The sequence below is a fragment of the Cervus elaphus genome, chromosome 20, assembly GCF_910594005.1.
Source record: "Cervus elaphus chromosome 20, mCerEla1.1, whole genome shotgun sequence".
In the NCBI taxonomy this organism is placed as follows: Eukaryota; Metazoa; Chordata; class Mammalia; order Artiodactyla; family Cervidae; genus Cervus; species Cervus elaphus.
The window spans coordinates 48,179,144-48,301,039 of NC_057834.1; the positions used below are offsets into that span (position 1 = coordinate 48,179,144).

The 121,896-nt window shown below is 39.6% G+C and overlaps 1 protein-coding gene across 5 annotated transcripts; it reads left to right on the forward strand.

The window, feature by feature from the left end:
* The first annotated feature begins 16,893 nt into the window (after positions 1-16,893).
* On the forward strand, positions 16,894-121,251 carry WARS2 (tryptophanyl tRNA synthetase 2, mitochondrial). Of its 5 annotated transcripts, XM_043876891.1 has the most exons (8): positions 16,894-17,009; positions 64,143-64,400; positions 91,746-91,826; positions 95,280-95,365; positions 108,657-108,775; positions 110,644-110,657; positions 116,904-116,980; positions 120,940-121,070. In XM_043876891.1, exons 1-7 carry the CDS (start codon positions 16,920-16,922, stop codon positions 116,949-116,951), a joined length of 696 nt encoding a protein of 231 aa, XP_043732826.1. In that variant the 5' UTR covers positions 16,894-16,919; the 3' UTR covers positions 116,952-116,980; positions 120,940-121,070. The 5 variants fall into 5 exon arrangements, with proteins under 5 accessions (XP_043732826.1, XP_043732825.1, XP_043732823.1 ...); XM_043876890.1 differs by lacking the exon at positions 116,904-116,980 and having other exon boundaries at positions 120,940-121,251; XM_043876888.1 differs by lacking the exon at positions 116,904-116,980 and having other exon boundaries at positions 110,644-111,101; positions 120,940-121,078.
* Positions 121,252-121,896: the final 645 nt, after the last annotated feature.

The following is a 121,896-nucleotide window of genomic DNA, read 5'->3' on the forward strand; positions in this document are numbered from 1 at the left end:
ACTGCTCAGAGAACTGAGAACTGCTGAGAGTCCCTTTCAAACTTTCAGTAGGTAACTGATGAAGCATGTCAGTGAGTAAACGACCTAAGACTAGGAAATGAACCCGCCTTACGGAATAAGAGCAAACTATTCAGGGGTTCATACAGGGACTGGAAAGTGGCCATTCCCATCAGCCAGAGTGGAAAGTTTCAGAATTCCTGAGGCTGAGATCAGTAACAAGAAGTTTCTTGCCTCAGTAGTGGGGAAAAAGTAACCCAAGGCTAAATATTGTTCTGGTCCCACTAAACAAAGCCTAGAAGCAAGACCCAAAAGTATCACACTGTTTCCAAATAGTTTAACCACATCTCAGAACAAAGTGGGATGATATTTTTAAGAATACAAAAATGTCTGATATTCCACAGGATAAAATTCATAATGTTGGGCATCTAATAAAAAAATGCCCAAATATGCAAAAAAAAAAAAAGTTAGAAAAATAAAACCCATAATGAAGAGGGAAAACCAATCAATCAAAATATACTAACAACTACGCAGATAATAGCACTAATAAAGGACAGTAAAACATTTATGATAACTCTAGTCCATTGTTCAATAAAAACCAAAAGAAAGATTGAACACGTAAAGACAGGGAAGATTTTTTTTAGCTGAACTTTTACAGATGAAAACTAAAATATCTAAAATAAGAAATACCCTAGACAGGATTAAGAGCATATTAGATATCATGGAAGAAAAGTAAGTGAACTTGGAGACATACCAATAGTAACTATCTATTGATAAAATGAAGCACAGAATTTTTTAAAAGAAAAGAGCAAGAGAAAAATAAACCACTCAGGTTACAGTGTTCAAAAGTTACCTTAATTCTTTTTAGCTGCAGGGTTATCAACTTGATAAAGGGTTAGGTTTATTTTTTCTGATTGTATTCAATTTTAGGGGTCTCTTCTTTCAGTCTTTTCAAATTAATTTATTTTTGAATTTGGAAAACATCTATGTAATTCAAAAATTCAAACTATATTACAGACTTCCTTGGTGGTACAGTGGTTAAGAATCTGCCTGCCAATGCAGGGAATACAGGTTCAATTCCTGGTCCTGGAAGATCCCACATGGCACAAGGCAACGAAGCCTGCACCACAACTACTGAAGTCTGAATGCCCCAGAGCCTCTGCTCTGCAACAAGAGAAGCCACTGCAATGAAAAGCCACGCACCACAACTAGAGCGCAGTACCCGCTCGCTGCCACTGGAGAAAGCTCACCCACAGCAGGAAAGACCTAGTGCAGCCCCAAATAAATTAATTAATTAGACTAAGACTACAGTAAACATATACTCAGGGATAACACACTCCCATCCCTATGTTAATGAACTCATTACCTACCCTTTATCCTATATCAGGTACCATTGTCATTTTTAATTTTTACTCTCTGTGTCTATTTTGTGCAAAAATAAGCAAATACACACATATTTTTATTTTTCCTTCCTTCTAACACAAAACATAATATACTACATATACACTGTAGCATCTTGCTCTTTTGTTTTGTTTCGTTTTCACTTAACAGGATGTCCCGGAAATCATTTCATAGCGGTTCACAGAGGTCTTCCTCACCGTCCATCATGACTGCATCAGACTCCATTGTGTGGATATACCATAGCTTACCAATCTCTTGTGGAAGGAAATTACGATGTTTCTGCTTTTTTGCTATCACAAATATTATCACAATGAACAATTTTAATTATACATTGTTTCATTTTTTGTGGCAGAAATATACTGAGTATGTATGTATGTATCCTAGAGTATTTTAGTCTGCTAGGGCTGCCATAAAAAAATACTACTGACCAGGTAGCTTAAACAACAGAAATTAATTTTTTCACAGTTCCGGGGGCTGGAAACCCAAGACTGAGCTGGTGGTAAGTTTGATTTCTTCTGAGGTCTCTCCTCGGCTTGCAGATAGCCACCTTCTTGCTGCGTGCTCACACGGTCTTTCCTCTTTCTGTCTGTTGTCTGTGTCCTAATATCTCCTTACATAGATACCAGTTGTACTGGATTAGGGTCTACCTTGCTGTTGTTCAGTTGCTAAGCTGTGTCCAACTCTCTCTGACCCCATGGACTGTAGCCTGCCAGGCTCCTCTCTCCATGGGATTCTCCAGGCAAGAATACTGGAGGGGGTTGCCATTTCCTTCTCCAGGGGATCTTCCCAACCCAGGGATCAAACCCGCGTCTCCTGCGTCTCCTGCATTGGCAGGCGGATTCTTTACCACTCAGCCACCTGGGAAGCCGAGGTAGCACCTATACAACCTAACCTCATTTGCCTTAATTATTTCTTTAAAGATCTTATTTGCAAATACAGTCAAATTCTGAAGTACTGGGGTTAAGAATTCTAATATATGAATTTGGGAGGGGACAGTTTATGGCCCCAAATCAATGCTAAGTACTGTTAAATTTCACTTCATCAGTTTATACAATTTGTGCTAACACCAGCAATCAAGCACTTATTTTTAAATTTCTTAAGGTACAGCTGAAAGAACTATTGCTTAGCAGTAGCCACACTAAAATTTCTTTCTTTCATACTGAAGGTTACAATTTTCTTCCAGCTACTCTAGGTCTCCTTATCTAAGAAAATCAAGTTTCAGTTCCACTAATCCCATGTTAGTTTCTTATTTACCAATTGCATATGAGATACTTGACTTTGTAGAAACATCTTTTGTAGCAGACCAAATTGGACTTTAAACTGTTATGACATGGATGTCTTATCCTGAATTTGGATATTGTTTTACAAAGAATTCTTGCCCTGAATAAAAACCTCTTCTACTTCAGTAGTGATTCTGAGAGTAGGACATGTGGGTTTTTTCAACTAAAGAAAATGTATAAAGCTGGGGATAGATCCAAGTTTTCCAGCCTATGTGAGGGAAAAGGAACTGAGCAGACTTTATTCCCAAAGAACTTAAAATAGGAAACACAGATTGTACTGTCCTTAAGCTTGTCCTTTGCATTATATGTGTAGTTTATAAAAATTTTTACAGTAAGCCCTATTCTATGGATAACAACCTCATGGGAAAAGAGCAACACTGCAAGAGATTTACAGCTATCTCTGGGCTCCTGCATCTGGGTACACAGATTATCTCCTCCAGTTGTCACAGGTGAGTAGCCCATAAGGTGTATTCCTTTCCCTTCCTTCAGCCTACCTATATCAGACAAAATTCTGCCTCCAACTGCTCCCTTCCATGGTCTTCTTTTGAGAATGGTCTCACACTCTGGGTTTTACAAGTGAAATTTTATCCCCAAATGGTTACAAACAAGTATTTGGAACCTTTAATCTTTTTTAATTACAAAAGAAAACATTGTCACTGTATCAAATTTGCACAGGACAGACATGTATGAAAACAAAAGGTGCAACCCATGGGAGTGTTTGTATGTTTTTTATAAAAACAAATTTCTAGCGATGAGAGCAGGCGGGAAACACACTTTCATGCACTGTTGCTGGATGTACACATAGGTTAACATCTTTGGAGATAAATGAGACAGTTTTCAAGATGCAAATACACGTAATTTCAGAATTAGTCATTTCATTTTTTGAAATTCACCTTGTAGATATTAGATTTATTATTTATATGTACAGACATGCATTTATGAAAGTGTTCACTGAATCACTGTTTGCAATAGTAACAATCTAAAAGCAAATCCAAATGTCTACCAAAAAGAGATTGTATAAACCAATAAAGATACTCTCATTCAAAGGAAAACTATGAAGCATATCGCTTTTTTAAAAACTGAGTTATAAATGTTTACTGATATGTTAAGATGCTTGTGACACAATAAGGGAAAAAAAATGAAGTTGTGGGGCTTGTAGGGAAAGAAAACATTGGGTGTTGTGACATCTCTATCATTTGCATAGAATATTTTCAGAAGGATGCATGACAAATGGCTAATACTTCTTTGATTCAGGATCTCAGACAGGATTGGAAAAGAGAATTTTTTGCTCTTGTTTTGTATTTTTCTTACAATTTGAATTATTTTTGTTTACCTTTTAAAACTGAAAAAAACCCAGATATTTTCAAGAAGCCATTTCCATGTTCTTGGGCACAACTCTTACTCACAGTCCCAAGTTAAGTAAATCATAATGCATTTGTTTCTCATTTTTCCCTGAAAGCTTTCTTTTCCTACAACCTTCCTTTTCAGTAGCCATTCTACATAATGTTAGAAAATGGTTGAGTTTTGTCTAAGATACAGTAGGAGTGGAAGGGGAAAGAAAAGCAAGTTGGGTGTTGTCTTACATAATTCTTTTCTGTGTTATAATAACACATCTAAACTCCCAGGCAACACACCAAGATATGCTTAAATAAAAAGAGCAAGAAATTTGAGGTGGAGAGCTTGGGATGGAGATGCACAGAACATCTGCCTCCCCAACCGTGATTCTAACATTCCTAATTATTTGTTAAATGTTTACTAAATAGATCTTGGAGACCAGGAAACAGTTTTCTCATACTAAAATTACATTACAGCTGTAAAATGTGGATGCTTAGTTATTTTGTTATTGGAGAATATCTCACCAGTATTTATTTGAGAAAGATTAAGAACTGCTAGAACTCATTAGAATAAGACTTTATGGAATAATATCTGACCACCTTGAACCTACAAAATTTTTTTACAGCCCCACGGAAAGATAATATTTATCTTTGTGTGGCTAAACCTCACAGCTGGCCAAGGTGAAAATCAACGCTGTACCATAGGACCATCAGCGTCTTATTCTGAGGACTCGCAGCTGTATGTCAGAATTGAAACATACGCTGGCTGGCCGTGTCATTCCACAGTACTGACATCTTGTAAAAGTACTGGATGGCATACGTAAATTAAAATAAAATGAATATTTAATTTCATTTCTAGAATACTTAAAAGTATTTTGCAATTCCCCTGGAGAACTGCAGTCTCTCTGGACTGTTGCAAAGCCAGGGCTAGCGATCCCTGCCAGGGAAGACAACTGGCGCCAACTGCTTCTGAGAAGTCAGGGATGGGATGAAATGGCACCAAGACCTGTCACCGTCACTTGTTTGATTGGAATTTTAAAAAAATGAATCAAGCAGTTGACCTTTCCAAGTAGGTACCTGAACAGTGTTATTGTTCAAAGATTTCTTAAACGCCTGCACTGCCAATTCAGTGAAAGCACAGCCTAAGCGCTTCCCCCACCAATTCCAGCGATGGAAAACCATCTGCATTCTGGCTAAGCCCAGAACAATTGAATTCTCTGTGCAGAAAGTATCCATTCCTCCCACCATTCCTGTATCCCATCCAAACACTGATGTCTGCTTCAGTCTGCAAGGGAATGAGCGCACAGAGGCAGTTTGTTTCAGTTGTGTGAAACATAAACCAAAGTCTGCAGCCCACTTGAGAGTTCTCAAAGCATTTTCCCCTCAAATATTCTGTGTTCCTTCTTTACATACAACCACAAATTAGAGGGCAATTAAAATATAATTTTCTATTATGTGTGCAACTAACCTTTCTTCCTCGGTCTCTCAAATCAGGTTGAAAATGTCATCAGTCCATATTAACTTGAGAATTGTGTGAACATTTTTATGTTTCCTTATAAATAATAAGGCTTCCCAGATAGCATGGTGGTAAAGAATCCACCTGCCTATGCAGAAGGCTCAAGAGACACAGGTTCAATCCCTGGGTGAGAAAGTTCCCCTGGAGAAGGAAATGGCAACCTACTCTAGTATTGCCTGGAGAGTTCCATGGAGAGAGGAGCCTGGCAGGCTAACAGTCCATGAGATCTTGAAGAGTTGGACATAACACAGCACACAAAAATAATAAATTAAAATTGAAAATGATTTATCAGCCATCCAAAATGAGAATTTGACTTTAGATGTTTCAAAATTTGCCCAAATTAGCATCTATGTTGTTTTATAGTATTCAATGCAACTAAGCAATTGCATATTGAGCACTGCCTGCATGCAGGGCCTACGCCATACAACCTCAGGTAAACCAGCGGCTGCTCTAGAAGGATCTTGGGAGTCCATGGAGAACACAGATAGTCATGGCATTGGGACACAGTGTGAGTGACCCTCTAAGATATGGGAACATAGGGTGCTGAAGGGAGCACCAGCTGGCACGCTAACCTCATCTTTGGGAGGAAAACATGTCTCATGGGGCTTTAAAATGGATGTTCGCCACATCTTCACAGTATGTTAAGGAGAAACATACTGCTTGGATTATGGGAAATGATATGAAAGCATCCTGTTTGGCGAAAGCAAATGAAAACATGCATACTTCCCCCTTGACTTTGTCCACGTTCATCATGTTTTCTTCCAAATCCCTCCCATATCTCATCATGAGCTGTGGTTCCTTTTGAGCCACACAGGATGTTGGCTCTAAATAAATTCCTGGGAAAAGGGCCTGAAAATGTCTGTGTCATGCCAGGGAATGGGCGGCAGGGAGTGGAGGGGCCAAGGAGGGACAGTAGGACAGCGGGGAGAAGGCACCCACAGAACAGCTGGCTCTGGTTAGCAAAACACCTGAGGCCAGGGACAGGCAAACTTTGATAAGGATCAGACCTCTGAATTGAGATATTACTTCTGGGATTCTCCAATAGTTACCCCTCCACCCCGGTGCTGTCCTCCAGGCAGAGTTCATTTCCCCCTCTGGGCCTCCACCGAAACCCTGCTTTCCTCCCTGGTGTCACTTGCTTGAGGAGGGACAATCTGATCCTCTGCTCACTTGTCACCCCTATAAAGCTCTAAGTGTATGTAGCTGAAGAATTTTCTTTTATCTCTAAGATCTACCATAGTATGTGGCTCAGAGTACCTCTCAGAAAATTGTTTTTATGGGCTTCCCTGGTGGCTCAGTGGTAAAGAATCTGCCTGCCAGTGCAGGAGATGTGGGTTCGATTACTGGATCAGGAAGATTCCCTGGAGAAGGAGACGGCAACCCACTCCAGTATTCTTGCCTGGGCAATCTCATGAACAGAGGAGCCTGGCGGACTACAGTCCGTGGGGGTCGCAAAAGAGTTGAATATGACTAAACAATGAAAACAACAATCTTTTAAGTTAAAAAACACTAGAAATCTGCAAATTGAAGCAGAACAAACACACATACTTAATCCCACAGCTCAAAAAAAAAAAATTATACAGGGATCTAAAAATTCCTTTTTCATATCCTTCCTTTTTCTTTTGCTAAAATAGATTTATATATACATATATATATAGTAAATGTTGGTTGAGTGAATAAATAAATTTAAGAGTGGAAGAACCTGAGGGAAGGAATGTCAGAAGTTAAGCCAACAGTCCAAAGGATCATCTCCCCATCTCAAGATCCTTAACTTCATCACATCTGCAAAGGCCCTTTTGCCACATTTCTTGGCTTTAGGGTGTAGACATCTCTGGAGTCTATTATTCTGTCTACCATAGAGCCTAGAGAGCAGAGAGACAGAAGATCTAAGTCTTACTGTGTCCAGCCTCTCCTTCCAAGGAGCACTCTGACCTCCCTTACTTTCCCTCTTTTGATGTTAATTTCTTAATCCATAAATAGAGAAATTTATCTAATAAGTATGTTGCTAGCTACACACTTTCTAAATTTTAGATATAGAATAAAACAGACAAAAGTTCCAGCTCTTATGATGTTTACATTCTAAAGAATGAGAAAGTAAACTAAAATATGTTAGATGGTGATACGCACTGAGGCCTGTTGAGGAGACCAGCATGTCCAGTGTAGAACCAGGTAAAAGTAAGGCAGTGGGCCCAGAGGCCAGAAAGGGAGGCTGGGATGGAGAAAGCAGACCATGGGGGCCTTATAGGTCTTGGCAGGGCCTTGGGTTTTTTCCAAATGACATGAGAAGCTGGTAGGTTTTGAACAGAGCGGCCATGATCTAACACAGTTTTAAAGGCTTACTCTGGCTGCTGGTTGAGAATAAACTGAAGAGGACAAGAACGGATGCAGGGAGACATGCTAACACCTTATTCTCCTAACTTCACTCCTCTGTTCACCTTTACATTTGCATATCCATGCTTCCATCATGCGGTTATCCCTCCTAAAGGCATCCAGCTCCTCTTTCCAATTTGAAATTCCACTTAGTTCCTCCTTCATGAGCCAGCTCAGCACTCATCTCAGAGCTGTAAGGGCACTTAGGAACTCATTATCTTTGGGTGAGGAGAGTGGGGTAAATATCCTGAGGCTGCCTATCCAAGGTCATAGCAAATAGTAAGTAGTGGACCCAGGACTGTCCCTAAAGTGTGATTTGAAGAAAATTTAAAGATCTTCTTGATGCAAAGATATTTTCCCTGAAATTGTTTGTGTTTGCAGTTTCCCTCATTAAACTAAACTGGAAGAGCATCGACACTATCTTATTCATTTTTGTGTACTTACTGCTTAGCATGGTGGCTGGCATAGGCTAGACACCCAGTAAGTTTTTGCTAGATGAATAAGTAACAGAATGTCAAGCCCTGAGGAATGTGTTATTAGCATCATGTTGTCAAATTTCACCCCAGGGCCTCCTGGCATTGAGTGTCAGACAACTTTAAAGGTCTAAGACTCTCCAAGACCTAGGTTGAGTGTTCTAGGAAAAGGGGTCTTATTATTTAACATATGGATCTGCAACAGGATTGGGGCAGGATCTTCCTGACACAGTAAAGATCAGAGCTAGAGAACCCTTTCTTTACCTTCCCTCCTTGATTCCCAAGTGGTTCTAAGACAACAGGAATAAAATAAGCAGCAATAAAATAAACTCTAATGGAGTGTTAGTCCTTGAGGAGAACCCACAGTCATATTTTGTGTGACCTTCTGTGCCTTAGGTGTGTGGATTTTGTTTTTATTTAGATGTTGTTGTAGTTGTTCATCGCTCAGTCGTGTCCGATTCTTTACCACCCCATGAACTGCAGCACCCTAGCCTTCCCTGTCCTTTACCATCTCCTGACTACAGTGATAATAGAATTAATCAGTGTAGCTGGGGCTGGTATAAGAGCTGTGCGTGTCAACCAGGAGAGATGTCCCAAGAAGTGCATCCTTGTTCTGTCAAGGGCTTTGGGGACTCATATTTAGTGATCTGGTTGCTAGTATTTTAGAAATTGGGGTACCTGAGAATGGTTCCGATGCTGCTGTATTTTAGCAAGTTTATGAGTAGTCTTCCCTGTAATACTCAGCTTCTCCATGGCGGAATCCATGTCCTGATACTCTGCAGGTCCCCAGCACTTCAGACAGTCTCAGGTTAACAGTAGGTGGTCAACAAGTATGACAAGGAAGTAGGAAGGAAGGATGGGCGAGAGGCAAGAAAGAATGCTGGCTTTCCAATTCCTTTCGTCTCTGAGGTTTCAAAGTGGGAACTAGAAAACTAGAGCCAAACAAAGGAGGTGATACATATGATAAAATATAAGAAGTATCACATGGTACTTGTAGGGACAGAAAGATTACATTCTTAGTCCTTTAGTTTTATGGAGTATGTATGCAGTAGGCACATATTAAATGATTTTTGAAGGCATGAATAGTATGAATCAATAAAAGTAATAGTACATTTGTCAGACAACTTTACAGATAAATGGTTCTCCTATCTCTTTCAGTTCTTCCTCTGCCTCCAGGCTCTCTCCCTGGCACCAGCTCCCAAATACCACCTCCCCCTAACCAAGTGCATATGATAATATTAGAAGACTGGTTTGTTAGAAGATATTAGGAGAAAATACTAGAAAATATTTATTTGTTAGAAAATATTAGAAGACTTTTTAAAAATTTATTATCTAATGATGTTCTCACTACCAACACTCTCTTCAAGTTAGTCACAATTTGGTTTGATGCCTCCAACACAGTACCCAAGACACAGTTCCTAGATCTTTCATAGACTTACAGTGAAGTGATTACAGAGTCACCGAGCTGCCAGTGGAACTATCGGACAAAATGGGAAGACAGTTCAGCCTACTGGCCTGTAGATGTATTTGCAAAGCACTAGGAGACGTCTGGGTTGAACATGTAACACCGCATAACTATAAGCTTATATAGTTAAGGGCTGGAGGGAGTTTTGAACACGATCTGGTTCAACCACTCCCATTTTTTTCAAATAAAAAGCAAGCTGAGAGGTTAAGGACTTTCCAATGTCACTCTGCTAGTTATGGCAGAGTTGGGACTGGTAATGAAGTCCATTCAGAACTCTCATCACTTCCTGGAACAGTCTCTTCTCATACAATCTCATCTCTCTTGCTTCCCATTGCTTCAACCTTCCTGATGGAAGTTTATCCTCTAAGATGCAAAACTGATATGAACAAATCCTTAAAAAGAGATGCTGGCAGAGAACTTGATGATAAATAGGGAGATGATGCAAGCACAAGAGCTGAATCCAGAAATAAATCATATCTTCACATAGTGTTTACTGAAATTGCATTCTGAATAATTTCCATAGAAATTATTTTACCCACCGCAGGAATGTTACTCCATCCCACAGGGATCTGACCAAACAGAAAGAGAAGCAGAATGGAGGAAAAGAAGTAATTGAGATTTATATATAAAACATTAGTTGGAACCTGAGTAATAAGCCTCAACTAATCAGAATATTTTATGCATTCTGCCTTTTAGTGGAAAAAGCGAACCACAAGAAAGAAAGTATGTATTAGAGATTTAAAAAATGCTTCCAGGACTTATTTTAGGCTTTACATTTTTTCCCCCAATTCCCTGCACTGTCTCTTTAAACTATCCCACCGGATACTCCCCCTCCTCCTTCTCACAAGTGTTCATTTATTCATTTAATTAATCTGCCAATATTTATGATGATTCTCTGATGTCCCAGGTATTAGAGATGAAAACATGGTTTTCCCTCAAGTTTAATGCCCGATTAAATGTTATCCTAAGAAGACTGGGTTTTTTTTTTTTCTTTCACTTTTTAAAATTATATTTCTAGTTCTATAATTCTAAAAAGTTCTATGGATTGTTCTGTATTGAGTATTTCATTTGGCCTTCCAGATCTACACTGTACCATTCTGCAACATGTTCTGTGCTTCTTGAGGAGTAGGGATCTTCGTGTCCTTTTGCCCTGGAGTTCAGAGAATGACAGAAATCAACAAATCAGAAGATAAGAACATGGGAGGAGAGACAGGCAAGGCTATCCTCATTCCCCACGCCTGCCAAGCTGTGGGTGGACAGTGGCTACATCCCTCTCCTAAGATTACAGCACCTGCTAGGTTACCCTCTCCTAAAACTCTTGGATTAGCAGCTGTCCTATAAATCACTGACATAAATACAGTTCTGAGAAATATAAAAAACCAATGTAGTTGGGAACAAGGTGAATTGCTACCTAAAGTCACAGGTCAAGATACTCTGCCCGCCTACCCTCTGAAAAGAGATCTTTGCAAAGCCACTTCATGTTCACAGTTGGGTGCGAAAAGTTTCATATTCTCTGTTTTTCATAAAGATAACCCTCCCAAACCAGGATGACAAGTAGGCCCAATTTTATCTGGGTGAGAGTAGCTGCCTGGGGTACAGTACTGAAAAAGTTTTGGGGCCTGTTCTCAATATCTGTATCTCAGTATCATCCATGGGTATGGGTCAGGGCATATGCTCTGAAATGCAGATCCTGACTGTATCTGATCTGGGACAATTAGATTCTCTGACAGAAACCAGTTCCTAGAATTCCAAGAGTTACAATGTGTGTCATTTAGCCCTCCTACTTTTTTTTTTTTTATTCATTTTACTAAGGGAAAAAGAGGTACGTGATGATTAAATGGTTCACTGAGATCAGTAATGAAACTGCCATGCAAATTTTCTCCAAATTCATGCTCAGTTCTACTTATTAAGGACAAAAAGTGAAAAAACAATCACTGATTTTTAGAGAAATTCAGGTATCTTTTGAGGTTGTTTTTAGAAAGATCAAGACCTAAGAATTATGTCTGACTTTCTGTGCTCACAGCTAGCCACCAGTGTGGGAAGGAATATGATGTAGTTTGATTACATAGACAAAATAGAAAAGAGCCTATCTAAAGACACTCCAGGAAGCTTTTTGGAGGCCTTGCTATAGTTCTTTTTGTAAAACATAAATCCAGAAGAAGTAAGTCTATTCACCCCACTGATGAAGTAGCTGAGAGCGAAGAGTGGCGATTTAAAGACAGAATGACTATGCATATTACATATAGAGCTTGTCTTTAGGGCCACACTACTTGGAAAAGATACAGCATGCAAAAACAGACAGTAAAGTAAGATGCTCCTTCAAAACTTTAATTTGCTCATTTCTAAGCTCCATTTCCTGCAAGGAACATATGTCCTACAATTGCAGGTAAACAGTGGGGGTGGGAAACACTGAAAAAAATCCTACATTTCTCCAAAATTATTCTCGCCATTCTAGACCCACTTAAGGAAATTAAGGAAGCAATTCTCTATCTTCTCTGAAAATCTGTATTCTAATATTGAAAAGGCAGTTTGAAAAAGAATATGGAGAGAAAATATAGAAAACAAACAGGAATCCCAGGGCCTGTAACATCCTCATATAAAGAGTCTTCCAGTATTGCACACAAAGAATTCTACAGGTAATGCAATTAGTTGTCTGAAGATCAATAAATTATTCATTTACGTCTGCTCTGGCTTTCCCCATCCTTATCAGCTTCTCCCAACCCCGATCAAAATGTCTTCATTGTTGTGCACTAAGAAAGAGTCCTTAAGGTAAGAAGTTGAATCTGAAAAACACTATGACCTTGATCCTTAAATTTTTTTTTTTTTTGATCCTTAAACTTAAGAAAAACATACTTTGAGAAAAATTCTACTTTGCAATCCACATCACCTAGCCTCTCCCTTGATTTTTACTAGATGGCATCTTCCAGGAAAAAAGTGATAGTACTGCACCCTTAAAGCCCTAGCTTTCCTAAAGACCAGATAAGCCTCCTAATTACTACCTTCACTCAAAGAAGATGCTACAACCTGCACGTCCCCAAAAACTACTAGGGAAAAACAGCCTCTTTGAATGTTAGGGAAAGAAAGATGAGCCCATCAACCCTCTAAGATTCAGCCATTTAGTTACTCTGAGTTTGAAGTATGACAAGGATGTGCTCTTGGGTGAAACTGTACCCTGCTTGGACCAGCATCAGTCTTATCTCCTTCAGCTTCACAGTGGTGTCACTTAAAGTAGAGCTCTCAACTGGAGAACAAATTCTTCCTATTTCTGCTCTTATCTGTTGTGTCATTTTCAGCAAGGTACTGAGTATCTCTGGACCAGTTTCATCAGATATAAAATGAGGTGTAGAACTAGAATTAAACCAAAAGTATAAAAGAACATTGTCCAAATCACTGTTATTATTTCCCACGTATTTTAGTGACTCTTGGAAGCTGTCTCACTTTAAGGTAGACTCTGCCTCACTTTGATTTAGATCATAATAAAATGAGTCCAGCAAAAGATGGTATGGCCAGAGAACTGTGGTTGTATATCCAGATTATGGAGAAAAAGGTTTGCCTTCATTGTGCAATCTCTCCCTCTGTATTTTAAAAACATATTTAATATAAATGAAAGGTCAGAGGTGAATGGATTGCACTTCAAGTAAGTTTTGAACATAGATGCCATCTAGTCTTTGCATTCTGCAAAATTCTTCTTTAAGTGAATAAATGTGTAGGGTAACTCTCCATTACCTTGATCAGCATCTAATACCAACCTGACACTTGGAATTAAATTAGAGAAAACAAAATTGGATACTTTGAGACTTGAGGGCTGATTATACTACAAGAGCTAAGACTGGACTTAAACTCTTTCCTTATCCCATTTAAATCTAACTAGATATAAACTCTCCATTACTGAGGAATAGAGGTGTGTCTACAGAGGTGGAGGTTTCCCCTTGATGTTCTTGGACAAGGAAACCTAATCCTTTCTTCTGACACACATGGTTGCAATAGAAAGCCTTCCCCAACTGCCAGTCTGGTTTTAATCTATTGTTTCAAGCAAGATGGGATTTGCGGGGAATGTTAAGGAAAGAGCAAAATTACCAGAACTTACTATAAAAGTGTTGATGAGAAATCAAATTTTAAACAAGCTTTCAAAATTGTAAGCATGAACACATGTAGACGTACAGTGCACGCTGCAAGTATTAGACAGTAAAAGGTTTTAATTGTAAGTATATCTAAAGTCTGCTTTTAATACATTTATATCTCATTTTACTAAAGCTCTTTGGCTTACCAAATGATAGCCGTGGTAAAATAATGCCAATAAATATAGTGGCACCTCATTTAAAAAACACTGTTGCACAATGAAATACTCTATAAGAGAACTTCCCATGTAACCAAAGGAACCCTGCCTTATACAAAGCTTTAAAATGTTAACCATTTTACATGGAAACTTTTCCAAAAGTTACAAATTTTTCTTTAAAAGAGACACTGAATAACAAATCTTTCCCTGAAGATTCAGGGTTAAGGTTTAAAATGCTTATTAAAATATGCTGAATATACTGCACTTCTTAGAAGAGCAGAAGATGGTGAGCTTTCTGGTGACACTTTCACCAACACCAAAAGGTTTCAGAACGCCATTGTGAAAGTGTAAAAGCAGACAAAATTAGCTTGCTTTCACTAGTGTCTTTTCTGCTGTCAGTTGTCCCTTCGGTCTAAAGGTGTATCAATCTGTCAATTATTTGCTTGTCTACTTTGTCAAACTAAAATTTAGATTTAAAAGATGTGCCTACTCTGTGCAAGGTACTATATAGTAGATGCTGAGGAAATTTAAGAAATACAAAAGAAATCACCACGCTGGTTAAGTGACCTCAGTTACCAGGTCACCACTCTGGTGGGAAACACAATTTATTCTATGTTTGAAAATAACTTTTTTCTTTTTTTTTTGAGGAATAGTTGATTTATAATGTTAATTTCAGAAGTACAGCAAAATGGCTCAGATATATATATGTGTGTATATATTCTATGCTCATGTGTATATGATATATATATATATATATATATATACACACATGTATATATATACTAGTTGCTCAGTTGCGTCTGACTCGCTGCAACCCCAGGACTATAGTCTCAGGCTTCTCTGTCCATGGAATTCTCCAAGCAAAAATAACTGGAGTGGTTGCCATTCCCTTCTCCAAGGGATCTTCCCAACTCAGGGACTGAAGCCAGGTCTCCTGCATTGCAGGCATGGGAAGCCCCTATACACACACACACACACACACACAGCCCCTATACACACACACACACACACACACACACTTTTTAGAAGACTTTTTTCCCCTTGTAGTTATTACAAAAGATTCAGCACCCTGCACTATACAGTAGGTCCTTAAGAAAAGAACTTACTTTCAAAAAATATATACTTTAGTGATTACACTGCTGCTGTCCTGACAGACCTTCTTCAATGGAAGCGTGTCTTGGAAATATGTCCCATGAAAATATCATCAGTCATGTTGAGTCTCCAGAGATAAAAGACTAAACTGCTTGAGGAAGTAGAGTGGGCAGGTCCTGTGACACCAAAACCTTCCTCTTCAATTGTTAGGCATTATCTTATAATTCAGATGGCTGAGGAAGTCAGAAGTCTAATTTTACTAATTCCTAGGGTCATTAAATCTAATTAATAATATACCAATAAAAAAACCCTGTGTTTTAGAATGTTAATGCTTCACTGTACACACGAGTATAAAACATCAAGGCATTTATAAAACTGCACGTTTATAAGTTTACATCTTTATAAGGATCAATCATCACTTCTACTGGCAAGGTCTCTTTCCTGGGTTTCAGTAATATCACATTTGGGGGACTTTTAAACATATTTTGGCAACTCCTTTCAATTTCTATCATCTGACTACTTTTATTCCACAAACTCTACCTCCTAGTCTCAAAGGTTTCCTTGGATTCAATTACCATCTGTTTTGTAGCTCAGACCTCTTTCCTGAGGTCCAGACCTATCTATCTAATTGGTGCCATATTTGCAAGTACTACAAGCACCTCATATTTAACTGAGACAACCAAACACATTAGTTCTGTCGAAGAATGAGACTTGATTTCCTTAGTGTTTTTGTTTGTTCTTTTTGCCCTCATTCCTACGATTCCTTCTCTGCTTATTTCCGAATTACATCAATTATGCTTGAACTTCACTAGTACTCTGTACCTCTCTTAGGAGATTTTTACTGTATGATTTTAGTTGAATAGTTTTGTCTTTGTTAGATTTCAGTTCCATTAAGTGTATCGGTATCTTTTTATCTCCTGCATTTATCTCCTACCTCTCCCTAATGAATAAATACAACAAAACACATAAAGGAATTCTAAAAAATCTTTCCCAATTATATTTTTACTGACAGATTTTTGGGTGCATTAACAGAGGTAGGAGTACCCTGTTAACTCTTCTCATAATTTAAGCTAAAACTCAAAACACTTTCTTCTATCAAGTATCTTCTTCCTTCTGAAGCCTTCTTTAGGGGAGGCTGAAGCACCACAGTCTTTACCATCCCACTTTCCCAGTGTTGGCATTTACTTCTTTAACACCTACAACAGTGCACCATTTATCTGCTACCCCATTACCCCATACACTACTTGAGGGCAAGATTATGTCTTTCTTCGCACTTTCAATACCTAGCAGACGGCCGGGTTCAGCAAACGTTTGCAGTTTGCATTAATGAGGCCACATAGATCTCAAAAGACCACCTACTGCCCTCTAAGAGGATCAGGGAGGTCCCACTGCCAGAGGAACTTCTTAAAAGCTTGCCTCAGGACGGTTAGGATCCGAAAGGCTTTTTTACTTTCTTCCAGTTTAAAACGCTGTTACTAATATCCCGTCCTTCAAGAAACCTGCACAAATACTAGGTCTCCATGGCAAATACTAAAGTCAAGACCCATCCGGACCCTAACCCACACCTGCTCTGCGAACGCCGGACTCCCCCATGCACCAGCTCAGAGGACCGCCCCGAGAGCAAGGGCGCATGCGCAGCAAGCACACACTCGGCGAATCTGGGATTTCCTCTGACCGGATGTCACTCAAGACAAGACGGCTCCGCCCTTTTCAACATGGCGCTGCACTCAATGCGGAAAGCGCGTGAGTGCTGGAACTTCATCCGGGCACTTCATCAAGGACCCGACGCTGCTCCCGTTCCCCAGGTAACCAATGCTGGTCCTTCTTCCGCCGGTTTCCCATCTCGCTAGGTCCTTCTCAGCCCCCTTTCCTCCCTCCTTTTGCTTCACCCTTCCCATTTTCTCTGGAGAGCACCGAGCTCTTCCCTTCCTAAGGTTGATTCGCCCAAGACTGCCTTCCTTCTCGGAGCGTGGCGACGTTGCAAAGATACGCGTGACGTAACGCGCCCCTGGTGGGAGGAGCGCGCCGCCGCTTGCCCACTTGGCCCTTAGTGCCCTCCGCTCTGAGCGCCGCACCTCCACTGTTGCCGGGCAACCCGGGAAGCTCTTCCCTGTGTGACGTTGTCAGACACCAGAGAGCTAGTCTCTCCGGCACTGCGCACCTAGTCCTGATGTTGCTGTTTTTACTTTCCTTTCCCTAACAGTAAGCCAAGGGACCTGGCGGAGAAATTGGAGAAGACATCTTGTTAGTAACTAGACTGTTTAAGGTGCACCCTTTTGGCATCCTCCCTCTGGCAGGGCGATACTTGAGCAATGACAGTGTATCTTCCACTCTTGATTTCTCCCCATTGTCCGGAAGCAGACCTGTATCTAGAAGGTTCTATGAAGGAATTTAAGCAAGCTTTCCAAAAGTGTGGTCTTGTCCTGGTAGCACTGCTGTTACCAGGCTCCTCTATCCATTGATTTCTTCAGGCAAGAATATTGGAGTGGGTCGCCATGCCCTCCTCCAGGAGATTCTTCACAACCCAGGAAACTGAACCCAAGGTTCTCGCATTGCAGGCGGATTCTTTACCATCTGAGCCACCAAGGAAGTATGACATGACAAATCACTTTATCTCTCTGGACTTACTTTCTTCAGCAAAATGGCTGGAGGAAGGGTTAGACTGATGGCAATGTTACTTCAAGCTTTGAAAAATGAGTGGCTCCACGATAATGAAGCCAAAGTAAAGCATTGATATTGATTATCAGAACCCAGATATAAATTCAACTTGGTTTTCTAATCATCACATAATTATTTAACTTTCTGTACTTAAGTGTTCTTCATAGATATTGGCCTAACCAGATTCTTATAGGAATAGAGAACATTATGCTGGAAAGTTATTTATCAAAACAGTTATTTAAATGTGGTTTTAAATTGCGGGTGGCATAGTTAGGTAAGAATTGACTGCGAATTAGATAAATACAGCAAATATCCTTCACTTTGAAGTTTGGAGATTTGATTCTGTAGTACCAGAATTGGTTGATTACTGGGAATTCTTGGCGGTCCAGTGGTTAGGACTCTGAGGTTTCACTGTTGAGGGTGTGGGCTCAATCCCTGGTGGGAGAACTAAGATCCCACAAGCTGACGGTGGGGGAAGATTTGGTTGATTGCTATAGTTATACTATATTTCTAGCTAATAGTAGCATAATAAAACCTGTGAATCCAAAGTTACTAAATCTTAGACCCAAACTCCCTCTCATAACAAACTCGAGTTGTGAATGTCATGAGAAACAGAATCAAAGAGAAAAGAAAAACTACAGTCTGCTAATGCTTGTCCCAGGAAGTTTAGGGCATTAAATCGGTATAAACACTAAAGAATAGAATTTGAAATCTCTACTATTGTTTCAGTGGCATTTATGAATACAGTTATCTTAATCAACTGTTAATCTAGATTGTTTCAAGATGTAGATTCTCCAAAATAGTGTTCTCAAACCTATAATTTAGCTTTTGGTAAATTAAATATAGGAGAGAGCACTTCTTAAAGCATAATTCTACATATAAATTTTAAAATTCTTTTTCAGATTCTTTTCCATTGTGGCTTATTGCTGGATGTGGGATATAGTTCCCTATGCTATACAGTAGGACCATGTTATCTGTTTTATATATAGTAGTTTGTATTTGCTAATTCCAAACCCCTAATTTATCCCTCCACTGCCTCCTATAATTTTCAGTCATTAAAAATGATGGTTTGAAGGACTAGTGCAGTCTTTTGAAAGACCAATTGAGAAAAGATATAAAATTATATTCACAGTGTCATTATAATATTATATTTGCAAATATTTATGTAAGTATCTATGTACAGGAAAAAAGACTAGAAGGAAACAACTATTCTTAATTTTTTTGCTTTCTCTTTGGTCTTCCTAAATAATGGATTAAAAGTGATTTAAGTGTTCTTCTTTAAGCTTTCTGTATTTTTCACATGTTCTAAATTGAAGAGATACCACTCTCAGACCCAGAAAAAAGTCTTAAAACATAAATCTTCAGATGAATGCATAGCCATTATATCATCTGTGCTATTGTAGATCTCTGAGGGAGAGTTTGTGGGACAGTACTTGCCCCACAGTGCTGTTATTCAAAATGGCCTTAGAAAAGTTATTAAAATGGCTTTAGAAAATGAAAAATTTATGGCCGTTTTTCCTGTATGTATCTTCTTTTTCACTTGAAAAGCTTCCTTTGAAGTCAAAGAGATTTTGTGAACAGATGCAGAAATATGTGAAGGAAGAATTGGATTCTTAAACCAGATGCATTAGACACTTTTATGATATCTCATAACCTTTGTAGAAAACAAAAATTATTTTGCAGGGCTATAATATAATGGAAAGAAATGTATATTTATCACATGAATGATTCTATCAACAAGTAAGAAATAGCAATTTGCTTCTTATTAGTTTTGGCTGTACAGTTACTTCCTGAGGTGAGGAGCAAAAGTGGATGAACCACGGCAGTATGTTGCCAGAGTATTGGGATTCATAGGTTGTTTTAATGATTTCCTATGAAAGCAAAATCTTGGTTAATAACCTTGGCATTGGGGACCTTTGGTTATCTCAAGAGGCCTTTGCCCTTCAAGGCTAAATGTAGAATCAAGTTTAAAATGAAAGCTAGAGAGAAAACAGAAATAATGGTATATCAAGCCTTACTCATTAGGAATGTCTACAATTTATATGAAAGCGGTTTATTTTGCCAGGTGTTACCTGACAGAAAACCATTGAAATCTGACAAGATGAGAGTAGTCACAGAGTCAGAGGAATGGAGATCTGACATTTTATGCTTAAACACTGATGGCATTAGGTAAATTTAAGCCTGTCATCATTGACCAAACCCAGAATCCACACTTATTTAAGCACTAACTTATGATTGTATTGTGCAAAGAGTGAAATATTGATGGTTAGTAGACTTTTGCAAAAATATTTGTGATCATTCAGGTGAAGTATAAAATGTCCACATTTTATCACTGTTGAACAACACGCTTCTTATTAGCTGTCCCATGCTGGGTTTGGCCAGTATTAACATACTGTTTCTACTGTTTATGGTCACTAAATGTGACCTGTGGTTATTCAATGAAGTAATCATGCCTGCAGAAAAATAGGCAATGTATTAGATTTCTGATCTTGTGTTTAGTTCTTACAACAAGGCTTTTTAAAAAATTGCTCTTTTTTTAAAAGCATTTAAAAAAATCACTTGGGATAAAGAGTCGCAAAATTAAGTACAGAGCATTCCTGTATATGCTTCACCAAGCAGCTTCATCTTGCATAATATACATGCCAAAGCCAAGAAATTAACATGGGACAATTTCACATTTCACCGATTTTTCCACTAGTCACCTGGTTTAGGATCAAATCCGGGATCCCTTATTGCATTTAGTTGTCATGTCTCCCCCCAACCTATGACACTTCCTCAGTCTTTCATGACCTTGGCCTTTTTGAAGAGAATTGGTTATTTATTTTGTAGAATGTCTCTCAGTTTGGGTTTGTCTGATATTTTTCTATGATTATACTGAGGTTATGGATTTTGGCAAGAATCCTCTAGAATATTTCATAACAAGGCTTTAAGATAGGTATTAACACCTTATTTTAAGCATCCAAAGTAGACTTTAGTTAAGTAACTTGCCTAATGTCACAAAGCTAATTAACTATGAATTAGGATGGTAAAATTGACTGTTGGCATTTCATTCTGTATTTTGCAATTAGTGTTTGTTGTTAGAGATTTCTGTGATCTTAATGGCATTAAATTAGAATAGTATTCCCAGTGACTCTTCCCTTTAGCTTTTCTCTGCCTTGCATTGTCTGTACAACTGGCAACATGAACTAATCAGCCTGGAAAGCTGTCAGGACTGCTACGACCCTCTGGAAATTGTACTAGCTGCTCACTGTGCCAGTTTGATTTGGCTACCTCCTCTCTGTGATTTTCTTAAATAAGGATGTTGCGTGGATCCACTCTAAAGCTCCTTTTAAGCTCAGTCTATGAGTTCATTTGTTTAAAATGCTTTTTAGGTTAATTTTCCATGTGAACTGACTTAGCTTATTCAAAACAATAGTATTTAAAAATCTTTGAAAATCTCTTTGTGTAGCTGATGAAACCTGAGGGTAACTGCTGAAAATACAGAGGAGAAAGTGTGAATCAATGCTGAGCATTTATACTAGTGGCCACAGTCAGGAAATGCTGAAGAGGGTGAGGCTGCTGACGGCCAGAATCTTTCAGTATACCTATTGCATGTCTACAGGTTATAGAACTGTCTGTGGAGGCTTATGCAAATGTGTGTGTATGTGTGTGTGTGTGAGCACATGCATGCTAAGTTGCTTCAGTGGTGTCCAACTCTTTGCAACCCAATGGATCGTAGCCTGTCAGGCTCCTCTGTCCATTGGTTTCTCCAGGCAAGAGTACTGGAATGGGTTGCCATGCCCTCCTCCAGGGGATCTTCTCAACCCAGGGATCAAACCTGCATCTTTTACATCTGCATTGGCAGGCAGGTTCTTTACCACTAACACCAACTGGGAAGTCTCTTTCTGTATATATCTATATACACACACACACACACACACATATAATGTATCTATTTGTATATTTAAGCATATATGTATGCATATCCTTCTGTTTTTCAGAGAGGGAACTAACATTTAGCTAAGGCTTGTTATGTGCTAAGCCTTCTTGCTATGTACTCTACAGCTTTATCTTATTTACTTCTCACAAAAATCCTGTAAATATTATTCTATTCATTTTATAAAACTGGAAACTAAGATTTGAAGAGGTTAGGAAATATTCCCATCAGAGAGCTGATAAATGGCAGTGCCAGGATTCCCACTCAGTCTTTCCTGAGCTTTTCCTACTTGACCAGTGGTCTCTTATCAAATAAAATCCTGTATGAATCCCTCTTAGATAAAGTAGATTAAAGTAGAGCATTTTTCTCGTGGGTGAAAATAATTGCAAATGAAGCAATTGACAAAGGACTAATCTCCAAAATATATTACTACAAGCAGCTCATGCAGCTCAATATCAGAAAAACAAACAACCCAATCAAAAATGGGAGAAGACCTAAACAGACATTTCTCCAAAGAAGACATTCAGATGGCCAGTAAACACAAACAATTCTCAACATTGCTCATTATTAGAGAAATGCAAATCAAAACTACAACGAGGTATCACCTCCTGCCAGTCAGAACAGACATCATCAAAAAATGTACAAACAATAAATGCTGAAGAGGATGTGAAGAAAAGGGAACCGTCTTGTACAGTTGGTGGAAATGTAAACTGATACAGCCACAGTGGAGGATAGTATGGAGATTCTTTAAAAAATATAGGAATAAAACTACTGTATGTCCCAGCATTCCCACAACCTGGCATATACCCTGAGAAAGCCATAATTCAAAAAGACACATGTACCACAATGTTCACTGCAGCACTACTTACTATTTGCAGCAGCTAGGACCTGGAAGCAATCTAGGCGCCCATCGACAAATGAATGGATAAAGAAATTGGGGTGCATATGTACAATGGAATATTACTCAGCCATAAAAAGGAATGAATTAGCATCAGTTCTAGTGAGGTGGATGAACCTAGAGCCTGTTATAGCGAGTGAGGTGAATGAGAAAGAGAAAAATACTATGTATTAGTGAATGTATATGGAATCTAGGGAAAATGATAATGATGAACCTATCTGAAGGGCAGAAATAGAGACAGATGTAGAAAGCAGAGGACACAGAGGATTGGACAAATTGAGAGAGTAGCGTTGGAACATGTACATTACCATGTGTGAAATAGACAGCCAGTGGGAAGTTGCTGTTATAACACAGAGAACTCAACCCAGGGCTCTGTGACAACCTAGGAGAGTAGGAAGAAGATTCAAGAGGGAGGGTACCTATGTATACTTATGACCGAGTCATGTTGTCATATGGCAAAAACTAGCACAACATTGTCAAGCAATTATCCTCCAATTAAAAATAAAAAGTAGAGCTTTTCTGACTTAATAAATAGTAAAGTAGCTCTGGCCCCGCTTGCTTGGCCCCTCCTATGCCTTTCTACCACCTTCCCTCCACATGCAACCAGGGACTGCTAAGATGGTGCCACGGCGTCTTGGATTTCTTAAGATGAAGTTTGAAAAATACTTCAGCTTCCTTAAATATCCAAGTGAGTTTGTTGGCTTAGGACCACATATGATGGATGGATTTCTAAGGAGCTGCTCTATAAATGAGTTGGTATGTATATATTTTATTAATAAGATGCAACCTTTGTTCCATTTATCTTAAGCTAGGAGAGTACTTGAGATAATAGCAGTCAGTTTTCTTTCCTTTCTTCTTTCTTTTCTAACTTCTTTCTTTCATCCAAACACAGTTTACTTCTGCATAATATGCAGGTGCTTATGTACAACCTAGCCTCTGTGCATGCGTGCTATGTTGCTTCAGCTGTGTCTGACTCTTTGTGACCCTATGGACTGTAGCCTGCCAGGCTCCTCTGTCCATGGGACTCTCCAGGCAAGAATACTGAAGTGGGTTGCCACGCCCTCCTCCAGGGGGTCTTCCCCACCCAGGGATCGAGCCCAGATCTCTCATGTCTCCTGCACTGGCAGGCAAGTTGTTCACCATCATCCCACCTGGCCTAGAGCCACCTCCCAAAGAGTACTTTTTTCAGCTCTGCTCTTGATCCTGTTTTACCACCACCTTTCAGGGGTTCAGGAATCTCTCTTCTAGCAGCATGAGGCCTAAGCCTTCCTCCTGAATTTCCATAGGATAAATGTACAGGCTTACGATAGAAGCTGCTCTGCCCATGTGAGACACTAGATGCAGAAAGATAATTTATAGGCACAGAGGTGATACATTGACTCCAACATGACTGAATTTAACCCTGCTCAGGCATTAACAGTTTTCTCTCTATATCATTTCTTAGCAGTGAAAGTGAAGTTGCTCAGTTGTGTCCGACTCTTTGCAACCCCATGGACTGTAGCCTACCAGGTTCCTCCGTCCACAGAATTTTCCAGGCAAGAATACTGGAGTGGGTTGCCATTTCCTTCTCCAGGGGATCTTCCCCACCCAGGGATCAAACCCGGGTCTCCCACATTGTAGGCAGATGCTTTACTGTCTAAGCCACCAGGGAAGTCATACCCTACCTCTTACTCCCAGTCAGAAGCTTAACACTTTTTCTTTTTTTTAATTAATTAATTTATTTATTTTACTTTACAACATTGTATTGGTTTTGCCATACATTGTCTTGAATCCGTCATGAGTGTACATGTGTTCCCCATCCTGAACCCCCCTCCCACCTCCCTCCCCATCCCATTCCTCTGGGTCATCCCAGTGCACCAGCCCTGAGCATCCTGTATCATGCATCTAACCTGGCCTGGCAGTTCGTTGCACATATGATAATATACATGTTTCAATGCCATTCTCCCATATCATCCCACCCTCACCCTCTCCCACAGAGTCCAAAAGACTGTTCAATACATCTGTGTCTCTTTTGCTGTCTCGCATACAGGGTTATTGTTACCATCTTTCTAAATTACATATATATGCGTTAGTATACTATATTGGTGTTTTTCTTTCTGACTTACTTCACTCAGTATAATAGGCTCCAGTTTCATCCACCTCATCAGAACTGATTCAAATGTATTCTTTTAAATGGCTGAGAAATATTCCATTGTGTATATGTACCACAGCATTCTTATCTATTCGTCTGCTGATGGGCATCTAGGTCGTTTCCATGTCCTGGCTATTATAAACAGTGCTGCGATGAACATTGGGGTACACGTGTCTCTTTCAATTCTGGTTTCCTCAGTGTGTATGCCCAGCAGTGGGATTGCTGGGTCATATGGCAGTTCTATTTCCAGTTTTTGAAGGAATCTCCATACTGTTCTCCATAGTGGCCCTATTAGTTTGTGTTCCCACCAACAGTGTTAGAGGGTTCCCTTTTCTCCACACCCTCTCCAGCATTTATTGCTTGTAGACTTTTGGATAGCAGCCATTCTGACTGGTGTTAACACTTTTTCTTAACTACCCTGCTTACTGAGCAAAGCAGTGTCATATCTAGGTTCATCCCACTCCATCATCTGACTGTTTATGGTTCTGTAGTCATTTACCAAAATTCATCTACTGCTCTCTTTTTTCTTTGGCACAGTCTTCCTCGCATTGAGCCTACTTCTGGTTGGCTAAGAACTGCATTGTTGACTGCCCTTTTGTCTCTTCAAAAGCACAGTTTGACCACCCTGATTTCTAACCCATAGAGGTTCTCTCAATTTCCACTTTTACATTCCCTGCCCTCTAGGCTGGGACACCAACCAGTGGACAGACAGAGTTGTCAGTTTCTCCTCTGCATTCCTGTCCTGGTGTTCTAGTGAGATTCTACAGTCCCAGATAACTCCACCGTGGATGGAGCCCCTAATGATCTTGGTTACACTGCTTCTTGTTTAAGGTTCTTGTGATAATGATTGTAGATTTTTCATCAATGCTTTCAGAAATATAAAATAACATCAGTTCAATTCAGTTTAGTCACTCAGTTGTGCCCGACTCTTCGCGACCCCATGAATCGCAGCACGCCAGGCCTCCCTGTCCATCACCAACTCCCGGAGTTTACTCAAACTCATGCCCATCAAGTCGGTGATGCCATCCAGCCATCTCATCCTCTATCGTCCCCTTCTCCTCCTGCCCCCAATCCCTCCCAGCATCAGGGTCTTTTCCAGTGAGTCAACTCTTTGCATGAGGTGGCCAAAGTATTGGAGTTTCAGCTTCAGCATCAGTCCTTCCAGTGAACACCCAGGACTGATCTCCTTTAGGATGGACTGGTTGGATCTCCTTGCAGTCCAAGGGACTCTCAAGAGTCTTCACCAGCACCACAGTTCAAAAGCATCAATTCTTCGGCGCTCAGCTTTCTTCACAGTCCAGCTCTCACATCCATACATGACCACTGGAAAAACCATAGCCTTGACCAGACGGACCTTTGTTGGCAAAGTAATGTCTCTGCCTTTTAATATGCTATCTAGGTTGGTCATAACTTTCCTTCCAAGGAGTAAGCGTCTTTTAATTTCATGACTGTAGTCATCATCTGCAGTGATTTTGGAGCCCAAAAAAATAAAGTCTGACACCATTTCCACTGTCTCCCCATCTATTTCCCATGAGGTGATGGGACCAGATGCCATGATCTTAGTTTTCTGAATGTTAAGCTTTAAGCCAACTTTTTCACTATCCTCTTTCACTTTCATCAAGAGGCTTTTTAGTTCCTCTTCACTTTCTGCCATAAGGGTGGTGATAAAATAACATAATTTATCACAAATAACAATTTTCAAGTAGAATCTGTTATTTCCATTAATAATATTCTGCTCTAATATAACACTTGTAGTTTTCAGAATGCTTCCCATTTTCTCCTTTAATCTTGAGGACAACATACAATCTTTTGTTATTTAGCTGTCTAAAATTTTTACTTATTGATTAAATTTTCATTGTATCTTCCCATTTTTTATTATCATCATCATTTATTGTTAGAAGAATCCACTGTATATTTATTTGCCTTTCTCTAAAAAATAAGACAAAAAATTAGCTTCTATGGAACAACACATTGGCCTTTTTTTTTTTTTTTTTTTTTTAAGGTTCATTAACTTTTACTAGATGTTAACAGCAAACAGAAGAACAAAAGGGACATAGTGGATATTAAATTTTGGGGTAGCTTCTGTGGCTGGCCACGCAGAGTCCTACACACCTCTCCAGCACCACTCACCTGGAGAAGCTGCTGTGGATGCCAGCTACTGCTTTTCCTCCCTTCCCAAACAGACACATTGGCCTTTTTAAACAGTCAGTTCTATATGTATTTCAGCAGGTGGGCAAACTTTTTAAAACAAAAGTATCCATATTCTTTCAGTTATTCAAAATCTTGGAATTGTGGAGGCAAGCTTCAAATGTGTTTCCTTGTAATATATATCCAAAGGAGGGTATAACTTTACAAATGTGTTCTTTCGTAACTAATAGTACATACATCCACCAGTGCATGCTCAATTTAGGATGATAAAAATAACTGGAACCAAATCAGCACAATATGAAGCTGTCCTGAGGTTGAATGTAACAATTCCCAGAAAAGAAGCCTGGCGATATTGGCAGTTTCAATGATGAAATTTTCACTTCCCAGCAGCGGGGGTTTCTTGGAACTGTTTACATATTCAGTATTGGGACATTGCTAAAAAAGATAACCTGAGACACAGGATGGAGTCACCTTCGTCCTAAGGCTCAGGCTGAGGACACAGAGGGGACCTGGCCATTCTCTGGAGCTCTCAGCCAGGTGGGCCCAACTTTGAGCTGAAGCCCAGGGCACTCCTGAGCAGTAGGGCTATTAAAAGCCACACAGCCCCTCTATGCTTGACCTTTGTTTCTTCTTGGAAAGACTTTGTTCACTCTAGATACACATGTTTCTAGAGCAGAATGTTCAGAATTGCGCCTGGCCCTTGAAGAATTTATTTATTTATTTTTTTACCATTTCTGTAATGATGATGAATTAAATAAGTAAATGTCAGTATCCTTTAAAACTTTAATTCAATAGGTATTATTTTCTTATTTGTACTAAAATTAATTCAATGTTTAATTCATTTTGGGACTCTGGTCTGATGGGACTGTGATCATTTCAGTTATTACGGAATATGATGAGACAGGAAATGATACCAGCACACTTGTATTGAGTGTTTACCATGTACCATACATTGTTTGAAGCACTTGACACACATTAGCTTGTTTAAGCCTAACAATGCAATGAGGTCATTGTTAATATTAGCCCCATTTTACAGATGAAGCTACTGAGAGGTTAAATAACTCACCCAAGGTCACATAGCAAGTATCAAAGCCAAGATGGTAACCCTAGGCAGTACTGATTCCAAATTCTGTGTACTAAATTTATTAAAAGATGTTAAATTCTCAAGCAAATTACCCATGTTAATATGCTGATAACTTCCATGCAAACTTTTAAATCTGTTCTGTGAAAGTCACTTATATATCTTGCCATGATAACATGCAGAGTAGAAATTATAAATCATCCTCTGTTGTTGCTGAACCTACAGTCTTGTTTGGCTCAATGAGTTATGAGAAAGGAGCAAAGCTGTCTTATAAATTTATCTCCATGTCTCTCTTTGGCTACTGCCACTAGGATTACCCTGTGTAAAATAAGGGCTTTTAACACATAAGTCCCTAGGTGCATGTAGGAAGTTGTGTTTATACACAGTCTATAGCTGCAAGGTCAACCTGTGCAACCCCTGCAGGCGGAGGGAAGGTGGTGAGTGCTGAAGCTTATGGATGGCCAGGGGACCACTATCTAGGCTCTAGTTGGGATTTATGGCTAGAATACTTTCTTCAAAAGTAACAGAGGTGCAAAGTGAGAAGATGGGAAAGATTAAAGTAATTAGTGTTGTGTGGCATTTCTGCAAGGAATAAGTAAGAATTTTATTCTAAAAGATTCTCATTCCAATAAGTTCTTAGTAGAGTCTGTTATGAATTGAATTGAAGTGTTATTACTAATTAGTACATTAGTTGGGATGCTGTTGAGGCTTCACAATTACCAACATTGCATAGAATTTATTTTATACACCAGACAAAGGGCTTCTCATGAACATTTCCTTATAACTCCCATGAACAGAGACTTTGCAGGGACCATTCTATTTTATATTCATTCAGCCTCACTCTTTAATAGTTGAGCCCCTTTTGGGGAGCAGGAGAATGTAATTGTGAAGGGAAATGGAGCTGTTTACTTAAATCCCTGATTTGGATTCCTGTCCTCCCAGGGGGAGAATGCTCTGAGCAGCCAGTTCATAAATTTACTGGAAGAGAAAAGAGCCTCTTGGGTTGGGGGTAAGTGTGCAGCGTGAAGGTGGAGTCCCAAGGGAGATGTTAAGGACCAGATGATGTGGAGCCCTTGCCAATTCTGGGGAGAGAGCCAGGTTGGCCCTCCGTGGATACTGGTTACCTGGCCATCTTGGTTGTGAAGGAAATTCCTTCTGTGCAGGCAATATTGGCTTCTCTCATGGCTGGCAAGCTTCCAGGTGCCCCCATGCTGCCAAGCTGTGAAACTCAGTAACCCAGAGAAGCTGGTGTCTAGAGACTCAACAGTCATACAAACATTACACTTGTCATCTTAAACTTGACTGACTTCTCACGAAGAGGAAGTGTGGTAAAGCAGAAGGGACATGGCTTTTGGGATCAGTCAGACTACATGCTGACTGTGTGATGTCAGGCAAGTTATGCAACCTCACTACACCTCAGTTTCCTCATCTGCAAAGTATTAATAGTAATACTCACATGGTAAAACTTTTATATGGATTCAAAATTCTATCATATGTGTAAAGTCCTCTGGCCAGGGCACAACACCTGGTGGGTACGCTGTGCTTCATGATGATTATGTCTTCAATAATACATAATTCTTAACCACCTACTTTGCTCTCCTCTACCTCTTAGCAATCTTAAGAACCTTGTGATTCTTCTCATCTCCACGCTATCCTTCCCCTCATCCTCCCCCAGAATCAATCTGACCAGATTAGCCTCCCCAAAGCAGTGTGCTAAAGATGTTGTTCTCTTGTTCAGAAATCTTTGAGGGCTTCTCATAAAGTTTAGACTCCTTATAACCCCACATGCCGACCTTCCTTTCACAGTCCAGATCCAAAACACTTCTCCAGCAGGTCACTGCTGTCCTACATGGGTCCTCTGCCCTGGAGTTAATAGAATTTCCAAGTTTGCTCAGAGCTATTTCCTTTGACTTCTTTGTTAATGTCACTGTCTCTCCTTGTAAAAACCTTTCTTCCCATTTTAATTTGTATGTACCCATCAATCTTTCAAGAGTGGTGATTCTTTAAAAGAAACAACAAGCAAACAACAAAAACAAAACTCATGTGTGGAAAACTGTTCTTAAGCTGGAAATGATTGCTCCCATTCTGAAATTTTATAGGACTTTGTACCTTTCTTATAGAAATTAACAAATCCTTCCTTATATACTCTCTCTGTTTATGGACATTTGCTTTAAGACAGATGGAAAGCTTGATATGGGGAGGGAGTTGTTTTTTATTCAGACTTTTTTGTGAACACTCCACCAGGAAACAGTTTATGATATATACATTGTTTCACAGGTGCAGCTTCCATTTTTCATAAGTGTATCTAATTATACTGGGGTTTGCTACCTCTGTAAATTATACTAAAGTTTGTTACCTTTGTATATAGAAAAGCATAAACAAACAGAATTAAGATGAGAAGGTTTTATTTTGAGTGTAGTTTTGCCTCAAGAGACTGTCTAGTTCAACAAACATGAGTATTATCTATACAACAAATGACATCCTGCTTTGTAGTATTAAGAGTATGCTTTCAACTCCTGAAGGAAGTAAAATGTTCATTTATTGTATCAGCATTGCCTTTTTTCTTAATCGTTCATTGTAAGTTCCTTTAAAGCAACCTGTGAAGGCCTGCCTTAGGACCTTTGCTCTACAGACCTTGATATGCTCTGCAGAGATATAGAAAACAGCCCTAAGCCTCATTGTACTGTTACACTGTGTAGACAGTAAGGCCATCTGTAAACTTCTCACCTGGAGAAGGAAATGGCAACCCATACCAGGATTCTTGCTTGGGAAATCCCATGGACAGAGGAGTGCAGGTTACAGTCCATGGGGTTGCAAAAAACAGGCATGACTTAAGTGACTAAACAACAATAACAAGCTTCCCATCTGGTGCTATTCCATTTTTCTTTGAATCATGATAGAGTACAGTGGGGCTTCCCAGGTGGCTCAGGGGTAAAGAATCTGCCTCCCAATGCAGGAAACGTGGGTTTGATCCCTGGGTTGGGAAGATTCCCTGGAGAAGTGAATGGTAATCCACTCTAGCATTCTTGCCTGGGGAATCCCACGGACAGAGGAACCTGGTGCACTGTAGACCATGGGGTTGCAAAGTCAGACACAACTTCCCGGAGTGACTGAGCATGCACACACACACACACACACACACACATACACACGTACAGTAGTATATGGCTCAAGAAGAATTTATATCTACATTACAAAGAACTTACATTTTCTTCTTTTAAAATGGCCTATTGACATTTTAGTAGTTGTTAAGGAAAGTTTATTGTTATACTTCCTTACCAATTTATCATGTACATGTTTAATAAAACCCAAAATCAACCTAGCATAATCACAGAACTGTTTTATGATAGGATGTCTGTCTGTTAGATGGGGTTTAGTTGCAGCATCTTCCTGATAAGTTCGTGACTACAGTGGCCAAATATCTTGTTAAACCCAGGATGAGTTGTACCCATCAATCTTTAAAATGTCTTGGAAATTCCAATGTTTCAGCATCCACATGACATCTCCCACATTGTTTTTCACATTCTAAAATAGAACAGAAATTCTTTAGCAGACCATGTGTCCTTAATTTTGATTGGGAATATATTAACATATCTATGACTCAAACAGAGACACAGCTTTCCCCTCATCTTACTTTTCTGTCTAAATAGAAGACTTTTGGTCAGTGTTCCGTGACTCCTGTCTTCCTGAAAGTCAAACGCCTGCCTTTACACTGACTGTGGAGAGAGGGTCACCCAGCTTCCATGTGGACCACATGTAAGAAGGAATGGGGAGAGAAAGAAGGGGCTCTTCCAAAAAAAAAATAACAAAGCCAAGATCCCTGACAAGATAGCTGTCAGCTGAGTAGCACTTTAAATTATGTGTTTAGAGAGATCATCAAGAAAAGCACATAAAGTGGGAAAAATAATTTTCAAAAATTAGCAGTTTTTAACCCTTCATAGTGTTAAACTGAGAGAGTCCAGAGTTGAAAAATCCAACAGAGAGATGAGAGAAGAATCACTAAATTGTGGGTCGAAGGATTCCAAGGGGTAGAGAATTTCAAAGGAAAAATGAAGAGCAAAATAGTGCTATAGTAAGATACAGACTAAAAATTAGCTCTCAGGGTTTATAACTGGTGTATCAGTAATGATATCAGCAACAACAGCAGCTTTAGAAGAGTCACTGGTGCAAATTAATGAGATGAGAGGTGAGGAGGTGGGGACTGCTCTTGCAAGGAGCCTGAATGAGAATGACGTGCCAGAGCGGGAGAAGGGAGCTTTAAAGAATGGTCTGACCAAGAGAATTTTTTGGAGGTAAGGTCTTTGGGGATGGTGGAGACTTGAGCATGGTAGCAGGAGCCAGTAAAGATGGAGAGGTTGCAGACACAGGAAAGAGATGGAAAGAAATGCAATCCAGAGCACGTGATTGAGCACCAGGAAAAACAGATCAACTTTGAGGCTGGCAGAAAGAGGGTAGAGATGACTGTGGGTCTAGATGAGTTTGGGGTGGGAAATTCAGGAACCCCAAAACCTGATGGGTATAAATTCACTCAGGGAGCTTAAGTCCTGAGATAATGGAATCAGGTAATGGTTTAGCAGATGAGCACTAAAAGTCAGACTGCCTGGGTTCAAAGTCAAGTTCTGTTCGGTAATTGGAAGTCCTTGGGCAAGTTACTGACATCTATACTTCATTTTCCTCATCTGTAAGATGAGTTAAAAGCTTGAACTCCATAGGCAGACTGCCAGAGTTTGGAGCTAGTAAGCTCTCCTGCCAGCTAGCAATACGTACTTGGCAAGTCATTTAACTTTTCTATGCCTTAACTTCTTCATCTGTAAAATGGAGACAATAAAAATGTCTACCTCCCAGAATTACTGTGAGGATTAAGTGAGTTAATATTTATGTGTCTGGACCAGTACCAGGCACATCGTTAGTACTACTTAAGTTTTTAAAAATGGTTCATTAAGCAGTGTTGAGAGTCGAGGGCCTAAGAAACTATAACTTAGATTTATGGGTAGATTCTACATTGTTTTCAGATTTCTCACTAAAAGTGCTCAACTACCAAAATATGTAAGTGAAGAATGAGGTTTTCAGCCTTGACCCAGGATTGGAGTTTCTGCATGGCTGTCAGGACATAATGGGGGTATGAAATCAGATGGCTAACAGGAGGGTGGACGTGGGGAAGACAATTGTGTAGTATCTAGAAGCAATTATAAAGACTTTGTCTTTTATTAGGATTGAGTCGCAAAGCCATTGGAAGGCTTTGTTTAGGGGAAGGAAGGCTGACACAAGTTTTTAAACTTACCCTGGCTGTTACGTTAAAAATAGAAGAGCAAGATGGAAGTAAAACCAATCAGAGGCCAGTACAAGATCTGCACAAGGGATGATAGTGGCTTGGATAAGGATGAGTAATAAAAATGTGCTTGTGTGTTTAGTCGCTTAGTCATGTCCAACTCTTTGCAACCCCGTGGATTGTAACCCACCAGGCTCCTCTGTCCATGGGATTTCCCAGGCAAAAATACTGGAGTGGATAGCCATTCCCTTCTCCAGTGATCTTCCCGACCCAGAGATCAAACCTGGGTTTCCTACGTTGCAGGTGGATTCTTTACCATCTGAGCCACCAGGGAAGTTCAGTAAGTTGAGTTCATCTAAGATGAGAGGTGGTCAGATTCTTAATATTTATTTTAAAGAATGTACAGTCAACACGTTTTTTTTGTTTGTTTGGTTGGTTTTTACTGATTAATCAGTATGATGGGAGGAAGGAGTCAAGATTGATTCCAAGGTTTTCGGCTAGAGCAAGTATAGGAATGAATTTGCCACTTGCTGAGATGCTAAAGACAGCAAGAGGAATAAGACGTTGGGGATTGGGTTGAAGATCAGGAGTTGAGTTTTAGACATCAAGAGTTTAGATGAGTAGTTTAGATCAGGAATTTAGATGACTAGTGAACATTTGAATGGAGATGTCAGGTAGACAGTTGAATATATGAGACCCAACCTCAAGAGAGACATCTAGATGCAGACATAAATTTGTAAGTCTTCAGCGTATACTGTGCTTAAAGCTATAAGATTGGGTGTGATCATTTAGGCAGTGTTTTTAGAAAGAGAAGAGGTCTAAGTACTAAAGCTGTGAGCATTTCAACATTAAGAGATTGGAATGATGAGAACTAGCCAAGATAGTAGTAGCCAGGTAGGTAGGAGTCCAGTTCACATGCATCTGTGTGTTTGTGCAGCACACACAGACAGGCAAACACACGTTTTTGCACATGCATACGTGCACACATCATATCCTATATGAAGACAGAATGATCAGGGGTACCAGCTACTTTTCTTTACTGATTACTTGCAGGAAAATTTAATTTCTCTACTTGTAGGAAAAATTAATTGAGAAACCAGGTGATTAAATAAGGTAGCTTGATGGGTGTGGGATCAGAACAAGGTGTGTGGGGGTGGGGAGGTGGTCTTTGGGTCACCTCACTGGTGACTGTAATTAAACTGTGATAACCCAAAACTCCACCCTCACTTTGGAGCATACATGCTCCTTGGACAACATATTCCTGACTGGTGTCATAACACCATTTCCCTTGGACGTGGCTTTAAAACAGATGGCCGAAGTTTTCCCAAAGGAGCTGCTTTTTCTAAGCTTCCACCCCTCCAGGAGGCATATTCTTTCTTTAGATATGTTAATGTACCTCATCTTGTTTCCATTAAGTCTTGTCCTCAGAGTTCTTATACTTTGGGGGGTGGGGGCATGTCACTATTTCCTTTGATTAAAATATGGACCTTCTACCTAGAAAAATATGTACATAAACTCTCAAAATTTTGTGTGCAGTTTTACAAGTCCATGAACCCAGCTTAGGAACTCCTACTTAAAGTTGACCTTTCTCTTTCTCTTTTGTTGGCCTGTAGAAGGTAAACTTATTCCTTTCTTTGAAAGCCCTCTTCCTAATTGTTGTCTCCTGTACCACTCACTTACTAGTTACAAAGCTGGTCTTATGATCTATACCATAGGATTTTTATGTGAAATTATTTAATAATGAAGTGAATGATTTCACTTCAATAAGTGAAATCTTTTGTCTGAAGAAGGAGGTAGACTGTCATACCACGTGCCTTCCTGTACAAAAGGACTCAGTGAAGTTCTAGTGTGTGTGTATACAATAATACAAATGTGCAAGGCTCATGCTCACCAATTCTGAAATTCAGTCTTTAGTAAGTGGTGTGTGACTCTTACTATAAAATTATCCTGCCTAAACATTTAAGAATATATATATATATATAAAATTAAAGTTTAGAGGAAACAGAGGAAGATTGAAAATATTTGCTTAAAAGGTGGGGAAAAAAAAGCTGTCCAGAATATTAAGAGCAACACCCATCTGAACTTCACAGAAAGTGTCATGAGAGTGCCAGTGATTAGAACTGATCAGATATTTGGCTGTCCTTTTCAACCAGAAGATGGATTTGAACCAGATTACTACATCTATGGTTTAGTTTTGAAGAGAGAGGGGGGAAGAAAAGTCAATTATTTGTCTCTTTGTTCAAAGGCCTTTTTTGTATTGTAGATCCCTGAAAAGCTGGTGGAGAAGCCAGCCTTTCACATCCATTAAGGTTAGCTCTGAAACTGTTGAATTTGATCTCTTCCATTTGCCATCTGGATACAGTAGAGAAAAAGCTATTCTGCATTGGGTTGCTGGACACCATCCAGAAAATAATATGTCAGGGGCATCAAAGGCTTGAGGCACTTGGTCCAGTCTGTCTAATGATCACAGGCAGGGTCTGCTCTCCAGTTTTGTAGTATGTTTTATTTTTGCAGTGACAATATATATCCCAGTAAAATAGATCACAAGGATTACTGCCAACTTGTCAAAGCTAGGATTCTTCCATCATACACTTCAAAAAAGGGGGCCAGATTTTAATTGGGCAAAGCTTGACTCCCAAAACTGAGGAAGCTTCATCTCATCACAACCTGTACCCTTTCTTAAGGAGGGCACTTAATACAAGGAGGATTTTAATTCCTCAGATTGTTTCATCTCACACCCAAATGCCACATTTTTAAAGTCTCCTTAAAATTGACCTCATTTAAAGCTGTATTCCTTTCCCTCTTTATAAGTGGGCCCAGTATCTGGCCAGCTAATGACCAAGCTGGCAGCTTTCCAGGATTCTGACAGCCACATCTCATTATTCACACCAACTGGAGCCAATTGTGGCTGGATTTTTTTTTTTTTCCGTTTTATTCTGTTATTTAAAAATGTGGATAGGAAGCAACAGCAAGCAATGGCATGTCATTTGGTATCCCCTGGGATTGGGAGGAGCCTTGCATAATAGGTTCTATAATATCAGGGGCATATGGCTGTGTTTTAAGGTAGCTGGAGGCCATCTAACTCTAAGCTCTGATAAAGCAAGATTAGTTTGGGTCTTTGCAGATTGTACTTAGGGATGAATTTATAGCTTCTGCAATAGGTATAATTGTAGAACAATTGCTGCTCTGTCTCTTATGCTGGTAGGGGGCAGCAGGAAGAGTTGCCAAGCCCTAATCATGGACATTAATTTTCCTTGTGGACAGGAATGGTCGCCAAGCAACTCCCAAGTCTCCCATGCTGATCTCGGAAGCTGGAGAAATCCTGGCTGGGTTCTGGCTAGCTTACTGAAAAGGGTGTCATGGACAGTAGCACTCTGGTTGTGTACCTTGTTCAGGTTATCCAGTAGATGGTGGTGGTGGTTTAGTCGCTAAGTCATGTCCGACTCTTGCGACCCCATGGACTGTAGCCTGCTAGGCTCCACTGTCCATGGGATCCTCCAGCCAAGAATACTGGAGTGAGTTGCCCTTTCTTTCTCCAGGGGATCTTCCCAACCCAGGAATTGAATCTGGGTCTCCTGCATTGCAGGCAGATTCTTTACTGAGCTATTATTCTGCTCCAAAATGGTACCGTCCACACTCTCACTGTTTAGGACTTTATTCTCGGAATCTTCCTGTTCTTTTCCATTTAGATACTGCATTGAGAACAACAAATACTTCTCCTCCGTTAAGAAACACAAGTGAAATCTCCAAACCATACATCAAGCAAAGCAGCATTATCCCCACTAAGCTCTGTACATGCTCACAGCTTTTGTTTGGTTAGCCCCAGGATGGACTGGGGGTTTCCCTGGTGTTTCAGTGGGTAAAGAATCCACAGACAATGGAGGAGACACAGGAGACTCAGGTTCGATCCCTGTGTCGGGAAGATTCCCCAGAGAAGGAATATGGCAACCCATCCCGGTATTCTTGCCTAGAGAATGGACAGAGGAGCCTGGCAGGCTACAATCCAAAGGATTGCAAGAGTCGGATATGACTAAGCACGCACACACTCATGCGGGCTGGACTAACCCTTTTTGTAGTTGGCGAGTTGTTTTTTCTATAGTTTTACCTGCTCTCAGATCCCCTCCCTGGCTTAAAAGCAAAATAAAGGGAAGGCGGTGATGTCAAGTCATTATCAGAGCCAGACTTCCTGGCCCAGCCACCTCCTTCCCAAGTTACTTACCCTCTTTGTGCCTTAGTCCCCTTATCTGTGAAATGGGACTAGTTATGGTACCTACTGGTTTGTTGTAGGTTTGTTGCAACAGTTAAGCAGCAATGTGAAGAAAAGAGCCTGGCATACCACAGCGCTCAATATATATTTGCTACTGTTGTTATTATTTGATGTACTTTAATAAAAATGGATTTTATTATTTTTACTTCAACCAAATATTTAGCACTTTGAGTCCTTTTTTATTCATTGAACATGAAAAAGATTTTGAGTTCTGCTAAAATAATTTCAGGGATGCCTAAGTGGGAAAGACTGGAGCGGGGGAGGGTCTTCAGATCACGTTATTGCCCTGCTGGCTCTGAAGCTGCAGCAGAACACAATGAGTAGGAGGAACCGAGTGGCCCCATCTCTTATGTAAAGTCCCTATAGCTATAGCTGGGGGCTTGTCCTGGGGCTCAGCGGTAAAGAATCTGCCTGCAATGCAGGAGTCACAGGTTCAATCCCTTTGCTGGGAAGGTCCCCTGGAGGACGAAATGGCAACCCACTTCAGTCTTCTTGCCTGGAAGATTCCATGGACGAAGGAGCCTGGCAGGCTATAGTTCATAGGGTTGCAAAGAGCCAGACACAGCTGAAGCAACTTAGCATGCATGCTCAGCTCACTGGAAGATAAGCTCCAGAAATGCAGGGATTACATCTTTTCCTTCACCTTTGTTTTACTAGTGTCTAGAACTGTGCCTTATCTCAGCTCAGCCCCTCACAGAGTCCTGTGATTTTTTTTTTTATTAATACTTATTTATTTGGCTGTGTTGGGTCCCAACTGCAGCATGCAGGATCTTCCACTGCATGTGGGATCTTAGTTCCCTGACTAGGGATCAAACCTGAGTCCCCTGCACTGCAAGGGGATTCTTAACCACTGCACCACCAGGGAGTCCCTTTTTGAAAGATATTTATTTACTTTTGTCCTTTAAAGAAAATTTTATTTAGTGCCATTTTCTGTCTGGACCCCTTCTAAGTTTTAAAGTATCCCCTCTGTGTGAGCTTTGCTGGGTACGGTGGCCTCTGAGAATTAAAATACTGTTTTATCATCAACTTAGCATGGGCCTGATACCCTAATGTGTAGCTCTGATAAACTTGATTAGGCCAGAGACTCTTTACCTAAACCGAGACTCAAATGTTGGGATGTGAATTACCAGCAGCCTGAGATAGAGGGTGCAAGAGATCAACTTGACCTCTTAATGAGGGAAAAGGGGAGTCTGGGGAACCTGGCTCCAGGCAGGCTCATAGGGATGGCAGAAAGGGCAGAATTCACCTGGTAACAAACAGGCGTGGTCCTTGAAACCGATCAATTCAATGAGCCATTCTTTGACCCAAGTGGGGAGCAAGAAAAGGCGAAGAAGGGAGTCTCTTCCTTCAGTGAGCGTTATCTATTATAGAAGAACAAAGGTAAAAACAGCTGCTGTGGCGTAGGACGCCATTTAGCAAGTAAGAATGGAAAATCAGGAATCAACGAAGTCAAAATTGGAGATACCAGGTAGGCAAACATACAAACAACACAGTGTAGTTTTGTGGAAATCGAGGAGAGGGTTTTGAAGTATGATAATAAAGAATGTCAGTTGTGAGATTCAAAGAGGTCACTGGAGAACAGCAAGGCAGATGAGGCTGTTGGAGTGAAGGATTAAGGAACCATTATTGATTTAGAAGAGCTGTAGCAACCTGGTGGCTGGGAAACCACTTTATGGGGAGTTAGAGTGGTGGGGGCAAGTGCGGGGTTCTCATGGTAATGTGGGGGAAGAGTAGAAAAGGGAGAAATAACTCCATATAGGGCTAGACCTCTTTCTGTACTTCTACACAATGGGGAAGAATGTATAACAGGTAAGATTTAAGATGGAAGAAAGCAAAAGAAAACTTGGTGGCGAAATAGCCCTAAGAACATAAGAAGGTATAAAATCGGTAGCACTGTGGGAAAAGATTAATCTTAGAGGGACTTTTCTCTCTAAAACAAAAGAGGAAAGAAGATGGTTATCTACATGGAAATATTTGGCTGTACAGGGTAGGGAAGCTGATGCTACATATTAACTCAGTAAAAATGGATTGGAGTCATCTAATAAGAGGGGAGCTCCTGGGTCTTAAGTAGACTAGAGATTTAAAATTCAGTTCAGTTCAGTCGCTCAGCCGTGTCCGATTCTGCGACCCCATGAACCACAGCACACCAGGCCTCCCTGTCCATCACCAACGCCCGGAGTCCACCCAAACCCATGTCCATCGAGTCGATGATGCCATCCAGCCATCTCATCCTCTCTTGTCCCCTTCTCCTCCTGCCCTCAATCTTTCCCAGCATCAAGGTCTTTTCCAATGAGTCAGCTCTTTGCATCAGGTGGCCAAAGTATTGGAGTTTCAGCTTCAACATCAGTCCCTCCAATGAACACCCAGGACTGATCTCCTTTACAATGGACTGGTTGGGTCTCCTTGCCGTCCAAGGGGCTCTCAAGAGTCTTCTCCAATACCACAGTTCAAAAGCATCAATTAATTAGCTGTAAATAAAATGGACCAGTGAATTGCTAGACATGGCACAGTAGTCACTGAGCTACAGAATTCTCAAGGGCAGGGATCATGTATTGCTGTTGTATCCCCACAGTGTTTGTACCGTAGTTAGTCCTCAATAAATATTTGAATGGATGGGTGGAAGGATGGGTGGATGGATGGATAAATGGATGGGAGGAAGGAAAGAAGAAAGGAAGGGAGAAAGGAAGGAAGGAAAGGAGGATTGGTGGATGAATGGATGGTCTGTTACCTACATGTGCGTATTGAAAGTTTACTTTAATTGAATTAAACTATTCTTGACCCTAAATGAGGACCTAGGTGAAATCAAGTATAGTCATTAGACTAAGCCCTTAACAGTTTGCAGTTTGGAAACAGGACTTAATATATGACACCTTTTCTCTAACCCTCAATTTTTGTTCACTTTCCTTGGGATGAGGGATGGCAGTGGTATTTTGGCAATGCTGGCTGGTTGAGTTGTTAGATCTAGCACACATTATTCTGCTGCTTATAGCTTCTGGCCCAGGTTCAGAAATGTCATATTTGGGCCCCTATTTGCAATTTCAGGGTCCCCCAAGGAACCTGTACCTTCCTGCTTTTGCCTCCTCATCTGAGTTACTAAATTCTGGTTAACTTAGATAATTCAGTTGTCCTTACTTAAAGCTGAATGATTGGCTTGTGTGTTAGAGAGACTTGGAACCCATGTTAGGAATTCTGTATCAGATGTAATAAGTGAAGATCCAGATTTCAGATTTAATGGCTTGTGCTTTTACAAGTAAAAAGTAAAAGATGGAAGGGAAAGGAAGGCAAGGACAGACAGTGCTTGAAAAAGAAAAGAGAAAAGACTTCTAGTCTTTTATTTTTCTAAGAGAAGAAACTGGTGATGACACTCTCCTTTAGTCAGTGATTATAGTTGGAGCACCTGTGGTATACAGAAGCATGAGGCTAGTAAAGTGTAACTTTTTAACTGGGAAAACTGTTTTATTATCCTTTATTTAAAAAATAGCATGGGCTTGTTTTTATTTTAAATCAGTGAACTAATATCCCAAACTGATTATTTCCCAGTGAGGGGAAGTTGAAGTAATTCTGATACTAAAACATACATTTCTGCCCAACTTGCCAGTTAACGCCAGGAGTTTGCTGTTTCATTTCCACCAGGGACTCTAGTAGGACCAAAGCATTTTTCTCCAGGTTGCTTTTGGTTGTTCGGAAATGTCACAGTGGAAGCCCTGGCCCCTTGAACCAGAGCAACAGCAGGTGAGCAAAGGAGGAACTGGATTTCAAAATATTTTGTTTTAAGAGGTTATTTGTTATGTTGAAGTCATCACACAACATCTGATGTTGATTTTGAGATTGTTAATGTATCCTTTTTAAGCATTCAGATTAAAAAACATAAACACATTTCCACTCAGTTTTCCCATAAATCCCATCCCCTCACTCAACTCAAAACATCCTGATCCTGCAGAGTTCTGTTGTGTTTCTGCCCTTGCGGGATTAGGCATGCTCCTGGGCTCCTTGGGGGCGGGGCGGGGGCCGGGGGCCAGCGGGTTGGGGTGGGAGCAGTGCAGGCTGTGGTTGTCCTCCAGGAAAAGGGGACAGTGCTGTGCCCTAGGGTAGACACACTCTACTAAAGGCAGGACTAGTCAAAAGTCAAATTGAGTTTCCACTACGAGCTCCTTGTATGCTTGCAAATTGCCTTCTGACTGTACCTTGTTAAAATCAGGAAATTATCACATAAAATCCATGCTGAACCTTAAAGTAAGATTGCTTACATTCTGAGCAGAGTTGAACTTTATCAAGGGTTCATAAAAATAGTCTTTTCAGCACATTTTATTCTAATAGTGTGTTGTTATAGATTCAACTAAGATTGCATCACAGGGACTTCCTTGGCCGTCCAGTGGTTAAGACTTCGCCTTCCAGTGCAGGGTGTGCAGATTCCATCCCTGGTCAAGGAGTGAAGATTACATATGCCCTGGGGCCAGAAAACCAAAACAGAAAACAGAAACAAGAATGTAACAAATCAAATAAAGAATCAACAAAATCTTAAAAAGATTGCTCTACATTAAGAATTCGGAAAGGTGTTCTGATAGCTGTAGGTGTTGTTGACTAAAAGATGCATAGGTAACCTGGGAAAGGATAATTTGAAAATGTCCTTCTAGTCTTGTGAATATCCTTCCCTCATTCTCTTCTTCCCTGGGGATGCTGAGTAAGATAAGACCAGACTTACAGCTCCTGCACTGTAGAAGTATCATACAGTTAGTATTCATTTCTACCTCATTTATATACATATATTAAACCTCCAGTCTGTTGATGTTAAGAATGTTAAGAAACATGGATCTTGCCCTTGAGAATTTCACTGGCTGGTGAGGGTAGCAGACTTGGTGGAAAAGTAAATTATAGCACCATCAAATGCTGTGCTAGAGGGAGAACAAAGCATTGTGGGTACTTAAAGGAGCAAGTAACTCAACTTAAACCTAGGGAAGCTGGGGAAGACTTCATGAATGTGGTGACAGCTGAACTGAGTCTTAAAAGATAAATTGAAATTTGGCAGGTGAAAGGCACACCAGGCAGAGAGAAGTGAATGTGCAAAGGGTTCAATTTTGGAAGTAATATGGCTTCTTCAGGTAACTGAAAGAAGTAGACAATTCATGGAGTAAAGCAGTGAGGACAAAAAGGCTGAAGAAATACACTTAACTTCTTAAGTCTTCTTGGGTCTTCTTAACTCATCAGTGCTGGTGGGATCAGTTCAGTTCAGTTGCTCAGTCATGTCCGACTCTGTGACCCCATGAATCACAGCACACCAGACCTCCCTGTCCATCACCAACTCCCGGAGTTTACTCAAACTCATGCCCATCGAGTCAGTGATGCCATTTAGCCATCTCATCCTCTGTTGCCCCCTTCTCCTCCTGCCCCCAATCCCTCCCAGCATCAGGGTCTTTTCCAATGAGTCAACTCTTTGCATGAGGTAGCCAAAGTACTGGGTTTCAGCTTCAACATCAGTTCTTCCAATGAACACCCAGGACTGATCTCCTTTAGGATGGACTGGTTGGATCTCCTTGCAGTCCACGGAACTCTCAAGAGTCTTCTCCAACACCACAGTTCAAAAGCATCAATTTTTCAGCACTCAGCTTTCTTCACAGTCCAACTCTCACATCTATACATGACCACTGGAAAAACCATAGCCTTGACCAGATGGACCTTTGTTGGCAAAGTAATGTCTCTGCCTTTTAATATGCTATCTAGGTTGGTCATAACTTTCCTTCCAAGGAGTAAGCGTCTTTTAATTTCATGGCTGCAGTCACCATCCACAGTGATTCTGGAGCCCCAGAAAAAGTCTGACACTGTCTCCACTGTCTCCCCATCTATTTCCCATGAGGTGATGGGACCAGATGCCATGATCTTAGTTTTCTGAATGTTAAGCTTTAAGCCAACTTTTTCACTCTCCTCTTTCACTTTCATCAAGAGGCTTTTTAGTTCCTCTTCACTCTCTGCCATAAGGGTGTTGTCATCTGCATATCTGAGGTTATTGATATTTCTCCCGACAATCTTGATTCCAGCTTGTGCTTCTCCCAGCCCAGTGTTTCTCATGATGTACTCTGCATATAAGTTAAATAAGCAGGGTGACAATATACAGCCTTGACGTACTCCTTTTCCGACTTGGAACCAGTCTGTTGTTCCATGTCCAGTTCTAACTGTTGCTTCCTGACCTGCGTACAGGTTTCTCAAGAGACAGGTCATGTGGTCTGGTATTCCCATCTCTTTCAGAATTTTCCACAGTTTATTGTGATCCACACAGTCGAAGGCTTTGGCATAGTCAATAAAGCAGAAATAGATGTTTTTCTGGAACTCTTTTGCTTTTTCGATGATCCAGCAGATATTGGCAATTTAATCTCTGGTTCCTCTGCCTTTTCTAAAACCAGCTTGAACATCTGGAAGTTCTCGGTTCACGTATTGCTGAAGCCTGGCTTGGAGAATTTTGAGCATTACTTTACTAGCACGTGAGATGAGTGCAATTGTGCGGTAGTTTGAGCATTCTTTGGGATTGCCTTTCTTATAGGAACCAGCAAAATTGCTAGAAACACAAGAGAACTTGCAAAATACTTTGTTATGTAATTCTTCTAGTAGGTCATTGGGCTATTTATTCTCCAGCCGTGCTTTAAAAAAAAAAAAATAGTCATCAAGATGGAAAATAAAAAAAGAAAATCATCTCTGTATTATACTTTAGTATAACTCAACTGATGACATTTCAATAGCATCATTTTTACACAGCTGGGGCTCTGCCTGTCTACACAAAACAGCTTTGTTTTACTTGGTACATACATTTCTCGCTCTTCACTATTTGATGGTTACGACACAAGCATCTGCGGTTACTTTCTCAATAACTGTGATTCTTTAATAGTAACATAAAAAGTTAGTGTTATTTTTCATAAAAATGTTAGAACTGAGGAAGTACCAGTGTCGTTTGTAGTACTAAGTATTTCATCATTAATCATTACTCAGTATATAGTAATTTGTCATCTAAGTAGTTGAAAAATAAGGTAACCACTTTCAAGATATACTTTCAAGCCATCTGATTGAAACTGTTGAAGATGGGAATTTTCTGTTACTTACACTAATTATTTTACTCACTAATATTTAGTCACAAAAAAGAATTAGGTACAACCAATAAATTTACAGCTGAAGAGGAAAGGGTCTCAACAATGCCAAGGGAAATTGCATTTAAAATCATTACAATTTGAATGTGCGTGCCGATGTGTGGTGAAGTTGTTGAAAATTTTTCATTTTTAACTCAAAGTATGTTTATAAAAATAGAATATGCTCATATAGATGCAAAAACTATGTAAAAATAGTCAGATTTGGAAATTTATTGGAAAACAGTGTTTACTTCAAAAGGGACATGATAAATATTCATTGATGAATAAAGGTAGGTTTTTGGAATTGAAAATCAAACTAAAATATAAAGGAGAATAATTATTTTGTTTTCTATTCTACAACTTGATCAGCACAAAAATGCACAAATTCTAAATAAAATAATTGGAACCAGAGAAATGAAACTACGACACTGCATTACTTTATAAATGAGATAAATGTTTCTTCAGCTTAGTTGATGATAGATGATGAGACAATTTAAAGCAGAATGAAAAAATGTCATCAATTTGTATAAACAATCAGAAAAAACAAGTCTCCCTTAATTAAAGAAATATTCTTGAATTTCATTAGGCACAATGAGACAACTGACTAAGGAATGAAGAGTTATTTTGTACATGTATACACACACAGTGAGTGCAAATCAGAACTAAGACATTTCCATTAAACATAAATAGAAAATTAAATGTGGGGGTGGTGAAGTTTTAGAGGAAGGGCTAAAAACTCAACTGTGAAAAATTCTAAGGTTTATTAACAAGAGTGGGGCTTCTCTGGTGGCTCAGTGGTAAAGAATCTGCCTGCAATACAGGAGATATGTGTTCAATTTCTGGGTCAGGAAGATTCTTCTGAAGGAAATGGCTACTCACTCCAGTATTCTTGCCTGGGAAATCCCGTGGACAGAGGAACCTGGCGGGCTACAGTCCATGGGGTCGCAGAAAAGTCAGACACACATTAATAAGTATAAAGAATTGGAAACTCTGAAATGACCTCTATGCTGACACTTTTTTGACGACACAGCCTCTGGATCTACATAAGTTACCAGATTTTTCAGAACGTGTATAAGAGGCTAAAAAATGTGACAAGCAGGAAACTATGTGGCATGTCGAAAATATGTTGGGTTATTTGTTCTTCTACATTATGGGCTATCATTGATAACTTCCTGAGATCTTTCAAATATAAAGAGGGATGGTGAATTAATGATCAGCTGACACTGGTTTCCAAATGTGAATTTTACCCTTTGTCCCCCCAAGTTTATTTCATACAAAGCATTATAAGAATTCTTTATAGGAAATTCCCTAGTGGTTCAATGGTTAGGGCTCCACATTTTCACTGCTGAAGCCCAGGTTCAACCCCCAGTTGGGGAACTAAGATCCCACAAGCCCCATGGCACAGCCAAAAAAAAAAAAAGATCTTTCTAAAGAGCTTCAAAGAAAGATGATAGATATGTTTTCTTAGTTTTTAAGAGAAATAGTTCATTGTTTATTATCTAAGAAAACCTGCATCTCACAATGATTTGGGCCAGGGTCATTATGCCAAAAAATAATCTCTTAAGGTTTCAAAGGAAAAAAAAGTCCTTTCAGAGGAGAACAGCAGTGTTTGTTATTGTTGTTCAGTCGCCAAGTCATGTCTGATTCTTTGCAACCCCATGAACTGTAGCATACCAGGCTTCCCTGTCCTTCATTATCTCCCTGAGTTTCCTCAAACTCATGTCCATTGAGTCAGTGATGCCATCTATCCATCTCATCCTCTATTTTTCCCTTCTCTTGCCCTCAATCTTTCCCAGCATCAGGGTCTTTTCCAAAGAGTTGGCTCTTCGCATCAGGTGGCCAAAGTATTGGAGCTTCAGCTTCAGCATCAGTCCTTCCAATGAATATTCAGGGTTGATTTCCTTTAGGATTTACTGGTTTGATCTTGTTGTCCAAGGGACTCTCAAAAGTCCTCCAGCACCACAGTTCTAAAGCACCAAATCTTCAGCCCTCAGCCTTTTTTATAGTCTAACTCTCACATCCATACATGACTACTGGGAAAACCATAGCTTTGACTATATGGACCTTTATTTGCAACATGATGTCTCTGCTTTTCTTACATGCTTTCTAGGTTTGTCATAGCTTTTCTTCAAATAGTACATATCATACTGCTTCATCAAAAGAATGGTGCACAATCAATATTTTTTGGACCAAAGGAAATGGTATTTGCTAAGAGTAAGTTTACATTTTCTGAGTTATTATTCAATTCAGTTCAGTCGCTCAGTTTGTCTGACTCTTTGCGACCCCATGAACCGCAGCATGCCAGGCCTCCCTGTCTATCACCAGCTCCTGGAGTTTACCCAAACTCATGTCCATCGAGTTGGTGATGCCATCCAGCCATCTCATCCTCTGTCATCCCCTTCTCCTCCTGCCCCCAATCCCTCCCAGCATCAGGGTCTTTTCCAATGAGTTAACTCTTCGCATGAGGTGGTCAAAGTATTGGAGTTTCAGCTTCAGCATCAGTCCCTCCAATGAACACCCAGGACTGATCTCCTTTACAATGGACTGGTTGGATCTCTTTGCAGTCCAAGGGACTCTCAAGAGTCTTCTCCAACACCACAGTTCAAAAGCATCAATTCTTCGGCACTCAGCTTTCTTCACAGTCCAGCTCTCACATCCATACATGACCACTGGAAAAACCATAGCCTTGACCAGACGGACCTTTGTTGGCAAAGCAATGTCTCTGCTTTTTAATATGCTATCTAGGTTGGTCATAACTTTCCTTCCAAGAAGTAAGCATCTTTTAACTTCATGGCTGCAGTCACCATCTGCAGTGATTTTGGAGCCCAAAAAAATAAACAGTCTGACACTGTTGCCACTGTTTCCCCATCTATTTCAGTCATTATAGTGTGGGGAAATTTCAGATCTACTGTTTAAATGGAAGGAATAAAAGGAGCAAAGCTAACTATATACAGTAATTTTGTAGAAGCAATGTAAATATGGTCCTAGAACTTTGATTTTTCCCAGAACAAAGTAACAGCAACTCATTACATCCCTGTCATTGATCTCAGCTATTTGTTTATTTGATGTGGTCTACCTAATAAAAATGCTTCCTTCACCTCAGCACCACTACCTGCGTATGTGTGGTTGTGGTCTGACCATTCACGATAGCCAATGCAGAATGCTCGTGTTCTAGTCTGCCTGGCCCCAGCATGGGCTTGGGCAGCTCTGGAGAAGAAACTCGGTATCCTAACAGACTGACCCTGAAAGACTCATTGTATTAGTTTACCACATTATCCAAGTGTATTATTCTTTAAGGCTGCGTTAACTGTGTCACAAACCAGATGGCTTAAAACAACAGAAGTATATCCTCTCACATGCCTGGTGGCTCAGAGTCTAAAATTAAGGTGTCAGCAGGGCCATGCTGTTCTGCAGGGGCTTTAGGGAAAAATCCTTCTTGGACTCTTTTCTAGATTCTGGTGACTTGTTGCAAACATTGGCATTCCTTGACTAGTAGGTACATCACTGCCATCTCAGTCTCCTTCGGCGCATGACCTTTTCCCCTTCTGTATCTTTATATATTGTCTCCTATCCTTATAGGGACAGTATTCATTGTATTTAGGTCCTACTCTGATCTGGTATGACGTCATCTTAGTTAATTACATCTGCAAAGACCCTACTTCTGTGTAAGGTCACATTCTGAAGTTCTAGATAGACATGAATTTGGTGGAGGGACATACTCAACCCACTACACCCAGCAGTGGAAATGCTCTAAATTTAATTTGACCTAGAATAATATCAGTTGGCATATAAATATTTTTTACATTTGGGTTTTAAATTATAGATCCTGAAGATTGCTCTTGTGGTTTTAATTGAATATGATATTGGCTCTGATGCTAAGGATGATAAATCAAAAATAGCATATTATAAAATACTAACTATAAATCATTAACCTGGAATTTCTCATGAGACTTCTCAGTTGCTTAACTAGGGTTCATTCTGGGAGCTACTTGCCCCTACCAGGTCTGTTATCTGTATGTGTGTGAAGTCAGATTATAAAGGATTTTATACACTAACTTGAGGGGTTTGGACTTGACTCTGTAGAAAAGCACAAACCAGTGGAGATTCACTCTTTTAAAAAGATAGTTCAGATAGTGATATGGTGGATATAGATGCTAGACAGAAGCCACTGAAACAGCACAGGTGAAGTGACTGGAGATTGGACTGTTGATGGAGAGGGAGTAGTGAAATTGTGTTGGAAACTATCCCTGAAGATTTAGCAATTGGTTAGGTAATGTTAATAATAACAGCTTATTTTTTTTCCAGCTTAAGATATATTTGACATATTGTATGTTTAAGGTGAACAACAAGATGGTTTGTTACCCATATATATTGTGAAGTGGTTACTGCAATGAAGTTAGTTAACACATCCACCACCTCATGTAATTTTATGTGTATACATGCAGTGAGCACATTTAAGATCAATCATAGCTAATATTTATTGAGTACTTTCTTTGTGCCAGGCACTATTCTAAGCACTTTTTATGTACTAATATATTTAATTCTTATAATGACCCTGTGAAGTAGTATTAATATGTTAAATTGTTGGTTCAGAGGAAGAAACTGAGGCACAAATATTGTGTTGGCCAAAACATTCGTTAAGGTTTTTCCATACACTGTTTCAGAAAAACCCAAATGAACTTTCTGTTCAACCCAATAGTTGCCAAAGATCACATATCTAGTGATTGAAGGAGTCAGGATTTTAACCCACAGAATCTGGTGAAGGAAACGAAAGAATCTGGGCGGCTGCTACATTTGGGAGACTGAGTGGATGGTTCTGTTATTAGCCACGATTGAAAATATGGAAGAGCAGGTTTGTGGGCAGTTTACTGGAAGGTTGCGAGTCAGTAGATCTAATTTTGGATATCATATTAAGTTTGAAGAACTGCTGGTGGAAAATCCAAATGAATATACCTTGTAAATAGTTGATAGTAAGTACTAGAAATAATATTTGGTATTCAAACTCATCTTTTCTCAAAAAGAAAGTACTGTGTTTTAGTACATACATTATGTAGCTGTGGTAAAACATGACAAATAGATGATACCGTCTCTCAGCTCTAAAGAACTAAATGAGTGCCTTCATCGGGGTGAAAAGTCTTTGTGAGTATATTCCTCTGTCCTCTTTACATGGTTAGGTAAGTAAATATCTTACCCAGAACTTTATGACATTTTTCAGCCAAGCAGACAGAGGAAAGGAATTCATTCATTATGATTTGTACCCAGTGATCACAAGTGAATTTAATTCATTACAAACTCCCCTTATACCCTCACCCTTTGCTCCACACATTCCACCAAATACACCCCTGCCTTGCTCTAACCACGGGGTATTCCAGTTCAAACCCAGCTGTTTATGGGAACTGCTTTTGTTGAAATCATTAAAGAAAGAAAGGCCTGTGAATTCTCCTTCGGAAGCACCGCCTGTTTTCTGTGTCATTTCAGTCTCATTAATCAGCGTGGCCGCAAGGTAGACGTTGTGCTGTGTATTTTACTGTCCCCGGCACAGCAGCTCCTGCGTCTCTGCCCCCAGGCCGACGCACTGGGGAGAAAGGGAGAGGGAAGCCATCAATCTTGCCAGTTGCACATGTCAGCAGTGATTCCTTCCCCCTTCCTGTTGGCTGTCTCTCTCACCACCTGTGTTTAGAATTAGCACCGAAGCTGCTGCCCAGATGAATAAGAACCACTGTCCCTGTCACCTGCCCTGTACTGGCCACCACTTCTAAAGGAAAACAAGAAGTACACAGGGCAATTATCTTTACTGTGTGCAGTGCAAGAGAGAGAATCACACATCCCCATAGAAGTTCATTATGTGAACATAAAATTACGGCAGATTTGAGGTTGTACAGTCTAGGAGGTAGCGTCATTTACTGAAGCAGAGGGATAAAAGCAAATAATTTACTGAGCGCTTTGTTGTATTCTCGTACACTCCGTCTGTAGTATCTGCAAGAGCCTAGTCTCACAGGGAGGCGTGCTGGTGGTTCCAGGAGTCCACTCTGTCCTGCGGTGGGTCCCTCTCCTTCATGTGACCGCACCGTCTCTGGACTAAGGGAAGCATACAGAGCTGAATTTGATCTGCTTCTGTTTAAGCCCTGACTCCACTATTTATTAGCTATGCACTGCTCACTGGACCCCTCTGTGCCTCAGTTTCCTCACCTATGAAACAGAGTTGATAATACTACCTACCTCATAAGGCTTTTTGTAAGGGTTAAATGAGATAATGTATTCAGAGCTCTTGCTAGAGTATTTGCACACAGTAAGCACTCAACAAATATTAACCATTATTATTATTAACCTCATTGTTAAGATGATCAAACTGAAGTTCAGAGAGATTAAATAATTTGCACAAAGTGCTGGGATATGTAGAAGGAATTGAACCTGATACAGGACTGTCTGATCCCCAAAATGTGTTTTCTATTACAGTATGTTGTTTCCGTTCTAGTTCCATCTTACAGATAACTTCATGTGTGAGCTTGGTCAATCACTTCACTTTATTCATGTCTTTATTTCCTATTATGTAAAATGAAAGTGATAATACCTGACATTCCTTTTGGTATGAGACTCTTGTAACTATATGTCAATTAATCATCGTCAGGCCATATGCAGTAAAACCAGGCATTTATTTGGCTACAAAAAACATTCATGCCCTTAAAAAGAGTAATATAAGTACAAGAGTGTCAAAAAGGTAATCACTGCATATTCCCACTCTTTGAGGTAACCACTGCTAAGTTAAATGTGTATTCGCCTTCCCTGTCAGCATTCGTCTGTTTAATAAATGTCTGTATAGAACTGCTGTGGGCTAAGCATTGTTCTCAGGCCTTGAGGAGGGTGCTATTATTACACCCATTTTACAGATGAGAGGGTTCGGTGACTTGTACAAGGAAACACAGCTAGTATGTGCAGAGCTGGTATTGGATTTGGCCCTTTGACTCCAGAGTTGGGCCTCTTCACTTCCACTCTGCTCTTAGTACTTACATTCTTATCGTTGCATAGTATTCCATCATATAAAAATAAAACTACTGTTACTTTCGTATGTTCCCTAATGGACATTTAGTAGCTTGTAGTCCTTCTGTCATCAGTCACACAGGGAACGCCAGGTAGACTTACATTCTGATATGAGTATTCCTGTAGGACACATTTCTGAATGTTGGATGCATATGTGCATGCTAACTCGCATCAGTCATGTCCAACTCTTAGTGACCCTATGTACTGTAGCCTGCCAGGCTCCTCTGTCCGTGGGATTGTCCAGGCAAGAATACTGGAGTGGGTTGCCATACCCTCCTCCAGGGGATCTTCCCAATCCAGGGATCAAGCCCGTTTCTCTAGCGTCTCCTGCATTAGCAGGTGTGTTCTTTACCACAAGTGCCACCTGGGAAACCCTATTGTTGGATGGTTGGGTGAAAATATTTAAACACTTAAAAATTTGACCTTCATCCATGATCAGATAACTTCTGGAGAGCTTACTCCATGCCAGGCACTGAGCACTTTACACTAATAAACTCATCACAATCCTGTCATCTACCCTGGGAGTCTGGTATATTATTATCCCCATTTTGTAGATGTTCAAGACCATATAAGTAATAAAGCCAGGACTCAACCCAGGCAGTGTGGTGCTAAAGCCTACTGCTTAACCACAATAAATAACCAGACAAGTTATCACAGTCATCGTATTTTACTGCTTGACTTTGTCGTTTTTCTAACTTATTCTAAAGTTGATTTAACAGAATGAGCTGACAGAAGGATCTGAACTGAAACAAATGCTGTTCAAACAACCCTGGGAATTGTATCAGCCTACAGGTTGGAAGATGAGAAAGGGGGCCGTGGGTCCTGCAAAATGAGACTTCTTTCACCTAGTAGTATTAGGACAGTCAAAGAGTTTTTTTGGTGAAATATTTTTATACCAAGAAAATAACTTTAGAATTTTTTTTTCTCTGTTTGTAGTATTGTGTGTATGTGTGTGCTCAGTTGCTTGGTCGTGTCCGCCTCTTTGTGGTCCCATGGACTGTAGTCCGCCAGGCTCCTCTGTCCATGGAATTCTCCAGGCAAAAATACTGGAATGGGTAGCCATCCCCTTCTCCAGGGGAACTTCCTGACCCTGGGATCAAACCTGGGTCTCCTGCATTGCAGGCAGATTCCTTACTGTCTGAGTCACCAGCGAACCCTGAAAGACATTCATGCTGTCTCTCAAAGTTTCAGAACACCGAGGTCATAGATTTCCTTCATTTGTTGGATATAAGAATTTCTGGCATCTTGGTTTCACTTATCCAAGGCCACCAGTGATTGGTTCAGGTTTTCCTCAACTGACTGAGCTGACCATGAAACCCAGCTACAACTGCCTGAGTGTTGAATTCAGACTCTGTAGGGGTGAGAGGAAGTTAGAGAGTTTTTCACACAGGGAAATAGGTAGAAAAGAGCATTCTATACAGTGATAATTTTGTATTCTATCCATTACAATTCTGATATCAAAATCTTAGTAGGATTATTTTCTTGTCAATGTCTAGGCTATATGTGCTTCTTGAGTCCCTGCTTGCATGCTAAGTCACTTTAGTCTTGCCTGACTCTTTATGACCCCATGGACTGTAGCCCGCCAGGCTCCTCTGTCCATGGGATTCTCCAGACAAGAACACTGGAGTGGGTTGTCCTGCCGTCCTCCAGGGGATCCGACCCAGGGACTGAACCCTCATCTCATATGTCTCCTGCATTGGCAGGTGGGTTCTTTACCACTAGTGCCACCTGGGAAGCTTCTTGAATCCCTGAGCCATAAGGATTTATGAAACTGGGCATTACCAAGTAAGTTTACCTAATGGTGGAAAGTGGTGTGCTTACTTGGTCTTTTCTCACCAACGTAGGGACTCTAGCCACACCTTCATGATCTGTTGACCATAATTTGCTGAACTTCTGCCTGAAGCCAAAGGGATCCTTGACCATGGATTAATGCATAAATGCTCAGGGATTTTATTACCTTGAAATGTAAATTATAAGCAAGTGAACTTTTCACATTTTTGTAGTCCATTTGTATGTTCATGTGTGTGTGTGTATGTGATTGTTTATGTGTGTGTGTTTCTATGTTTCCAATCAGGTTGGCAGTTTTGGAGAGTAATTATGTAGTAGTTGGCTGGGAATAGTGGTTTTTGAATCTTGGACACACATTAGAATCACACAGGGAACTTTTAAAAATTCCCTATGCTCATGCCAAATCTCAAACTGATTAAATCAAAAATCTCTGAGGATGAGACCCAGGCATTGGTATTTTTTAAAGCTCCCAGGTGATCACTGTACAGACAAGATTGAGAACTGGTAGCTAAGAAAGGTATCTTCTTTTATTCAAATGTTTTCATCTGCACCTCATTTTATGTAGTTTAAATGAATTTTAAGACTACATATGAGTGCCCCCAAAACCCCTCTCAAATGAGCAATCATTAGAGTCACCTGGAAGGCTTGTCAAAGCACAGCTTGCATAACTCTTGTAAGTTTTCTTCTGGAATAAGCCCACCTTTGGTAGGTCTGGATTGGAGCCCAGGTATCTGCATTCCTAAGAGATCCCTATTCAGGTGATATTGCAGGTACAGAGACAGGGTGGGAAGCTTTGCTCTAGTGCCTGCCTTCCACCTTCTGAACTTTCTTCTCAACAATGGCAGCCAGGGCAGCCACCTCCAGGACAGACCATGTACACACAATATCAGTGTTAGGTAAGCTGATAATGCTGGAGGAAGCTCCCATATGTTGCTCCACCTCAAGTTCAGTTCAGTTCAGTTGCTCAGTTGTGTCCGACTTTTTGCGACCCCATGGACTGCAGCATGCCAGGCCTCCCTGTCCATCGCCAACTCCCGGAGTTTACTCAAATTCATGTCCATTGAGTCGGTGATGCCATCCAACCATTTCATCCTCTGTCGTCCCCTCCACCTCCAGATAATCATAAATCTAGTCTCAAAAGTCTGTATGCAAATACAGCCTACTCTTCCTACCAGATTGCTCCTTTAAGTGCTTTCTGCTCTGAAGTCAGAGACACCACTGGGTAGGTAGTTCTTGTGTGTCCCAAAATAGAACTTGGATTTCACTTTCCCACAGAAACAATTTTATGAATGGTGTTTAGGTGCAGCTGAAATACTGCTGTTAAAACTGTCCTTCAGGAGTACTGTGGGTTCAATGAGGCTTCCATGGGCTGCCTTCCAGGAGTTTAACCGCCTTTTAAAGAATTGAGTTTCTGAGTTTCAGAAAACCAGTTTTCAAACATGAACATAACTTGTTTAGGAACTCCCTATAACTGGAACATTTGGTTCATTTTGTGTATAGTTATTTTGCCCTTTACATGGAGCCAAAGTCAGGGGTAGGAGTGGGAGATTTGTCATTTATTCCACTAACACTTATTAGATGCTCACAATGTACCTGGCACTGCTATGTACTAGGGATATAAAGATGAAAAAGACAGCCCCAGCCCTGGAGAGCTCATATTCTAGGTGGGAAAATATTTACTAAGCAAATAAGAAAATATTTACCAAGTTACCAGTGTGATATGTGCAATAATGAAGAACTGATGAAAGAAGGATCTGTTCTGCCTGGAGAGAGTGACTCTGTGTGTGTGTGTGTGTGTGTGTGTGTGTGTGTGTGTGTGTGTGTGTGTGTGTGTTTGGTAGGGAGAAGGTATATTTAGCAAGTTTAAAATCAGGGAAAGATTGTTTGGCCTTGAAGACTATGAGGGGGTTCTCTAGGCAGAGATGAGGATGAAGGATATCCAGGCTGAGGGAAGAGTCTGAGGGCAGAGGGGAACGAGCAATACAAGAGTGGCAAGTAACTAGGTCAGCTCCTCATGGAAGATAAGGGAGGACGACTGGGAAGGGGATTAATGGTCACATAATGGCTGAGCCTTACCCCAGAGGAAGAAAGGAAAAGATGTATACGTACAGCTAAGTCTGTGTATGTGGTATTTACGTCTTTATCCCAGCCTTTTTTGTGTGAAAACTTTCTTTTCTGTATATTTCCTGTTACCCTGATGAGGAATATTTTTTTTCAACAACATATTGATATTTCGAAAATATACTGGATCAAGTTGTTTCCAAAGCTGTGCTCTAGGAAGCTCCTCAAGAGGCTGGCTGGAGTGAAGGCAGAAGAGCCCACGGGGCGCTGACTACTGGGGCTCCTTCACTGACTCTACTGTTGTCTCTACACCAAGCTTTTCTTTGGACTTTTCTACACATTGGGCATATCTAGTAAGAATATTACATTTGAAACTGAGACTCGGGTTCTATCCCTGGGTCAGGAAGATCCCCTGAAGGAGGAAATGGCAGCCCACTTCAGTATTCTTGCCTGGAAAATCCCATGGATGGAAGAGCCTGGTGGGCTACAGTCCATAGGGTTGCAAAGAATTGAACATGACCAAGCATGCATGCATAAGCCTGTATTTTACCAAAAAAGGCAATGATAAAAAAAAAACGTCATATCTTTCTAGGCAATGATTTCTCTAACACTTTAAGATCAGTGTTCAAATTTTCTTATGGGGAAAAACTAATATTTTCTTAAGCATTTCAGATCATTCTTTATACTTAAAAAAATTTAGTATTCTTGATCTCTTGCCTGTATTTACTGTTCCATTCAATGTAAAAATAAATTATGTAGTGGTGGTTAAGATGTTTATGTCAAGAATTTGACCCTGGCTCACTTGGTTTAGGAAGCAGTATTATTGTTAGAAATTAAAAGTGTTTCTCACTACATATCATGTTATAATTATTTATGTTGTGTTTAGATAATATATTTGAGTCACTCTTCCAATAAAAACTAAAAGGGCTTGCCAGATTATTCTGTACCTACATATAAGTTTTGCATTTCAACATAGCTTAGCTTCCCTTGGGTGACAGTGCATTCCCTCCTAGGAGCCAGAGTCCCTAGATTTTATATTTCATCATCTGATGAAGAGACATTGACTGAGGTGCTATTCACTGTTGTGTAAGAAAGAAAACAGAAGAGAAAGGCATGAAGAAAATAAGCCCAAAGATATGCTGAGGTACAAAAGAAATAGCTGCAGGAGAAAGGAATGTGATAAATGTAAATAGAAAAGCATCGTGTGGTCTGGTGAGCCTAGCTCTGGAGGTCTGGATTCTGGTCCCAGCTATGCCACCAGCTGTTACCTGGGCCTCTCAGGAAACATCTCCTTCCCTTTCTGAGAAGCACACCTTCCCTTTTTGAGAAGCATGTGTGTAGAGACGGGAGCTGTGGGTGGGAGTGAAGGTAGTTAAAGTTCAGGCCAATCTTTAAGTCAAGAAGTTCTAACCTGAATGCAGACCAGTGAGAAGGTGGGCGAGTCCAGTTCTGAGAGCTGAGATTCAGATCTGACCACCTGCCTATGACCTTGTGCAGGTTACTTAACCTTCCAGTGTCCTTACTGGAAAGTAAGGCCGGTAATCCCTGCCTCCGTCACATGCAGTGAGGTCCATGCAAGTGCCAGGGAATCTTTCTGATTGCTCGAGTTCAGCACAAGAATGAAAAATACATCTGTGAAAGCATTCTGCTCTGTGATGGAAGGACAGCACAGTGCACAGGGTCGTGAACAGATGCACAGCTCTTAAAATTTGGAGGTGGCTTAAATAAGTTTATAGAAAACTGTTTTAAAAACTCAAGTTTATTCCTTTCAGACTACTTCCCTGGCCTAACAATATGTGGAAAGTGCTTCTCGTCTCTGCCCTTATGGAACTCACAGTCTAATGGATTAGTCAATCCTCTTTTTTTCTTTTTGATAATGATTTTTTCCTACAGTTTTAATTGCTGGTCTACATATTGCTTCTGGTTTGAGGATGACATAAGACCTGCTTTCTCTTATATTGAATTAATATTTACTATATTGATTCCCAGGTCTGAGCATCTGGTTTCATTTCTAAGCAGAAACGAACCCAATTTTTTTGTGTGTGTGTGCTGAGTCAGCATTTTCTCACCAGACTCATGGCTCTCTGTGCTTTCTGAAAGAAAGCGCTGACTGTGGCAGAACAATGCTGAGCCGTGGCCAAAGAAAGCTTCAGAGAAACACCTGGATCCTCCCAGCCAGGATGGAAGTGCTGTTTTTCTATGCTGGGTCTCCTATGTTTCAGCTCTTAAATCACTAGTTCGTGGTAGAGACATTTTCAAGGAAGTGTTGAAAATTATATGCAAGGGGCCTAGATATACATGATGGGGTGCTATACATGATAGAATTGAGAAGCCCTAACAGAGAGCTCCTTAAGCTGTATTTTTTATTTAGCAGAATAAACAGACTTACAAAAAGAGATTTTCAACCTAATTAGTTGATAATGCTGATTCCTTTTCAATCACAGTCTGTGATAACATGCTTTTCATGGAAACAGTTAGAAATGATGGTTGTTTAGCCAAGTTTTTGGTCTACCATTGACTATAGTTAAAACAGGTATGATGAATACACAATTGATGCCCCAGCTGGACACAAGCAGGATTTTGTAGTAAGAATCTTGAAATCTTTAGTCGAAGTCTTTGGTTGCCACCTCCACGCCAAAGTTGAAAGTGTTTCTAAGCTTGTAGGCAAGCTTTTTTGGACATATATTATGCACTTGGGAATAAAATCAGAAGCTCTCTTTAGTTGATCAGAAAAATTATCTTTTGCCATAATTAGCAGCTTGGGATTTTTCAACTGCTTTTGGATGCAATCATTGAAATTATGATAATTACAAATTTGGAATGTGCTCAGTACCTTATAACAGGAATGATTTGAGCTACATCTGTCAGATTGATAAATCTGTCCTCCCTCTGATTCAAATTCAAACTCCGATCCTCTCTTCTGGAATATATCAAATCTCAGAATTGAAGTTGCCCATTGGTGATGCTAATTCTGTTAACAAAATTAGCCAAGGCCTGCATTGACTGGAAGTGGCCTTTGTTACAGAAATACATCTGAAATAAAAATGAAGACCTATTTTGTAAAACGAACCTTCTTTTTAGTCTCCGTTCACTGCAAAGGGATTGAAGGTTGATGCTCCAGGCTGCCCGAGGAGTGAATGCCTGTGGGCTGGTCTTGAAGCTGTTTTCTTTGTGGTTTGCCTCCCATCCACTGGGAAGCCCATGCTCCTTTCATTTTCATTCTTTTCCAGCTCTACTGCTTTTGAACACAGAACCCCCATCCTCCCACCACCCAAACTCCACATTCCAGCCCCATGATTTCATGGTACCAGGCGTATCTCCCCTGCCATGCCGTCAGGCTGCCTGCTGACTCTTGCAGGGGGAACAGACGGGAACATAAACTCACCACAGAAGAGCAAGACACTCTCTGTATATTTTTAAGGCCAGGAATCCAGTTCTCATTTAGAGCCTGTATTTTCTTAATAGCTCCTTGAAAATTGAACAAACCATTTCTTGTTGCTCTTACTTCTTGATAACATCATTCCCTCTGCCTGGATGTATAGAATCACAGAAACTAGAGAATGAAAAAGATGTATTAGATCATGTCTAGTTCATTCCCACTGGTCACAGTTCTTTTTTTCCCACAGTCTGTCCTCTAGTGCTTTTCTCTGCTAGTTTTCTCAAGAATTAGTGTCTCCATTTGTCCTGGGGGATAATTCCTGAACATGGAGGAATTTGTGTGGAAATATTCTTTTTTTTCCCCCAGCTCGATAGTCCTAGTCCTTATAATCTTTTACATGACCGTAAACAGTCCCCTTTCATCCTGGGTCAAGCGTTTCTGGATGGTATTTTTTTTTTTTCCTTTCCATTTATTAAGTTCAGAGCTTGTTTTTCTGCTTTGCTTTGTCTCTTCATCAATCAGTCCCTAAAGCCCATTAATCATTTTTAACCTCACTGAAAACTTCTTTACTTATTCCCATATCAGGAGCCCAGGGCTTACTACAGTCCTAAGGCACTAGAGAAAGCCTCCCTGATAGGTACTTATTCTATGCTAACTCTTCTCTCTCCCTTTCTTTTCTTTCTCCCCTTCCCCCTGTCCAACCCCCACCTCTATCTCTCAGCCTCAGTTCTCAGCTGCCAACTATTTTTAAAATAATGTCTCTAAATTATGATTTCAGGAGTTAGTCATTGAGGTCCTCGTGTGGAGTCTGTGTGTGTGTGTGTACATGTGTGTGATTCTAAGTGCAAGATCATATTTGTTCTCAGTTACTTAAAAGGTATTTTTCATATTCTCAGAGCCACAAATCTTTTAGGTCTCCTGAGTGCTTGGATCAAGCACAATTCTGGATCATGGAACTATGATGTAGCATTCTATTTTACAGCTGTCATCTGAAGAATAAAGAGGAAAATAAGCAGATATGGGGGAAATAGACTATATTTTAGGATTTGAAATTCTAGGGAATAGGAAAGGGCAAAATTTAAGTAGTCTTGGCACTCCCATATCTGAAGTAGACTAGCTCTTAGGAGCTAATGTTATATATAAACTCTGTGGTAAATGTTACATTCTTTTTAAAAAATTTTCAGCTTTGTTGATATATATCAACAAATAAATTGTAAGATATTTAAAGTGCACATATACCATGGTAATCTGATATATATTGTGCAAAGATCCCCCGCTTCTGGCTCTGTGATAACCTAGAGGAGTGGGATGGGGTGGGAGATGGGACGGGGGCTCATGAGGGAGGGGCATATGTGTAGCTATGGCTGATCCATGTTGTTATATGGCAGAAACCAACACTGTATTGTAATTATTCTTCAAGTAAAAGTAAATAAATTAAGGAAAAAAAGATCCCCCACCTAGTTAATTATTACCACAACCAACACCTTACATATTTGTGTGTGTGAGAGGACATTTAAGAACATTTAAGTTCTACTCGCTTAGCAAATTTCAATTATACAACACAGTGTTATCAACTATAGTCATCATGTTTTGCATTAATTCTCTTTTGCTGTATGGTTTTCAAGATTGGAGGACCCCATATTATAAAGATGTTGGTTCTCCCCAAAGCAATCTATGGACTCAATGTAATCCCAATCAAAAATCCCAACAGGTTTTTTTTTTTCTCTTGGAACTTGACAAGATGACTCTAAAATGCATTGAGAAGTGTAAAAGACCAAGGGTGGGTTAGATACTATAGAAGAATAAGGCAGAAAGACTTGCTCCACCAGGTCCCAAGACTTATTAAAAAGACAACTGTAATACTGGTGCAGAAATAGACAAAGAGACCAGTGAACCAATGAGACAGAATAGAAAGACCAGATACTCAGACATAAAGAGATATTTGATTTATGCTGAAGTGGCATTCTAGAGCAGTGGGGAAAGACAATCTTTTCAATAAATGGTGCTAGAATAATTAGGTATCCACACAGAGAAAAAGAAAAAGGAGAGAAAATAAAGCAGATGCTTGCCTCACACCATATGTAGAAATCTCCAAATTGATACAGACTTAAATGTGAAAAATAAAACTTTAAAACATGCACATACATATATGTTTTATATATGAATACACATATCTTCATAAATGTGCAATTTTGGAAGATTTGTTCTATGACATAAAAATCTGTAGTCAAGATTACATATTTGGTAAAATTAGGAACATCTCTTTATCAAAAGATAACAAAAAAGCAAATAGCCACACAATGAGAGAATGTATTGGCCACACATATAACTGACAAAATAGTAGGATCCAGAATATACAAAAATTCTTAAATCAATAAAAACATTTTCCAACTTCAGAAAAATAGACAAAATAACCTGAATAGGCTCTCCACAGGGGAGAGCAATATGGTTATTAAAATAGCAATAACCATAAGAGTTCTCAGCTTCTCTAATAAATAATCAAAGAAATGCAATTAAACTGTAATGAGATTCTACTTCATATCACCAGTGAGCTAAAATTAAAACTACTGGCAAAGTGTTGGTAAGGATGTGGACCAACAGGAATTGGTGGTAGAAGCTGCATACTTAGGAACAGTTTAGCACACTGTAGTACAATTGAAAATACATATGCATACCTTGAAGAACTGACTCACCAGAAAAAACCCTGATGCTGGGAAAGATTGAAGGCGGGAGGAGAAGGGGACGACAGAGGATGAGATGGTTGGATGGCATCACTGACTTGATGGACATGAGTTTGAGTAAGCTCCAGGAGTTGGTGATGGACAGGGAAGCCTGGCGTGCTGCAGTCCATGGGGGCGCAAAGAGTCCGACATGACTGAGCGACTGAACTGAACTGAATGCATACCTTGAAGTGAAGTGAAAGTTGCTCAGTCATGTCCGACTCTTTGTGACCCCATGGACCATAGAGTCCATGGAATTCTCCAGGCCAGAATACTGGAGCGAGTAGCCTTTTCCTTCTCCAGGGGATCTTCCCAATCCAGGGATTGAACCCAGGTCTCCTGCATTGCAGACAGATTCTTTCCTGGCTGGGCCATATGACCCAGCAATTCAGCTCCTAACTATGTACACTAGAGAAATTTGTACAGAAGTAAACATAAGAATATTCTTTTTCACCCATAACATTTTTTTTCTTTGTGACAGAGAGCTGGCAAAATAATGCTATGAATGTAAAAAGTTTTAATAGTTGGTGGCTAAGCAAAACATGATAGCCAGTGGAAGGAGCATACATGAGCTCTGAAGTCAGTGATACGTGGCTTGAAATTTCAGTCTCATGTATGAGTTGTGTTACCATGGTCAATATCTTAATATCTCTGAACCTCAGTTTTCTCATCTGCAAATTGGAGGTAATCATATGCCTACCATATTGTGTATTATAAGGGGTAAATATATTAATGCATATAAAGCACTGAGCATAAATGCCAGCAACATAGTAGTTATCCAGTAAATTACAACTGTTATTAGTAATATTTTTACTATTGTTAAAAATGATAAGGATGCATTTTATTTTTTCAGAGCCTTTTAGTTATAGCACATTTATTTATATACATTCATTTTTTGGTTTTTTACTATAGAATGCAAAATGATTAAAAGGAAACATGGCATTTTTTCACCCTGTTTTAGGGACAGAAAATATTTTTTGAAAAAAAATTTGCAGGGGAATTCCCTGGCAGTCCAGTGGTTAGGACTCCATGCTTCCACCACAGGGGGCACAGGTTCAATCCCTGGTTGGGGAACTAAGATCCCACAAGCCATGTGGTATGGCAAAAAAAAATTTTTTTGCATTCAAAATCTTTCAAATACTGAAGCACATTTTTTTTTCTCACTTCCTATTATGACTTCAATAACAGCAAATTAGGTCAGTGGAAAAGCAGGTCAAAAATGATTTTATAATTTAAAAATTATGCAAAATTAAAAACTTCTTTTGAAGAAATAAAATGATTTTATCAAAAGTCAAAGGAAACCAAAACATGAAAATGCTAAATAACTTTATCAAGAAGTAATACCAGAAATGAAGTATCAATTCAGTTCAGTTCAGTCGTTCAGTCATGTCTGACTCTTTGCGACCCCATGAATCGCAGCACGCCAGGCCTCCCTGTCCAACACCAGCTCCTGGAGCTTATTCAAACTCATGCCCATCGAGTCGGTGATGCCATCCAGCCATCTCATCCTCTGTCGTCCCCTTCTCCTCCTGCCCCCCATCCCTCCCAGCATCAGGGTCTTTTCAGATGAGTCAGCTCTTCGCATCAGTTGGCCAAAGTATTGGAGTTTCAGCTTCAGCATCAGTCCTTCCAATGAACACCCAGGACTGATCTCCTTTACGATGGACTGGTTGGATCTCCTTGCAGTCCAAGGGACTCTCAAGAGTCTTCTCCAACACCACAGTTCAAAAGCATCAATTTTTTGGCGCTCAGCTTTCTTCACAATCCAACTCTCACATCTATACATGACCACTGGAAAAACCATAGCCTTGACCAGATGGACCTTTGTTGGCAAAGTAATGTCTCTGCTTTTTAATATGCTATCTAAGTGGGTAACCCAAGATTCTGCACATTAAATTATATCAGCAAGAAAACTGAATTAAGTAGCAGTAACCTTTAGCCCTAATGCTATGGCCTTCATTGCCTTACCTGCACAATGAGTGAATCATGTCATAACAAACCCTTGGAGCCCCTTTAACCTCCAGTGAAATTTCACTTCTATGTCTGAAGTCTTTGTAATGACCACCAGAACCACAGTCATCTTTTGCTCTTGGGAATTCCTGCCTGTACCCCACTATTTATCTTTCCAAACTGGTTATGACTGTGTCGTCATGTTGTATTGTTCCTTTTATTTTCATAAGCATATCTTCTCTCTCCAATTAGATTGGAGATACAGACCTTTTCTTACGTGCCTTTGCATTTGTAAGGTTTTGAGTGCAAAAAGAAAAAATATATATATTATTATATTCTGTCCCCTAATAGCACCAAACATAGTGCTTTGCACCAAGTTGGAACAAAATAAATGCATAAGGATGATGACTGTCAGATTTTATTTAAAAAAAAAAATAGGAGTAGCCATCATAGCTGTGGTAACATGGGCATCAGATTCATGGATTCTGCTTCAAAAGCAATTTTGTTTGTTCTCCTTTGTTTCAGAAAGATGCTGTGAAGCGAATATTCTCGGGCATTCAGCCTACAGGAATCCCCCACCTCGGCAACTATCTGGGAGCCATTGAGAGCTGGGTGAGGTTACAGGATGAGCATGACTCCGTGATGTATAGTATTGTTGACCTGCATTCCGTCACTGTCCCCCGAGACCCAGCCATCCTCCGGCAGAGCATCTTGGACATGACTGCTGCTCTTCTCGCTTGTGGCATAAACCCAGAGAAGAGCATCCTTTTCCAGCAATCTCAGGTCAGCTTCTCAGATTGGAACTGAGAAAACTTTTATTTTCAGATTATTTGAGGAAAAAATTCAGTGGTTTATACAGCTCCTGTTTGTGATTTTTTTTTTTTTTTTTGAGCGTTCAAAGGTGACTTCATAAAATGTAACTGGTTCATTTTTCTTTGTGTTCATGTCATTGAGTATTATTATAATGCAATAATATTTTCAGCTTTTTCCTCAACTGTACTTGGTAAGTTTATAGTGCTTCATATACCAAAAAATTGTATCCTATTATTACTTCTAACTCAAGAACTGTTTTTCTATATTGGGTTGCATTCAAACTGATGAATTCATGCTGTTGACTAGTTTCCTGGTGATGAGGGATAGAATTTAGCAACTGATGTTTTTACGTAACTACAATGTTGCTTTGCTGGGTATTGCATTTGGAAGGTCTACTGGATGATTCCTATTGTTCATTCTTTGTATAATAACTTTTGAGAAGATTTGAAAGAGCTAGCTGGGAAATTGGAAGACGATGTCCAGTGTCTTGAGTCCAAGCCAAGAAAGGCCTCAGAACACAGCCAGAATATTTGACTCATATCTTTACTATGGATGAATCAGTTTGCTCTTGGACAGGCAGATAACCTGGCCTAGAGACAGAGCACTTAAGAGACTCCCTAGCAAAGAAGATGAGAGTTTTAACTGAATCATGCTTTACATTACATGTTTTCTTTAACCTGATGACAAGCCCCAGCCAAGGAATAGTATGTTATACATGTTTTGGCATAATTTAACATGTATGCAAATGTGGTACGTGTTACACATGTGTACAACTCCTTTCTTGATCATAAACTTCTGACACTCATTTTTAGGCATATTTAATCACCCACAGAACTTAATATAATGATTCACACACAGAAACCATTTAAAAATATGTAATGAATGAGAAGAATATCTTCAAAAAAATAAATGCAGTTATCAACTTAAACTTGTTGCCAGCTTAGAGATAATCTGAAGGAATAATAGAATCTAATCATTAACATGACTTTTTTTTTCATCCCTTTATTATTATTTTTTTTCATTTATTTTTATTAGTTGGAGGCTAATTACTTTACAATATTGTAGTGGTTTTTGTCATACATTGACATGAATCAGCCTTAACATGACTTTTAAAGGCAATTTACCTCAATTTCCTTTTTCACAGTTGGTCAGGAAGGCCTTCTTTATGTATGACTTTTCAGATTGAATCTTGGACAGATCTAATTGTTATCAAGAACTTGCTTATGCTGAGCAAACATCTGCCTTCCTGTAATTTTCAGCCACTTATTTAACTTCTCTCTGAAAATACATAATAAATAAACTCTGTATTCCACATGACTGCTATTCCAATACTTGGAGGTATTGGTTGTCCATCATCCTTACCCTCCGGGTCCTTGTTCCATAGGACTTACCTTCTTCATACTAGCTGTCCTTAGATATCTCACCCTCTTGGTTGAGATACCTCAGAAGCATTCCTACCTTTTCTCTGAAAAGATGATGCCTCTCATATTTCATGAAACAATGTCTGTACAAGCCCTTCACACCCCTCTCTCACATTATAATTATCAGAGCCAGTCTAATAATTATCAGAGCCAGTTTTTGAGTCACCTAATGCATTTTCCAAGGCATACCATCTTCACTCCATCTTAGCTGCTTTTGATATAAGCTCTTTTGATCCTTGTATGATACTCTTTTATTAAAGAATTTATTTTTATTAGAAGATAATTACTTTATAATACTGTGATGGTTTCTGCTATGAATCAGCATGAATAGGTCATAGGTATACTGATGTCCCCTCCCTCTTGAACCTCCCTCTCACCTCCCTCCCCATCCCACCCCTCTAGGTTGTCGCAAAGCACTGGCTTTGGGTTCCCTGTGTCATATAGCAAATTCCCACTGGCTATTTATTTTGTATATGGTGTTGTGTATGCTTCAATGCTACTCTCTCAAATCATCCCACCCTCTCCTTCCCGACTGTGCCAAAAGGCTGTTCTTCAAGTCTGAGTCTCCTTTGCTGCCCTGCAAGTAGGATCATCAGTACTGTCTTTCTAGATTCCATCAGTTCAGTTCAGTCGCTCAGTCATATCTGACTTTTTTGTGACCCCATGTACTGCAGCACACCAGGCCTCCCTGTCCATCACCAACTCCTGGAGTTTATTCAAACTCATGTCCATTGAGTCGGTGATGCCATCCAACCATCTCATCCTCTGTTTGTCCCCTTCTCCTCCTGCCTTCAATCTTTCCCAGCATCAGGGTCTTTTCAAATGAGTCAGCTCTTCACATCAGGTGGCCAAAGTATTGGAGTTTCAGCTTCAGCATCAGTCCTTCCAATGAACACCCAGAACTGATCTCCTTTACGATGGACTGGTTGGATCTCCTTGCTGTCCAAGGGACTCTCAAGAGTCTTCTCCAATACCACAGTTCAAAAGCATCAGTTTTTCGGCGCTCAGCTTTCTTCACAGTCCAACTCTCACATCCATACATGATCACTGGAAAAACCATAGCCTTGACCAGATGGACCTTTGTTGGCAAAGTAATGTCTCTGCTTTTTAATATGCTATCTAGGTTGGTCATAACTTTTCTCCCAAGGAGTATCCTTTAATTTCACAGCTGCAGTCACCATCTGCAGTGATTTTGGAGCCCAAAAAAGTAAAGTCTGTCACTGTTTCCACTGTTTCTCCATCTGTTTGCCATGAAGATAGGACTGGATGCCATGATGTTTGTTTTCTGAATGTTGAGCTTTAAGCCAGCTTTTTCACTCTCCTCTTTCACTTTCATCAAGAGGCTCTTTAGTTCTTCTTTACTTTCTGCCATAAGGGTGGTGTCATCTGCATATCTGAGGTTATTGATATTTCTCCCAGCAATCTTGATTCGAGCTTGTGCTTCATCCAGCCCAGCGTTTCTCATGATGTACTCTGCATATAAGTTAAATAAGCAGGGTGACAATATACAGCCTTGACGTACTCCTTTTCCGATTTGGAACCAGTATGTTGTTCCATGTCTGGATCTAACTGTTGCTTCCTGACCTGCATACAGATTTCTCAGGAGGCAGGTCAAGTGGTCTGGTATTCCCATCTCTTTCAGAATTTTCCATCACCTCCACTTGACTTCACATTCCAGGATGTCTGGCTCTAGGTGAGTGATCACACCATTGTGATTATCTGGGTCATGAAGGTCTTTTTTGTACAGTTCTTCTGTGTATTCTTGCCACCTCTTCTTAATATCTTCTGCTTCTGTTAGGTCCATACCATTTCTGTCCTTTATTGTGCCCATCTTTGCATGAAATGTTCCCTTGGTATCTCTAATTTTCTTGAAGAGATCTCTAGTCTTTCCCATTCTATTGTTTTCCTTTATTTCTTTGCATTGATCACTGAGGAAGGCTTTCTTATCTCTCCTTGCTATTCTTTGGAACTCTGCATTCAGATGGGTATATCTTTCCTTTTCTTCTTTGCTTTTTGCTTCTCTTCTTTTCATAGCTATTTGTAAGGCCTCCTCAGATGGCCATTTTGCTTTTTTGCATTTGTTTTTCTTGGGGATGGTCTTGCTGTACAATGTCTCCTGTACAATGTCACAAATCTCCATCCATAGTTCTTGAGGCACTCTGTCTATCAGATCTAGTCCCTTAAATCTATTTCTCACTTCCACTATAAAATTGTAAGGGATTTGATTTAGGTCATACCTGAATGGTCTAGTGGTTTTCCCTACTTTCTTCAATTTAAGTCTGAATTTGGCCATAAGGAGTTCATGATCTGAGCCACAGTCAGCTCCCAGTCTTGTTTTTGCTGACTGTATAGAGCTTCTCCATCTTTGGCTGCAAAGAATATAATCAATCTGATTTTGGTGTTGACCATCTGGTGATGCCCATGTGTAGAGTCTTCTCTTGTGTTGTTGGAAGAGGGTGTTTGCTATGACCAGTGCATTCTCTTTTCAAAACTCTTTAGCCTTTGCCCTGCTTCATTTTGTACTCCGAGGCCAAATTTGCCTGTTACTCCAGGTGTTTCTTGACTTCCTACTTTTGCATTCCAGTTCCCTGTAATGCAAAGGGCACCTTTTTGGGGTGTTAGTTCGAGAAGGTCTTGTAGGTCTTCATAGAACCATTCAACCTCAGCTTCTTCAGCATTACTGGCCAGGGCATAGATGGATCACCGTGATATTGAATGGTTTGCCTTGGAAGGGAAGAGAGATCATATATACATGTTAATATATGTATATATAGATTCCATATATACATGTTGATATATGACATTCATTTTTCTTTCTTATTTACTTCACTCTGTATAATGGCTCTAGTTTAATCCACCTTATTAGAACTGATTTAAATATGTTCTTTTTTTATAACTGAGTAATATTCCATTGTGTATATGTACTACAACTTCTTTATCCATTCATCTGTCAATGGACATCTAGGTTGCTTCTGTGTCCTAGCTATTGTAAACAGTGCTGCAATGAACATGGGGGTACATGTGTCCTTTTCAATTATGGTTTCCTCAGGCCATATGCCCAGTAGTAGTATTGTTGGATCATATGGTAGTCTTATTCCTAGTTTTTTAAAAGAAATCTCAATACCGTTCTCCATAGTGGTTGTATCAATTTTAAAAATTATATTATATTTCCATAATTCATCTAGGTGAAAATGTCCAATCTCCACAAAGTAGCCACTTGTCAGACTGCTTTTTAAAGCAACTTTTAAAATTAAAGGTTTATGTACAACTGCATCCAATACTTGCACTTTGAGCTCATAGCCCCAGAAGGAACTCTTCTATTTTAAATATGTTCTCTGTTGTAAAGAGTTTTTGGCAGTGACCTCCATAAATATATAAAAATTTGCAATTATTGAGGTATCTTCTTCCACATGGTATAGTGTTGTTCAAAATAGCAATTGAAAGAGTAACCCACAATATGGGGAGCTTTATAAGAACTCTTTCATAAGTGAGAGATAGTAAAATTCACCTTCCCTTTGGTTTTTTTATGTTACACAGTGAGCTCTCTGGTTCCCCAACTGATTGTAGGTCTAGGTCAGAGAGTGGAGGCAACTTGTGCTGCCTGTTTCCTTGATGGCCTATAAACTGTTTCACAGGTCCCCTCCTACCATCCCTGACTTCAGCTCCCTTGGGAGAACTTCAATAGTTTGCCAGGTAAAATTTGAGAAGAGTACTCATGAGCCCATATTCCACAGTTTTTGTCACACAAAGACAGTTGAAAGGCTTCCTCAGATGTCTTTCTGTCCTCAAGACATTCTTGGTCTGGGCCATTTCCTTCTTGAACTCAGGCCACCAACATTATTACAACTCAGTGGGTAGACTGGTTATTGTATCAGATTCTCTTTCCTGTTTAAAATATTTAATGAAGAAAATTTGAAATATATGTAGAAGAGTAGGAGAATAGTATACTTTACCCCCATCATTTATTAACATTTTGTGATTAGTCTCTCCAATTTTTTTTTTTTTAATATACTTCTTCATGGTTATCTTTGCCAATTTTATTTATTTATTTATTTGGCTATGCTGGATCTTCACTGTGGCCTACAGAGGCTTCTAGTTGCTGCATGCAGGCATGGTTGCCCTGAGGCATGTGGGATCTTAGTTCCTGGACCAGGAATTGAACCCACATCCCCTGTATTGGAAGGCAGATTCCTAATCACTGGACTACCATGGAAGATCCCATGTTGTTTTCTTTGCTGAAGTATTTTATAGCAGATATCACACATCATGGCATTTCTTTTTTTTCTTACATCATGGCATTTCATGCCCTAAATATTTTAGCATGCCTTTCTATAAACTCAGGAAGTTTTCTTACATAACCACAATAGTGTCATCAAACTTAACAAAGTTAATGATAATCCCATATTATCATCTAATACCCAGTCCATGTTCAAACTATGCTGGTTTTCCCAAAATGTGTTTTATAGTTGGCTTATTGAAATGATGATCCAACCAAGGTCTACAAATAACATTTGATTATGGATCTTAAGTCTCTTGTTTTTCATGCCTTTTGATTTGTTGATCATTTTATTTCTGTAAAGTTAATCTTTCCTCATTTAAAACTTTGAGTTTTGTGCTACCACTTTTTTCATGCCTTTAATATGTTAATCAGCTTTTCTTTTACTCACTATAAATAATTAGCCTTTTTGGACCTAAACATGAACGTTAATTTTCTTCCTAAGGCACTACTTTTGCAAGTTATATAGACAGTTTCTGACTTACAGTGGTTAAACTTATGATGGTTTGAAAGCTATATACATTCAATAGAAACTGTACTTTGAAATTTAGATTTTGATCTTTTCCCAGGCTGATAATATGTAGAAGATACTCTGTTGTGATACTGGGCAGCTCCAAGTCAGCCACAAGATCACCAGGGTAAATGATCAAGACATAACCAATCTGTTTTCCACTTTGAGTACAGTGCTCAATGAATTACATGAGATATTCAACACTTTATTATAGTATAGGCTTTGTGTTAGCGCCCCTGGAGAAGGAAATGGCAATTCACTCCAGTATTCTTGCTTGGTAAGTCGCATGGACAGAGGAGGCTGATGGGCTACAGTCCATGGGGTCACAGAGTTGGACACGACTTAGCAGCTAAACCACCACCACCACCACCAGGGCTGATGTAAGTGTTCTGAGCATGGTTAAGCTATGATGTTGGGAAGGTTGTGTATACTGTATGTATTTTCGACTTGGGATATTTTCAACTTAATGGTGTGTTTATCAAGACGTGACTCCATTGTAAGTTGAGTACTCTTGGAGAGAGAACTTTATTCTGTCTCCCACCATGCCTTTGCCTCAGGAGCTGATGGCAGAGAGGCAGTACAGAGCCAGAGTTGACCTCCAGGCCCTGGACTACTAAATTACCCTTTCACTCCTGCCTCAGTCTCTCCAATCGACGGTCCATTCCCCACATTGTAGCCATGTGCTCTTTCTACTTAAAATAAACCAGCACCTCTCTCCTACCCTCAAGGCAAAAATCTAAACTCAGTTTCTAGAAAACCCTTCAATCATAAGGTCCCTGAAGAACATTGTTTCTTCCATTCCATCACTTTTTATCACAAGTTATTTTGGGTTCAAATGATCTGATTAACTTTTATCAAGAATTCTTTAAAGCAGAAGTTAGAATATTTTCATGTTTTATTTTGAGAAAACTTGATAAATCAATTCTTAACTTATAAAACAGATAAATTAGAGATCAGCTATGTAATTATAACAAGGTTTTTTTTTTAATATTGGGAATTTTGTAGTGCTTTTAAGCATTTAGTTGATCATAAAATATGATAGGAATTTAGAAAACAAAGTATTGGGAGCCAGTGCCAGTTAAAATTGGTTATTTTTGCATTTGCACACACACAATTATTTACAAGTAAAAAGAAGAATTTTTGAAATTGTGAGTTAGAAAAGAAATATTTTTTTACATTATATAAGTGTTCTTTTCTTGTTCATCCACTGTGTTAAGCAAAGTACTTACAGATAAATATAGAGACCAGTTCCCCGGGCCATTGTTGTCTACCAGAGTAAGTTCTAGTAATTGTTTGAAATAGGGAAAGAATTTAGCTATGTTGGGATGCTGATTTTATCAATTATTTTTATCTCCAGTCCTTTGCATTCTTTCTCAGCAGTCTGACTGGAACGATTGAGACTTATTGAAGATTTTTCTCATTATTTTCTTTTTCTTTCTTTCCCACTGGCCTCTAGTCATGGTGCTTCCCCTAAAATATGTTTGCCATATGTGGGGAATTCTTCAGTGCCTCTCCTCTAAAAGGTGTGCCTATGTGCATGCATGTGTGTGTGTGTGTGTGTGTGTGTGTGTGAGTGAGAGAGGGAGAAAGAAGACGCCTGCCTGTGTGTGTGCTTGGCAGAGCTTTCCATCCGAATGCCAAAGTCAGTGGTCTTTTATTTCTAGCAGGCTTGAGTGCGTATCCAATCTGATTCCCGCAGCTGTCTCTGAGGTGCATGTCTCCACATCTCTAGTTGTTACTTTGCTTGGGATTTAGTCACCCTGCAGATGGAAGATAAAAGCTGGAGTTCATAGCTTTAGGCACTGGCTTTCTGCCAAGGCTAAGAGAAAAGGACAGCTTTGGCCATCAGACCTCCTGTTACAGAGGGTCCGAAACAGTCCAGGGAAGAGTCCAGGGCAAAAAACGAAATCTGCAGCTTCAGAATATGGCCTCGTTCTCTAATTAGAGCGAGGTTTGGTTTCCCAGGAAACAGAAATCAATAATAGTAATACAGGAAGGGGGACTATGAAGGAACCAATTTCCGAATGAGGGCCAACGGAACTGACTGCATGAATCTTGGCTCAGTGAATACAAACAAAGTTGTACCTGACCCATGGTGCTTGTCTTAGAGATACAAAGCCAAAGCCTAAACTCAGACAGGGAATCTCTTGTGTTTTCATTTATCCTCATAATTTTGGAAGCATGTTTAAGTATGTATTTATATTTGTTAAACTCTCAAGTTGTTAGGCCACTGACAACAGGTATACGTTCAACTCAGAAAGGAAGCAAACAAACCTCTATATAAGTCAATGGTCTTGAGGAATCTATTTGTAAAATTGGCATTACTTCCAGAGTTTCCAGGGAGAGGCAGAGGTTCTAAATGACCCATGGAATAAATAATAAAGAGAAGTTAGGAAAATTATTTTTTTTTTTTTTTTTAGGAAAATTATTAAAATACCCAAACGTCTCATGTTATTTCCTTCTCTAAAAGGTTTCCACTAATATCACTTCCTTGCCTAGCTCTATACTCATGTGTGGTTTGATGAGAAGCTATTGTATTTGTGTTGCTTCCATCCTGGAGCACAGAGTTAGGTCATATCTTAATTACACCTCCAAGAAGAGCTTTTTTACTATCAGGGCAATGAGTATGGGCTCTGAAGCCAGATACAGTTTGAATCTCACTGTGATCTCTTCTCATTGTGGCATACTGGGCAAGTTACTGAAGCTCTTTGAACCCCCTTTATAATGTCTATAATAAGGATATTTAAATAATATGATGTATATATATGATTCCTGACAGATATTAACTTTCTCTCTCACCTTACCTCACCACACACGTACTGTCCCCAATCCAGGCTTCTTGATTTAAGGATAGAGTGCATTTGTAAGATGAAGAACAAATTAGTAACAGTGCCTCTCTTTATTCCCAATGACAAAATATTTTCACAAGAGTTTGTTATCAAGAAATATTTCAAGCATTGAGAAGAGTTTGAGTATGGATGGCTGCTTTTTAAGATGCTAACCTTTTGGCATACTTGCTGAATGCAGTTTTTATTTTTTAAGAAATAAAACATTACAAGTATAGTCAAAACTGTTAAGCTCTCTCTAGTCTCTTTCTGCTTTCTGCCTCCCCAGAAAATGTGTGCGAACGTGTTAGTCACTCAGTCGTGTCCGGCTCTCTGTGACACCATGGACTGTAGCCCACCAGGCTCTTTGTCCATGGAATTCTCCTAGCAAGAATACTGGAGTATTTCTTCTCCAGGGGATCTTCCCGACCCAGGGATTGAACCTGGGTCTCCCTCATTGCAGGCAGGAGATTTAATCATTTTGACTGCTGTATGAGATCCCATTGTCCGGCTCTACCACAATTTATTTATCTATTGGTTGTTTTCCTGGCTAAAGATATTTGGATTTTTTTCCAACTTTTTGTTACTGTGAATATTATTACAATGGGCATACTTGCATATGTTTTTTGTGCACCTCTGAAAGCCTCCCCAGAGGGAACCACTCTACTGAATTTAATATTCATCATTCCCATGTACCTGTTTACATTTTTATTGCATATGATTTGGCCATAACAATCTATATTATTTATTTTGTATGTTTTAGAACTTTACATAAATAGCCTCATGCTGTACATATCTTCCTGAATCTATATTTTTTGTATGCAGCATTAATTATGTGTTTGAGATTTAATCATTTTGATGGCTGTATGATATACCATTGTCTGGCTCTGTCACAATTTATTTAATTTATTGTTATTTTCCTGGCAAAAGATATTTAGATTTTTTCTAACTTTTTGTTACTCTGAATAATACTACAGTGGGCATACTTACATATGCTTTTTGTTCACCTCTGAAAGGCTTTTCTAGGTGTATTTACCCAAGAGTGGAATCATGAGGATATATGACATCAATGTTAGTGAATTATCGCCAGCTCAGTTCAGTTCAGTCACTCAGAAGTGACTGACTCTTTGCGGCCCCATGGACTGCAGCACGCCATGCTTCCCTGTCCATCAGCTTGCTCAAACTCTTGTCCATCAAGTCAGTGATGCCATCCAACCATCTCATCTTCTGTCATCCCCTTCTCTTCCTGTCTTCAGTCTTTTCCAGCATCAGGGTCTTTTCCAATGAGTCAGTTCTTAGCATCAGGTGACCAAAGTATTGGAGTTTCAGCTTTTAGCATCAGTCCTTCCGATGAATGTTCAGGACCATTGCCCTTTAGGATTGACTGGTTTGATCTCCTTGCAGTCCAAGGAACTCTCAAGAGTCTTCTCCAATACCACAGTTCAAAAGCATCAATTCTTTGGCGCTCAGCTTTCTTTGTTGCCCAACTCTCACATCCGTACCTGACTATTGGAAAAAATATTCCAAGGAATATTGCCAGATTGCTCTCCAAACTGGCATTCCAACTTTGGTTCCCACCAAAAGAAGAGTTCCCTTTGGTCTATGGCAATATTTTTTATAATTAGACATTATTTTTGCCATTATAAAAGATGGAATATCTTGTCTTGTTGTTTTAATCTGCATTTCCCTGACTACTGGTAAAGTTAAGCATTTTTTCATGTTTAAAACCTTTTGTTTTCTTCTGTGAATTACTTATTCACCCCTTTTTCCCACTTAAAAAATTGTATTTTTTTATTGTTTGTAGAAGTTATTTCTTTACGTATCCTAAATATTAATCCTTTGTCTGTTTTACATGGCCTTTTTTTTAGTCTATTGCTTGTCTTTTTAAATTTGTAAATGCTGTCTTTTATTATATGGAAGTGTTCATTTTAATGCAGTCAATTCAGCCTTTGCCTATATGGTTTTGTGGTTCTGGTTGTCTTTTCAAGAAATTGTTCTCTGGCCTAATGTCATAAAGCTATTCTTTATGATTATTTTCTAAATGTTTTAAAGTTTTGCTTTTCCCATTTCAGTATTATCTACAAATAAATCTTACCATCTTTAGATCATACACATTTTGGCAGATTTTATTTGCATTATTTTTAAAAAAAACCACATTTGAAATTATCAGCACAGATCATATCAGCAGTGTCTTTAAGTACTGGGAAGATGTCTAGTACATGTAATGGATGCATATTTTCCAAAATTCTAACTTTTGCTTGAAATCTGATGTTTTATCATTAGCAACACTTTTTGTGAATTGTTTTCCTTGAGATTCCCATCTTCCCTTTTTTCCCTTGATGACTTTTGCTAGAGGCTACTCTGTTAATCTTTCTGGAGCACAGATTTGGTTTTGTGAGACTCTATCATATCTTGGGCTTCCCACGTGGTCTAATGGTAAAGAACCCACCTCCCATTGCAGGAGATATAAGAGACATGGGTTTGATCCCTGGGTCAGGAAGATCCCCAGGAGGAGGGCATGGCAGTCCACTCCAGCATTCTTGTCTGGAGAATCCCACAGACAAAGGAGTCGAGGGCTACCGTCTATAGGGTCGCAAAGAGTCGGACATGACCGAAGCAACTTAGCATGCATGCGCGCGCTGTTGTATCTTTCTTTTCTATTTCCTTAGTTTTGTTGTTTCCTCTCTTGCTTCTGTTGTCTTTGATGTTACTTTGTTGTTATTTTTATTAAGTGGACCTCATTAATTTTAGCCATTCTCATTTTCTAATATAAATGTAAATATTCATTTCCTTGTAAGTACTGCTTTGTCAGCATCTGCAAAGTTGCGGTATGTAGTATTTTCACCATAACTCATCTGTAAATGACTTCTAGTTTGTCATTTCTTATTTGATCTGTGATTTATTTAGAAGCAGGTGTTTTAATTTCCAAATATATGACTCTTTTTTAAAAACCATTTTACCCATTTGAATGACTAAAATTGAAAAATACTGATATGGCTAAGTTTTGGTAAGGATATAGAGCAATGTGAGTTCATACATTGCTATTAAGAGTATAAAAAGTCAGTTTCTTATAAAATTAAACAGATACTTATCATGTGACCCAGCAATTCCCTAGGCATTTACTCAAGAGAAATGAAAACATTGTCTACAAAATGACTTGTGCTTCCCTTGTAGCTCAGTTGGCAAAGAATCTGCCTGCAATACCGAAGACCCAGGTTCAATTCCTCGGTTGGAAAGATCCCCTGGAGAATGGAGTGCAACTCAGTCCAGTATTCTTGCCTAGAGAATCCCATGGACAGAGGAGCCTGGCAGGCTATAGTCCATGGGGTCACAAGAGTCAGAAATGACTTAGTGACTAAACCACCACATAAATGTACATAATGTTTTTGCTCGTAGTAGTACCAAAGTAAAAACAATACTAATGTCCATCAACAAATAAATAAATGATTGTAGAATATTCAAAGTGAAAGCTATTCAAATATTCAAAGCTATTCAAAGTGAAAAGTAGTATGTAACAATATGAAGGAATAGCAGAAACTTTATGCCGAGAGAAGCCTACGAGAGAATAATTGATATTATCTACTAACATTATTTGATGTTCTAGAACAGACAGAACTAACCCATAATAACAAAAAGCAGATCAGTGGTTTCCAGGAGCAAGGGTGAGAAAGGGATGAAGAATTAACTGCAAAGTGGTATGAAGAAACTTTCGGGTGGCATTGAACTGCCCTGTATCTTGATTGGTGTGGTGGTTACACATGTGTATGGATTTATTAAAATTCCTAAGACTGAGCAGCTACAATGGGTCCATCTTACTGTTTGTACATTATGCCTTACTAAAGTTTATTTAATATTAAAAATTTTTTACAATCAGTAGGCACTTAGAATGTTGTATAAGTCGAAAGAAAAAAAAGAGAAAAACCCATGAAACTGTGTGAGAACACTATAGATAGTTCAATGTAGTTGTCTTTCAGACATTTAAAATGATAAAGGCAAAGTTAATATGGTATGAAAATGTCATGCGAGCTTCGAGTCACCTATTCACTATGTAACTAAAAAACAACTTGCTCACAAATTTAGTCAGTAAACTAATTATTTGATATGTTGTTGTAACATGCTCCATAAACATCTTGTAAAACCAGCAAGAAGCACTGTGAAACCAAGTGTTGCAACTGTTGACCTCACTCCAAGGGAAGTATTAAAGAAAGAAGCTTTGCCTGAGATAGTGCTTTGAATTAGACTGACAAGATCTTTTCTGCCAAGAATTTTAGGGAATTTCAGTCAAGAGATAAAAGAGTTTAAGAATATGAAAATCATCTTATGATTTAAGACTTCCATCATTTTTGTTTGTTTTTAAATTATTTTTAATTCATGTTTTTCCTTGTTTAAATATTATTTATCCCAATCAAAACAGCAACAAATATATGTAGGGAGAGATACCTTTTACAGACATATTTTGTACTTACTTGTTGTATATTACAAAATAAAGAACACAACTCAGTGTTTGTTGGTTTTTAATGAAGCACGATGTGACCTCTAATTTACCTGTCCTTAGTCTTTTCTTCTTATACTTCTTTACTGCTCTGACTCACTGATATATTGATTCCCTCATTCCTTTTAGGATTTTCTCTTGATCCCAATGTTAAGGCAGTAACTTCATTTTTCTTCTACTCTGATAATTCATTTATTTCCTTCACTGATTCATCTTTAATCTCCAGAATTCTGTCCTGAAGTAGTAGGTAGGTGTAAGTAGATAGATCTATTATATATATTCTGCCCTCGTGAAGTTTCATCTGCTTCTATGACTTTCAGCTATTTTCTCTCAAATTTTGTTTCTATCCTTGACCTTTCTTCCTAACTTCAGACATTTTTTTGTGTGTTTCTAGCTATCTTCTAGATACCTCTCTATGAGATCTTTCAAAAAATCTCAGTGTGAACATATCTGAAACCACAGATTTGGCCTCTGAGCAGCAGTTTGCTAACCCCTACTGTATGGGGATTATATGTCCTCATCTGCTGCCATGCGACCAGCAGGCAGTGCATCAGATCGGAGAAACATCTGGTCATACTCCACTGTTGTTGGGCTTGTCCACATGACTTGTTCTAGCCAATGGAAAGTGAGTGAGTGTGATACACACCATGCCCAAGCAGAATCTTTACAAGCCATTCCATGTTTGTTCTAACTCTCTTGCGCTTTCTCCTTCCTCCTCACTCAATTTAGGTCCTGGAATGAGAAGGTAAATAAAGCAGAGTAAACTTCCCAAGTAGCTTCCCAGGTGGCACCCGTGGTAAAGAGTCCACCTGCCAAAGCTGGAGACACAAGAGACCCGAGTTTGTTCCCTGGGTTGGGAAGATCCCTTGGAGGAGAAAATGGCAACCCACTCCAGTATTCTTGCCTGGAAAATCGTATAGGCAGAGTCTGGTGGGCTGCAGTCCGTGGGGTCACAAAGAGTCAGCCATGACTGAGCGCACGTGCACACGCGCGCGCGCACACACACACACACACACACACACACACACACACACGCCAGCCTACAGCTACTAATACATGATGTGAATGAAGAAGAAACCATTGCTGTGAGTGGCTTATTTAGGGTTGTTACCCAGCATAAGCTAAAAAAAAGCAGACTAATATACTGCTATAGATTAAAAAAAATACATATTTTTACACATACACATGTATAAATTAAGCAATAGAACTTAGAGGGAGGTGACTTTTCAGTCTGGAGTAGACTTAAATAGCTACTTATTTAGCTTTGCAAGTATTGGACTAAGAAAAAAAGTATAGAAAAATCCAAATGTGTACAGATAGATATTCATTGGCAAACAGAAGTACCAACAGGAGGCAGACCAGTTGAAGAGACTGAATGAAAGTTTATCAATGATAAACTTTTAATTTTAATTAAAATCAGAGTTCTTTTAATTAAAATCAGATCCCCAAACAAAGCCCCTGTTAAGGAGATTTGTGATGGGGATGATAAGAGTCTAATAAAGATAACTCAGCATGAAATTGCTAGTTTTTGAGAGAAAACAATAAATGGGAATTTGTATCTGAACAGTCTTACAAGTGCCCAAACCAAAATTTAAAAGTACCTGATTCCTGGGAAGATAACATTTATGTAGGAAATAGTAAAATCCCAAGGGGCACTCAGACGGTTGATCTAAGATTTATTGAATTAGCTAATTGCTTGAATGGATTTGATCAATACCTAGCAACTGTATTTTTTTTTTTTGTATCATGCTCTGCTGTACTTGTTAATTAAATGTTTTTGAAAAAATTTAAATTCAGCAAACACAGGAAATAGTAAAACAGACACTCATGTTCCCAACACAAAGGGTGAATATTGTTGACAGTTTGTCATATTTGCTTGATCTCCTGTATTAAATTTCCTGTATTAAAGTTGAAGGAACCTTTCCTTCTTTCCTTGCCCACTCCTCTCACCCCTCCTCCCTGCATCCCTTTTCTCTATCCCTAGGCAGTGAAATCTCGGACTTGGCCTGTATCAATCTAGCCAATTTGTCACACCTGTTTTCATGTGCAATCCCATGAGCAATATACAATAGTTTTAATTGTGTGGTTTAAAAAAAAATAATACAAGTGGTGCTGTATTGTAGCATCTTTTTGCAATTTCCCTTTCCCACATAGCAGTATGTTTTTGTGATCTCATGTTAATTTTTTATATTTGGTTAGTGTGCCATTATACAAATATGCCACCTTTTATCTAGATATCACCCTGTTGATAAACCTTTAATGTTTTCATTTCATGCATTCATTTAACAAATATTTATTGAATACTTACAATGTCCCAGATCCTGTGTCAGATACTCATATCAATGAAGAAAAGAGACAAAAATCTTTGCCATCATGGTACTTAAGTTGTATTTAAGTGACACGACATAAATAATGACTATAATAAATAAACCAAACAAAGTATATTAGAAGGTGATAGGTTATATAGAAAAAGGCTAAGGGGAATTGGGAGTGGTGTTGAGGGAAACAGGTTGTTATTTTAGACAGCGTGGCTGGCTAAGACAAGGTAAGATAAGATAATATTACAGCAAAGACTTAATGTGAGGGAGTTAGTGAGATGAGTATGTGGGGAAAGAGAATTGCTATCAGAGAAGAATCAGTGCCAAGCCCCTAAGCGGGGAGTGTGTCTGGTATATTCAGGAAACATAAGTAGGTCAGCATGGCTGGAGAAGGGAGAGCAAAGAGGGTGAGAAGGAGGATTAGAATCCAGACATTATAGGGTTGAGTAGGAAGAGATGATCATGATAGACCATGGTAAGGACCATACAATTCACTCATTTAAAGTGTACAATGAAATGACTTTTAGTGTTCACAGAATTGTGCATCCATCACCACAGTAAAATTTAGAACATTTTCATCACTCCATGATGAAACCCAGTACCCATGAGCAGTCACTTCCTTTGCTCCTCTCCCCTTTCTGTGGCAATCTCTAATTCACTTTTGTTTTCTATGAGTCTGCCTGTTTTGAACATTTCATACAAGTGCATTTTGTGATTGATTTCTTTCACTTAGCATCGTGTTTTCAAGGTTTGTCTATTTGGTAATATTTATCAGTACTTCATTTGTTTTTATTGTTGAGTAATATTCCGTTGTATGGATATACCACATTTTGTTCATTCATTCATTAGTCAGTGAATTCATTAGTCAGTATTTGGGTTGTTTCCACTTTTCCAGGGGGCTTCCCTGGTGGTTCAGAGGTAAAGAATCCACCTGCCAATGCAGGAGATGTGGGTTCGATCCCTGGGTTGGGAATATCCCCTGGAGAAGGAAAAGGCAACCCAGTATTCCTGCCTGGAAAATCCCATGGACAGAGGAGCCTCGGAGGCTACAGTCTTGGGGTCGCAAAACAGTAGGACATAACTTAGCAGCAGAACATGCATGCATTTTTTCCAGATATTTTCCAGATGAAAAATGCTACTCAGAAAATTTCTGTAAAGTTTTTTTATAGTTGTATGTTTCAGTTATCTTGGTGTAGATCTAGGAATGAGATTGGTGGGTGATACAGTAACTCTATATTTAACATTTTGGGGAACTGTTAAAAAGGGTTTTGAAAGTGGCTACACTACTTGGTATGAGAGTTCTACCACCAGTGTACAAAGGGTCCCTGACAGGATTGTTCAACTTACAGTTTTTCAACTTTACAATGGTACAAAAGCAATAAATATTGTAGCAGAAATGGTACTTTGAATTTTGAGTTTTAATTTCCCCCCTCCCCCAGGGCTAGCAACTCTCATGATGCTGGGCATCAGCAGCAAGCTACAGCTTCCAGGCAGCCCCACCATTATGGGGGTAAACAACTGATGCACTTACAATTCTATACCTATACAACCATTCTGTTTTTCATTTTCAGTACAATATTCAATGAATTACATGAAACATTCAACATTGTATTATAAAATAGATTTTGTCCTAGATAATTTTACCCAAATATAGCTAATGTAAATGTTCTGATCATGTTTAGGGTAGGCTAGACTAAACTATGATGTTCTATATATTAGCTGTATTAAATGCATTTTCAACTTAGGATATTTCAACTCGATGGATTTATCAGGAAGTAACCCCACTGTAAGTTGAAGAAGATCTGTATAGGAGTCCAAATTCTTCATTTCTTTCTTCAAACATTTTTGTTGCCCATCTTTTTTTTTTTTTAAACTGTCCTAATGAGTGTAAAGTGATAGCTCAATGTATTGTTTTTTTCTCAGTGTAGTTTTGATTTGCATTTTCCTAATGACTAATGATGTTGAGCAGTTTTTCATGTGCCTGTTAGTCATTTGTGTATCTTCTTTGAAGAAGTGTCTTTTCAAATCCTTTGCCCATTTTAAATTGAATTATCTGTCTTTTCATTGTTGAAGGATGAGTTTTTTACATAGTCTGGATACAACTTTCTTATCAGACATGATTTACAGGTAACTTCAATGGCACCCCACTCCAGTATTCTTGCCTGGAAAATCCCATGGATGGAGGAGCCTGGTAGGCTGCAGTCCATGGGGTCACTAAGAGTCAGACACTACTGAGCAACTTCACTCCCTTTCTCCTGTTTTGTAAATTGTCTTTTACTTTCTTGATAGTTCCTTTGAAACACAACATTTTAAAATGTTTATGAAGACCAGTTTATCTGTTTTTTTTTTTCTTTTGTTATTTGTGCTATTGGAGTCAAGGACTAGCAAATCACTGATTAACACAAGGTCAAATAGGAAAATTTACTCCTATTTTTTTTTCCAAGCAGTTTATACTTTTGGCAGTTACACTGACGTCCCTGATCCATCTTGAGTTAATTTTTATGTGTGGTGAGAAGTAAGGGTCCAGCCTCGTTCTTTTGCATGTAGCTATGTGTCTATGGATATTCAGTTGTCCTAGCATTATTTGTTGAAGAGACTATTCTTTCTGAGCTCTCACTTCTTTTCCATTGATCTATCAGTTCAGTTCAGTTCAGTCTCTCAGTCATGTCCGACTCTTTGCAACTCCATGGACTACAGCATGTCAGGCCTCCCTGTCCATTGCCAACTCCCAGAGTCCACTCTAATTTATGTCCATCGAGTTGGTGATGCCATCCTACCACCTCATCCTCTGTTGTCCCCTTCTCCTCCTGCCCTCAATCTTTCCCAGCATCAGGGTCTTTTCCAATTATTAGTCAGCTCTTTGCATCAGGTGGCCGAACTATTGGAGTTTCAGCTTCAGCATCAGTCCTTCCAATGAATATTCAGGATTGATTTCCTTTAGGATGGACTGGTTGGATCTCCTTGCTGTCCAAGGGACTCTTGAGTCTTCTCCAATACCATAGTTCAAAAGCATCAGTTCTTCAGTGCTCAGCTTTCTTTATGGTCCAACTCTCACATCCATATGTGACTACTGGAAAAACCATAGCTTTGACTAGCTGGACCTTTGTTGGCAAAGTAATGTCTCTGCTGTTCAATATGCTGTCTAGGTTGGTCATAGTTTTTCTTCCAAGGAACAAGCATCTTTTAATTTCATGGCTGCAGTCACCATCTGCAGTGATGTTCTATCTTTATACCAGTACTACATTTTCTAAATTAGTATAGTACTACATTGATTGATTTTGGGGTGTTAAAATAAGCTTGCATTTCTGGAATAAATCACACTTGATTATGTTGTGTAATGCTTTATGTATGTTGCTGAATTTAATTTGCTAGTGTTTTGTTGAGGGCTTTGCATCTATATTCATGTCATCGGTCTATAGTTTATTTTGTTATGATGCCTTTGCCTGGTTTTGGTTTCAGTGTAATACAGGCCTCCTAGAATGAGTAAGGAAGAGTGCCCTCTTCTCTTATTTTTTTGGAAGAGATTGTGAAGAATTGGTATTAACTTTTTCAATGTTTATAGGAATTCACTAGTGAAATCTGCTCTCTACCCACCACCAAGGGTTCATTTCGTTGTTGTTGCTATGTCTGCTTATTGACTTTTCTGCAGCAAATCTGTAAAGTCCATCTTCACAGTCCTCTGTGGTCACTACAATCTCTGCTGGGTTAGCTTAGTGTTCAGGTAAAGACTGAGCTTGTTGTTGTTGTTTAGTCATGTCCAACTCATTGTGACCCCATGGACTGTAGTCTGCCAGCCTCTTCTATCCATGGGACTTCCCAGGCAAGAATAATGGAGTGGGTAGCCATTTCCTTCTCCAGGGGCTCTTCCCAACCCAGGAATCAAACCTGTGTCTCCTGCATTGACAGGCAGATTCTTTACCACTGAGCCCACTAATGATTGAGCAGAAATGTCTAAATGCTTTGATCCTATATTTCAACCCTTTGCTGAGGGGCTTACACAGGGCCTCAAGATGAGCCAGAGGTAAGAGATTGGGGTTTTCTCACGTTTTTCCTGGGCATTCCTTGCCAGAGGCCCAGGAACATGTCAGATCTTTTCAAAGCCCTCCATAAGCATATCATTTCCCAGCTTTTCTCCATAAGATTTTTTAGCCAGCATCTTGTTTTTCTCCTCCTGGGATCAGCCCCTCAGGCAGCAGTAATGTTAAGTCATTGCTGGTGATTATTTTTGAAACATGTCCTAAGGAGAAGGCTCTTCTGACTGAGTGAACTCTAAATCAGGTCAAATAATCGCCAGCCCTGCAAATGAGGGGCTTTTCCCCATTTTCCAAATGGGCAGCTGTCTGCTGAGTAGTGACGATTCTCTGGGGTTGGGTCTTTATGAGGAGCTCCAGACATCTGCTTTCCTTACCATTGGCTGCTAGGCTGCTGTTTTCATGGCCTCACAGACACGGGTAGAGACTGATGGGGATCAGGCAAGTTAAAATGCCACCAGGCTCTCTGTTCTTACTGAGACTGTAATGTTTTTCTGAATTATTCTTCAGATGATTGCAAGCCTTTGGTTAATTTTCTAGAGTTTTATAAAAGTTGACTTTGACAGTTTTTGCTTGTGTTCTCATAGTGTTTATGGAAGAGCAGATTTTCAGAGGTTGTTACTCTGCTGTTCCAGCAGTCCCTCCACCTTTTCTAAGCACCAGAAAAGTTTTCATTTTATTTTATTCAAGACCAAATGTAGTTAGATTTACAAGCCTTTTGCCTATTTTCACAAGCTGAACACACCCATGTGCAGGTTACATGGGTAATTTGTGTTGATCTTTATTCCCCTTTCCATTTACTAACCATCCCTTTCCCAAGATAACCTGTTTTTAAATTCAATATAATTTAGTACATACTCTTTTACATCTGGCTTCTTTCATTCAACATTATGTTTATGAGATTCATTCATGTTGTTAAATGTAATTTAGTCTTCCCCATTGCTGTAGTATTCCCTTGAGTGAGTATACCACAATATATGCATTCTATGTAGGAGGACATTTGGATTACTTACAATATGAGGCTATTACTGTACATTCTTGCACGTGTATTTTTGTGAACATATGTAAACATTTCTGTTAAGGTATATACATAGAAATGGAATACCTGGGTCATGTGTTATATGAATGCTGAGTATTAGTGGATACAGTCAGCATTCAAAGGTGGTGGAACAGTGTTTCCATTCCCACAGCACGGTATAAAGGGCTTCCTTGGTGACTCAGATGGTAAAGCATCTGCCTGCAATGCAGGAGACTAGGCTTCAATCCCTGGGTCAGGAAGATTCCTTGGAGAAGGGAATGGCAACCCACTCCAGTATGCTGCCTGGAGAATCCCATGGACCGAGGAGCCTGGCGGGTTACAGTCCGTGGGGTTGCAAAGAGTCCGACACGACTGAGCGACTTTCACTTCACTTCAGCACAGTATAAGAGTTCTGTTTACTCAATATCCTGACCATACTTGGTAGTATTTTGGGTTTTTCAGTTTAATCATTCTGGTGAGTGTATAGTGGTATCACTAATTTGCACTTAGAACATTTGGTCGGTTTTCATAAGGTTATACTGCTTTTTTCTTATCAATTTGTAGGCATTCTTTACATATTCTGTTTGCAAACATCCCTTCCCACTCTGTGACTTGCCTTTTTTTCCTCTTTTTTAAAAATAATTTTTATTTATTTATTTTATTTTTGGCTGTGCTGGGTCTTCCTTGCTGCATGTAGGCTTTCTCTGCTTGCAGCGAGTAGGGACTACTCTTCATTGCAGTGCGCTGGCTTCTCACTGCAGTGGCTTCTCTTGTTGCAGAGCTCTGGCTCTAAGTACCCAGGCTTTAGTAGTTGCAGTGCACGGACTTATTTGCTCCCCAGCATGTGGGATCTTCCCAAACCAGGGAGTGAATCCATGTCCTGCATTGACAGGTTGATTCCTAACCACTGGACCACCAGGGAAGTCCCTTTTCCCCTCTCTTACTGGTTCAGGAGACTTCAGCATCAGGCGAAGAAGGACAGGGAGTGATCCCTGAGAGATGGGAGACAATGGCTCCAGTTTACTGCCTGGAAAGAATTCCCAAGCAAAGCACCCAGTGTGAAAGTGTTAGTCGCTCAGTTATGTATGACTCTGCAGCCCCATGGACTGTAGCCCGCCAGGCTCCTCTGTCCATGGAATTCGCCAGACAAGAAGACTGGAGTGGGTTGCCATTTTCTTCTCCAGGGGATCTTCCTAACCCAGTAATCGAACATGGGTCTCCTGCATTGCAGGAAGATTCTTTATGATCTGAGCCACCAGGGAAGCCCCTTTTAATAGTGGTGTGTGATAAAAACATGTTATTAATTTTAATCTAGTTGCAATTAAAGCAAAGATTTTTGCTTTCTGTTTAGTGCTTTTCAGATCCTATTAAAAATTCTTACTGACCAAAGGAAATTAAAGATGCAATGAACTGGTTTATTTTTTCTACAAATTTTAAAAAATGTTTAGGCAAAAAAATTTTAGCCAGCCCTGAAGAATACCAGTGTTTCCTCATGAGTGTATTCTAAAGATGATTGTCCTCTTTCATTCACAAAAGCACCAGCAAAGAATCAAGTCTTACACAGCTCTATTCCAGAATAGTTTTTTTCCTTCCTATCAAGCCCAGCAATTCCATTGAGTATATTTCTTAGCCCATTTGTTTGTAATCCCCCTGTCTTCTGTTTTCAGAGATAACGGAGCCCATTAGAGTTGAAGTTCTCTCACTTTCTGCTCTCCACTGTTATCCCACAAGATAGATCCTCATCTGTATTTATTTCTCTTCTTCATGTGTGAGAGGAAGATGTAGGTTTATCCTACCTTAAAAAAACAAACAAATTTTTTGTTCTCAATCCCTACCACTTACCTTTGTTTCTGTCCTCCCTAAAAGAGAAATGTCTTACACATGTGATAAAATTGCATTGAACTAAATACACCAACACAATAAGTGCATGTAATACTGGTGAAGTCTAAATAGGGTGGATGGATTGTATCAAATTCTGTTTCCTGGTTGTAAGATTGTACTGTATTTATGCAAGGTGTTGCCTTTGGGGGAAACTGAGTGAAGGGTATACTGGATCTCTCAGTAGTATTATTTCTTACAACTATGACCAACCTAGATAGCATATTAAAAAGCAGAGACATTGCTTTGCCAACAAAGGTCCGTCTGGTCAAGGCTATGGTTTTTCCAGTGGCCATGTATGGATGTGAGAGTTGGACTGTGAAGAAAGCTGAGTGCCGAAAAACTGATGCTTTTGAACTGTGGTGTTGGAGAAGACTCTTGAGAGTCCCTTGGACGGCAAGGAGATCCAACCAGTCCATCGTAAAGGAGATCAGTTCTGGGTGTTCACTGGAAGGACTGATGTTGAAGCTGAAACTCCAATACTTTGGCCACCTCATGCGAAGAGCTGACTCATTGGAAAAGACCCTGATGCTGGGAGGGATTGGGGGCAGGAGGAGAAGGGGACGACAGAGGATGAGATGGCTGGATGGCATCACCGACTTGATGGGCATGAGTTTGAGTAAACTCCGGGAGCTGGTGATGGACAGGGAGGCCTGGCGTGCTGCGATTCATGGGGTTGCAAAGAGTCGGACACGACTGAGCAACTGAACTATGAACTATAAGTAAATCTATAATTATCTCAGCATAAAAAGTTAAAAGATTCTTTCTGAAATTTCTATAATTATAATGACTGAATCACAAGCTGGAATCAAGATTGCTGGGGGAAATAACAACCTCAGATATGCAGATGACACCACCCTAATGACAGAAAATGAAGAGGAACTAAAGAGCCTCTTGATGGGGTGAAAGAGGAGACTAAAAAAACTGGTTTGAAACTCAACATTCAAAAAACTAAGATCATGGCATATGATGCCATCATTTCATGGCAAATAAAAGGCGAAAAAGTAAAAGTAGTGACAGATTTTATTTTCTTGGGCTCCAAAATCACTGTTGATGGTAACTGCAGCCATTAAATTAAAAAATGCTTGCTTCTTGAAAGAAAAGCTATGACAAATCTAGACAGTGTATTAAAAAGCAGACAGCACTTTGCTAACAAAGGTCTGTGTAGCCAAAGCTGTGGTTTTTCCAGTAGTCATGTAAGGACATGAGAGTTGGACCATAAAGAAGGCTGAGTGCCAAAGAATTGATGCTTTAGAATTGTGGTGCTAGAGAAGATTCTTGAGAGTCACTTGGATAGCAAGGAGATCAAACCAGTCAATCCTGAAGGAATTCAACTCTGAATATTCATTGGAAGGACTGATGTTGAAACTGAAGCTCCAATGCTTTGGCCACCTGATGCAAAAAGCTGACTCACTGGAAAAGACCCTGATGCTGGGAAAGATTGAAGGCAAAAGGAGAAGAGGGCAGCAGAAGATGAGATGGTTAGATGGCATCACTGAACCAATGGACATGAATTTGAGCAAACTTCTGGAGAAGGGGCTTCCCCGGTGGCTCAGAGGTTAAAGTGTCTGTCTGCAATGAGGGAGACCCGGGTTCGATCCCTGGGTTGGGAAGATCCCCTGGAGAAGGAAATGGCAACCCACTCCAGTACTCTTGCCTGGAGAATCCCATGGACGGAGGAGCCTGGTAGGCTACAGTCCATGGGGTCGCAAAGAGTCGGACATGACTGAGCGACTTTACTTCTGGAGATGGTAATTGATGGGAAGGTCTGGCGTGCTGCAGTCTATGGGGTCACAAAGAGTCAGATTCCACTTAGTGATCGAACAAGAACAGCAATTATTTATTGAGTGCTTACTGTATGCTAGGTACTCTACCAAGCAATGTCAGGTGAATACTGTTGTTAATCTCATTTTATACATGATAAAACTGAGGCACAGAGAGGTTAAGTCATTTATACAGGGTTATCCAGCCAATGAGTGGCAGAACTAGCATTCAGAAACCATGGCTTAACCTCAGAGAGAGAGCTCTTATGAACTCTACTCTATTTCCTTTATTTCCTTTTTTTTCTTGTTCCATACTTAATGGATACTACTTTGATATTTCATATTTTCACAGGTGTTTGCCATGCATTTTGTTTAGTTACTCTTTTTTTAATTAATTTTTACTGGCATATAGTTGCTTTACATATACACTATTGATACTATATACAAAATAAATAACAAATGATTACATACTGTGTAGCACAAGGAACTCTACTTAATGCTTTACTTGTATATCTGTCTGTATATGCTGCCTCCTAGTCACATTTCAACCACCGCTTTATAGTTCAGCATTCATCCCAGTCACTCCCCTGAAACTGATTTTGGCCAGATTACCAAGTCTGTTGCTAAAGCTAATGGATTCTTTGTGGTCCTAACCATTCTTTCTGCAGCCTTTGTTGCTGTTCATACATTCACCAGATATTTATTGAGCACCTATAGTGTGCCAGACTCTTGTTTTACAGCAGTGGACAAGGTAGGCAAAATGACTGTAGCTGCAGAAGACATATGTCTTCACTTGTTATGATTAAGAGGTCAGAAATCTTAAATCACTGCTGACTTGTTTGTGGATGGTCAACAGACCACCTTATTGTTCCATGCTTTTGTTTTTCTGTGGCTGAAACAGGTTATATTTTTATTTTATTTGTGATTTCACAACAATAGTCAGCATGTACTATGTTTAATACCATTTTCACTTTCTCCAGATAGAAATCTGATCGCTTCCAAGCAGTAGCCATGAGTATGAATAAATTAAGAGAGTCAAATCCTAAAGTATAGTACCTTTCTGATGTACTTATTAATGATAAATTATGAAAATTAATTGTCTTTGACCAAAAAGTCTTACTTTTTTCTATATAAGAATAGTTGAATTAATTTTATGCCACATTATTTGGAAACACCAGGAAGATCTCTGCAGAATATTCAATAGGTCTCATTCCATATATCCAAATATAAAGCTACTCCAAGGAAAACACTTGACTTTATAGAGACGTCGCGGTAACTGTTTGCATATCACCAGAGCTGAGCTCTTGAGCCCTAGTTGAAGGAAAGGGATCATCTTGTCTCTTTCCACATGTTCATGGTTATTTTCAGTGTTTTTATTCCTTTCCTAATTCAGTAAAGAAGGAAAAAAAATCTCTCCTAGTTTTTCATGTCAAAAAACAGCTCTTGTTTTATTAGCTCAAGTGGGAATGTGTTTTGCTGGTGACTGGAAGCGACTATAATCCTCTTGCTCCCAGCCAGGGTTCCTGTTTCTGTCTGATAGCTGTTTGTTTACAGCAGCAGTTAGCAATTCGCATGGACAGTGCTGTCAAAGTCACTGCCCTCAATGAACCCCAAATGCCTCTTGGAAGAAAGATGACAGATTCAGCCCAGCAACTTGCAAAACTTTAAAAGCGATTCCTTGTCAAACATGTGAAAAACAACTCTTCCCTCTCCATGACTTGAGGGGTAAAAAAAAAAACGAGAAACTATCTTATGCCAGATGGCGATTCCTTGCTAGTAAAATAGGCCTGGGCTGATTCAGCTTCATTCCTTTATGTTCCATTTGCAAAACCCACAAAGAACACATTTGGGGCCACTTTCCAGAGCTGGCAACAGTCTCTGCTTTTTAAGGAAATCAGATGGGCACACACACACAAAGCCACAATGGATGAAGGGCTCAGCATCCCCAGGGTCCTGAAACGGGATGCATAGGCCTTAAATTCTCAGTGACCAGTTAGAACCTGGCCCAGACCCAAGAATCATCCCAATTGTTGCCAGATTTGGTGACTTGATTTAATTTGGTTAAAACAAAAACAAATTGGGAAAAGGTTATATTTTCTTGTTGATTAAACCTCTTCTAAAAAAAAAAAAGGAAAACATAGAAACTATAAAAACACCCTTTCAGATGACAAATTGACTCCTAAAGTTCAAACTACTCTGAGTCTAAAGGACTCAATCTTTAATTTTCAGTCCAGTACCTTTTTCTTTGCCATTTACATGTAAGATGTTACAGCTGCTTTCATATATTTAGAGGATTGGACCAGTGTGTATGCGTGTTTATGTGTGTATATGGATGTGTCTTCTCTTTGGCTTTTATTTTTTTTTACATATGGTTGACTTATTATACTAGTTTCAGGTATACAGCATAGTGACTCCGTATTTTTATAGATTACACCCCATACAAAGTTATTATAAAATCCTGACTAGATCCCCTGTGCTGAAATAGATGCCTCAGGACATAATAAAGTCCCCTCACTGAAGATGCTGAAGCAATGTCTGGTCAGCTGCTGGCTAGGGATGTTGTGAAGAAGATTAAAATACTAGAATAGTAATGGTATTGGGTAGTTTTTAAGGTGTCTTCTGCATCTAAAATTCTATGCATTATGAATTAACTCCCTTGATTTTTTAAATTACCATGATCTGGGATATTTTAATCAAGGTAATACCTGTTGTCCATTTAGTTTTGCCTTACATGCAAGATGATATTGACCACCTTTGTTAATGTTCTATTTTATTTCTTCAGGTGTCTGAGCACACACAATTAAGTTGGATCCTTACCTGCATGGTCAGATTACCTCGATTACAACATTTACACCAGTGGAAGGTAAATGCCAGTGATCTGATTAATAAACAGAAAGAAGTTCAGTCCCCACTGCAGCTATTTTCCCCCTCTGTTTATTTTTGTGTTAGGCTCTGGGAATCCTGAGTTTTCTGGCTTGCTATGCACTAGTGGCCAGCAAGACCAGTATCTTTAACCTCATCGCTTTAGGGTATGAAACAGAAAATAAAATGTTTCTCCAAGATTCTTTCGAACTGAAAAACTGGTTTAAAATATCCATTATTTGATTTTATCTGTGCCTGGTCAGTCCTGAGTGACCGTTAGATAGACTTGGTAATAACTTTGAATGTGCCACAGTCTAATTAACAAACAGTCACCATTTCTGGATTACTAGACCCTGAGGTTGCCTCCACCAGAATTAACTGGCCATTAAGGCCTGAAGGTTATCATTGTGGGGAGAAGAGACTACATATTTTATTCCACATTTAAACAAATTGAGTCTAAGCAACAGTTCAAACTCACAGAAAAATTAAGTCTGTTCTTTTTCTAAGAAGTTCAACTGAGAAATATAAATTGAGTAATTCATAGTATTCCCATGTAATTTTGCAATTGGATCACACCTGAAGGTACATAGCCCTCCAGGACATCAACACTAATTTTAGTATCAGGCTTCTTTCTAGCATATTTTCAGGGCCACTGAGTTCCTTAAAAGCTTGTTCAGAAGGCTTCACATACACTACAGAGAGAAGCAGAGCTTTAAACTGGCAGTACTTGAATTAGACATACTGGTGGTGCTGTAGAATCATTACCTGCCAGGAGTTAGAAACAAAATTTGATAATGTTCTTTATCATATGTTGGTTTGCAGCAAGACTTTCCCATTTTATCATAATATGGTAATGCTAAACTGAACACTGAAACACTTTTAAAATAACTGATTTAATAGGAAATGTTCCCACTTTAAAATAGTGTCTAAGGATCTCCTGGTAACATGTTGCCAGTGAATGCATTCTGAATAAGCCTTCCACTAGTCTGTGATTTCTTACTTGTAGGGAAAATACGGATTTCGAAGCTAGTCTTATCCTAGAGCTTGAAAATGCCTTCGAGCATCATTCTTTCATTAACAAATACTGATGATGCCTTCTGCTAGTCTCATAGCACGCTAAGTGCTGGAGATATCACAGTCGCCAAGATGGATCGATGCAGCACCTTTCGTGAGGTTTGTAGTCTCTTTTGGAACAGATTCCCAGGTGGCACCAGTGGTAAAGAACCTGCCTGCCAATGCAGGAGACTTAAGAGATGTGGGTTCGATCCCTGTGTCAGGAAGATCCCCAGGAGGAGAGCATGACAATCCACTCTGGTCTTCTTGCCTGGAGAATCCCGTGGAGAGAAGAGCCTGGCAGGCTATAGTCCATAGTGTTGCACAGAGTTGGACACGACTGATGCGACTTAGCATGCATGCACAGTTAAACAAAAAATCAAAGTATGAGAAGTTTTGAGAGAACAAGGTTCCAGTTCTATGGGAAGATCTAAGAACTCCTAGCTTGGTTTTGATTGGGGCAGTGAGGGGCAAAACAGTGGGGTAGAAGTATAGGATCAGGGCTGCTGAGGTCAGGGTTATTTGAAGGAATGATGAGATAACACAGGTGTGAGGCATCTGGGGCCCATAATAGGCATCCAATAAATATTAGAACTCCCCACATCTCCCCACTTCCTTTGTAGTTTCAAGATCTAGTATTCTAATATAAAAAGACTATAAATCTAATATAGTAGCAATTTTCAAAAGTTGGGTTCTTTTCTCATTTGTTTGTTTCCAAATTAAATTTTTGTTAGAATTACCTGATAATCAGTGCAAACTGGCCTTTACCATGGACATTATAATGAGATGTACTGAAGGAATTGTATGGTCAACTTTCAAATTTCCTATGAACAGCCTATAGCAGTAGAAGTGCTGTAAGCCAGAAACTGGGCTTCCCTGGTGGTTCAGTGGTAAAGAATCCTCCTGCCAATGCAGGAGATGCGGGTTTGATTCCTGGGTTGGGAAGGTTCTCTGGAGAAGGAAATGGCAACCTCCTCCAGTATTCTTGCCTTGGAAATCCCATGAACAAAGGAGCCTGGCTGGCTACAGTCCGTAGGGTCGCAGAAGACTTGGACATGACTTAGAGACTAAGCAACAAAAACAAGCCAAAAATTGCTGGAAGTAACGAGAAGAGCCTGTAACTAAATTATGGAACCTTAAGACGATTAAAGGGAGAAACTATTGTATTCAGATCCAGCCTCAAAAGGTATGTCTGCATTTTGGTTTAGGAAGCCCAAGTTGTGAGGGCATGTATGAGCTTGATTCTCGGAATCACGCAAGTTTATAAATTGAGTTGTTCATTTCATTCAGGAATCACTGGATTTCAGAGAGGTAATTCATATTAGATAAACAAATAAAACTTATTTACACACCAAAATATCAATTTAGCGTGCGTGCTTAGTTGTGTCCAACTCTTTGCTACCCCATGGACTGTAGCCCACTAGGCTCCTCTGTCCATGGGATTCTCGAGGCAAGAATACTGGAGTGGGTTTCCATTTCCTCCTCCAGGGGATCTTCCTGACCCAGGAATTGAACCATTGGCCAGCAGATTCTTTACTACTGTGCCTCATCGGAGGCCCCATTTATCGGTTTACAGGTATGATATACCTAGACCTTGGAAGCAGTTACCAGTGAATTGCACACAATAGTCCCTGCTAATAAGCAACTCTACCCAGAAAGCCAAATTTCCTGTAGCAAGCGGGTTAGTACCACTAGGGCTGATATTCATGGTGTGCATACCAGTAGTTTATAGTCAGCACCCAGTACTCACCAGTTGTTAAATATTTCTTATATCACCTCTGGTGTTTCCATTAGCTTCGCTGTTAAGGAAATATTTTGGTCTATACAACCTGTACTGTTCATTGAAATCACTTTACTCTCACTGCTTTCCCACCTGAAGATCATGACAGATCATTAGAATTGGTAAGATGAAAATTTCTCTTAGTTTCGTTGTTTTTTAATGCCATGATTTTCAGGGTTTTGTTTTAATGTGATGTTAAGGGGGCATTACAGTTTTGTTAATAGCACAGTATGAGACTTCTGGAAAGTTTCCACAAACAGTTTGATATTAACTAATATAATTCCCTGATATTTTCTGACCTTCCTTGTGAAATCTGGAATTTATCTGATTTGGAGTCTAGAAAATCTTGGACCTTTATTTTAATAAAATGGAAAAGAAATAGTGGCAGTGCAGGATCATTTCAAGGTACAGTGGGGAAGCGGATTCACCTTATTCCTGCCTAGGCCTGGAATGTGGAGACAAGCCAGCCGGAAGATGGCCAGATTTGCTAAAAGGAACTGAGTCAGGATGTTGTTACAGGTGGCTTCAGATCACCCTTTGCTTGCTTTTAAGATTTCTTAATTTGGCATTATAATTAGGCTCATGTCAGATTTGTTTCTCTCCTGTCTTTTCGTCCTACAGGCAAAGACTGCCAAGGAGAAGCAGAATGGAACCGTGGGGCTGCTCACATACCCGGTGCTCCAGGCAGCTGACATTCTGTTGTACAAGTAAGGAGCAGAGTTCAGCCAGCCCTAAATGCAGTCATGCTGGCAAGAGAGTGTCACTTAGCTCTGAAAGATTTGGTTCGCGGGGAAGGATGGTTACAGCAAGGGGCAGACACATGAATCTATTTGCATATATTCCCCAGTAGTAATGCTAAATCAAACCGGTCAATCCTAAACGAAATCAACCCTGAGTAGTCTTTGGAAGGACTGATGCTGAAGCTGAAGCTCCAATATTTTGGCCACCTCATTGGAAAAGATCCTGTTGCTGGGAAAGATTGAGGGCAGGAGGAGAAGGGAACGACAGAGGATGAGATGGTCGGATGGCATCACCAACTCACCAACTCAATGGACATAAATTTGAGCAAATTCCGGGAAATAGCGAAGGACAGAGAAACCTGGCGTTTTGCAGTCCATGGGGTCGCAAAGAGTCAGAGACGACTGAGTGACGGAACCACAGCAAATAGAAGTATGTTTAAATGTGAAACTAATAATTTTAAGAAGTAGCATTTAAATAGCACTTACTATGGGTTGCAAACAGTCATAAGTAACTTACATACATTAACCCATTTAATCCTCACAACAACCTTTAGAATCTGTACCTCATTTTACTGATGTGGAAACCAAAGCACAGAGTGGTTAGTAACTTGCCTGGGGTCAGGTGATAGCAAGGCCTGGACCTAGGATTTGAGTCTATGAAGTTTAGGTACAGAGTCTGTGTTCTTAACCACTATAGGATATAGCCTTCCCTAGTAATAATTTCACTTCAAGCATTTTAAATATTGATTTCTCAGATAATTTAGCCTCCCAAGAAATGCTATTCCATAGCACTTGCTGCAGCTATGGAAATGCTGTCTATCTGCTCTAAGACCAGAGCCACTAGTCACATGTGGCTATTAACACTTGAAATGTTGACAGGAACTGAATTTTAACTTTAATTTAATTTTAGTTGGTTAAAGAGCTGCCTGTGGCTAGTGGCTACTGTATTGGACCTGAGAGCAAGTTTTTCAACATGCTATAAGGTGCCCTCACTTTTCCTGAACCCATAATCTATAAATCAGCTACTGCCGCCATTTACAGGTCTCAAGACTCTACAACCTGAGGATGCCAATGCCTTCCACTCTCTGTAGGACTGGCCAGGGCTTCTGGCCCCATTCCTCTTCCAGTTCTTCCCTGCTATCCCCACATCACCTCCCTTGACACCTATTTGGCCATTTAGAGATAAAGCCTCCCAGTCAGCAGGCACTCATGGCCAAGCATTGTTAAAGTGAAAGCTTCTGAGGAAAAAGAGAAATTCTATGAGTGTTTTTTACTCCCTTCCCCTAAAGCCCTGACCCCCATAAAAGTGCCTCTTCTGTGGGAAAACTGGAATTCTTTGCATGTAAATGTGATAATAGCATGGAGATGATAGTGCATGTTCCTTGTGACATGACCCCAGAGCCCTGTGCCATGATGGTGGAAACAGCCAGAAAAATATTTGCTCAGCTTTGCATATAAGGAATGTTCATTAGTACATACAAGCTGTCTTCATTTCATTAAATTTAAGTTTGATTCACTTTATGATTATGTGTCTGTTTGCTATTTTAACTTGAATGCTGGGCCCCTGATAGCATTTATTATTTATAATAAGTAACTTTTGACTTATCCTGGGAAATCTAGCACATTTTTCTCCAGGAGCAGCAAATGAAAGTCTAAGAAGGATCTAATAATATAGTTCCCCACTGAAGTAGCATATTTACTTAGAAAGGTTCTACAAAGAACCTTGATTTTGTCACCTGTAAAGATGAGAAAAATCCTTCCTAAAGGATTGTAATGAAATACGTCCCTTGTCTATGCTTGATGGTGATATCTCTGACTATCACAGTCTTATGTCTAGTTTCATTTTCAAGGGCTACTTCTACATAGAACCAAAGGCTGATTTTTCAGTGCCAGGATCTGGAAGCACACAAACATAGCAGATTTCTTTAACAGTTCAAGAGCTGTCATGGGAGAGTCCTCTAAACTCAGCGCTATGAAAAAAAGGTGAACTTGGACAAGAATGATTGACCTTTTTGTAATACCATGGAACAGAGAGTGGGAGGGAGCTCTAAAGGGCCTCTTCTCCAAATCCCTTGCTCTACTAATGTGGCCCAGGCAGGCTTAGCAATCTGTCCAAAGCTGTGGAGCCAGACAATGGACAGAGGAGGCTCAGGGTGTGATCATGGTCTCCTGAGGCCAGTGCTCACCCTCCTTAAGGAGCCAGTCATAAGTTATGTTAGGAGGCAAGATCATCACATGAATAACCAGAGCAATATGAGATCATATATACCAAAGTGATTGTGAATTTGTTTTCATCAGTTGCCCAAAAATATAATTGGCAGAATGATAAAAATCCTACAGTTTCTTTCATCTGTAAAGTGGGTTAATGGTACATAGCTCAGGGTCTTATTAAATTCTGCGTAAATTGATATCACCTAGTATATACTCAATACAGAGATTTTAAGAGTACAAACAACAATTTAAAAGACTGACATTGGCAAAAGTAGCTCCTTAACATCCTCAAATTTATCATGTCATCTACCTTTCTTTCAACCCAAGTGTGAGGTTGACAATGTCCTCTTTTCTTACATAAAGCAATAGTTATTTCAGATGTAGCAGGTAAACACCAAGAGCTTTCCAATAGCTTCCTGTCTGTCTCACTCTGCCCAGCATCAGCAGGTTCTCACAGTTGGTTAAGACTTAAGGATTAGTAGTTCTTTTCCACCCTCAATTATCCCCCTGTATCCAAAAAAAAAAAAAACTCATGCTATAAATATTCCTTCTTTAACTCTTCCTGATCTATTTAGTGGTTAGAATATACACTAAGAATGCCATCAGATTCCTTCATTTTTCCTGTTTTCTGAGAGGAAAATTACGGTGGCAGATTTTTGTCTATTCCTGTCAGGATTCTGATATATTAACTTGTTAAACAAAAGTATTTTTCCATAAGACTAGGAACTGGAACTTCCAGGGTGGTCCAGTGGTTAAGTCTCTGTGCTCCCCATTCAGGGGGCCTGGGTTCAATCCCTGGTCAGGGAACTGGTTCCCACATGCCACAACCGAGTTTGCATGCCACAACTAAAAGACCTCGCATGTCACAATGAAGATCAAAGATCTCACCTGACACAACTAAGACCCAGGGTAGCAAAAATAAATAAATAATTTTTTTTTTTAATCCAAGGTAATTATCTATATTCAAGATGATTGTGTCCTACCTTAGCCTAGAAGCTATCTACCTGTAATGCAACAATCAGATCAAAGATGTGGAGCTAGAAACTGCATGCTCCTTTTCTTAAGAGAAACAACCCTATGTTCCTGTCCTGTCTGGTCTCAGGCCAGACATCCTGTTACCAGCCACACATGCTCCAGCTCACAGACTCTGTCCCTTTGGACTTTCTTCTCCTGCCATCTTCCTTCAGACTGTTCCCAGGAGTACTGTTGCCACGCTATGCACACCCCCCATTTCCTGGGCATGTGTGTCCTTTGGGGCCACTGCAAAGTGTGCAGACAAGTACAGTAAACTCAGCTCTGCTTACTGCAGCATTTACTCTGCTGACATACAGGTCTCATCTGTCTTACTGTGCTTCCTTCCAAAGTTTAGAGACTCCTAATTGCTTGATAATAAGTACCAGAGGCAGAACTCAGCCAGGTCTGATTTTTAGCCTGTACCATTGTTTTCCCTACAACAGAGCTCAAACACTTGGGGTATTTTTTGTTTGAGATATTTCTGAATTTTGAAAACTATGATAACTAGAATATATACATTATAAATATAGATAAATACAAAAAAACAAAAATATATACCAAAAAATTCATATTTTTTTCTCACGAGCAAATCTATTTGTGGCCCCTCATAATATGTTGATGTGCAGAGCTATTATAGATTTCAAGTTTCTTTTGTCAAAATCAGCATTAGGATGAGTGGCCCATGATGGGCTAGAGAACAAACATGAGGGAAGGCAGTGGAAGAGGAGCTTTCCAGTTAAGTGTATGAAAGATTTACCTAAATGTTTTGGCAGAACTCTGTAAGAACCCAAGAATGGAGGTTTTGAGACCATCTTAAGCTTGAGAAAGTGAAGTGAAAGTGTTAGTTGCTCAGTCATGTTCAACTCTTGTGATGTCATGGGCTGTAGCCCTCCAGGCTCCTCTGTCCATGGGATTTCCCAGGCAAGAATACTGGAGTGGGTTGCCATTTCCTTCTCCATGGGATCTTCCCGACACAGGGATCGAACCTTCATCTCGTGCGTTGGCAGGCAGATTCTTTACCACTGAGCCACCTGGGAAGCCCCAGACAATTCAGTATACTCTCCTAAAAGCAGGGGGAAGGAATCTGTGTATTTTTAAGAACAGAGTGAAATGATCCGACTTATACTTTTAAAAGAGAATTGATTAATATACAAAGGATGAGCTGTAGGGGCTCAGCCAAGGTAGGTAGGCTACTAAGAGGCTCTTTCATTAGTCCATTTAGACCACGAAGGTGGCAGTGAAGATGAAGGGAAGAGACAAATTTAAAAGATGCTAAGATGTAAGATGGATAAGACTTCGTAATGGATTGGATGTGTATGAGAAAAAGGCATCAGGGATGTCCCCAGGTTTCTGACTTAAACAGCAGGATTGATGATGGTGTTGCCATCCGCTGAGATAGGGAATACTGTAGGAGGACTAGCCAGAAGAATTTACAACTTCACGTGGTGTTTTCTCTTCTGGAAGCTTTAACTCCCTAGAAGTTAAAACCTTCTTTATGTCTCGCATAGTCCTGACACCAGGCCTACCACATCGTAGATCTTCAATAAATAATTGCTAAATTAAGGAGTCATTACAGTGTATCAGACAAGCAACCAGTGGTGGTGATTTCATCCTTTATGAAAGGAAGAGCAGCACCAAAGCCCTATTCCAGCCAGGTTGGTTAAAGGCAGCAGCACTGAAAATGCACAAACACAGCCAAAGAAGTAGGGGGAAACAAAAGGAACAAATTTCTGTGAGCCGATACATGTGAGCAATGATTATTCATCTGGACACTAATTCTGCCTGTGGGCTGGGGTGGATCCCAAGTGAATGTAGATGCAACAAGGAACTAAGCAAAAGAAACATGGTTTAGTCACCAAAGAAGATCAGACGCATTGCTGTGTGACAGAAGTTATAACAATCAAAATTATGAAAGACTTTTGTTTTATGTTGTGTCTAAGAAAGTACAGTCAGGGTAAGGAAAAAAAAGAAAATGGGGAAAAAGAGAAGACATTAATATGGAGATCATTATGTAGGGTATAAATTTTAAAAGAACAGCACTAAATTATTTGAAGTGAAAGGAAGACTGTGAGGAGAGAGGTTGAAAATGTGAAGAGAATAAGCCCCATAAGTGAGCAGAATCAAAGACAGGCTGAATTAATGTAAAGTGTAAACTCAATGGATGCAAAGGAAGGGCCAAGATAAATTATAGGAGGTGGAAGGAGCAGCAGGAGCAGAGGGAGGAAAGACTAGAAACAAACAAACTAAAATCAGATGAAAAAGCCAAGTGGAGCAATCGGTCCAGGTGAAAAAAATTAAAAAAAATTTTAATCCCTTTTTGTAAAAGCAAAACCTCTCAGGATTGTTAGCAAAGAGGCAAGGATCCGACAGAAGGCAAAGACTTGTGCAGAGTCATTATGAAAACTAAATGTGTTTTCTGTTTAGTTTGGTTGCTTTGTGAATCTGGAACCATTTTGACATGTGGAAATATTCATTTTGATGTGCTTAAAGTGTATTGATTATGGTAATTGTTTTTTCTGTGTTATTTGCAGTCCATTGTAATTTCCTATGGGCTACTGTAATTGCTTTTTAACCTACCCTGTTGGCTAATTTGGTTTGGGGCAGTCAAGATGACCTCTGCATGTCAGCCTTACTATAATTACAAGACAGGAGTGCAAAGTCCAGTCACAGAAGAGAAATTTAGGAAGGTGTGGTGAGTACATGTACACCTCAGATAGGGGCATGTACAGGGTTGTGGATACTGCGGGAAACTTAAAAAGGAAGAATTTTGTTTTCATTTCTCATCAAGTCAGTAAATTTCTGCTCCAGGCTGTGTGAGAGGAGATCACTGGACATGATTTTGTAGAATTTCCTAAATAAATCTACTGACCTTCGAAGAAGAGAAATGACTTCCTGACCCTTTGTCATGGTCCCTGGATTTTCCCTTTCCCTTCATTATCCTGTCCCTATTTTCCTTAAATTAAAAGACTCCTCAGAAGTCCTATATCATACCATTTATTTTTGGGGATTACCTATTCAGATATATGAACTGCCAGTTTGTAATATGTTTTCTACCCAAGTCAGGATTGCTGCCCAGGTCTGTGGCTGTCTCTGGGATTCTATGTTGATATTTATGTTTGTGCTATGAGTCTGCTATCAAAAAGGAAAACAGTCCTGGTTTGAAAAGAGTCACAATGTACCACACATCAAGGTCCCGATATTATCATTCTTGTATCATTTTGTCCTTCATGCTGTCAGATATTAATAAGTTTACATTATACTAATGGCCCATGTATATTGAGCTCTTACTATTAAGGACTATGCTTGGTTAGCTTATCTAATCTTTGAAAAAACAGTAAGCGGTCAGCACCATTATGATCCTCATTTTATAGAGGAAATGGAGGCTTTAGAACAGTGAGAAACTTGGCTATGGTAACTCAATAGTAGCTAGCGAAGCTATGATTTTAACTCATTCTGATCATGAGTGGATTTTATTATAATTTTCTCTTGGTTTAAACCTATATAGACTATAGTTACTTCCTCCTGAGATCATTCATTTATTGAATAAATATTTATTGAGCTCCTTCTACCAAGCAACTCTACTAGGTGTTGGAAATAGGTTGAAAAGCAAGACAAGGTCTCAAAAAGCTTATTTGCTAGCAGGAGAGAAAGCAAGATACAATTAAATAAGCAAACAAATGAAGTAAAATTATTAGACTAGGATTAACACTATAAAGAAAATAAATAAGATATTGTGAAAAAAGAATAACAGGGAAGCTAACTTTGGAAAGTGGAGTTAGGGAAGGCTTCTCCAAAGAGGTGATATTTAAGCTTAGACCTGAAATCAAGGCACCAGTAAGAGTTAAGAGAAGAACATTCTAGTAGAATACAAGAGCAATACATTCAACAGATCCAGCTCCCTGCCTTAAATATTTGAATTATAAACTTTCCAGGATTCATCATCTTGTTTTCTGTCTTTGTAGAGTTCAGTAGCAGGAGAGTCAAGTCTCTCACAAATTCATTTCAATGTTCTGATATAATTAAAGCATTCTGTATTCAACCAGGAAAAAGTGAGAAATCACTTCTACTATTTCTGTGCTTTTTAACATATTGGTACATTTCCCCCAGGTGGTGCTGGTAGTAAAGAATCCACCTGCCAATGCAGGAGACACAGAGATGCAGGTTCAGTCCCTGGTTCAGGAAGATCCCCTGGAGTAGGAAATGGTGACCTGCTCCAGTATTCTTGCCTGGAAAAATTCTGTGAACAAGAGGAGTCTGGTGGGCTACAGTTCATGGGGTCGCAAAGAGTTGGACACGACTGAGCACATGCACACACACACAGACACAGACACACACACACACACACATGCCATTTCCTCCAAACCAGATTTTGCAGCTAACATTCCTTGTTTGCACACTATATGCTAGGCACCAACTATGAGCTTTGCATGCATTATTTTACTCATTCCTCAAGCAACTCTGTGAGTAGGAACTATTATTAGTCAGCTTTAAAAATTAAAAAGAGGGATTTAGTTTAAACAACTCACCCAGGAACACCCAGTTGGTGAGTGTCAGAGCAAGAACTTGACCCCAGCCTAACACCAGAGCACCCACACTAACCACTATGGCCTCTTCTTTATCTGAATGCACATTATATATATTTTCCAAAAAGTTTGCATCCTGAGTGGGGTTTTTTTTTTTTTGTCTTATGTTTTTCGACATCATTAAATATTTTATGTTTTTAATGATTTTAATGTTGTCTTTGTTTTGGGCCTTTTGCTCTATAGAGAGATTGTGTTTTCTTTGCTTTTGTCTATTCCAGTGATTTGGAAGGTGTGCTTTCTGGTTTTAATTCTAGTAGTGATCATCTTTAAACAAAGACCACCCAAATGAGAACAAATAGGCTTTCAGAGCTTGCCACAGCAAGAGACTCAGCCACCATCACTTGTGTTCTGCAGGCAGGTGGGGGAGTAGAGAGGCTTTATAGGAAAGGAGGTCTTCAGGGATGCTCTGTTTAGAGATTGTTGCCATGGGGAACCTGGAGGCTAACTAGAAATGGGGCATCTTATGTGATTGGTTTGGAAAATATATTTGACTTTCTTTGGTTGGTCCTAAGTTGGACAAAGAATTGAGGTGTTGGCAGTTATTAACCAAGTCTTGACCATGCTGGGTCCGTTCCTGCAGAGACTGGTTTCTCTTCCTTGGTTGGTTGCTCCAGAGGTTTTGGGTCAGAGATTTTTGGTCATAGAATGTCTGACCATTGTCCATCTGTATACCAGTTTGTCTCTTTTCAAAAATATATTTTTGACTCTTTCATTAATCTCTTCAAGTAAAAAATGTTGTGATATTGTGTGGTTAAGATGGGTTATTCATTACACTTGCAGATCCTGAGTCTATACTCACACTTGCTTTTGATTTTGTAAACTAACCTGGGATTTTCAATTGACTGTTGTTACATAAATGACTTGATTTCAAACTACATCATTTCCTATTTCAAATTGTAACCAAAATTTAGACTTTATGTTCTTAGTCTTTTTTAGCTAGTCCTTATACCTCAGCATCTCCATTTCTGAGTTCTTTAGTCCATAGATTTACTTCAAATTTTTTTCCAGTCCTTTACAGTTTTTTTTCTACTCTGAGAATTTCTTTCTGTTCAGCTTACCTCATCTGTAAAATTGATTTACATACAATAAGAATGCATTAAAAGTGCTTAGCAAAGTGTGCAGCATATAGGAAGTGTTCAATAGTTATCAGTTATTTTATCATCATCATCATCATCATTATTATTGTGAAAGTGTTAGTTGCTGAGCTGTGTCCAACTCTTTGCAACTCCATGGACTGTAGCCCACTAAGCTCCTCTGCCCTTGGGATTTTCCAGGCAAGAATACTGGAGTGAGTAGCCATTCCCTTCTTCAGGGGATCTTCCTGAACCAGGGATTGAACCTGGCTCTCTTGCATTGCAGGCAGATTCTTTACCATCTGAGCCACAAGGGAAGCCCAATTATTAGTATGAAAGTGAAGCTGCTCAGTCATGTCCAACTCTTTGCGACCCCATGGACTGTAGCCTACCATGTTGCTCTGTCCATGGGATTTTCCAGGCAAGAGTACTGGAATGTGTTGCCATTTCCTTCTCCAGGGGATCTTCCTGACCCAGGGCTCAAACCCGGGTCTCCCACATTGTAGGCAGATGCTTTACCATCTGAGCCATTAGGGAAGTCCTCAATTATTGTTAGTATAGTTCACATATAAAACACAGCTTGGCTAGGCTTTTAATACTTTTTTCTCACAACCCTATAAACATGGTTTCAATGTTGTATTGTCAACCTTATTTCTCTTATTTCTGTCTTTATTTCTAACTATTGGCTTATAGGATTTTTCTTTAAGTTTGTAATGTAACATTTTTTCTGGATTGTGTTTTGGTGTGATTCTCGAGGATTTTTTTTCCTTTTTTTTTTTTTTTTTTTGCTGCACCAGGCATGTAGGATCTTCTTTGACCAGGGATCAAACCCATGCCTGCTGCATTGGGACTGTGGAGTCTTAACCACTGGACCACCAGGGAAGTCCCAGGTTTTTTTTTTATAATTGAAACTTGCTGTGTTCCTTCAGTAAGTATACTCACTTTTGTTTGCTTACTTCTTTGTTCTTAATTCATTAATCTCTCCTCCTGTTTTAGGTTATTTCTTCTGTTCACACTGTCCTGATGTCTTCCTGAGGAGGACCATGCTCTAGGTCAGAGGATGGCCCTCCAGCCTGTCATTTGCACATCATGCTTCTCTCTTTCTCCTCTTGCTCTGAGTTCTCGAAGAGTTTCAAGTTTCTCTTCCGGGTCACTGATACATCCCGTCCTTAGGATTCTGCTCCTACTGCTCCCAGTTCTTCGATTATCTGTTTGGTTTCCTTCATCATCTTACTTTCTCTTCATTTCATGGTTTTCTGTCACCACACCTATGTTTGTTTTTCTTCTATTGTGATTTCTCGCTTATGTGTAATAACAGCCATGCCCTTTTGAATCCTATTGAGGTTACCTAGCAGTTTTCTTTAAAAAAAAACAAAAAAAACAAAACCACAGTTGTTTCTTATGAAAGTTCATTTTCAAAAGTTTGACCTTGCTCAGGGTCTGAAGGGTAAATAAAGTTCCCTTTGTGTCATTCTATGATATTTTTCATAGGCCTTGTATTGGGGTCTTTCACTTGTTTGATCAACTGATTTCTTTCTTTTTGGGGAGGGGGCTGAACTGGGTCTTTGTGGCTGCACAGGCTTTTCTCTCATTGTAGGGAGTGGAGGCTACTGTCTAGTTCTCTAGTTGTGGTGTGCGGCCTTAGTTGTCCTTCAGCATGTGGGATCTGCCCTTGTCAGGGATTGAACCCATGTCCCCTGCATTGCAGGCAGATTCTTAACCACTGGGCCACCAGGGAAGTCCTCATAGATTTGTTTTTATGTGTCGGATTTTTAAAATCCATATCAGAACAAGAAAACTATATTCAAATAGTGTTTGCCAGCAGACAAAAATCTATGAAGACCCTTGTGTCTGCCATCTGTCTACCGGGATGCTAGTTGAGTTCCCTGCTTAGAATTCAGCAGGAGGGCAGAATCGTGTGCTGTGCCCCAGCCAGTTGCTTGTGTTGCTCAACTAGGTTAGTATTTGTGCCTTAGATAGATTTTTCTCCTATTGCCTGCCTGGCTCTTTCATTCTCTGAGCAGATGTATTACATGAAAAAGAACAGTCATCAGGATACCTGCTCCCAGGTTTCATCCTGCTTCTGTCTCTCACCTTCAGCACTTTACTTTTAATTCATTCACACAGAAGCCTGTTAGTTTGGTACTATCTCATTTGTTTATTTTTGCTCTTGCTGTCCTTCCCTATGAAGTCAGATACAAAATAAATTTCCCTAGAACCAATGTCAAGGAGATCACCACCTATGTTTTCTTCTGGGAATTTTATGGTTCCAGGCCATACATTCAAGGTTTTAATCCATTTTCAGTTAATTTTTGTATATGATATAAGATACCAGTCCAGTTTGATTCTTTTACATGTAGTTGTCCATTTTCCCCAACACCATTTATTGAAGAGAATGTTTTTTCTCGATTGTATAGTCTTGCCTCCTTTGTCATAGATTAATTGACTGTACATGCACTTGTTTATTTCTGGACTCTATTCTGTTCCATTGATCTGTGTGTCTGTTTTTGTGCCAGTACAATATTGTTTTGATTGCTGTAGCTTTGTAATATAGCTTTAAATCAGGGATAAAGTAGCTAGTCTTTATGCTGGTCAAAACTACCTTCACTTCCTCATACTCTAGACAATTTTTTCAAATAAACCAGTAGCCTGTGGACAGTAATGCACAAGGAAAATAATCTCTTCCAGTTTTCCAGGGACCACTAATTAACCACGAAGCTAGTAGATTCTCTCTGTAACAAAGTACCATAGTTTTCTAGCAGTTTTTCTTTTCTGTGGCTGTTTTGAACAGTTATTATTTTTCCACTCATATGTACAATTGTCATTTAAATATTCAAGTGTACTCTAAGGCTGATGCTTCCACAGGCAGAATATTAAACATCCTTGATCAAGAAACTACAACACTGTTATTAACTATATTGTCAAATGTCAACTCCTAGGCCAACACTACGTACTTAAAATCACCTGTCTCCTTCCTTAGTGATATTTCAGTATAATGTTTTCCCCATCAAGACTTCTCTATAATGGTTCATCTTCCTTTGTTTGATATACCTCCTCATGTTCCAACACAGCAAGCTTTATATATGGGATTAAAATCATTATAAACTATGTCTTTATATGTTGATAATTTTCATCTTACAGCTCTCTTTTTTTTTTTTTTGGCTACACCACGGAACTTGTGGGATCTTAGTTCCCCCACCAGGGATCAAACCTGAACCTCCTGCATTGGAAGGGCAGAGTTTTAACCACTGTACTGCCAGGGAAAGTCCCATTTTCATTTTCATTTTTTAATAAAACAAAATATTGCAGGGACTTCCCTGGTGGTCCAATGGTTGGGAATCTGCCCTCTCAATGCAGGGGGCCCAGGTTCAATCCCTGGTCTGGGAACTAGATCTCCCATGCCACATACAACCAAGAGTTCACATGTCACACTAAAAAAAAAAAAAAAAGGATCCTGCATGCTGCAGCAAAGATCAAAGATACTGCATGCTGTAACTAAAACATGGTGCAATCAAAATCAAATAAATTATTTTTTTAAATAAATAAAAATAAAATATTGCAGATAAAATCAAGATCTCCTTTGTTCCTTTCCCCAGACCCATTCTCTTTCCTTCTTTAGAAGCAGCTATGATCATGAATCTTTGGAGAAGCTTCCAGCATGTTTTTATATTTATATATGCATCTATAAACAATATGTACTATTGTCATATGTACTTTTAAGATAAATGTCAGTGTACTCTACACATCTTCTGCGATGCTTTTTTCACTCAACATTGTTTTTGAGATCCGTTTACATTGTACTAATGGATTTTGTTCAAGTTCCCTTAGCATATTGATTGTTCTATGATTGCAATTTACATAAAAACAGACAATATTCCAAAAAAAGACTTTGAGTCACTCCCTGTGTGACAGGGAGGGAAACTCTTGCCTGAAGAACTTTCTGCCATCTGTGATTTGAAGAGTGGGGTGGAGTGTCTTTCCAGTGTGAATGCAAGCGCTGAAGTAAAAAGCATCTGGTCAAAGCTAGGATAATATGTGCTGACTGGGTGAGGGGAAGAGGAGTGTTTTAAAATACAATTATGCTTGGAGCATATGCTCTTTAGGATACCATTCCTCTCTCCCAGCAAGATCCTGTCATGCTGGTGCTGAAGGCTGTATTCTTCTGCTATGGAAGACACAGAACTAGGGTAGACAAACATCTCCTTGGCATCTGTCTGATACACAGATAAAGACTTGGGTCTCAACATTCCCTCTATAGCTGGTGAGCATTTGTTGAACACCACCAATGACATAGGCACAGGAAATGCAGCTGCTTGCAATATCATTTCATTATAAGCAGGAGCCTTGCTGAGTTCTTCTGTCTGTCTTTTATTAAAGGTCCACACACGTTCCTGTTGGGGAGGATCAAGTCCAGCACATGGAGCTAGTTCAGGATCTAGCACAGAGTTTTAACAAGAAGTATGGGGAGTTCTTCCCAGTACCCAAGTCCATTCTGAGTAAGTAGCAAATATGAGATTGTCAAATCAGGTTGCATTTTGAAGAGAGAGGATTGGATGATGGAGTAAGAGATTTGGAACTTTCTTAGGACTATATTTGGCTTTGTCATGAACAGGCGTCAAGATTTGTAATGAGAATCCCATGTTTTTCTGTAATGTAGGACTAGTAGGCCTCATTGGATTATTGAATAAAATAACCAAGGAAGTTTGAAAAATATGAGAGGGACTAGAAACTACAAATAATAATTTTCATTATAAAATAGCATATATATATATGTGTGTGTGTGTGTGTGTGTGTACTCAGTCATGTCTGATTCTTTTGCAACCCCATGGATTATAGCCCACCAGGCTCTTCAGTCCATGGGATTTTCCAGGCAAGAATACTTCAGTGGGTTTCTATTTCCTTCTCCAGGGGATCTTCCCAACCCAGGGATTGAACCTGTGTCTCTTGTATCTCCTGCATTGGTGGATGGATTCTTTACCACTGGCACCACTTGGGAAGAAATATATATATATGTGTATATATACATATATACACACACACACACATACATATATATGTATTTATAAACACATCCTATTTGGTAGAGCAGGTATCTTTCCCTATCTTGTGGATGAGGAAACTGAGGTTTGGCAAGGCTGGCTTTGTGCCCAAGTCATGTTTCTAGCTGGTTGCAAAGCTGGACCCTACACCAAGCTCTTCTTGTTCCAAAGCCAGCTGACCTTGCCTTCTCTGTTCACAGTAGAACAAAAGTACTAAGAGTGAGACCACTGGATCATAATCTAGATAAACCAAGAGGGCACTGATAATCCTCATACTTTGCCTTCTTATGCACAACATGCAACTAAGATGGAGTATACAGTTCTACCTACTGAGTCCAAAACCTCACCTGCAGCTTGCAAAGCTACATTAGTCTGGAATCTTATTGAGGAAAGAAGCTGTAAATCTCTATCAATATTTTGGTAGCAGTGTTAACTTATGGCAGGATCAGAGATCGCTGAACCTAAACTCTGCCCATCTTTATTAAGCTGACAGCATTTTAAAGAATATAACATGTGCCTAGTATCAATTTAGAAGCAGAAGGTGGATATAAATTCCTAAGTTATTCCAACAGTTCATACAAATATATTTAGGGCCCCCCATGCATTGAAATCAACCTTCTTTTAGCAATAAGGACTATTCTCTTGCTTTGGTCAATTTTATTTTACCTATATAAACTTTATATGTTTCTGTAATATCCATAAATTAGGCAATTATTAATAATACTGGTTTTATAAAGCACAGCATAACATTTTTATTCTATCAGAGCAATAAAGTCACTTTTCTCACTCTCATGCGTGTGTGCGTGCATGTGTGTTTGTGTGTGTGTTGGTAATTTTAGGTAATAATTACCTAATTAATGGTAAAAAATGGAAAGATGCCATAGGTTGTGAAAACTGGCATGGAGGTAAGGAAGGGCAGTAGTTGTTGGCAGGGGGTGATTAGCCAATAGGGAAGAGCAAAGAGGAAAGAAACAGAATACTTTTTAAACTATTGGCACAACAGTATAGTTGATACAAATTCACTTGTATAAAATCATATGTTTTTATGTGTATATATGCATTAAAAGCTACATGAAAATATGATCAAAATATTAACATTTTATTACATATAGTACACATTTACTTTCATGCTTGCTCAATTGCTTGAATTTTTTACAATGAATGTTTGTTATTTATTTAATCAGATAAAAATAATGAAGTTATTTGATGTTCTCACTGCTTTTTAAGATCTAGACACTGACATTTCTATTGGTGTTTTGTTATTTTGTTTACATCTCCCCCCGCCCCCACCCCAACCCGGGACGTGTGTTGGTGTTTCTACCCAGCATCAATGAAGAAGGTAAAGTCCCTGCGTGATCCCTCTGCCAAAATGTCAAAATCAGACCCCGATAAACTGGCCACTGTCAGAATAACCGACAGCCCGGAGGAGATAGTGCAGAAGTTCCGCAAGGCTATGACGGACTTCACCTCGGAGGTCACCTACGAGCCCGCCAGCCGAGGGGGCGTGTCCAACCTGGTGGCCATTCACGCAGCGGTGACCGGGCTCCCCGTGGAGGAGGTGGTCCGCCGCAGTGCTGGGATGGACACTGCTCGTTACAAGCTGGTGGTGGCAGATGCTGTGATTGAGAAATTTGCTCCAATTAAGAGTGAGATTGAAAAACTGAAGATGAACAAGGACCACTTAGAGAAAGTTTTGCAAGTTGGGTCGGCAAAAGCCAAAGAATTAGCATATCCCGTGTGCCAGGAGGTGATGAAATTGGTGGGCTTTCTATAAGAAGTTTCAGTGAGTCCCCAAAAGACTTTTCTATCTTGTGGTCTGTGCACTCCGATAAAAGCAGCTTTTCTCACAAGCAAACAATTAGAGTTTAGGGACACATAATTTGGTACATCTGATCATTGGTTTCATTTGATGAATAATGATTTGTAGGTTTCAAATAAAGCAGTGTTCCGAATCCCAAATTCTCTAGCAAAAAAAAAAAAGCCCAGAAGGCATAACTATCTGAATCCTCAATTACTTGATGCATGCTCATTGCCTTAATTTATTCACACAAATGTGATTGAGGTAAGTAGTAGTTAATTTGCCAATGAGTGTTTCATTTTTTTGTCTCTCTCTGGAGTCCTTACCATCACAGGTGCTCCCTTTATCTATCCCAACCTTTTTAAAAAGTAATGTGTAGAAGTCTTAGACTTATAATCCTTGGAATGCCATTTGGACCAATTTGTGTTCAGATCTCATATCAGAGCTCATAAAAATAAGTCATTTGTCACTGAGATGATCCCTGCTTTATTGTATTTAATCTGCTTATTTCCCAAGAGACCACACTGATTTTTTTCTAGAAAGTATTATTATTATATTTTTTATTCAGAGATACATGATATAACCTTCTGAGAAGGTTGAACTATTTCAACTTGATTTATTTATTGTACTAAAGCCCAGGTCCATGGATTATGTTCTTAATATGTATTGCCTTGCATTTGTCCCTCAGTTTAATGTCATCAACCCATCATGAAATCTATAGGAGAGGAACTGCCATTTTATATCTGAGGAACATGAGGCTCAAAGAGTACTGTTAGCTTGTACAGTATCTCTCCATGCGTAAGAAGCAAATCCAAGATCAAAACCTTTACTCCTTATTCCTAAGTAGTGCTTTTTACATCAGCACGTGGAGAGGCAGCATGTCTGAGACCGCAAGCATTCTTATTTTGAAGATGAGTACTAGAAATATAGGACTCCCCAGGTGGCCCAGTGGTAAAGAACCCTCTTGCCTAGGAAATCCCATGGACAAAGGGACATGGTGGGCTACAGTCGTTGGGGTCAAAAAAGAGCTGGACACAAACTTAGCGAATAAACAACAACAACTGGAAATGTAAGACCTGAACTACTGACACTGTTTATATCAGCAAATCAACTAATAGCTGCTAGATGTAAATCTGGATTCAGCCAAACTTGATCACATTTGCTACTCAGAATCCCCAAGGCAGGTCCCAAGTTTTGGCTCCTTATGCTTACCTCAGAAACACTTCAAAGTACATTCTGCCTGACTATAAGAGTAGTTGGCCTGAGAATACCCTGGCAGTCCAGTGGTTGACTCCAAGCTTTCACTGCAGGGGTCACGGTTCGATCCCTGGTTGGGGAACTAAGATCCCACGTGCTATGTGGCACAATCAAAAAAAAAGTAGTTGGCCCGATGAGTTGGATTTCCCCATTGAGTGGAAGCTTCTCATCTCACATCTGCTTCAGTCTAAGTAGTAGCAAGTCGCTCTAAAACCTAGCTTCTCTGCACTTCCCTTTCCCACATCTGAAAATGGAAATGATAATTGTGCTTCACCACACCAGGGCCTGATTGATTTTGTAACAGAAATTGCTTATAAGTTTTTTGTCAGTGAGTACCATGTTCACCATTTACACATGAGAGATGAGCATGCTGGGCAAAGAATTTTTACTCGCATTTCTTAAAGAGAAGGAAATAGAGTGGTCCTTTTATCAGAGTAGATGTTAATACACCTAACACTGCCTCCCAGAATCTGAATTAAAAGATCCTTTTTGCATCTTTTCTTGAAAAGGGGTGTCTAGAGTCTTAGAGCCTCCTGGCATATTTATCCAAGGCTCTTTTTTTTTGCCTTTAAAAGAAATCCTAGTATGAATCCTGAAAAATGACTAAATTAAAGGTGGATCTGTCAGACTGTCTGTGTGTTTTTTTTTTTTTTAACCACCTTAACACACCGTTTATCCAAAGAACTAAAGGCACAATGGAAAGAATCTCAGAGAAGAAAAACTAGAAGACTTGTGGTAACTTCTAAGGAGCAAATCCCTGTGCAGATGAGGTTAGGCTCAGGATAATCCTGTTGTTATTCTTTGAAAGTGACCTGAGGACTCATCACATCTAATATCCAAGTCCATAATGATTGATAGAGGTGACCCCTTGATTTCAGTAAGTTGATAAAGGAGCCAAGGCTAGAACCTGGACTTATTTTCACATCCCTTCCACTTAGCGTTTATAGGCCTCCACATAGTCTTTTTATCAAGATAAAAAATTAGAGTGAAATTCAACTTGTGGCTTCTCTCAGAAGGTGATTTTAATTGTTTTTCCTGTATGTTTTGTGGAGAGTTGAAATGATGAAAAATATTTAGATGATGGTGATAATGTTCAGGTAACTTAGTGCTCTGTAGCTGTGCCCCCTGACAAGCCCTACTTCCAATCCATGTTGAGAGACTGTCATTCAGAATACAGTGGATGTATCTTGCCTTTTGTAGGTGCCTGGTAAACATCTATCCAAATAATGTCAGAACATGGGCTAGAGAGTCTTAATGAAGTATGGATTTTTTTTTCAGAAACCTTCTTGATGCAGACCATAAAAGTGCTAATCATAAAACAATAACTAATACTTGAGTCCTCACTCTATATCAGGCACTGTTACTCAACATCTTATAACAGTATGTTTCCAAATGTGGTCCCTGATCCAACAACATGAGCATCACTTGGGAACCCATTGATTCTCTGGCTCTACCCCAGATCTACTGAGGCAAAACTTTGAGGATGACCCCAGCAATCCATTTTAACAACCTTCCAGGGAATTCTGATGTATGCTAGAATTAAAGAACAACTACTTTTATGTACCACAGCTTCCTTATCCATTCATCTGCTGATGGGCATCTAGGTTGCTTCCATGTCCTGGCTATTATAAACAGTGCTGCGATGAACATTGGGGTGCACGTGTCTCTTTCAGATCTGGTTTCCTCAGTGTGTATGCCCAGAAGTGGGATTGCTGGGTCATATGGCAGTTCTATTTCCAGTTTTTTAAGAAATCTCCACACTGTTTTCCATAGCGGCTGTACTAGTTTGCATTCCCACCAACAGTGTAAGAGGGTTCCTTTTTCTCCACACCCTCTCCAGCATTTATTGCTTGTAGACTTTTGGATAGCAGCCATCCTGACTGGCGTGTAATGGTACCTCATTGTGGTTTTGATTTGCATTTCTCTGATAATGAGTGATGTTGAGCATCTTTTCATGTGTTTGTTAGCCATCTGTATGTCTTCTTTGGAGAAATGTCTGTTTAGTTCTTTGGCCCATTTTTTGATTGGGTCATTTATTTTTCTGGAGTTGAGCTGCAGGAGTTGCTTGTATATTTTTGAGATTAATCCTTTGTCTGTTTCTTCATTTGCTATTATTTTCTCCCAATCTGAGGGCTGTCTTTTCACCTTGCTTATAGTTTCCTTTGTAGTGCAAAAGCTTTTAAGTTTCATTAGGTCCCATTTGTTTAGTTTTGCTTTTATTTCCAATATTCTGGGAGGTGGGTCATAGAGGATCTTGCTGTGATTTATGTCGGAGAGTGTTTTGCCTATGTTCTCCTCTAGGAGTTTTATAGTTTCTGGTCTTACATTTAGATCTTTAATCCATTTTGAGTTTATTTTTGTGTATGGTGTTAGAAAGTGTTCTAGTTTCATTCTTTTACAAGTGGTTGACCAGTTTTCCCAGCACCACTTGTTAAAGAGGTTGTCTTTTTTCCATTGTATATCCTTGCCTCCTTTGTCAAAGATAAGGTGTCCATAGGTTCGTGGATTTATCTCTGGGCTTTCTATTCTGTTCCATTGATCTATATTTCTGTCTTTGTGCCAGTACCACACTGTCTTGATGACTGTGGCTTTGTAGTAGAGTCTGAAGTCAGGCAGGTTGATTCCTCCCGTTCCATTCTTCTTTCTCAAGATTATTTTGGCTATTTGAGGTTTTTTGTATTTCCATACAAATTGTGAAATTCTTTGGTCTAGTTCTGTGAAAAATACCGTTGGTAGCTTGATAGGGATTGCATTGAATCTATAGACTGCTTTGGGTAGTATAGCCATTTTCACAATATTGATTCTTCCAATCCAGGAACACGGTATGTTTCTCCATCTGTTTGTGTCCTCTTTGATTTCTTTCATCAGTGTTTTATAGTTTTCTATGTATAGGTCCTTTGTTTCTTTAGGTAGATATACTCCTAAGTATTTTATTCTTTTTGTTGCAATGGTGAATGGTATTGTTTCCTTAATTTCTCTTTCTGTTTTTTCATTGTTAGTATATAGGAATGCAAGGGATTTCTGTGTGTTAATTTTATATCCTGCAACTTTACTATATTCATTGATTAGCTCTAGTAATTTTCTGGTAGAGTCTTTAGGGTTTTCTATATAGAGGATCATGTCATCTGCAAACAGTGAGAGTTTTACTTCTTCTTTTCCTATCTGGATTCCTTTTACTTCTTTTTCTGCTCTGATTGCTGTGGCCAGAACTAAGCTGTGGTACATATACACCATGGAATATTACTCAGCCATTAAAAAGAATTCATTTGAACCAGTCCTAATGAGATGGATGAAGCTGGAGCCCATTATACAGAGTGAAGTAAGCCAGAAAGATAAAGAACATTACAGCATACTAACACATATATATGGAATTTAGAAAGGTGATAACGATAACCCTATATGCAAAACAGAAAAAGAGACACAGAAATACAGAACAGACTTTTGAACTTTGTGGGAGAATGTGAGGGTGGGATATTTCAAAAGAACAGCATGTATACTATCTATGGTGAAACAGATCACCAGCCCAGGTGGGATGCATGAGACAAGTGCTCCGGCCTGGTGCACTGGGAAGACCCAGAGGAATCGGGTGGAGAGGGAGGTGGGAGGGGGGATCGGGATTGGGAATACATGTAAATCCATGGCTGATTCATATCAATGTATGACAAAACCCACTGGGAAAAAAAATAAATAAAAAAAAAAAAAAGAACAACTACTTTTATATGAATTCTCTCATTTAGCTCTCATAGCCCAATAAAATGAAACTATTGTCAATCTCACATTATTAAGGATGTAACCGAGGCATAGGAGGTTGAGTAATTTGCCTAAGAGAGTCCAGCTTCCAAGGGTTAGAGTCAGGTCGTCTGATCCAGGGTCCTACTAGGCCACAATGGATCTTGCACAATGTCTTCTGGTGTGTTTGGGGTCATGTACTGAGGTTGAACTGTCCAATATGGTATATCAGTTCAGTCGCTCAGTAGTGTCCGACTCTTTGCGACCCCATGAACCACAGCACGCCAGGCCTCCCTGTCCATCACCAATTCCTGGAGTTTACTCAAACTCATGTCCATTGAGTTGGTGATGCCATCCAGCCATCTCATCCTCTGTCATCCCCTTCTCCTCCTGCCCTCAATCTTTCCCAGCATCAGGGTCTTTGCAAATGGGTCAGCTTTTCGCATGAGGTGGCCAAAGTATTGGAGTTTCAGCTTCAACATCAGTCCTTCCAATGAACACCCAGGACTGATCTCCTTTAGGATGGACTGGTTGGATCTCCTTGCCGTCCAAGGGACTCTCAAGAGTCTTCTCCAACATCACAGTTCAAAAACAGGTATATATGTCCATCTAAATTTAAATTAATTAAAACTAACTAAATAAAAAATGCATTTCCTCTGCAGCACTTTCAAGGGCCCAACAGCCTCAGTAACTAGTGACTAGCATCTTGCACAGTACAGGTGGGAGTATCTCAGTACCACAGGAATGTCTCTTGGACCCTGCTGCTTTAAGGCTTCAGCTTACTGATTTTGCTTGTAATAGGTCAAGCACCTACAGTGGAGGACTCTCCCTGGAGAATTCTTCAACTAGAGAATTCATGAAGATAGCAAAGTGATTAGGTGAGAATGACAGACCTTATAGTTTCCCAAACTTCAGTTCAGTCCTTTGGTCATGTCTGACTCTTTGCGACCCCATGGACTGCAGCATGCTAGGCTTCCCTGTCCATCACCAACTCCTGGAGCTTGTTCGAGCTCATGTCCATCAAGTCGGTGATGCCATCCAACCATTGTCCTGTCGTTCCTTTCTCCTCCTGACTTCAATCTTTCCCAGAAGATACAGATACAACTTAGTATCTATAGTTTCTCAGTTTCTTAGATAGTAAGAATACATATGTACTTGCTATGTATTCTGGGTACTTGCTGGGTACTTTGTGTGTTTATATGAAATATCTCATTTACTATTTATATCATAAGACAAACTATTAGTGCTACTTTTTCAAATAAGTAAAGAAAGATTCAGTAACTTGGCTAGACTCACACATTTGCCATTAATCTGTAGTTTCTTCTAGTCGGGAGATCAGTGGTACCTCTTAACTCTAAGTGTGCCCAAGGAAGTGACATGCCCCTTCTTGACTACTCTGGGTTCTGTTCCTCTCCTGCATGTCCCATTATCTTAGCCTTCACATCTCCTTCCCTGCCTCCTTTCTTCCTTCAATGCTCTTATGATAATTCCCTTAAAGGTCTCAGTTTGTGCACGCAGGGTGGTCCTTAGGCCGATTTCTCCCTGCCGTCATTTCCTGCAGCTCACCCTGTCCAGCACTGCATGCCTGTGTTTCTAGGTAAAGGCAAAGTACTGTGGGGCAGCACTTGGTCTCTTTAACATGATGACTCTGTCTGTTCTCATCCACTGTGTGTTCTCCCTGTGTGACTAATGTTCTCTTTTCACTCTGTCAACTGGAGGGGACTTTGGAATTTTTTTTGGCTGGGAAGAGTCCATTTCTCCCTGTAATTGAGCTGAAAACAGATTGCCTACTGCTAGCATGTAACATTTTCAAACACCCCCACAGACAGTCAACCTGGAGGCTTTACTGTTAATCATTTAAGCCCTCTTATGTTAACTTTCAACAGTTCTGTTATATTGGCCAGGCTGGGATTATCTTATTTCTCCAGGAAGGAAACTGGCTCAGAGCATTAGTGACTGATCCTCGGATATGAAATTCAACATGATGACAAAAGTTCATGTAGGGTGTGCTTTGTGAAAGGCACAGGGGAAATGCAATGTGCCTATAATGTAGAGGAAGACACAGATATCACGCTCAGTCTCAGTCATGTCCGACTCTTTGCCACCCTATGACTGTAGCCCACCAGGCTCCTCTGTCCATGCGATTTTCCAGGCAAGAATACTGGAGTGGGTTGCCATTTCCTCCTCCAGGGGATCTTCTTGACCCAGGGATCAAACCTGCATCTCCTGCATTGCAGGAGGATTTTTTTTTTTTAACCACTGAGCCCACACACAGAGATATTAGCTAGCAAATATTGGATGAGCATAGAAATGAGCAATTGACCAAGATATTTAGGAAAGAAGACAGATATAGGATAGGAGAAAGGACTTTTCTATCTCAACTAGGAAAGGACCCAGAAACATGAAATTTGCATTTAGGGAAAAGCCAAGCTATACAGTATATGAACAAAATGAGAATGCAAATATTAGACTGAACCATATGAAACTGTCAATACTTGATTATACCAACAAAACTGGCAGTTAGTTGCATGTGGATCCACCCACTGTGTCCAATGAACAAGCATTTTGTGGCATGCCTATTTTTCAGGCCCCATCTAAGCACCAAGAATTAGGAATGAGACACAATCCCCACCCTCAGAGTCCCCGTTTCCTCTGTGGAGATGAGCATGGAAAGCCAGTGAGATTCATGTCAATGTATGGCAAAAACCACTACAATATTGTAAAGTAATTAGCCTCCAACTAATAAAAATAAATGGAAAAAAAAAAAGCCAGTGAGAGGCAGATGAGCAACTAGAACCAAAGTCTTCTGAGTCTTGTATGTCTTCAGGGTATATCAACTAAGGCATTATTTGAAATATGGCTTCTAAGTGTTGTACTCAGTGGCTCTCAGACAGAATATTTAGTATTTGATATTTAACCATGTTGGCTCTATGGAATGCAAACTAGTTCTTTGAAATATTCCCTTTCCACTCCTGCCCACATACACTGTAAAACAGGCTGATGGTCTTCATTTTCTAGAAGTGTTTTCAAAAAGCAAATGATGTGACTTTATAGGACTCTGTTTAGAATAAAATGATCTGATTTTACATAGTCACTGCCAACTCATCATGTCCAACTTAATTACTTTTTCCAATAAGATTTTAAAGTACAGACTCTTCCTGGGAAGAAAGCCACGTCCCCAGTCCTATCTGTGAACACAGAATGAAGATGCATGTGGGCCTGGCATTTACAACCACATCCCACACTAGCCTGGCCCCCAAGGAAGCTCATTGAGAGCAATTGTCAGTTCAAATAGAGTTTGTCCAGAGAGTTCCCTGAGTTTGCAGCAGCCTCCACCCCAAAAGGAGGTCCGGTGATTTTTTTTTTTTTTTTTTAAACTCTGTGGCTTGTCCAGACATGACATGGGAGTCAGACCTGGGGATAGAAGTGTTCCCACCATGAACCAGGCAGAAGGGTTATTCTTATACTGGAAGGGGAGGCAAGTACTGATGGGAATTCAAAGCCACAAACTGCTTTCTGATGGATTTCTCTCCTAGGATTAACAAATAGTGGAATTGCTGAGGTTGGTGGTTCCCCAGTCAACCATTATTATATTACTTTGTTCTTAGGCCTGCCTTTTTTACTCACTACTTTCTAATCATCTTTAAAACTCCTGCAAGCTCAGTACAAAGAATTCCGTGGTAACTAGTGTGCACCACATCATGCAGAAGGGGCATGTGCTTTCATCCTTGGGCATCTCCTCCCCACTCCCCATATCTGAATGGATGCCAGTCTAGCTACTGCTGTCGTTTCTCTTATCTATTACTTCTACTATTCTCTAGAGAGACAAATAAGCAAAACACACCTCCTCCTGAGACCTTTCAACGTTGGCACTCTGCTAGCTCTCCCACCCCTGCTGTTTCAAGATCTTCCCTGATGCCTGTGTCTGTTTCATTTCTCTTCAAGTCGGCCTTGACGTCTCACATTATGATAGCCAACATAAGCTCCTTCTGCCAGTTCCTGGGCATCTGTGTATTCCTCCTTATTTCCTTCCCACTGTTCTACAATAACTACCATTGTGTACATCACTCCTACCTACTCTGTGCCCCACTGTCCTTTCTGCACCAGCCACTATCATGACTTCAATGCCATTCTCACACCTTCTACAACTTCATATTCATCAAGCCACCTGTTCCTCCATATTCTTCCTTTTGTTTTTTTCTTCTTTTTTTTCATTTTTAAAATTAATTTAATTGGAGGATAATTACTTTACAACGTTGTGATGGTTTTGCCATACATCAACATGAATCAGCCATAGAGGAATTGGGGAAAGAACCTTTCAATGTCCTTTTGAAGTACTGGCATATTGACTTGTCAAGGTAAATGAAAGAGTTGTTACCATTTGATCCATCTTAATTCCAAAGTAAAAACCTCTGTATTAAGCATAAAAGTTTCTCCACCCCACCCCATCCCTCCTCTCCTCTCAGAAAATAATATGTGCAGATACATAAAGAACTCTCATTGTATTTTAGATTTTTGTCCCTTTATACAGGTTTGCCATAAAGTTGTGGCAGAGACTGCTAACTATGCCCCAGTATCCAGTCTCTTGTTCTTCCTTTTTGGAATGGAACTCTCACCCTTCATTTTAGCAGAGCATATAGTCACAGGTAGGAACTACATTTCCCAACCCATTCTGCAGGAAGGTATAAATTTATTCCAGCCAATGGGATGTAGCAAAGGTGTTATGTTCAATTTCCATTTTTTCAAAAGTCTTTATTGGCTTTGTTACAATATTGCTTCTGTTTTATGTTCTGGTTTTTTGATTAGGAGACATATGTCATCTTAACTCCCCCAACAGGTTTCGAACCTGCATTGGTTCGATGCACCCCCTGCATTGGAAGGTGAAGTCTCGACCACTGGACCACCAGGGAAGTCCCATGTGAAATTTCCAATTCACATCTTTTTAAACAGAAATTACTTTCTCTTCCCACTTCCTGGAACTGCACATTGGACCCATTGATGAAAGCCACAAGAGAAAGATGGGAAGGGTCAACCCCCATCTTGGGTCCCTGGACTTGGCAAGAAGCACTGCCTTTCTATCCTGGATTGCCCATGTACCTTGGGACTGTTATGTGAGAAATAAACTTTTATCATATTTAAGCCACTTTAACTTGAGGTCTCTCTGTAGTAGTACCTTCGCTATTACCCCAACTAATACCTTACTGGCCTCTTTGTCCAATGTCTTCCTGCAATTGGATTATTACAATTCAACCAGCATTTTATGTGAGCCTTCTATGTGGTATGGTGGTGGTTTTCAAAGTATGGCTCCCAGACCAGCAGCATCATCCTCACCTGGGAACTTGTTAGATGTGCAAACCCACAGACTGCTTTCCAGACTTGCTGAATGAGAAACTCTGGGGGTGGGACTCAGCAATTGGTTTAAACAAGCCCTCCAACTGATCTGTATGCACATTAATGTTTGAGAATCACGTACTGGGCAGATAAAAACGGAATAAAACCCAGCCTCAGCTGAGGAGTTTACATTGAAGTAAAAGGCATGCAAATAGATAACCAATCACAAAAACGTAATTATTGTCTTGACTTTCTATTTCCTGTCTACTCACCTTTTTCATCAGATTAACTCAAAATAATTTAACTTAGACTATTTTTCTTTATATATATGATTATTTATAGACAGCCTAAAAATTTAGGTCATTTGGGTCTATGCAAATCCTAAAAGGGAAAATAAATGAAGTTACTTTTGTAGGTCAACACAAATTTGGTTATCAACATTAGAACCAATGAAAGTCTCCTG

What these genes read in the sequence shown, in the direction of transcription:
- WARS2 (XM_043876888.1), top strand. Translation starts at nt 16,920, where the DNA reads ATGGCGCTGCACTCAATGCGGAAAGCGCGTGAGTGCTGGAACTTCATC. An exon ending in TCCTTTTCCAGCAATCTCAG is followed by an intron (nt 64,401 to 91,745) that starts GTCAGCTTCTCA and finishes TTATTTCTTCAG; the next exon opens with GTGTCTGAGCACACACAATT. An exon ending in AACATTTACACCAGTGGAAG is followed by an intron (nt 91,827 to 95,279) that starts GTAAATGCCAGT and finishes TTCGTCCTACAG; the next exon opens with GCAAAGACTGCCAAGGAGAA.